At 38.7% G+C, this 144,179-nt stretch overlaps 4 protein-coding genes and 1 long non-coding RNA gene across 11 annotated transcripts; 4 read left to right on the top strand and 1 right to left on the bottom strand.

The window, feature by feature from the left end:
* Nucleotides 1-6,455: 6,455 nt before the first annotated feature.
* On the top strand, nucleotides 6,456-9,253 carry LOC122010055 (acyl carrier protein-like). 2 transcript variants are annotated; one of them, XM_042566428.1, is made up of 3 exons: nucleotides 6,456-6,698; nucleotides 6,770-6,976; nucleotides 8,772-9,253. In XM_042566428.1, the coding sequence occupies exons 1-3, from the start codon at nucleotides 6,642-6,644 to the stop codon at nucleotides 8,958-8,960; spliced, it is 453 nt and encodes a 150-aa protein (XP_042422362.1). In that variant the 5' UTR covers nucleotides 6,456-6,641; the 3' UTR covers nucleotides 8,961-9,253. The 2 variants fall into 2 exon arrangements, with proteins under 2 accessions (XP_042422362.1, XP_042422363.1); XM_042566429.1 differs by having other exon boundaries at nucleotides 6,457-6,711.
* A 736-nt stretch (nucleotides 9,254-9,989) lies between these two features.
* LOC122010056 (nuclear transcription factor Y subunit B-3-like) lies at nucleotides 9,990-11,183 on the top strand. The gene has a single exon (XM_042566431.1). The coding sequence runs from the start codon at nucleotides 10,343-10,345 to the stop codon at nucleotides 10,988-10,990; it is 648 nt and encodes a 215-aa protein (XP_042422365.1). The 5' UTR covers nucleotides 9,990-10,342; the 3' UTR covers nucleotides 10,991-11,183.
* A 9,563-nt stretch (nucleotides 11,184-20,746) lies between these two features.
* LOC122010057 lies at nucleotides 20,747-29,187 on the top strand. Of its 5 annotated transcripts, none has more exons than XR_006119772.1 (7): nucleotides 20,751-20,887; nucleotides 21,056-21,201; nucleotides 21,669-21,798; nucleotides 23,609-25,388; nucleotides 25,988-26,101; nucleotides 27,790-27,939; nucleotides 28,684-29,187. XR_006119772.1 is itself a non-coding variant. In XM_042566432.1 (3 exons), the coding sequence occupies exon 3, from the start codon at nucleotides 24,299-24,301 to the stop codon at nucleotides 25,298-25,300; it is 1,002 nt and encodes a 333-aa protein (XP_042422366.1). In that variant the 5' UTR covers nucleotides 20,751-20,887; nucleotides 21,056-21,201; nucleotides 23,609-24,298; the 3' UTR covers nucleotides 25,301-25,389. The 5 variants fall into 5 exon arrangements, 1 of the variants encoding a protein (XP_042422366.1); XR_006119774.1 differs by lacking the exon at nucleotides 21,669-21,798 and adding an exon at nucleotides 25,632-25,767; XR_006119773.1 differs by lacking the exon at nucleotides 21,669-21,798 and having other exon boundaries at nucleotides 20,747-20,887; nucleotides 21,060-21,201.
* A 1,959-nt stretch (nucleotides 29,188-31,146) lies between these two features.
* LOC122010058 (truncated transcription factor CAULIFLOWER A-like) lies at nucleotides 31,147-93,774 on the bottom strand. Its single transcript, XM_042566433.1, has 8 exons — nucleotides 93,482-93,774; nucleotides 32,585-32,663; nucleotides 32,255-32,319; nucleotides 32,054-32,153; nucleotides 31,937-31,978; nucleotides 31,726-31,767; nucleotides 31,539-31,639; nucleotides 31,147-31,446 (listed from the first exon to the last, which is right to left on the bottom strand). The coding sequence occupies exons 1-8, from the start codon at nucleotides 93,667-93,669 to the stop codon at nucleotides 31,332-31,334; spliced, it is 732 nt and encodes a 243-aa protein (XP_042422367.1). The 5' UTR covers nucleotides 93,670-93,774; the 3' UTR covers nucleotides 31,147-31,331.
* LOC122010059 lies at nucleotides 31,475-91,454 on the top strand. Of its 2 annotated transcripts, none has more exons than XR_006119775.1 (4): nucleotides 31,475-31,612; nucleotides 31,707-31,814; nucleotides 32,967-33,009; nucleotides 90,977-91,454. It is a non-coding gene; the product is annotated as an uncharacterized LOC122010059 (long non-coding RNA). The 2 variants fall into 2 exon arrangements; XR_006119776.1 differs by having other exon boundaries at nucleotides 31,483-31,612; nucleotides 31,714-31,814.
* Nucleotides 93,775-144,179: the final 50,405 nt, after the last annotated feature.

Here is a 144,179-nt window from a genome sequence, read left to right on the forward strand (position 1 = left end):
ATAGTGATGCTCCTCCATTTGATTTTTCTTGACTTGTGGAGGTGGAAGCTTCTTCATCCTCTTCATCTCTTGACCCGGATGTAGAAGCTTCTCCTTCTTCTTGATCCGGTGTCACCAAGGATTGCTCCCCCTCAATCCTAGAGGTGGAGGCTTCATCATCTTGAATATGAAACAAGGAGTATGCTCCCTCCTTGTTCCCTTCGTTGCATTCCCTTGAGGATGAAGCATCTTGGATTTCCTCTTCTTCGGAGGTTGAGCATCTCTCAACCTCGGAGTCCTCCTCTTGGTCTTGATCCAATGAGTCGCCCTCTTTGGATTCTCCTTGATTTGATACAGTGGAGGGGATCTCATGAATTCTTGCCAATTTGCTCCAAAGCTCCTTGGCATCTTCAAACTCTCCAATTTGTTCCAAGATGTTGCTTGGCAATAAATTGACCAAAAGCTTGGTCACTTTGTCATTGGCCTCACATCTTTGGATTTGGTCTTTGCTCCACTTGCTCCTTTTGAGTACTTTGCCCTTGGAATTTGTGGGAGCTTCAAAACCTTCCATGAGAGCAAACCATTGCTCTATCTCCATCATAAGAAAATTTTCGATTCTTGATTTCCAAGAATTGAAGCTTGTAGATGAATATGGTGGAGCCACCCTTGTGTCAAATCCAAGTCCATCTTGGAATTGCATCTTGAAGTTGAGCTTGATAGAATCTTGAACTTGAAGAATTTGCTCCAACTTCTTCACCCTCTAGCTTTTCTTGATATGTTTGCCCCTTCCGGCGGTGATTCCGGTGAAGAGCAACCTTGCTCTGATACCACTTGTTAGGACCAAAAGTAGCTAGAGGGGGGGGTGAATAGCTCGTCGCGTTCGCTCGGTGCTCGGCGTTGCTTGGCGTTGCTTGTTTCTTCAAAGATGTGCAGCAGAAAATACAGAAACAAACACACAACGCTAACACGGTTGGTTTTACTTGGTATCCACCTCACAAGAGGTGACTAATCCAAGGATCCACACCAACACACACACCCTCCACTAAATAAAACTCTCCTTTATGGTAACTACCAAGGGCGGAGAAGCCCTACAAGACTCAATACAAGAAGAGAGGGAAAGGATACAAGAAATACAAGCTTACAACCTTACAATGAGTATAGAAAACCCTAACCCTAGCTTCTCTTCTTGCCTTTGATCCGCCTCTTGACTTGGAAAGCTTCCAAGATCCTTCAAGAACTGGCGATCTGATCTTTGAGAGCGCTGTGGAGGAGCTGGCGAAGATCTGAGATGAAATCGTAGAAGCGATGCCGCAGCCATCACACGCCTGCAGCTATAAACGACGCCAACGGTCGGATCCCGATCGATTCGAATGTTCCCAATCGATCGGGGAGGCTTTGGATCGATCCACGGATCGATCCAGAGCGCCTCTGTGCTCTGGAAACGCGCCTGGATCGATCCACGGATCGATCCAGCGCTTGTCGCCCCAATCGATCCACCGATCGATTGGGACTCTGATCGATCCACGGATCGATCCGACCATTTCGGACTGGCCGGATCGATCCATCGATCGATCCAAAGACTTGATTTTGTCCAAAACCAAGTCCCAAACCTCCCAAACCAACATCCGGTCAACCTTGACTGTTGGTATGTCATGCCTAGCATCTAGTCACTCCTTGACCTGCTAGGACTCCTTACCAAGTGTCCCAATCCTTTGACCCACTTGGACTTTCTCTCGCCAAGTATCCGGTCAATCCTTCGACCTACTTGGACTTTTCTTTCATGCCAAGTATCCATCAATCCTTTGACCTACTTGGACTTCCCACCGGATGTCCGATCATCCTCGATCCATCTGGATTTTCCTGCCCGGCTTCACTCACTAGGACTTTCACCTAGCTTCACTCACTAGGGTTTTCCATCTGCCTAGCTTCACTCACTAGGACTTTCACCTGGCTTCACTCACCAGGATTTCCATCTGCCTAGCTTCACTCACTAGGACTTTCACCTGGCTTCACTCACCAGGATTTCCATCTGCCTAGCTTCACTCACTAGGACTTTCACCTGGCTTCACTCACCAGGATTTCCATCTGCCTAGCTTCACTCACTAAGACTTCCTTCTGCCTGGCTTCACTCACCAGGACTTTTCTTCTGCCTGGCTTCACTCACCAGGACTTTCATACTGCCTAGCTTCACTCACTAGGTCTTTCATTTTGCCTAACATCCCAGTTAAGACTTCCCAGTCAAGTATCCAGTCAACCTTGACCTACTTGACTCTTCTTCAATCAATATCTTATTGTCAAACATCTAAACCCAAACCAAGACTCAGCTTGGTTACCCAGGTCAACCTTGACCTGAGGGATATTGCACCAACAATATCCTCTATTGAAGGAATATTTTTAGATGATTATGTATGATGATTTCTTTTTTTATGGGTCCATAAAAAAAATAGGTTACTATTTTATTAATTTAATTAATATTTTTAGAATTTTTGGAGCAAAAAATAAATAAATAATCAAAATCGAATGTTAGAAAATCATAACGAACGTTGGGAAAAAAATTAAAACCGAACGTTAATCAATGTTTATTTTTTTCTGAACATTGGGTAATATTCATTTTTCCCCCTACATATATATCATTTCTTTCATCTATTTTCATCGATTACACACTTATTGTATATGTATACTAAAAATTTAGAGAGAAATGAATAACATTTCAATTATTATTTTAGGGATTTGTTCAACTCTCCAACAATCTACGAAAATTCTAATGAAAAAAGTTCTTAAGTTCGTCCTAATTTTCTTAATCTTCAATTTCCATTTCTGACTCAACACCCACTAAATTTCAAATATTGTCCATACCCACCATCATATTATCATAATTTCTAAAGTTATCCAAATTCTTTGAGTGACGACTCTCGAGTTCCGCTTTATACATATCCTCCAGAATATTAGCAGAGTAGTCAATGTTTTATGCAAGCTCCATCTCATATAATTAATCCACTTCAATCACCGGAGATTCAATCAAATGAATCGGCATTTTCCATACCCATCATCATATTATCATAATTTCTAAAGTTATCCAAATTCTTTGAGTGACGACTCTCGAGTTCCGCTTTATACATATCCTCTAGAATATTAGCAGAGTAGTCAATGTTTTATGCAAGCTCCATCTCATATAATTAATCCACTTCAATCACCGGAGATTCAATCAAATGAATCGTCATTTTCCATACCCATCATCATATTATCATAATTTCTAAAGTTATCCAAATTCTTTGAGTGACGACTCTCGAGTTCCGCTTTATACATATCCTCTAGAATATTAGCAGAGTAGCCAATATTTTATGCAAGCTCCATCTCATAGAATTAATCCACTTCAATCACCGGAGATTCAATCAAATGAATCGAGAAGAGCTAGTGCTAATGCAACTAATAGTGATAAAGGAACAGAAATACTTTAGTAGTCTCTGATTCACAATTTCCTCCATTCTCATCTGAAATAAGATCCGACGATATTATTCTCAATCAAGCACCAGAAATGGACAATGAATCATATGAAGATCATAGCAAGCGAATAGTATGAACAGTAACAGATGATAAGTTCCTTGCAGTGGTCCACACAATTGTGCGTGAAGATTTAGTAGTTAGGAATGCCCAGAAGAGTGAGTTTTTTTGGAAATGGGCGGTGACATAGTACAATACCAATCGAGATAAGGGGGCTAAAAAGATAACTATGGATAAAGCAAAATCACATTGGACTTCACTAAAAAAGATCGTAAGTAGATATAATGGAATCTATAATAAATAGTATAATGATCAACCAAGCAGATGGAGTGATGATGATTTGATGGTGAGAGTTCATGAAGAATACAAGAATACTTTTAAAATTACTTTTCAATATGAACATGTATGAAGGATCGTGAAAGATAGTCCAATGTATGCTCCTCAATCCCTAGAGCGACATGCTACAAAGAAAGCAAGAACATCAGAATCATCATGTGCACAACTGTTGATCTAGATGATAGAAAAGTTTGATCTAGTCCAATGAGACAGAAGACAACAAAGAAGAAAAGTAAAGAAAGAGTAGGCATAATTGATGAATTGAATTAGGTTGTGCAACAGTCAATGACACATTTTGAAGAGTATAATAACAATAAGAAAGTGGATTGATTCATCCAAGCATATCAACTCCTCGTAATGGATACACGAGACATGACAGATGAACAACTTTAAAATCATGTAGTGATATGTGAGTAGCTGAAGAAAAAATTAAATATGTAGTTAATTTCTATGGTTTATTTTATCTGCTCCTTGTTTATTTTATTGATTATAGTTTGTAATTTTTATAATTTATCATTATGTGTTTTATTAATTTAATATGATTTATACCTCTGTATTTTAATTTTGAACTTATAAAATATTTGCATTCGTATGAAGTAGTATTTTTCTTAAATTTGTATGTTTTCTATTGTATTTTCTTAAAATTGATGTAAGTTAATAAAATAGTTATGGGACCTATAAATATTTGGTTGGTGAGTTTGACTGTAGAATTGAATATATTTGAGGGTAGATATTTGATGGGTGAAATTCATAAATATTTAATTGGTAAATATTATATTTGAAATATTTAAATGATAAGATATTTAAAAAGTGATACAGAAATGAAAAATTATTAAAACTTAAGAGAATATCCCGAATCACAAAAGCTATTAAATAACTGTTATAACATTTCAATGCTACAATGTACCACATGTGTTAAAATACTGTAAGAGCTCTATAATTTCTTAAATTGTTGCTTGGGGCTTCAGTATTTTAGACCGATGATGTTTGGTTAAATGATGAGAATGATTATAGATATGAGTTTAATAGTAAGATGAAATAAAAATGAGTATGAAAATAAAATCTACCTAGTTATATAGATTTGGTTGATTCAGATAAATTTAGATATCATTTCTAAATTGTCATTCCCAAACTCACAATCTAAACACTATTTTTTATTATCATTCTATTCTATTATTTCTAAGCACATCAATCAAATACCCCCTAAACATTCTCACGGGCTCATCTTTTTATTCTTATTTTTTTAAAAAAAAATATTTGTAGGAAAAGTTATTTAACATTGACATTAAAAACATGAGGGGGCATTAAAACATTTTGCATTAAAAATTGCGGGGATGAGTGCGGAGCCTCAGTCTTTGACCCACTGTATAACGTTGAAATCGTAAAAAACTATTCAATAAAGAATTTTATATTTTTATCTAAAAATGGGGAAAAGAAAATAAAAAGCATATTTTGGATAATATATTATTTAGTTTTCTTCTTTGATTATAAGCCATTGTTCATCTTCCTGAATAAATTCTTTTCAATATGGATTCTTTTGCTTTTCTCAACCCACACCTTAAGTACACAAAGCATTAATCATGGTGGGGTATGCTTGATGGATTTAAAAAATAAAGGAATGAAATGACTATCAAAAAATAGTGTTTAGATTATAAATTTAAAAATAATAATTTTAAAATAATTTTTATATTTATAAGAATGAACTAAATTGATATAAATATAAGGGTAAAGTAGAAAAAAATCTCTAATCACAAATTCACAATCATAACTTTGCATGCAGTCCTCAATTAAAAAAAATTATATTTCCATTCCCTACATACAAAGTATTTCTTATTTCAACTCCCTCATGCAAATATTGTTACCTAAATTACCCCTTAGCTCTTTAGGTATAAAAAGTCTAAAAACGAGTATGCAAGAAGTTAAATTTAGCACTTTACACTAGAATCCAGTACTTTATACTAGAATCGAGTATATTTTCTATCAAAATTAACCCTCATATTTTTTCGATACAAATAATCTAAAAATGAATATAATTTATATCAAATTCACCACATTAAACTAGAATTGAGTATATTTTCTATTAAATTGAACACATTTTTTTTCTTATTTAATATAATTCCTCGTAAATTCAACACCATTTACCATTTTAAAAAAATCTAGTATATTTTTCATCAAATTGAGTATCATTTAAAGAAAATTTAGTATATTTTCCATCCAATTGAGGTGAAAAAAGAATCATACTCAATTTGATAGAAAATATACTAGATTCTAATTTAATGTACCGAATTTAAAAGGAAATATACTAATTTTTAGACTTTTTATACCGAAAAGTATCATGGACAATTAGATAAATATATTTAACTAGGGAGTGAAAATAAAAATTTTTATTGATGAGGACTACATACAAAGATGAGTTTATGATTAGAGACTGTATACAAATTTACCCTTAACATAACTAATTAAGTTTCATTTTTTACTTTTATTCTCATTCTATATTATTATCAAATTCATATTCATACATATTTCAATCATTTAACTACATAACACTAATAATGCTGTGCTGCTGCTAATAATAATAATAATAATAATAATAATAATAATAATAGTCTTCTCATGATTCGCGGTAGGGCCCGCACCGTTTGCCTCGTTTGCCCTCGCACGTCTGTCTGGCCTCTGCCGACGCTGCTTAGCGCAGTTCTTCATTTAGGTTTGGAATTTCGTCGAGCACCTTCCCTTCGTCCACGGGGCCGTCCTCGAATCATGTTCTTTCTGCAGATTTCACTCGCTCTTCTCTCCTTCTTCTTCCCTCTCTTCTGGTGCTTGAGATGTGCTCCGAATGCCACTTTTTGATTTCAATTTGGGATCTGATCGACGAAATATCGGTGATACAAAAAGGTCACCTTTTATTCAACCTTGTTTTTAGTATTTTTCACGACGATCTTGCTTTCTTTAGCGCTCGGTGAAGATGCAACACTTGAGGAATGCGATGGCGAAGCATTGCCGTCTGAGCTGCTCACCGCTCGGGCTTCCAGAGTTGTCTGCAGCAGGAAGATCGCTCGAGGCACGGCGGCGTCATTTTTGTGCATCGTCAACCTCCGAAGATTTCACAAGTCGCGTGCTCGAGGTGGTCAAGAAGTTCGACAGGATCGACGCAAATAAGGTGAATCTCTGACATATAGCGATTCAGGATGATGGCATTACCACTGTGATGCAATCGAGGATGACGAGATAGATCCCTTTGTTTGATATTCTTTAAAATGCTGGCTTCGACTTATGGAGATATTTCGGTTCCAACATGTTAAGCGAAATCACTCCATGACCGCAATTTGCAATTACCAATCCTCCTAATCTGATCAACTAACCTCAATTGGTTGCTATTCACTCTTACTTGATGACTTTCTTTGAATCTAGTACACTAAACAGTTAAACATTAACTCTCCAATTATGTAGTTGATATTAGGTAAATTGTGCAAGAATTTTAACCGCTATCAAACTGTAAATGCACGATTTTGTCCCTGTCGTAGCATTGAATTGTATGTTCTGTGAAGGTGAACAGATACTACTAATCTAGTGCCTGTTTACTTTGTTCCAGTGGCAGAGACATGATTTAAAAATCTTATCCGTTTCATTTTTCTTTGATCTCCTAATAGAAAACCTTAATGCCAATGGTTTGCTGATAGACTACTGCAACTGGCTTGTGATTTGAATTTCTCTTGTACTTTTTTTTCTTGTTAGCTTCAAATGGATAAAATGGAATTATTTCTCAGCCTAAATATCAAAATAGAATCAACTGGTTTGATACTTTGTATTTATATGCAATTGCTAAGTAGCCCAATGATGCAGAAAGATCCATGTAGCTGAGGATAAAGCGTTGTTGTATATGCAATTGCTTAGTACTTGTATTTGTAATTTTGTATCATGATTTGAATACATATCCTGAGTTCCTAACTCTAGGAGTGTGATTGATTCATGGAATGCCAGATTGACGTCTTTTGTCAATTTAGTTTTCTGAACATTTCCTGGCTTTTTACACTCATATGGCATGCTATTTGACAAATTTTTCTCTCTTGATATTATAATATAATGTAACATATATGATTATCATAATAAATTTATAAATGTAGTTTTCAAGCTCAGATGAAAAGTGTTAGAGCCTGATAGCCAGTAGAATGTCAAAAAAACCTTCCTGAGTTTGATTTAATCATGTTTTATGCGATGCAGTCTTATATAGCAATCAATAACAGGATAAAATCTAGGAAACACAAATTTTATAGTTAAAACTTTAAAACTCAGATCTTGTATATTGTCTTGGTCTACTTTCTCTTAACATTATCCTCCCAGATATATATTTCTGTATTCTCTCTGCTGGTAACTCTACAGATTCACTGCAGCTATTTCATATCTACTGAAACTCTTATGTGTTGTACTTCAAAACTTTATCCCAAGGAATCCAAAATGACCACACAAGACTATAGAAGTTCCTTCCATTTTAGTCTGTTTTTGTCTTATGAATGATAGCATTGATTTGTAGCAAAACCACATTATCAAAGAGATAGGTGGTGTGCATGATAGTATTGGTTTATAATTCATATTTCACTTCCTTTATCGTGATTAAAGCAAAATGACATTATCGAAGAGGGCTGATGTAGCTTTCATCCCGCATTGATGATTTTCCTTGTTCTTTACCCATGCAAATTTGCATGGATCTTATTGGAATAGAATATACAAGTTGAATTTCCACATGATTTTTCATTCAAAATAGATTTATTTCAAGTTCTTTTGTATCTAAAATTCTCTTTTTTTTTTTATCTAACACATGTTATGGACATATGAACATAGCAGCATGCCCAGGGAATTTGTTTGCACTTGGCCTAACTATAAAGGATGTGTTCCTGTTGATTTTGCCTAAATACTACTGCAGTGTATTGGTAAATTAACCTAGGAAATCTTTGCAGGTGACTGAGAAAGCTGACTTCAGAAAGGACCTTAATCTAGACAGCTTGGACAGGGTTGAGTTGGTTATGGCAATTGAACAGGAGTTCTTAGTTGAAATCCCTGATGAGAAGGGTGATAAACTCTCTTGCTGTGCTGATGTGGTGAAATACATATCTGAAACTAGGTCAGTGGAGAAAGACTGTTCATGAGAAACAACCACTCTCCTCCTAACAGTCCTGGAAAATATTTTGAACTGCATTTTATTGTAGTTGTGATTCTCTGAGTCTGTCGAATAAGACGGAACCTTGTTCCCTTCTGAATGGTGTCCTTGCAGTGTCCTCACTGCTTTGTAATGGCCCAACGTTTCAATTGGTTTACATTTGTTCCATTTGGCTTTCTGTAGTGCAGGTATTTGGGTCCTTTTTCTTGCCTTTGTCTATTTGTACTAAACAAAATGGATGATATTTTTAAGATGAAGAGATTTGGGAGGGTATAAAGTCAATATTTAGAGCGACATAAGCACCTATAAAACTCTCATGCTTCACCCTGGATTTTACAAGATTTATAATTTTATTTAAGGTGGCAACATAAAACTTAGAGGTCAAGTAGAACTCTGAATTAGGAATGGTTTTTAATTGTGCATTATTTTTTTTTATTTATCTATTGAATAAATTTAGAGTATAATTTATCTATATGTAAAAGTCGATCTTTAGAATATTTGTTAAATTTTAAATTTAAACTCTAATTTCTTTATTGCTCGAGTAAAGATTAAACTTTTCACTTTTTTAAAATCACCTTTTCCATCTTTCATCTGACTAATTTTTTATTTGACAATGAGATACAATCACATCAACTTTATTTTTGATTCCCACTGATAAAGAGAAAAAAAAATTATATTTTGGCCCTCAGCAATTTATTGCGTTTTGTTTTACTAGCCAAAATATCATAGGTTGGAAAACTCGGGTGTGAATTATAATTTTTGAAACTGATGGGTTTAAATTGAAAACTCGGTAAAATGTGGGGGCAAAGTCAAAATGTCTCCGGATAAATGTTAATTATCGATAAGCTCAACCTACACAGTCGCCCCTAAAACAACGGCTGAGATTAAAGATGACGCGATCCTTGGGACGGCCGATGCCACTCAGCGCGAACCATTCTTATCGAGAAACAAACGGCTATGCTAAGGACACGTGTCCTTTCCGATGCGATATTAGGATCGAAGATCCAACGAACACGGTATCGCCCTTCTATTATTTTTCTCTCTTCTCCGGCGGGCGTTTCGATTGATCCTCCGCAGGGTTCGACGAGGGTTTCTAGGGTTCCTCCGCGGCGCTCATCTCTCCGTCGTCGTCGACGGGATCTTTGCCATCTGCTTTCCTCTTATTCCTCCACCCCGATTGAGCGGATTCCGACGGAGATTTTATCATCGATCGAGATTTATCAGCGAGAAAAGTCAAAATTTCATCCTTATCGGGATTCGCGTCTTTAATCAAGGAATCGTCCCTGCTGGGTCGTCCGTCGGAATTTGGGATTTTAAAGAGAGATCTCGAGTGGTTTATCGGATTAAGTTGCGACACTTGAGGGGTTTCCGATGGCCGATTCTGACAACGAATCCGGCGGGCACAACCACAGCCACTCCGGGGCGGGGGCCGTGGGGGAGCTTTCGTCGCCGCGGGAGCAGGACCGTTTCCTGCCCATCGCCAACGTGAGCCGCATCATGAAGAAGGCGCTCCCGGCGAACGCCAAGATCTCCAAGGACGCCAAGGAGACGGTGCAGGAGTGCGTGTCGGAGTTCATCAGCTTCATCACCGGCGAGGCGTCCGACAAGTGTCAGCGCGAGAAGCGCAAGACCATCAACGGCGACGACCTCCTCTGGGCCATGACCACCCTCGGCTTCGAGGAGTACGTGGAGCCCCTCAAGGTCTACCTGCAGCGCTTCCGCGAGATGGAGGGCGAGAAGGGCGTCGGTCCCTCACCCTCGTCGTCGCAGCCCCAGCAGCAGGACTCCGCCTCCTCCTTGGGAACGGGGGCCAATGTGGGCGGCTACGCTGCCGGCTCGCCGGCGATGTACGGCGGCGGGATGACGATGATGATGGGGCAGCAGATGTACGCCCCGCAGCCGTCCTCCTCACCGTTCCATCGCCACCAGATTCCCATGTCGGGGAAGAGCAGCATGGGGAGCGGTGGCGGCGCCAGCGACGGCGTGAATTCGCCCTCTTCCAAACCGGGGTATAAGTAGTAGCCATGCTCGTAGTAGTTCTTCCTATACGCAGTGGATTTTTCACTTGTGAAACCAATTGGATGGATTTGGTGCTGCAGTTTCTACGTGATTGAAGGAGTGAACACATTTTTCTGCAAGAAATTGCTTTTGAGTTTTGCAATAACAATTCTCAGTTAGTTTGCAATAATAATAATTTCTGAATATTATCAAAGTTTGAGATCCATCATGCATGCCATTCTGTTTTCCAGAAAAAAAAAAGAAGAGTTTTTGTCTTGCCTCACCTAATTTAAGCTGTGTCAGTGTTTATCAAGAAGGAGATGAGGGTTGATTCATAAGGTCTCATAAATATTGCAGGAAAGGACTTAGTTTGGCTTTCTTTGTTTCATTTCCTCAAATTGAGTCTGTGGGACTGAAGAGAATAAAAACTAAAAATAATCAGAGAAAGATCCATATTCTTAATTACTATTTTAAATAAATAAGATTCTCATAATGATGGTCAATTGTTACTTTATATAGTCAATTGATCCCTTGTCAGTATATAGACTTCTATCTTGACTAAATATTTGATCACCTTTAACTTTGTTTTGTCTTCCATTATAACAAATCATTTGTTTTTTTTAAAACGATTGGATTGGAGTATTGAATATGAGTTTTATGATGATTATGATAATTGAATTATTTTAATCGTTATCTAATTATGTTCTAAACATACTTGTATTATGACAAACTACTGATGATAGATGGATTGATTACTCGTAACTTTGTTTTCTTTTTCATTCTTTTCAATGATCTTATTTTCTTTTAATTGTGCAATTAACTTTTTACGATAATTTATCAAAAGACGTACATAGAATAAAAAAATTACTAAAAGATAAATTACTAAAAGATATATCATAGTAGTGTATTTATCAAAGGGCGCAGTTAAGTGATGTGGAATTCTCATTTTAATCCTTCCGCCAACCTCCCCTCTTCAGTCGTGATTGCTCAAGCATCCGAATCATATTTTGAATCATTTTGATTTAAAAATAATCGTGCGATTATTTTTCTCCCTCCCTGTCTAATTCGTGCATGCTTGGGTGATCTTCGTAACTCTCCGATTACAGGACAAATTTTGTGGCGAAATCGTCCCCCTAGTGAAACTCGATGTAAGTGTCTTCGTGTCTCTCTCAAGCGACATCAAACATTTCGACCTAAAAAAACACAAAGTTCGCGAGACTCCAGTGAAGGGTTTTAGAGTTTCCGTCAATAATCTCCTTTCATAATGGCGCAAAGAAATGGATCGAGTATATCATCCTCTCCACTTCAATTATCTGTAAAAGTATCACCTTAGAAACTTTGTGATTTTGAAAAGCTCAACAAGTATGATTAAAAAATTTTAAATTTTCTAAATTGTAGGCTTCAGTTGATGTTGGATAGAAACTACATTGGAACAGTATCTTAGGTCACTTTAAAAGTTTTTTTCAAGCATCCACAAAGAAAGAAAGGCATAATGGATTTGTTATTTTACATGATCGACACATAGCGTTGATCAAACAGTCACCCTTTAGTATTTTTTTGGGCATACAAGATATGCAGTATATCCGTGGTATTTTGGTCAATATATTTCAAAATTGGGATTCAAGTACTCAAACCTTTAGATTCTCAGGTACAATTTATAATTTTGTATTTTAATCACTAAGTAGTTGTATAGTAAAATAAAATATTTTGCAAAGGTGAATATTTTAGTCAGCTAATGGCACCGATAGTGGGGTCTTATGGCAAATGAGGGCATGATATGATATCATATCAGGCCCAACATGGAATTGATACGATGTCAAATCAGGCCTAACGTAGGCCTGATATGATATCATATCAGGCCCAACGTGATACGATGTCAAATCTGACTTTGCATATTTGTAGTCATTAATAAAATTCTCAAGCAAGGTTGCCTTCCAACAACTGGTAAAGACAGATACTGAAGATGAAGAGGCTATGTATATTTTTATACCTTTATGTAATGATAATGCACACTTCCTGCCAAATCATTGACGTTCAAACATTACAATTTTCTAGCAAGTGGAAGAAAATATAAATATGAATTTGATGCAGCGGTGAGCATCCAATATTCATGTGTATGTTTGCATTGTAGTATAAATGTTAGTTGATGTAAAATTTAAATTTCCTCTTCAATCTTACAAGTATCAGATTTAAAACTCTATAGTCGTGAGCACCTTGCTTCTATTGATCCAAAATTTGAAAGACATCATCCCTTCGATCAATGGATGTCTCGCACAATAGAATGTCCACAACAAGAAGTCAGGTAAGTTGAGCAAATAGTGTGAATAGAAAATATTGATATAAAATATTGTACATTAAATTGGTGATGTTATTTACAACTCTGACTGTGGCTTCTTTGTGATCCAATACATTCGATGTCTTCTATACGATATGAAGATTAACTTCAAACAAGAAGAAATGAAAAAAATTAAAATTGATGCAATTGTATCAATTTTGAGGGATAAGTTCTGTAAAACATTGGATTAAATATCCATAGTGTTATAAGTCAAAAAGTTGGTAGGGAGTGTAAAGGTACAATTACGTAGTGTTGGTAATTTTATATCTGTATATGTAGTCTATGTTGTTTAATACAGTGGTATGTATGAAATGAGAAGAGTATACTAAATTGTCACAGGAATAATAATACTATTACATAGTGATTAGTGAACTAAAAATCATAATATTCAAATTGCTATACTGGTGCTTATCATTAGGCGGAGATTAAAGCTATGTTACAATACTATTAGCTATATTTCACTCCCCACGCTGTAGACTTAAAACCCATGGTAGCACGTTTTTAGTTTATAGAAGAGAGAGATAATATCAAATTTTTTGAAACCTATCAGGCCCAATATGAGGCTGAATTTTTTTTTTCAAAATGTGTTACTATCTCTAGAGAGTTGTACATCAATAATGGATAACACCGTTGGAGTCCTTGCAATAACAGAATCTAACTAGACTTAAAATGGGTCCAATCAGAGGTGTCTAAGTCCATTAATGAGTTTCGACCAAAATCCACTGATGACCCTACGCTACTTGGATTTACTTGAAATCATGGTCCCTATAAAGATTTGAGGGGGGAGGGGAGATGATATATATGGTGTCAAGACTTAGTTATACACCTTGGATAAGAAGTTCTTGCTCCGTGCCATTTGGCACGGAACGGTGCAACTTGTTTATATTCAATGAACAACAACCGAGAGAGGAGAAGCTTTTATATATATATATATATATATATATATATATATATATATATATATATATATATATATATATATTAATATTCTTATTTTATTTAAATTGTTTGTAGTTATTCAAAATTGTAATTTTTTTAAGCTCATATTGTATCGATTTATTTTATTCTATATATTACTCCTTGTTTTCAGGTATTTGCTTTTCTTCAAATTCTCGTTCAGTAGGAAGGTTTGAGAGGGGAGGAACTATGGATTTTAATGCAAACATTTTAAGTTGCGAGAACCAACAACCGTCATTTTATTTTTAAGTCAAATATTAGGCAGAGATTAAAGTTATGTTACAATACTATTAGCTATATTTCACTCCCACGCTGTAAATTTAAAACCCATGGTAGCACATTTTCAGTTTATAGAAGGGAGAGATAGTATCAAATTTTTTGAAACCCATCACACTCACGTTGGGCCTGATATGGTACCATATTAGGCCTAATATGATGCTGGAATTTTTTTAGAATGTGCTACCACCCCTAGAGAATTGTACATTAGTAATGGATAGCACCGTTGGAGTCCTTGCAATACTAGAATCTCACAAGACTTGAAATGAGTCTAATCAGAGGTGTCTAGGTCTATAAGTGAGTTTTGATCAAAACCCACTGATGACCCTACGCTACTTGGATTTACTTGAAATCATGTTCCCTATGAATGTTTGAGAGGGGAGATGGTATATATTGTGTCAAGACTTAGTTATACACCTTGGATAAGAAGTTCTTGCTCTATGACATTTGGCACGGAACGGTGCACCTGTTTTTTTTCAATGAACGACAACCGATGTCCAATTTTATGCAAAGATGGATTAAACCTATTATATTTCTGAATATTCACAACTGCTAGCGTATTTTTATTTTACAAAATAGAGATATGGTGTGAAGTATTAGTTCTGCCTTACTGGGGTTGGTTTACAGTTCTCATACCATAGATAACACTGTATTATAAAATAAATACTACATACAAAGATATAACAGTAACATCACTTTGCACAACTGTTTTTCTTACAATTCTATGGATGTACTGCATACAAAATATATAGATCAACTCCTCCAATTTACAAGTAAGTCAAGACCTAGGGGTTGGCGACATTCTACAGGTTCTCCAATTATGGCCTAGTTGTTTGCACCGGCTGCATTTGATTTTTACCTTCCCATTATGTTTCGACTCGATCCGTGCCTTCTTTTGCCTATCCAGTTGCACAAGGCTACGGGGACATAGAACTATAATGTTATTTACTCTCCTAGGCCAAAATTATTTACTTTGACAGGGGTAAATACGATCCATGTATGTCTTATTCCAATTCTGTGAATGAAAATAATGCTCACAATATGGGAGTGTATCCATGTTCCGATGAATGATGACGGCAATTGCATGTGAGCAAGACAATCCTGAAATTTGAAACTCCCTGCAATTATAATATTTTCTCTCCAACTCAACAATGAATGAAACACCCCATGTCTCTACTTCTACTTCAGATTGAGAGTAGGGGTTGACTTTGTTAGGATCTTCGGATAGCTAGAGAGGGGGGGGGTGTGAATAGTCTCCTCTAAAAACTTAAGGAATTTCTTCCTACAAATCGTTAGCGCAGCGGAAATATGCAAACGAAAATATAATACACGAAAAAGAGACAAAGCACCGCTAACACCAGTATGTACGAGGCTCGGGGATAACTTGTCCCTACTCCTCGGCGTGTCCATAAGGTGGACGATTCCTTGATCTTTCGGTAGATCACACCCCGGATAGATTCCGGCTAAAGATTTCCTCCTTCTCGGTGGAGTAACCTCTCCACAAAGTCTCCAGAGATATGTAAATGAAGCACAGGACTTACAATGATCAGTGGCTAGAAAGAATGAAGAATACGCTCACAGCCACACGAAGACGACAGCAGAGCGCAAGAAGGAAAACACAGCTTCTCAGCCAAGAGCTCGAAAACCTTAAGCAAGCAAAAAATCTCTTCTTACTTGCTTGATCGACTCCCTGTTTTATCTCTTCATCCTTCTTCTTATTCCTCTGCTTCTCCACTGTGTTCTGCACCGAATCGCTGTCAACCTGCACCAAATCACTGCTGCAAGCTAAGGCGTCGCCAATCACTTTTCTTTCTCATCTGGTTCTCTGAACTCACACCAATAGAACCCATGTTCTTCACAGGTGTCTCTGAGCTCGAACCAATAAGCAAGATTCAAGCTGGCTGTCAACTGATCGCAGCCAGTGAACGTTGATACTCCAATTGCACCATTTGTAGCGAAACACAGTAGAAAGAATACTTTGTCTTATTCTCCTGATGGAGTTTAATTTGAATTTAAGCATTGGTATGATACCTGCAACCTGCAAATTAAAAAGCTCACAGCAGATGGTTAAATCAGAAGTTGCAGAGAAACGGTAGAAACTTCATTCATTATTGTGGATCGGTCAGCAGACCGATCCACAGCCTTACTGACCGATCAGGCCATAGCCTGATCGATCCAGGAAGTCTCTGATCGGTCTGTGGACCGATCAGACTATAGGTGGATCGGTCCACAGACCGATCCCCCTATTCTTTCTCCCAAACTTCGTTGCCTCCTGATCGATCTACAGACCGATCAGTAATTCTCATAGAGAGTTACTGATTGGTTACTGATCGATCTGGTGACCGATCCGATAACCATAGTATTACTGGATCGGTCAACAAACCGATCCAATGCCTATGTAGATTTAGAGCTTCCCAGCCCTAAACCCTAAAGCCTTTCCTGGTCTAGAGAACGAGCTATCGAACCCTCTCTGACCTAGTCCGGAGAACGAGCTACCGAGCCCTCTCCGACTTCCACGTCCGGTCCAGAGAACGAGCTACCGAGCCCTCTCTGACCTAGTCCGGAGAACGAGCTGCCGAGCCCTCTCCGACTCTGTCCGGTCCAGAGAACGAGCTACCGAGCCCTCTCTGACTCCGCATGCCAAGTTTCCATGCTTGGACTTTTCCCTTCCACCTGATCAACCTTGATCAGTAATCAATCTGAGTTTAATTAATATCTGATACAAACTTAAATCAGTGTCAATATCAAAACAACAGCCAGGTCAGACTGTATCAACAGACTTTATATCGTCTAGCTTTCTCCCTCCTTGAATCCATTTCTTTGGTAGCATGAGGTGTCAAAGCAACATACCATTTCGAGACTTCCTCCCGACGGTTAAAGAACCATTGAGCTACCTTTCTTCTGATTTTATCAATTAACCTGTTTATGGGAAGTTCACATGTCTCCTCGAACAAAGTATTTAAACTCTCTACACAATTGGTGGTTAGCATTGTGTACCTTCTACCATTAAAATGTGCATTAGCCCATCTTTTAGGGTCAATGTTCTGAAGCCACTTATGAACATCTAAATTCAAGCATGGACTGCATTATGAGATCATATTGGAGTGTTGTGTTTGCTCGAGCTGCTGCCCAAAACAGGCCTAAACCCGACCTACTGCAGTATCTGTTACTATATTGCAAGACATGTGGTGACAATAGAAAGCATGATGGGCAGTAGGATAGACTTTCCTAACTGTTGATATAATGCCGCGATGTCTATCTGATACTATGCTCATTGACTCTGGATCAACAATAAAGAATCTCTTCATATGATCCAAAAACCACTCACCTGCAGACCCACATTCAACTTCAGTGATTCCAAAGGCTACTGGGAGGACATTGTCATTAGCATCAATTGCTGTAGTCATCAACAACACACCCAGATATTTTCCTCTTAGATATGTGGCATCAATTCCAATCAATTTACGTAGATAAGACCTGAATACTCTTCTACAAGCTCTAAAACCCCCAAAACAGCGTTGGAACTGATTATCTCCATTCCTGTGTAGTGCCACATAGGTTTCAGGATCTCTAACTCTTAACTCACGCAAATATAGTGGAAGATTTCTATATGCTTGGTCATAATCTCCAACGACTTTCTTCATCGCTTTCTCTTGAGCTATGTATGATTTTCTGTATGATATGGTCACTCAAAACCTAGCTTTTATGTCTGATATAATCATACTTGACTTGTACTATTCATTAGCAAGAAATTGCTTTTCAACAAAAGACGCTACAAAGGAGGAAGAGCATGCTTGATGATCAACACTTTCCCTAATGGTGCCACATTGATGTTCCTTTATATATTTCGTAACAATGAACTCTATATCCTTCCAGTCAACTACTCTCCATGTACATGGTTGATTGAAGTAGATGAATTTTACTTTATTTTTCCGAGTGTCAACTGGGTTATATCTCATATGTTTAACCATGACATGTTCACAAGTACATTCTTGAACTCTTGTCGAAACGGAAAAATCTGTCCAACACAAAATTCATGCTCATCTGTTGCTTCTTCAATTGGCCTTTGGAGTAATAGAGAATTTAAAATATATAGATCATCAACTATTGGTAACTCTTCCTCTAAGTCACTGTACTGCTCTGGAGAAATTTCATATTATTCAATCTGCATATCATCAGCTAAGAATTCTTGTACATCTATATTACATTGTAATTCCTCTCCAATTCGGGTATAATACTCTTCCTCCTCACTCTAAGTAGGCTCAAAGTAATCACCAAATGTTGTACAAGGATTCAGAACATCATATTCTTGAATACTTGCTTCTTTATTTAGATCAAATGTGAAATTACTGCTTGTATTTCTATTCGTGTTAGGCACACCACTATACTCCGAAGACGATGGAATATTTGTTCTGGATAATTCTCCTACATGAGCTCCATGTCCAATGCTAGAATTTGTATCAAGCGTATTAATTTCTTCAGTTATATGATCGCCTCTGATAAATAAATTACAAACTAATTTAGTAAATTTGTAACTATATAATCAAATGCTGTTGTACATACAAATTTATCAAAGACCAAATATATGATGTACCTATTAGATTTTCATAATTTATTAGTGATTGTGACATAATCTGACTGATATGGGCCTAGGGTTTTTTGTAATTTTGCATAATTTCAACCACTAGGAAGGGTTGAGCAAGGAAAAGATCTATATGATGTAAAAGCAAAGTTTTAACTAAAGATAACGTTGGACCTAATATGATATGATATCAGGCCCGCATTGAAGCAGAAAATTCTCGTAAACTAAGACCACCATTGAGAGAATGAGAGACCTAAATAAAAAATGGTTAGCACAATTTAATTCTTTACAACCACATAAACTAACAACACGTTAAATGAGTGTAATCAAACAAGTTTAGGTCGATAAGTGACTTTGGATATAAACACATTGCTGGACCAAGGGTAATTGGATTTATGCAAACTCCCAATCACTATGAAGAGTTGAGCGAGAGAGAAGGTAGATATGATATCAAACAAAACTTTTGATCAAGGCAGAAAGTGGCTCTGATATGATCGCATATTAGGCCCAACATCTTGATACCTACCATATTAACCTAACATGCTAGAGCAAGGTCTAGCTAAATCTAGCATCATAGTGGAGCACCTTGCAAATCGATTAAGTATTGGAGTACATCATATTGTAGGTATTGTTGAATATTTATTCCCCAAACATCCAATGAACTCATAAACACTATTTTTTTTATCACCCTTTGCAACCAAACTATAATTTTTTTTACATCACTATCCTATTTTACAGTAATAAATCTATACATATATCGCTAAATCTTTAACTGTATTCTTCTACTAATTTCACTCTTGCTAGACGTTTGTCCTTCAACGTTGACATTCTTAACTGCTGTTATCTTTTGGACTCCTCTTGAAACTCTTACGGATTCCTAAACTCTAACTAGTCTTTTGCAATCCCGCCAACCAGCACGAGAAGGAATGACAAGTGAAGGAGATTCATATTTCTTTCATGTTTATAAAACCAGGCAAAGGGATGGAGGGAGAAAGATGTTGAGAGGACGTGCATCCTAACCACAAATTAATTTTCAATTCAATTTATGCCTTGGATACTTGGAAAATAATAATTGAAAAGAGGAGGTTGGCAACAGAAGGGTAAATTGAGAATTGAATTTTTTTTTTTCTGCACTTTTTGGTATAAACAAAATTATCTTATACCTTTTGATAAACATAATATACAAACTATGTATTTTGATAAATTGCCTAACTTTTTATGGTATGAGTGATATGAAATACTTCTATACAAGTGTAACAATTATTGTTTAACTCGTTAAAGAGTTAAAAAATAATTTAACTAATTAAAACTTTAACAATTATTTTTTTATTATTTAATTTAATATTTTAGACGTTAGCGGTTCAATTTAACCGCCGGTGATGCGGTTCGCCGGTCCGTTCGTGGGGAAGGGTCCAAACCAACCACTTTCCCCATTGCGATTCGGGTTCCGTAACGACTTTCAATTTTCAAATCTACTTTATTGTACGGGATCCGCTCCAATGCGTACGAAAACGTCCCTCTTCAAATTCGGCCGCACGATTTGTGCAAACCAGTCGAGAGCCCTTGGATCAGAAGAGCCGAGCGCGGAACGATATCCTTGCAATTTCGGGAAACAAATTGAGGAACACCTCGACCTCCTGCCTTCTAGTTTCTCCTCGATCTCTCTTGCGATCGCGTGGCGATATCGTAACCCTCGCATGTTCTCCGGGGTCACGACCGCCGACTTCCGACGATCCAAAGTCCCGTCGTCTTCTTGCCGCTTCCCTAGGTTCGTCCCGTTAGATTCCTTAACTCGTTGTTTCTATCTACCAACGTTGATTTCTGAGGCGATCGAGCCTCGCATGTTTCCAAGCCTAGTTGGATTCTTACCCTAATTTGTAGTCCTGTTGATGTGTATGCCTATTTTATCTATTTTATGATTTTTTTTCTCTTTCAGTTAGGTTGGGCAATTCATCCTGATTCATTTTGGCACGCTATCAATCTTCTGAAGGGGTATCTACTTTGGGTGGTGATTCGGCGGGGATATCAATCGGGTGATAATATTAGTTCCAGCAATACGTGGAAATGAGTTTTCAATGCCATGTAAGGACTGGGGTTGTTTGTGCAGTTTTTACTTCAAATGATCATCACTGTTTTATTTTGTAGCGCTGTGGATATATCTATCCATAAGGTGGTGCTTGATGCTGGGATTTTTGTCATAATTGTTTTATAGATAGTTGATACAATTCATATTATATATCTTCATGGAGACTGTTTCTCTTTTTTTCTTTAGGATGACTACCAAATCCATTTGGAAATCAACATAAGGATTTGATAGGAAGGGCCCTTCTAGATAGTTTTTAAGGATTTTTTTTCACATATTTAATGTTGCATGACTTCTAGAAATTCTATCCATAATATACAATGCCTATCTCACAAAATTGTAATCCTGCATTGCTCAACAATTCTGCAAACTCTTGGATCTATAAACTCAAAGTAGCAAAGAGAAGAAAAAAAGATTTGTATTGTTTTTATGTCATGAGGGTGAGACTCTTTCAATCTCTTTGTAGATGGCTAGGCATCTACCTGGAAGGGTTGCACTTATTGGAGAGCTCCCAACCAGAAGGGATTTATCCTTCTATAGGAGTCCCATGCATCACCAGTTGATCAATGCTAGTTGGCTGCTGCATTTGAGCTCCGGTTAGTTGATCATTTTTGTTTATTCATGCTGACTCGTTCCCTCTTTTTTTTTTCCAACAACAACCAAACTTATCACACTAGGCGGGGTTGTTTTTTTTCCTTATATATAAGAAAGAAAGAAAAAAAGGAGAATAAGAAAAGAAGGGCGAGTGGGTACAGTTAACTGAAAACTTTTGACTAAGTTCAAACCCAATAGTTGAATAGAAGAGATCAAGTCATGACTCATGACCCAAGGGATGCTTGAAAACTGATAAGTTCCTTTCAATGGGATGATCTTGAATGGGCACAGTCATTCTAGGCAGATGCCCAAGAGTCTATAAAAAGACTATGGAGCTTATCTGCAATAAAAAACTTCTCTTTGTTTCTGGTTCCATGAATTCTGAGAATTGCTTAGCAATGCAGCCTTGCCAGTTCTGTGAGTAGGCATATCATATCTTGGCATGGGGGTTCAAAAAGCTACGTTGTGTCAAACTGTAAAATTTCTATCATAAAGAAAGTTTCTTGGAAATGCCTTGCCTGTTAAATCCTCACGGTAATTTTGGATCCATCTTTTAATTTATAACAATCTCTAGTGGCCCAAAATTTGATGGTATATAGTTAGGTTTCGAAGGGATTCTTCAGAAATAGGAGTCAGCAAACTTGTGAAATTCCTAAACTGTAAATGATACCTGCACATCCTTATCTAAGGTAATATTCTAGAAATGGACTAATGTTAAAATTTCAACAACTGACATCAAAACTATAAATCAAGAAAAAAAAAAGACATATAACTATCAGAATTTTCCTTTTGTTTCGAGGGACTTTACATAATTCCTACAGTGTGTATTTTGTGCATGTGGCTGCAAATGTGTTGAATACTGAAAGTGACATTGGCATCATAGTAAAACTTATCTCAGTTACTTCATCTTCCTCCGCGTTTTCCTCTTAATTATTTTTAAGCCTATCCCAATTATAATATTACATCTTGATCTCTGTGAAGTACTCTACTATGTAATGAATAGATGCTTTACATTCTCCTCAGAATTTTTGCACAAGTAAAAAAACACATTACCACGTGGTGTAGGTGCATTAACACTATTATGGTCTTATACAAAAATTCTGACCCTCATCATTATTTATTGTCCATTCATCTCTTAGTATTCATGATACCATCATCATTATATGATTATATCATGTTTGTGCCACCTATTAAAGGTTGTCTACATCTATCTTATCCATTGGAACTCTATGTAAGGTTGTATCCCTAGTAACTTATAATCACGTGTTTTTGGAATTCTTTCAATACACATGTTTCTTGATGTTCTTTGTTGCATTAACTCTATTCTTCTTAAATTCAATTGTATTATCATAAAATTTCAGTAATACCAACTTATTTCCATGAAATTTTGCCAACATATAATAGCTCCTTTTGAAGGGGAGCCTTAACGCAATGATAAAGTTGTTGCGGTGTGACCTTATGGTCACGAGTTTGAGTTGTGGAAACAACTTTTTGCAATGCAGAGTAAAACTATGTACCAATGTAGTCTCCCGAGACTCCGTATTGACGTGAGCTTCTTGCACCATGCTGCTCTTTATATGATAGCTCCTCTTCGTGAAGCTTGAATAGCATGTCATTTCATTTCATTTCATTTTTAAATTATCCCTGGTTTCTAGCTAGAAGATTACTTATATGTTGGAGGTGAAGATTAAGTGCCCCTTCATGTGATTTTTTGTGCTTTGTTTTGTACCTTTTTAGATATAAGTTGAATTTGATGGACCATGCTGACCCACACACAATTAGAGTTGATGCAGCTTTTTTTTTCCCTGATAGGTACTTGTTTGAAGATTATGAGGTGACATAAGAAGGATTTGTTTTCGTGGACTAGGCACCTGGGTTTTATAAAAACCACTTGGTATCACTTTACATCTTCTCTGAAAGTATCTAAAATTGCTTGAGCGTCAGTCTGAGTTCCACAATGTCAAAGGGTCAATCCCAAACAAGAATTCAGTCAGGGAGGAGAGCACTTGGAAAGTGCAAAAGCAAGACCATTGAAATTGAAAAAGGGAAAACTAATGTTGTCATAATAGATGCCTCAGAGTCTTCCCATCAAGATTCTGACCATCCAAAGGCTAAAACTAATGAAATTCCTTCTGTTGTTATACACATTGATGATGAAGAGGGAGAAATTGATAAACTTCAAAGTAATGCAGATCAGCATTCCTCAAACAAGAGTGTGTCCTGTGTTTGACAGTTATTCAACACAACAAGAATTAGATGATGAAGAATGTGTAATGTACTCAAAGAGGATCTTTTCTCTTCTTCTTACTCTAGTAGAAAAGGGTTCCCAAATCTGTTTCATCGGGAAGTTCTCATGCTCTATATTCTTGTTCAAGAAGATATTCATCTGAAAATGACAGTTCAACATTTAGCACTTCTGGAAGCGATGATTCTGATTTAGAAGTTGAAGATATTAGTGGGCATATCCATGAACAGTGGGAAAGAGCGGCTCTTAAGAGAAAAATGTCACAGACAGTAAGAATGAGATCTGATGATCAGTCTAGTGTCTCGGGATTAAGTGTTGATCCTTGTTTTTCATCATCTGAACCTACTCAAAATATGGTTGATTTGGAAGACTGTAGGATCAAGAGCTACTTTGAGCATTCCAATATTCACTGTAATAATATGGGCTTCTCTGAGCATTTCAAACACACTCGAAATGTGGACAACTTAGAAGACTGTACAAACAAGCACTTTCATTATTTCGAAGCATCACCTTCCATGTGTGGTCCAAGCCATTCAAGCTGTGAAGTGCCCAGTTTTGGGAAGAATACGTCAGCATCTGAAGGTGGTCTCTTGAGATCTCAGATCTTTGAAACTCATATTGATCTTAACAAAGCTTTTACTCCAGTTTCTGAAAGTGGCCACTTGAGATCTCAGATCTTTGAAACTCATATTGATCCTAATGAAACTTTTACTCCAGACTTACAAATGCAAGGGAATACCAGTGTTAATATTGGTGGGTGTTGCATAGAAAAAGCTGAGAAAGGTTCATCAGGGAATTGTTCCTCCACAAGTACATTATGGGTTGAAACAAACTCTGAAGGCAAAGAGGAACCTACTGCTGGAAAACCATCCCACTCTTTGGATTCCTCTTGTAATCATAGTGAGAAAGAATATGACCTTTCCACACAATCACAACATGGCAACTCAGTTCACCAGGAAATTAATCCAGGAGCAAAAGAGAAGTCATTTGTAGAACAGACTCCTGCATTTAATGATCCATTACATGATGAGCCAATAAACAAATATAGTAATGAATCATTTGACTGTGAAACTAAAGTCATTCATGGAGAATCTACTTCCATAAATGACGCTGAAAACGAAGCTTCCAGATGGAACTTCTCTTTACATGTAGGCATGCCAGATTTATCCTTCTCCATCGACAATCTGACTAATGATGTTGAAAAACATATGATAAGGCCAAACCGTATCCGAGGTTCAGAGTACCACTGCTGCAATTAGTGAACGTGAAAAGTATAAGGAATCTGATGAATACAAACGAGCTGCTGAAGAAGAATGGGCACAAAGGAAGCGTGAGATACAATCTCAGGTTTTTATCTTATCTTTCTTTCAGTTATTTACACCAATTCCTTCCTAAATTACCAGCATAATCTTTCTTTTTTTCTTTTGCTTGATTGGCTACATTTTATTTTGATATGGTACATGGAAATTTTCTGATTTTTTGTCTCTTTAATGATGGCTTGCACATTGTCAAGTTATTCTTTTGAGTATAATTAAATGCTTTACCTTCAATTATGATTTCTATAAAGATGCATTACCAATTGTTTTTTAGGTTAAAATCCATTTGGGACTAAAGAAGCAATGAACATGTTAATTTCTTAAACAATATGATTAGAAAGGTTCTGCCACGATTGGTTCTTGTTAGCTGAAGGAAGAGGTTTTATTGTGGACCATTCCTAATTTGGAAGGTAATGGCAAAGTTTATTTTTAAAGTATGATAGCCTCATCTTATATGAAGGCAAGCATCTGGAATTATCTGTTTAATTTGATTTTCTGCTGGCTACAAGCAACAAGAACAAACTTCCTGATGATACTAAATGACTCATACAAAATGGAAATCAGAAATTTACCATTTTTGCAAATGAACCATGCCACTGGTTATTATCTGTTTTTGTTTCAATTCTGTAGGCAGAAGAAGCACAGCGATTGCGGAAGAGGAGAAAAGCTGAAAGCTTGCGTTTATTAGACATGGAGAAAAGGCAAAAGCAACGGGTAGAGGAAATCAGAGAATCACAGAGGAAGGTACCATTGTGTGTTTTTTGCCACAGCATGTGGATAACTTTTTGTCCATGGTTTACATTTGAAGGATGTTTGTCAATTAATAGTTTTAAGTTGGTCTAACAAGGCCGCATCCCGCACAAGCTAGACAGAAGTAATTTTTGTTTGTCATGCGTGAACTGCAATAAATGTCATACTTTTGAATAGTGAGGTGGCCTTAAAACACTATACAATAGCTAACTAAATTAAATGCATACTTTTGAAGTGACATCACAAGTACCAAGAAAAAAATCTAGATGTGAGCACAAAATATAATATCTCACATAAATATTGTGAAATTTATATCCTCACATTAAAGAAGTAATCCATCATTATCATTATTTTATTGTTATTTTTTAAATTTTTTCTCGGGTAAGGTCACTATTTTTTATGTTTTCTCTTTTATACTTTTGCAGAATATATATATATATATATATATATATATATATATATATATATATGGGGTTTGCTAGCCTACATACCTCATGGTGCTCTAGCCTACATACCTCATGGTGCTCACAAGCACCATGTGAGCACCAAGTGTATATTTTTTTTCTTTAGTTTTTTTTGAGCTTGGGGTTTTGAATTTAGTGTATAATAGACCCTTTTTTGTACTCACATTAGTGTAATTTTATGCACCGGACTATCCTTTTAATATCGCGAAGAACAAAACTGAAGATAAGAGCAACAAATGGATTGATGATTTACTTTAAAAAACAATCCCATATCACTCACATGAATAACGAGGATAAAGTCATATATAATATGAAAGAAGAAATTAATTTTGTTTCCCTCATTTAATCCTATAATATATGTCTACTTTCCATTTCATATTTAACAGTTTTAAAATTTCCTTTTTGAAATACTTTCATAATTATCTCGATGAAAGCAATGACTTTAACACTTTTAGTACCATATGAATCTGTGCAGTGCCTTTTTTCTTTGTCTTGTTTTTGATTTTCTCCTTTTAGCCGTACCAATTGATGTAGCAGTGTTTAAGTGATTGACCTGGACAATTATTGATATTGGAATTATAAGATCATATTTAAAATTTCAGTTCTATGCTGATCTCCAGGATCCACTGAACAAGTGTGCACCACGACCATGTTGCTAAATAGTTGCTCACTGTGGATTACTTGGAATTTGTGTCGGAGAGAAGATTAATATGGTTAAAATACAATTCAAAACAGAATGGGTTGGTGCCATATGATACGGAATACAGACATTAAAGAGTTGCTTACTGTGGATTACTTGAAATTTGAGCAGTTTGCCTGGCTGTCCACGTTCAGATTAGTGAACATGACACAACTATGCACCGTGATGTAACATTTTGAACGATGCCATAAGTTTGATGCATGTAACTTGTGATTGGTTTTTTCTCTTACCTTGTTGTGTTCATAGAATCTGAATCCTGACAGGCTTTGGGGTCATCCACAGATTTCAATTAGTGAGTTACATAGACCTATTCTTAGAAATTATTGTTGGATCATTACTTGATACTTTGATTTTCTTTGAATTTCTGTTCAGGTCTCCCTCAAAATTTCTCTTTCCTTTAGTTTTTATGCTTTAACTTGTCATTTTCTTTGCTATTGTATTTGGTGAATTACTTAAGAATTTCCTTTTTAAGTGGTAATTGTTTGTGAACCTTTACTAATTGTATTTGCTAATTGTAGAATGAGCAAATGGTACATCTGAAAGAAGAACTCCGTGCTGACGTAAGAAAAGAGCTGGATGAGATGGAATGGAGATACAGGGACATGGCTTCACTCCTACGGGGACTAGACATCCATGTTGAAGGTGGTCCATCTCCCATGTTACGCGAGGTATCGGTTATCATCTCAAACTAAGCTATTGATTTGCTCTGTGATATTACTTGTTTGAATTTTACTGAATGACAGTCCATTTGACTGTTTAGATTGGCTTCTTTCACTTTCTTTCTAAAAAAATGTTTTTTTTGTCATAAAAATGATTACTAAATAACCTTCATTCTCTGCTATTCATTCATGTATTTCCTTCATTTCATTCTGAGGATTTCATGCATAAGTTGAAATGCCAATGCCAATATCTCTAAATTTGTGGGGATTGGTGACCCATTCTGATTGTTGCAGGAGGCTTGAGTGACAATTTTTTTTTATACTTAGTAGGCTATTGGTTCTTTTTCTCTAGTTAGGTGGTTTGTTCATTTAATATTCCAGGAACTTGAAGAGCTGTATCTGCTTGTACATTTTATTCTCGACCTCTATCACCCTATACCGACTATATGTACCAACGACAAAAGCAAAGATGGAGGCTAGTGTTGCTTGATTTTGGTTTTTACCCAAATCAAACCCAGATTCAGCATAAACACTGCAATCCTGGTTCCACCTACTAGAATTCTAATTAAGCCTTAATTGAGGCCAATTAGGTTGAAGGTTTTTTTTCTAAATCCACTTAATTATACTCAATTAGGTGGGGCATGACTCACCCTTGTCCAGTGAAAGGACCTCATGATAAGCTTGTTGATTCCCACTTTTAGATGCATTTGTTGGAACATTGACTGGTATCTATATAACTTATAATTTTCCCAGGTTCATGCTGCTTATAAACAAGCTTTGTGGAGATTTCATCCTGACCGAGTTTCTAGAACTGACATCCGGAAACAAGTTGAAGCAGAAGAGATATTTAAAATGATTTCACGCTTGAAAGAAAAACTGCTACCTGCACTATAATTATCTAGTTTACATGTTATGGAGTCATCTGATGCATGGGTTGGGATTCTTTATCTGTTTACACTGGTGTTGCTGGTGCGCTGCCTCCCATCTCCGACTGTCTATTCCTAGATTGGTTAGTTCCATTGAAGCTTTGTTCACTGATATGCCTTTTTTTGTTTTGATTTCTGTAACAGTAATGATTAGTCCAGTTTTTGCATGTTGAGTCACATGGCATATTCACTAATGACGGTTGTAATCAGTTTAGATTTATGATGATTTTGGCATCGGGAAATCTGACTGTCCAATCAGACCGGATGATTTGGTGAGCATTCAGCATGATCTTGGGCTTGCCATTTGTATTTTGTCGGGCTTCAATGTGTTATGTTGTCAGTTGTATTGTTATACAACAATAACTAAATTTTATCTCATTATGCATAATGATCGATTATATGAATCCTTCTATATTATTAGAGTCTATTATTTACTATATCATTTATATTTAAATAAATTATATCTTATTTTATCATTCTAAAATAATTTTTTATCTTTCTTTTTCGTGTTTGATATGTATATTTATTATAGTTTCACATCATCTAAAAAGAATATTTATTAATTGTCTAAATATATATCCATACTATCTTAAATGTATATTTTCAAATTTTCTTTGAAAATTTGACTCTAATATTTTTAATTCTTATTCTGTTCATTCTCGTATGACTGGACATTCATTTTTGCAACTTTTATCTTGTGCTCATATACTCAAGTCATAATCCAGCTTAATTGTCCTTTTGTAAAACTCTTCTTACAATCACAAAGAACATTGCATCTCCCTTCTCCATCATTTATAAAAATAATCCTAAATACCTTTGAATTATAAATAATTTGTCATCTTTTATCTTAATAATTATCATATTACGTTTAATTTTATTAAATTTAAATTTTATATATTCTGTCTTTTACTCTATTCAACTATTTTCATTGTTTTTTTTTTTGGTCAATATTCAAATTTAACATTTACTTCGTATGTTGTCCTATTGTACGGTTATGATTAATAAAATTTGTCATTTTTTTCTATAAGAATTTTATACGATGCAAAGTTAGTTGAATTGTTGATGTGCAAGTGCAACATATCAACACATATGGTATGTTTTATTTACCCTATCCTCCAGAATACCATATAATGTCGGCTGGTTGGTGTCTAGCACCTTGTAAATGGTCCAATGTAGAAAATCAATATCTATCCATTCCTCATAATTTCACTCTATATTAGATTCCGGATATCAAAACCATTAGACAACAATAATACTTAACATTCTGTCTAAGGGTTAGAGTTGGTAGGTTTACTCATTAATCCACATGTTTTATATTTATAAAATTATATAATCATAACCTGTAAATCATGATTTCTCACAGATAATATTTTTGAAATGTTTTATAAATTTTAATAGTATTTATGTTTGCACAGTATGCATGGTTTTATGGTAGTAGATTGTTCATCTTGATAACAATTTATTTATGTTTGTTCGATACACACAAGTTGAATTAAATAAATAAACTTGAACAATTTATTAAACTAAATGAATAAGTTTAAACACATATTTATGAATAGAGATTATCAATTGCTTAGGGGTAATGTTCATATATAATATTCACAAGTCCTCGGATTGTATGGTTAATCAAGTGGTTAACCAGATATCTAATGTTCGAATTCTAATTACGACATATTAGAGGACATTTCTCCTCTAATAGGATGATGACAAGAGTACTTCCTTATTTATTTGGTGGATAAATGTGGGGATGAATTATCTATCCTAGGATTATCTGAATACTTGATAAAAAAAATAATATTCATAAACAAAAATATAAATCCGCTATATTAATGGATAATATTTATGAATAAAATTTGAGAATCATGTTTATCAATAAACTCTTATTAACATAGTAAATAAAGAAAAAAACAAATAAACTTTTATTATCAAACTCAATAATAAATTAAATAATTTTTAAAATGTAAAATTTTAAACTATCAATCAAATTTAAGTTGAGAGCTTCATAATACTTAAATAAATCAAACTCAAACAAAATTTGAACCAAACTCAAATTCATGAAAAGCAACCGAGCATTAAGTAAAATTTGAGTAATCATTTTAATAGTTTAAACTATTCATTTTAAATTTGACTTCGTTTAACTAAGTTATTTTATCAAATAATCTTAAACATTCGTGTACACACGGAGGATGTATAAAATCTTGATATACAATCCTGTAAGACATCACAGAATTTGCATTCCACTGAAAGCCAGGGGCATGGTTTCTACTGCGCCGCTGAAAAGATAGGGACATTCGAAGCATGTAGCTTTATAGCACCACTAGCAGCAGTGAACATTTAGCGTTGTTTTGAACACATTCACAGACGCAGTAAAGGCTAAATAGCAAGTTAGGGGTTGCGAAAAGCTCGGATAAACGAGCTTACATGGTGGCGGAGTAATCATCATACAGAGATTCATTATTCGTGCCAAATTTACCACTAGCCGCTCAAGTGGTGGAGCATCCATGGCGGCAACAAGCTACCACTGATCCTAACCTGAGTCTGTGCAGCTGCCTGGCCAGGGCCGTCGCCACCTCCCCTCCCTTGGTGACACCTGGAAAATCAAACGATTATTCCTAAAACAAATTACTACACACAGCAAATCTTCGAGAGTAAAGTGTCAGGGTGAGCTTGTTTTTTGCTCACCCCATGATTAGCGTGGGTTGAGGCTCTGCTATCAGAGGGGGAGATGATACGGGGCTCGTTCGATCTTGTTCCCGGTGAGCTCGCTGCTTCTTCTCCGTCAGCTAGTTTACATAACATCACAAGAAAGCTGAGTGATCATTTCTGGATCTGAATTTAATTGAGCCACAGTCAACAGTGTGCTTGTTACCTCTTGCTCTAAATTTTTGTTCTGCTCGCGAAGTGCTCTCTCCTACACATCGAAAGGCAAAGAAGTAACAACGATTCCATGAAGCGCCGGTGAGAATGTGTTTTTTTCTTTGCCATTTAATGATTTGGTTAATAATGGTTAAGAACACTAATTGATTTAGGATGATATCAGATTTATCAGAATCTTTAGTGAAATATAAAGTGAAGTTTACCTTCCGTTGAAGCTCAGCAATGGAGTCAAACATGACTTGGCTCTGCGGAGTGAAATTGGAAATTGTTTATTATTTTGGATTGGAAATTGTCAGTGACGGGCATGTAGTAGAAATCACCTTTCTCGACCTGACATGCTTTAGAGAAATTTCCAGCTGATGCTCTAACTGTTGGAGTTCTTTGAGATTCAAGGAATCCAGTTGTTCTCCCATTAGATGCCTGTGAGGTAGAGGTAGCGTGAATCAGTGATTATTAGGTCAACGAGTATGCCAAATGGTAGGCAACTCTGAGTCTTCAGCTTATCCAAGCTGATTGATTACCTTTGACTTTTACTTAAACTTTCAACCTTGGCCTTGAGTTTGCTATATTCTTGACACCAATTGGTCTGCATTAGCAAACTATTAATTTATCAAGAAATTAAGTCGAAAATTTTCATTTGTAATGTCAATCAAGTATCGTACTTGTTCTGTATTTAGATGAAAGACTACAATTGGAGAACTTAGTACTTAGACTGACTAATCAAAATTGAATTGCATGTTTGATGCCTAAAGTAAGTCTTAAGTTAGATCTAACTTGCATGCCGACTCATTAGATGTCTGAAAACAAGAATAACAATGCGTTCATAGGGCAGGACTGTTTAGTTTACTGACCTGAGACTCAAGATCAGGTGATTTGAGAGTCTTTTCTGCATATGTGTAATGCTCGTATCGTTCGAGAATCTTTTCCATACTGTAAAAAGGTGGGAAACAAATTCAACAGATCGGTGTGCATGGATAAGGATTGTGCTAACAAAGAATCCTGGATATAATTGTTGCTCCTTCTTGTTGAAATGTAAATTGCAGGAAAAGGACACTGAAATGCTATTAGTGGAGTAAATTCAATGCAAGTTAATTCCATATGCTTATGCACCTCAAATTTACTTCCAAATCCAATTATACTTTTAATTGTAGCAATGTTGTAACGACCTATTATCATCATTACTAATTGAATGAAAAACTATAGGCATTGACTAACTCTTATTTATGCATGCAGTGACTAACTCTCATGGGCCATGGTGGCAGATGTTAAGCTAAGTGTAAGTTTTGTTCTTACAAGTCGTCCCCATCTAGTCCTTCCATTTTCATTGCTCATCGTGATTTAATTTCTATTCCAAAATGCTTATATCTGGGTATTTTAGTTGTCATTAGTAGTCGGATAAATTGTTTAGCTCAAAATTAAGACCATGATTTTCAGTGCCGTGCCGAGATGATCGAAACGGACAAAACATCTTGTTCCGTCCGACAGTCGGCACTCGCACGACTTCAACAGTGTTGACCTGCGACAACTGCGACGTGTTGTGTGACCTTGTGGCCGCAGCGGAGGGGTCGCTCAACCCCGTAACAATAGCGGAGGGGTCGCATAACCCTTCCATTGCCGCTGTTGAAGTATCGCGCGACCATACGGCCGCTATATAGAAACCAGGAAAACTTTTAATTCAGAACTTTAAAATAATTAAACGTACAAACTTGATTGGTCACTATATATCTGGCCAGGCCAGGGAATCGGAGGCTCGTTGACTGAGGACCAGGAGACTATATATTTGACTGGGCCGAGGACCTATAGGGGCTTGATTGACCGAGGACTAGGAGATTATATATCCGGTCCAGCCAAGGACGTGAGGGCTTGACTGGCTAAGGATTAGGAGACTGTATCCGGTGAGGATGAGGAGAGGACTCGAGGGTTTGACTGACTGAGGACTGGTAGACTAAATATTTGGCCATGCCAAGGGCCTAATGACTGAACTAGATAAAAGCAATTGACTCACGCTTTCCCCACAACCCTAGAATACCCAGGAAAAAAAATAACTTGCCAACGACTCTACTTCCAATAGAAGTAATCAATTGCTAGAATTAGGAACTTTATTTTGCAGGGGCTGTGGAAAGGGCTCGATTATGTCTATTCCCCATTAATCAATAGGGCATGAAGCCATCACTATTTTAAACAATTTCATCAGTTTGCTAGCATCTGGATGAGCTAGAAGCTTGAATCTTTCCCAAAGCACTATTGGTCAACACCGCCATAGGGTGTGATAAAAATTACAAGCAGAGTCTTGCCGTCATCACAAGCAGCAAAGTAAGTTTTTCTAGTTCGGAATACCGGAGCTCATCCCCCTTCAAGAGATAACTAACATAATAAATGGGTCACTGAACCGCTCCTTCCTGTTGGAGTAAGATGCCCCTTCTAAAGTTGCCAAGTATACTTAGAGAGTTGTTTAGTTGGGGGTTATCGTTGATAATCTTATTTGATTTAGGTAATGAATGATATCCGATAATAAATGATTCCCGTCACGTCAGTAAAGTCGGCATGCGATCCAGAATTGCATTACCTCCGAAATCTAAGGTTTTGGAGGATTCCGGGGCTATCAATTTTTTTTTTTCTAAAATTACCCTCCACAATCCTCTCTCCTCTCTCCTCTCTCCTCTTTCCTCTTTGTCCGAAGCCGTCGAAAGAGAAAACAATTAATTTTGTTTTCCTTCGTCTTTGATGCTGCTGCCAGAACCACTGGTCGACATCGCTCGTCGGTCGTCCGACCCAGCACCAAACAGAGCAAGGAAAATAGCTACTGATATGGTACATAATGGTGGAGCCCGATAAAGCCGGATAGTCAGAAGTCAAGGGGACGTGATAGTCAGAAATCAAGAGGACGTGACAATAAGAAGTTAAGGGGGGCGTGACAATCAGAGGTCAAGGCGACATGTCAGTCAACAGTTAGGGAAGGAAGAGGTAGGACCGTGTGACGACATCAGCAACATGATTTCCGGTCGGGTTCTCATAAATTAGGACCCCAAATCTGATACATCCTGTTCTGAGACATGGTGGGCAGTCAGGGTGATGCCTGACCTGCTCCGACTGGTCGGGTTTCCACAGTTCGACTATATCTAGGCCTGGTCCTCCCAGTAAAATACCGACCATCTCAAGCTTCCCCTATTCATACCCGATTGGGACAGAAGGTGTTACACGACAACAAGGTCAGGGAATTGTAATCGTTTGTCAGAAAATAACTACTGTATCTCAGGGAATATTCCAACGGTCTGCGGTCATCTGTGAATAGAACCTTCTTCCAGCCCACAAAAGGGCATCACGCGTCCTCCATCACCAGACAAGTCTTGACACCTGACATTCCCTGACATCAGTTAGGCTACAGAGGTACGCACTGTCATATAAAAAGGGAGGTCCTCTCCCTTGCGTATGTATGCTCTCTCGTACATTCACACTTGTCTTCTACTTTTCTTTCTCCTTCTTACACTGTTATTCTGGGGAAAAAACACTTGACTTGAGCGTCGAAGGGCCTGCTCTGAGGACTTTTTCCCTGATTTTTAGCTTCTAACGTTCCTTGTACTTGTCTAAGTGTACGCAGAGCTCAAGTACCGCCGGTTCAGTCATTGTCGTCTGTCAGCACCACGTGGGGCTCCGTTCTTGTAGGTGCATACGAGAAGGGTGTCCTAGTCGCTCCTCCGTCAACGCCAGCGACAGCTCATCCGACCTTCATCTAACTCAGATTCTGAACAGGATCAATTTGACGTCTTTTGTGGGAATCTCCTTCACCTGTTCTGGAGTGTGAAGATGGAGGACACCGGACGAATCAACATGACCATGACGGTAGGGGAGTACGAACTGTTCAAGGAGGACAAGAGGCGAGCGGCTTCTGAAAAACAGACCACTGCTTCATGATCGTACAAGATGCTTGTAGTTTCCAAGGACCCGACTCACGTTTCTGATAGAGGATTTAAGAGGAAACAACCCGAGGAGTTCCTCCGGCCTTCTATCGGGAACTGGGCCCGGACTATTACCATAAGGGTCCGGACTGTTATAATAAGAAAGTGCAACCGCAGGCCTCTATAGAGAAAAGCTCCCTGCCCATGAACTTAAAGAAAGGGAAAGCCATAGTCCTTAGGGAGAAACCCCGGGAGGAGCCTAATGAGTAGGGGTGTAATCGAGCCGAGCCGAGCCGAACTCTTGAATGTTTGAGTTTGACTCGCTTATAATCGAGTCGAGCTCAAGATTTATTTAATGAATATATTCATGGCTCACGAGCTTATTCAAACTTTTATCGAGCCTAAACGAGCTTAATAAATATAAATTATAAATTTAAATATTCATTAAAAACTAAATTATATATTTTAAAAAATTATAATATTCTTGTTAAAATTTATAATTTTATTCTAATAAATAAATTTAATATATTTGTCTATGTTTTTCATAAGTAGAATATAAAATCTATAAATTCAATATCAAAATAATTATTTTTTTATTTAAAAGTTGATTCATGAGTTTAACGAACATGTTCACGAGCTAACGAACCGAATATTATGAAGCTTGAGGTTGATTTGTTTATCTTAACGAGTCTCATTAAACGAGCTCAAACAAACTTTTATCGAATCAAGTTTCGAATAGCTCACGAACGGCTTGGCTCATTTACACCCCTACTAATGAGCAAGTGCCCTTCTCTATAAGGGTACTCGAGGATAAACTACCAAAGGGGTACAAGCCTCCAATCATGTTCGAAAATTTCAGAACGCTGCGCTGTTGCACCAATACAATGACGCTATCAAGTACCGAGTGTTCTTGAATACTTTGTCTGGCTTGGCACAGAAATGGTTCGATGGATTGTTGAACGGGTCTATCACTTGCTTTTATGATTTCAAGACTATTTTCCTGCGTCATTTTGCCAGTAGCACGAAGTACCAGAAGACAGACCACTATCTCTTTGCCCTCAAGCAAGGGTTTGCCGAGTCCTTGAGGAGCTATATCAAACGCTTCAACCAGGTGGCCCAGGACGTTCCGCCCGCTACCTCTAAAATATTGATGAGCGTCTTCTCTCATGGACTCGTATAAGGGGAGTTCTTCCGAGATCTCATCTGAGAGCCCGCGAAGAACTTCGATGAGATGCTAGGGAAGACCGCCAGTTACATCAACGTAGAAGAAGCTCAGGCGGTTCTGCGGAAAGCGGATAAGGCGCTTGCTCCCTCTAAGAAACCAGAGAAGAGGTCACCCCAACCGTCAGCTCAGCCTCTTCCACACGCCCGGGATGCTCGACCGCAATTCCCTCCCGGTCAGGATTTCAGGTCAACCTAACGTGTGGCAGTTGTCCAAGCACCAAGGCCCGGTCAGTGGGGGACGCGTTATTGCACTTACCATATGTCACACACCCATGCCACAAGGGATTGCTTCTAGCTCGCCCATGACTCCCGGCGCACAATTGAGCTGGGCCTGCCCCCACCTGAGATCGTGTCCAAGATTCAGAGGCTGTTGGTTGGCCAACAACCTGTGGCAGGTCAGTCTGGTAGACTCCTGCTCGACAATACATGACAAGGAAGTTAGCAGCCTGGTCGCAACTAGGAGCCAAGAAAAGCCCGAGAAGAGGAGAACTAGGGAAACACGGTCATTCGCGAGATTGGTATGATCTTCAGAGGACCCACAGATGGAGATTCCGTTAGGGCTTGGAAATCTCATGAGCACCGCCTGGAGATACACGCTGTAGGATATAGTCGGAAGCAAGCTACAGGGCCCATCATCAGCTTTGGGCCGTAAGACCTGGAGGGGCTGGAGCTTCCTCACGATGATGCCCTAATAATCAAAGCCATCATCGCCAACAACCGCGTGGCCAGAGTTTTCGTTGATACCGAAAGTTCTGTCAACGTGCTGTTCAAGAGTACATTCGAGGGCATGCAAATCGATGCCAGTGAACTCCAGCCCGTGGCTACTTCATTATACGATTTCACCGGTAATGAAATACGACCCATGGGCTAGATCAAGCTAATCATATCTTTGGGTAGCGAGTCCCTAGTAAGGACACAGAGGAGCACATTCATAGTGGTGGATTCGTCGTCCTCGTACAACGTCATCTTGGGGAGACTGGCACTGCACGAGTTCCGGGCGGCAGTCTCCACTTTCCACCAGAAGGTCAAGATCCCTGTGGGAGACCAGGTCGGGGAAGTCAGAGGTGAGCAATTGGTCTCTCATAGGTGTTACATCGACATGGTGAAGGTGGAGGCCCACAAAGCTCAGAGAACCCAGGATGACAGTATCCACGTCATCCAAGAGGAGCCTCTGCATATAGCAGAGGAACCCATCCCTTAGGAGGAGGTCCAGCTCTATCCCGAGCATCCGAAAAGCCTCACTCGCATATCGAGCGGCCAACCTATTGAGATCAAGATAGACTTGGTGCACTGTTTGACGCGCAATAGGGACATCTTCGCTTGGTCCCCCGAGGAGCTGCTCAGAGTTAGGCCCGAGGTGGCTGAGCACAAACTACATCTTCTGCTCGATTCATGGCCGGTCAAGCAGAAGAAGTAGAACTTCTCGGCTGAGCAAAATAAGATCATCCGAGCTGAAGTGGACCAGCTCTTGAAAGCATGACACATTAGAGAAGTGCAATTCCCGTCCTGGGTCTCTAATATGGTCCTGGTGTCTAAACCCAACAATAAGTGGAGAGTCCGCATTGACTTCCGAGACCTCAACCGTGCTAGCCCCAAGGATTGCTACCCACTACCCAGGATTGATCAGATGGTAGAACTCGACCTCAAGCTGCAAAAGGATTTGCATCATCGACGCTTACCAAGGGTACCACTAGATCCCTCTAGCACAGGAAGATCATGAGAAGGTCAGCTTCATCACGACAGATGATACTTTCTGTTACACCGTCATGCCTTTTGGATTGCGAAATGCAAGAGCTACTTATCAAAGGATGATGGATAAGATCTTCCGGGAGCAGATAGGGCGGAATGTGGAGGTCTATGTGGATGACATCCTCATCAAATCCACTTTGGCCATAAATTTGATTGTTGACATAGAAGAAACTTACGGCACACTACGACAATATGGGTTGAAATTAAATCCATTAAAGTGCTTGTTAAATCCACTTCTTTAGCCACTTATTGAAAGGGGTAGAGTCTTGGTACACGATCTTGGAAAAATTGGTTTATGGATTGGTACTCATAGCTCGTCGCTTAAGACCGTATTTCTTGGTGCACCCCATCACAACCCTGACCAACAGCACCATGGGGAAGACTCTTACTAACATGGAGATAGTAGGCCGTCTCATCAAATGTGCAACTGAGTTAGGAGAATATGACATACAATACTAGCCCCGAACGACAATTAAAGCACAAGCTCTAGCAGATTTTCTGACGGAGGTCCATCAATCTGATTTCGAAGAAACTTGGAAGATTTATGTAGACGGGTCGTCCACCCAACAGGGGAGCGGAGTAGGGATACTTCTGATATCCCCTCAGGAAGATATCTTGGAACTAGCCGTAAGGTTAAATTTCAGAGCCACTAATAACGAGGTGGAATATGAGGTGCTATTAGCAAAGCTGCAAGCAGCTTGACATGTGGGAGACGCCCGGGTGGTCATTTATTCAGATTCTCAGTTCGTAGTTTATCAAGTGGTGGACAACTTCGAGGTTAACAGTGACAAGCTGCAGGTATTACCAAGAAGCGTATGAGAAAATGAAAGAAGACTTCAAGGAAGTAACAATGACTAAGATCTCCCAAGCAGATAACCAAAGAACTGATGAACTAGCTAAAATGACCTGCTCTTTGACCACTTGGGTGCTAGACAGGTCGATAGCCCAGACCTTTCTAATAGCTCAGATAGACTTGTAGAACAATATCGAGGGGCCAATCGACTGGAGAGCCCCCATGATCATTTATTTTCAGCAGGGCATCTTGCCTGTTGATCTGGAAGAAGCCAGGTTGATTAGGAAAAGAGCTCATGTATATACCCTGATCGGGGACCAGCTGTACAAGCGAGCATTCTCTAGGCCATTGCTCAAATGCTTAGGAATAGAGGAGGCGGAGTATGATCTGCAAGAAGTACATCAGGGGTGCTGTGGTAATCACGCTGGAAGAAGGATGCTGGCTCGAAAAGTATTATTGGCTGGGTATTTCTGGCACACTCTGTAGAAAGACGCTCAGCGACCGGTGAATACTTGTTTATCTTGCCAAAAGCATCAGAATCTGACCCATTGACCGACCGACACTTTGAAAACTAAAATAGTCTCATGTCCCTTTGATCAATGAGGCATGGACATTGTGGGACCATTCCGAATAGCACCAGGTCAAAAGCGATTCTTGCTCATAGCAGTGGACTACTTTTCCAAATGGGTGGAAGCAGAAGTTCTGACCAGGATTACTAAGGGAGTCGTTATTCAATTTCTATGGAAGAACATCTTATGCCGATTTGGAATACCGCACAAGCTGGTCTCAGATAATGGCAGGCAGTTCCAAGGGTACAAGATCCAGGAATGGTGTCGAGAATTCGGAATAACCCAAGCCTTCACGTCCGTAGCTTATCCTCAACGTAATGGGTAGACATAAGTCACCAACAGAGAGATAGTTCGGGGATTGAAGGTCAAGCTAGATCATGTAGGCGATGATTGGGTGGAAGAGCTGCCTAGCATTCTCTGGGTATACCGCACGACTTTACGAGAAAGCACTGGGCTCACCCCCTTTCACCTAGTCTATGGTAGTGAAGCAGTTGTGCCTATAGAGGTCGGGGTGCCATCTGTCAAAAGGTTGCTGTATGATGAGGAGAATGTCAAGCGACGACTTTCAGAACTGGATTTTATCAGTGAAACTCGAGAGGAAGCAGCCGGCTGGTTAACTGCCTATAGGCAGCAGATGTGTCAAAATTACGATAGGAGGGTGATCTCGCAGTTCTTCGGAGAAGAGGATTTAGTGTGGAAAAGGACAAAGCCTGTAGGGGAGATAACCAAGTTAGCACTTCAGTGGGACGAATCATATAAAATTGTTAAAAGGTTAGCATCAGGTGTCTACTACCTGCAAGACGCATGGGGTAGGAGGCTGGACCGTCCTTGGAGTACTAACTACCTCCAGCCCTATCATACTTAAGTAAACTACTCCTTTGTAAGACTTGAGATTGAGACAATATGACCGGTTGGGAATGAGGTGCCTGGTCGGGATAACTAGATCTATAATACTCACGAATCTTTAAGACCCGCTCAGGTCCCCGTGCTAGGGTTACACGGCTCGAGCTTCATTGAATAAGGACTAAGGAAAGAGTAGTAGGAACAGTGAAAATTAAATTAACTTTTATAAGTACAATGGGCAAAAGGTTCATGTACAATAAGAAGGGTTATTTAAACTTTGAGAATACATCTTCAGACATCTCTTTGAGGATCCGACGATGATCCAGGAAGTCCTCAGGAGGATCAGGAGACAAATACCCTCTCTCCTTGAGTTGCTGGAGTATTCCTACCGCCCCGTAAGCCACAGATCTGACGAATCGATCCCCCCCTTGCGAGCCAAACTCTGGAGAGCGTAAATATTCTTCTCGGCTTGCCTGTAGACGATCGTTCTCCCCCACCTTATAAGTCTCTAAGGTAATAACGGAGCTAGATAAGGCAGACTGAGCCTGAGACAACTCTGTCTGCAAAGAGCCCAGCTCCGTTGCCTTAGACTCCAGATCCCTTCGCTGGTCCATAAGAAGCATGTCCTTGGATTGCAGCTCTTGAGTCAAGCGATCTATCTCTTGCTTATGCATGAGCCTTAAGTCCTCCAGAGCTGTAGTACATTGAGTCAATTCTGGCTGAGCCTATTGACACTTGGCCTCAGATGACTGTAGGAGAGCTTCAAGCCTATTCTTGTCATCTCGGAGACGACCGATCTCTAATTGGGCCTCTCCCAAGATTTGTTCCCGGGAGACGTTCATCTTCCTTAAAGTCACCACCTCTGCCTTTAGTTGGGACACAACTGAGGCAGGGTCGAATAACTAAGATTCCAGGTCGGGCACACTATCCTTTAAAATTTTATTCTGCTGATACAGGAAGGAGAACATCTGACTCAATACTATGAACTCAGCATAAACCTGTGCAGGTAAGTTAGCAGGTAAGCTAGTGGTTAGAGTAAAGAAAAGAGAAACAATAAAAGAGAGTGAGGGCCTACCATAGCAGATCCTTTGGAGAATTGATCTAGTTGAGCGGGCAGGGGGAGAGTATGCATTTGCTGCAGACTCTCCTCCCAATGAGTCGCTAATTGTCCCCTCAATGTGAGACGACTAGTCTTGGCATTTGATTGATGGCGCAAGTCCCATTCTGAAGGCTTGGTGGCTCGATAACGATGATAGCTAGAGGGTTGCGGTTGTGACGGTCCAGCAGCGATCTCGCTGGGATGAGGATGAGTCGATGGCCCAGCGACGGTTTCGCTGGGTCAGGATGCGTAGAGGCAGATGGTCGGGAGGAGGAAGACCCGACCTGGGTAGTGGGGGTAGCTTGAGACGTTGGCATATGAGGCCTTTCTGTGGAGGAAGAAGGCCTGGGCGGGGCATTTGGTGTAGCCTAGGACGTTAGCGCAGAGGGCAGTTTTGTAGCAGCTTCTTTTTTAGCGATCGGAGCCTTCCTTCGCTCAGCTCCAGCCCTGACTCTGGGCGGCATAACAGCGTCGCTTGAGAATTGTGGATCGGGAACGAAAGTAGAGGTTGGTTGGGATGCTGGAGTAGCAATCTGGGCCTCAGATACCAGGCCGGGTCCCATAGGCCAGCGTCTGGTCCGTTGTGAAAGCGGCAACTCATCTAAATTCGACTCCTCTGATGGGGTTCGGGGCCGACAAGCAAGAGGCACGGGAGGAGCGTGCCTTGAAGGCTCAGGAGCGAAGCGAACGAGCGGGGTTGCTCGGGTGGTCGGACGGGGAGTAGTTGAGGCAGTCACCCCTATGGAAAGGGGGACAGAATGCGAGAGACCCCTCCTATCTAGTATTATGCGTCCCCGGTGGTTTATTTCCAAATCGCTCAGGGGAAGAGGCCTGATCGAGGATGCTCAAGCCAGAGTATTTACTGCAAGAAGAGCACCAAAATCAGAGTAGGATGACAAAGGCAAGTCAGGGCAGGGTAAGCCTTACCTAACTAATGTGGTAGCTCTGAAGAGATGCGACTCAGCCAGAACAGAAACAACACGTCCTCTGTCAACAGCATGAGCAGGTCTAAGCGCCAACCTGCCAGTTGCGCGGAGGCCTAGATATGGCGCCAGAGGAAGAGCTGATCGCCATTGAGTAGGCCACTCCACGGCCAGGGGGAACACAGGAAAAAATATCTCTTTCCATTCCGAGTCTGAGGATGGGAGGGGAACAAAGAAAGTAGTTCGAGTACGAGCCTGGAGACGGAAAAGACCCTCACTGTGACGGCGAGGGTTAAAGAAGCAGTGGAATAGGCGGGGAGTCCAGGGTATGTTACACACTTCACAGAGTAGGACGAACCCACACAAGATCCTCATGGAATTGGGAGTGAGTTGACAAAGAGGAATTCGGAAGTACCGACTCACTTTAGAGAAGAAAGGGTGGATGGGAAGACGGAGGCCGGTGATAAACTGCTCTTTGAAAAAAGTCTCATACCCTATCGGAGAGGAAGAGACCCTGTGAACCTCAGAAGGTATGATGATATGCATGGCCATGGGGATTTCATATGAGAAGCGAAGATCGTCCAGGTCCACGTCGATGAAGGTTGAAACTCCTGGAGCGTAGATAGGTGCAAGGGAATCCATGAGAGGGTGCGGGCACGAAGCTCAAGGGCCAGAACACAGCAGGTACCAAAAACAAGAGGAAGGCTTACTTTGGAGACGAAAAGTTCAGTGAAGCGGAAGGATATTTATAGCTATCAAAGGGGGCATAGATGGCCTCGTCATCAACGCCTATCAGACGGTCTGTGCCTAAGGTAGCTGGCGTTAGCCATAGACTTAAAAGTAACGATGGTCGTAGGATCATTCTAGAAAACCACACCAAGGGGGCGTGTCGGAAAAAGCGGAGGTGAGGGACACGAGGGGGATAAAGGTTTGTTGTGGCTTCGGGAGTAGGTGATGCTACAGTAGCTCCCCCTTGGTCTTGTAAGGAGACTCTGGAGTGTCGTGGCTTATGATTAGGCGAGTAGCGAGATCGCGCGAAACTCAGTCGGGAACCCTGGAGTAGGTTGGTCAGGCAAAGCGATTGATCGAGTAGCCATATCAATAAACCTGGTCGAGACATTTGATTGGCCGGTCAGGATAAACGCCCGGTCAGGTAGAGGGACCTGCTCGGTTGCATGTCTTGACACCTACATAGATGTTAAGTTAACTAAACACCTACAAGAGGGAAAAACACTTAACATACTACTTGAACATATCAAATGGAATCAAATGGAAAGTAGCAAGTGAATAATACATTGCACAAGGGTAGTCCGTCTAGACACATGCCTTTCATAATTTTTAAATCAAGGTTACAGAAGGAGAAGTCCTACATCCTTGGAAGAGAAGGGTACAAGATAAGCACAAGTTAGTCATCAAAAGAGGGAAAGACTTTATCAGGAAGCTCTCGGAGAAGGCGAGCGCGGTCCAAGAAGTCGTCAAGAGTGGATGACCGGAGGTAACCTTTCTCACAAAGCTGCAGCAAGGCCCCCACACCACCATAGCAAACCATCCGGTCAATGAGACTGCCTATCTTAGCTCTAAATTCTTGGGAAGTAAGGAAGGTGACCTTGTAAGCTTGTAGGCGAGCAGTCTCGCCGACTTGATAGTCTTTCAACTCGCCCTTGGCCTTGTCTCCATCAACTCTGACCATAGCTAGCTCTTGATGTGCAATGGTGGCCTCGTCCCGGGCCTTCGAGAGATCCGCCTGAAGAGACTTGAGGGTAGCCTTGCCTACCTCCCACTGCTTCTGAAAGGCAACTTCCCGTTCAACGCTCGCAGATAGATTTGCCTTTTTGGTCACCAGATCTCACTTCAGAGCAGTGTGGGCCTCTTGAAGCTCCCGCAGCCGTGAAGAAAGGGTGGTCACATCAGCTTCCTTCTCTTCCAGATAGGCCAAGAGCTGGGCGCGCCTCAGTCTCTCAGACTTAAGCTTGGATTCACTCGTCTTCGGGACGATCTACAAGGTCTGTACTTTCTCTGACTTCGCCTGAGCCATGGACCTGGCGACTTAGGCCTTCTCCACGGTAGTATGAAGATAGGACTGCATCGGGTTATCAGGGGTGGTCAGATCAAAAGCACGATAGGCGGTCGTGAGAAATTCCAGTTCCCAGAGGCGAGCCCTTATAGACTCATTCTCTCGCTGCAGACCGACCACGTATTGCGATATGCTAAGATCCAGGGCACAGGTTTGTCAAGAGCAGAAGAGGATTAACATTATCTCAAGGATATGGAAAGGACAGAGAAAACTCACCGATACTAGCCATTGTGAGAACAAGTCGGCCAATTCTAGTTGTGGGCCCTCCAAAATTTGGCCGGCAATGACTTTCCATGAGTCGGCTGGGGCTCCGTGGAGCTGCACCTGACCATGGTGGGAGGAGGAATGGGGCCCAGCACTTATAGCGATGACAGCTGGAAGGAGGAGGTGGAAGGCATACATACTCTTAAGGCGCTCCTTAGGATGGGAGGAGGAAGCAGGTGCCAAAATAGGAGCAGACAACGTGGAAGCCCCGACCTGATCTCCTGCTTGGGAGCTGGTTTGCTCCGGGGCGAAAACAGGAATAGGAGAAGAAGTTACAACCTTTGTTGCCGGGGAAGGAGTCACTCGGGCGAGGGTTTTTGCCTTAGAAGAGGTCTGCGAAAGGGGAGGCCTGGACCGAGAAACTTGGACTGACAGGATAACTCGTTTTCTCTTGCGTTGAAATCATAGATGCTTCTCGGGAGCGGGAGAAGGAGCTCTCTCGTAACAGCAAGGAGAGCCGAAGTTGCACGCCCTCCAATGTCTCAGAAGTCGTGTGGCAGTCTGGTTTATGCTGGTGGTCACGCAGCTCAGAGGGAGTTGGAAAGAGTGTAGCACCACTCAATAGGCCAGGACGCTGACTTAGGCAATTGGACTTCAAAGAATCTAGACTTCCAACCCTTGTTGGAAGAAGACATTCCCTCGAAAAACTTGTATCCAGTCCGGGATTGCACCATGAAGACACCCGGTTTCGAGCGTTTGAGGGCATAAAAATGGTGGAAAAGCTGTGGAGTCATGGGGATTTGATACATGCGGTAAAGGATCACCATTCTACACATAGCGCAGAAGGTGTTGGGGGCAAATTGGGATAGTGGAATGCTGAAGTACTTGCTCACAGGAGAAAAGAACGGATGGACAGAAAAGCGAAGACCGCTAAGGAGCTGATACTTGAAAAAGGTCTCAAAACCGGCAAGAGGGGAAGAAGGATGATCATCGGGTCCCGGAGGACGGAGCTTGTAGGCTTTGGAAAGTTGCAAACTCGACTGAATCGCCTTAAGATTACTCCTATCCAAGTCGGAACGGAAGTACGCATACCAGGGCACTTCCATCTCGCCGACCATTGTAGGATTGAAAAAAGGAGTGGAAGGTGACGAAAGAGGAGTACTTACAGAAGAGATGAACGAAGAGGAAGGCAAGTGAGCAAAAGCAAGAAGAGAAAGAAAGATCGAGGAGAGATGAAGCATTAAGGAACAAAAGCGGATAATCTTTAGGGTTTTTAAATTAAACCCCTTAGGAAACATCGGGATGCGAGCCAGGCAATTGAAACACCACAGCACACGTCAACATGAGTCAATGGACGTCGACGATATCCAACATTATTGCTATGATGCCTAAGTTAGAGTTTCCTTGCCAGAAGTAGTTTGCACAAAGTAATTGCAAAAGGAAAATGAAGAAAATATCTGGTTGGCTCTTCAATCACTAGGGGTATAATTGAGCCGAGTCGAACTCTTGAATGTTTGAGTTTGACTTATTTATAATTGAGCCGAGCTTGAACTTTATTTAGCGAATATATTCATGACTCACAAGTATTTATTGAGTCTAAACAAATTTAATAAATATAAATTATAAATTTAGATATTTATTAAAAATTAAATTATATATTTAGAGGGAATTATAATGATGTGGATATATTTCTGGGCTCAAAAGGAATTAGGAAAAAAGATAGGGGTATTTAGGTCATTTCATGTTTTGAGGGGTTTTAGAAGAGCACTGTTCATCACAGAAAAGGGGAGATGGAGGGCTGGTTGGACTTCCACCGCCAAGGAGAGGAAACGAAGGGACTTCCGCTTCCCGGGGGGGGGGGCAGTTAGCCAAGGGGGCGGCTGGAGCCGCACACGCCGAGGAGCATCACATTGTCATCTCTCTCAGGTTAACTTGGTCCGACTTCATCATAGCCGCCTGGCTCTCCCCCTCCACGTCGACACGGCCTGCGCTGCCCTCCCTCTTCTTCTCCTTGCTCCACGGCCTTTCCACAGCAGCCTTCGCGCCACAGCTGGCTACCTCACCCCCCCTTTTTTATGGCGTACATAGTTGCGTGTCGGCAACCTCTCCGTCGAAGCGGCCAACCGCCACCGCCGACGGCATCATCGCTGCCACCCTCTGATGCCACCTCAAGCGATAGCCACCGACTGACCCACGACCTTCACCGGTGGCGCAGCGCCATCGCCGTTGTTGGCACCCCTATCGCCAAATCCGACCATCTAACGTTGCTGCCACGTTCACGGCCCCTGTTCAGCCCTCGATCCGCGCCATCATACACTTCTGATGCCGATTCAATATTCGATCCATGTCGGCGTATGGTTTCGGTGTTGATCCGATGCTCGAGCAACTGTTGATCCGACCTTTGGGCCACTGCTATTGCACTCTGCCTCCATGATCTGTGTTCTGCCCTGTGTGTTGTGTCCCAGCCAACGAGCCGTTGTGTTTCTCTCTTACACCGCTATTATGATTGTGAATTACTGGTATTATCCGGCCCGCGCGCCATGTTCCGGCTTGTGAGCTGCTGTGGTATTCCGGCTTAAGTGTCGCTGTCATATTTCGACTTACGTGCCGCCTTTTGGATCCATGCTGCACCTGATTATGTGTCGTCGCCCTCAGATCCGACTCCCTAGTTAACTCACATTCATCTACCTTTCCGGATCACGATGACTCGATCAACATCACGACCAGCTCACCGATCCATCCGAGGGTGCCCCCGGGTCCATGGTACGTCACCGTGCTCATCCTATATTTATTTCATTGTTCTATTATTATTTGACTGCCTATATATTCGTGGGATACGTCTCGAGTATCGGGATGTCAGGGATTGGGGAAACCCGGACCTTATCTACAGGTAGCATTGACCGGAGGCTTTAGGACGATTTGGTCAACATAGAAGACAACTCATCACACTCACCTTGGGTCATGGAGATGCGGTCAACATCCCCGCCACATCATTTCAACAGTTCCGTCTTCTCAGATTCTCGACAGGATCATATAATATTTTCATTAAAATTTATAATTTTATTTTAATAAATAAATTTAATAAATTTATCTATATTTTTCATAAATTTAATATATCTATCTATATTTTTCATAAGTAGAGCGTAAAATCTATAAATTTAATATTAAAATTATTATTTTTTCATTTAAAAGTTGATTCATAAGTTTACAAACGAATATATTCATGAGCTAACGAGTCGAGTATTGTGAAGCTTGAGCTTAATTTATTTATCTTAACGAGTTTCATTAAATAAGTTCAAATGAACTTTTATCGAATCGAACTTCGAATAACTCTTAAACGATTTGATTCATTTATATCCCTATCAATCACCATACCTTTTATGCTACTCTTACATAGTAGCGGTTTTCAACAATAATTGACTTACCACAATGGTCGACGGCTTTCACTAATGATTTGGCCCTTCACCATGCTGTAACGGCTAAACTCATATCTTCGTGTCACTTCCTGACCTACGAGCTTTCTTGAACCCAACCATTTAATTTCATGAGCTCCGAATGACTCATGTCTCGGGCACAATAGTCGAGTCATGAGATGCATGAGCACCATGCTTGCCCCTTTCTAGCTCAGAACTGAAACGAGCTCCCTAGTCACTCCAGCCTAAAACTTCCATTTCCACTAGAGCGCAATGCATCATCGCCGCCGACTCATGGATTGGGTCAGTGGCATTTGATTCGGTCGAAAATAAAAATAATCATTAAAAAAATATTCAAACACATATAAAAATTTTAAATAGAAAGTGATTTAATCAATTTTTAAAATTTAAAATCAAAATCAAATTGATTTAACTGAAATAATCAATATATTTTTGAAAAATAAACTTTCAAATAGATCGAGTCGAATTTCTAAATTAATTCGGTTTAGTTAATTATTTTGGTTGAATTGAAATTTTAAGTGATAGTGATATGTATCAGAATTGTCACACGAGAAATGCATTGTTCGGGAAGCTGAGACGATTGGACACTTTTGTCCAAGCACACACTCATCTAGGCTCATGCTTGAGCGTCAGCACAAGCATATGTATAGATGAAGTGACTTGGCAACATATCATTTCACGAACATCCCCGTCAGAGATATCTTTGGAAGGCTACATAAGACTTTAGCCGTGCACTTCATTTTAAGAACATTCCTAGAAAGGTCATATACGACTTTAGCCGTGCAGTTCATTTTTGAACATCACCGTATGTAGAGATGACACTGGGTCTATTTAAATTCGTCTCGAATCTGTCCTATTTATATATACACACACAATAATAATAATTGATACGGTGATGATGAAGAATCCCATCCCATAGTTACGGTGGAAGTCAGAATCAAGACGGTCAACATGCGGATAGCATCGACCGATCAGACGAAACATATCCTGATTGGGGAAGAAGGCTCCGATCCTCCGCCACCTTCGACATGGGGTTAAACAATCGACGCTCAATGGATTATTGGACGTCGAACGGAGGAGGCGACGAAGTGCAGAAGCTGGCCCGAGCAGCTACCCCGCTCGACCAGACGTCAGAGCTTGATATCGACAGAGTTCAACTTCGGTCGAGCGACTACCCCACTCGGCCTAGCAGCAGGTTTCGGCAGTGACAAAGTGGAACTTCGGTCGAGGGGACACGCGCACGGGAGTAGCAAGGTTTCGACCGACCGGGTAGGACACTAGAGCAGCGAAATTTTGGTCGAGCGACCCACCGCTGGGCCTAGCAGTGTACTCCCTCTGATATCTATCGATATCCTTTTGGGAGTTGGTGCCGCCAACACCGAGCATGGGCAGCTAGAAGATCGTACGGCGAATGCTTCCACTATCACTTCAAAGGTATGCTCGACCTGTTACGGTATTGTGTCAAGGACATGTCTTTTCATGGAAAACTTGGGAAGCGTGCTCGTCTTGGGGAGCATGCACGCACGCTACATGAACTCTATATAAAGGGAAGGATCCAAGTATCGGCGGAGGTATACAATATTCACTATTTGCACTACAGTCTTCTTGTTGCTCCACCTTCTACTTCATCGCCGGTGACTGACTTGAGCGTTAGAGGGTCAATGCCGAGGACCCCTTCCCTGGCTTGGCATTGATGTAGTTTGTGTTGCAGATTGGAGCGAAGTCCACATGAAGTCAGCGGGAGTGCCACATCCCCAGCTTGCCATCTCATCGAATTTTGGACAGGATCATATTTGACACCATCTGTTGAAACATAACCTACATCCGAGTCGAGAAGATAGAGGATGTTGGACGACTCACCACCGTGACGCTCGCCCAGGAATAGCTCGACATGCTCGCGCAAGCCCGAGCGGCAAAGATGATCGAGCAACAACAACAACAACAGACGTTAGCTGATCGATAAGCACCGCAGCCTGCAACATCGGCGGCCGGGAGACAAGCGGGGCAGGAAGACTGAGTGGAGCAAATCTCCGTATAGGGGCAGAATAGAAAGACGACCGACACACAGGGGGAAGTGCTACCCGCGCCGATCCCCTTTCATCGCGCCTTGTTCCAAACCCCCTCAGAAATTGCCCAGGCGAATCAAGAACAGGGATCGTCTTCGGATGATGCTCTCGTTCGGGATGCACGGAAAGGCAAGGCGTCCCAAAGCAACATGTCGCCCGAACGGATCAATCGGCAATTCTCCGAGGAGATCCTACAAGATTCTCTGCCCAGACACTATACCTCGCTGGCGATCGAGACATACAATGGATCAACTGATCCAGATGATCATCTGGATAGATTTGATAATGAAGCCACGCTGCACCAGTATACAGATGGGGTGAAGTGCCGCCGAGTCTTTCTCACTACATTCTCCGGATCGGCGCAGCGTTGGTTCAAAAGATTGCCGGACGGATCTATATGCAGCTTCAAGGACTTCTGAGCTGCATTCTTACACCATTTCGCTAGCAGCCGACGCTATCAAAAGACGAGCGTCAGCCTCATCTCCCTAAAGTAAGGATCAAAAGAAACGGTCCCCTCGGGATGGTCCAGCGGCTAGTACATGAGGTATTGCCACCAAGAGGTCTTGAGTTCGAATCATGGCAAAGCTGAGGTGAATATCTCCCTTATGTGCTAGTCACTATTCCAAAGGCTAGTAGCCGCCCGTGATTTACCTCCTCCGTATTAGCCTTGGGACGGATTGACGGGGTCACTGGGGACGAGTGTATTCGCCTTTCACCACCAAGGATCTAAAGAAATGCTTCGAGCCTACAGACATTGTTTCAATTAGGTAGCCATGGACATCCTCTCGGTCTCGTCCGAGATAATGATGAACGCCTTCACTTAGGGACTTGTCGAGGGAGATTTCTTCTGATTGCTCATCAGGAAGTCGCCCAAGGATTTCAACCACATGCTCAAGAAGGCTAACGAATATATAAATGTGGAAGAAGCCCAAGTGACGAGAAGAAAAGAGGCACTGATCGAACCCTCGGCGACAACCAAGCGCCGACAGTCAAGCAGCCATCAGCCGCCCAAAGGGCCGAGGGCCGAAGGAGCGCGGCCGCACTAGGAGACCAGGACACATGCTGTGCAGCATGTGACTTCCGGTCGGCAGAAGGCGGCAAAAGGTAAGGTGTGGACGCCGATGTTCTGTTCTTTCCATCAGTTGGTGACCCACAACATGTGTGATTGCCGCAGTCTGACACCAATCGTCAGCCGACCAGCTCTAAGAGGATATCGCTGCCGATCTCCTTCTCCCGATCAGCGACAAAGACATCGATCTATTGGGTAGGGGGAGGATGAAAGAGGGGCGCCCGAGCGGCACCATCAACATCAGTAGAGGGATGACACTGATCCCTCTCGAGTTCCGGCCTAGCGAAATAGACCATCCGCTCGGGAAGAAGAGAACAGAAGTAACACATCCCGATGAGAGATAGGCATGATCGCCGGAGAGTCGATCGGCGGTGAATCCAACAGAGCCAGGAAGTTATACGCTCAGCGGCTGGAGACCCTCGCGGTGGGATGCAGCAAGGAGAAGGCCGAAGGGCCCGAGATCAATTTCGACCCCAGCGACTTGGAGGGAGTGGAGATCCCTCACGATGACGCGCTGATCATCCTGGCGATAATCGCTAATTATACTATTCATCAAACTTTTGTTGATACAGGGAGTTTGGTGAACATTATCTTCAAGAAGGTGTTCGATCAATTACAAATTGATCGAAATGAGTTGTTGCACATGACGACCCCTCTTTACGGTTTCACAGGCAATGAAGTACTGCCACTCGGACAGGTCCGACTTGCCATCTCGCTTAGGGAAGAACCATTGAGGAGAACCAGAACCACGAATTTCATTATGGTGGACGCCCCGTTGGCCTACAACGTCATCTTGGGCGACCAACCCTCAACGAGTTCCGGGCAGTAGTGTCTACTTACTAGCAAAAAATCAAGTTTCCGATAGATGATCGGGTGGGCGAGGTTAAAGGCGATCAGCTGACCGCTCGGTGATGCTATGTCGAGATGGTCAAGTCCGAAGTGAGGAGCGCTCGGAAGAATCCGCGCTTGGAGGCGAACACAATCACTGAAAAGCCTCCCACACTGGTGTACGAAAAAATGGAGGTTCAGATCCACCCTAGGCGACCGAAAGCAATGACCTTTATTGCCGCCGACCTGGAGGTGGAGAAGAAGGCAGAGTTGATCGCCTGTCGTAAACAAAATTATGACGTGTTCGCCTGGTTGACACACGAGCTTCCCGACATCTCCCCAAGCGTAGCTCAGCACGAGCTTCATGTCCGACTGGATGCTCGGTCGGTGAAGCAAAGAAAGAGAGACTTCAGCGCGGAGCAAAATTTGATCATCCAGGCAGAGATAGAGAAATTGCTGGAGGTCGGCCATATTAGGGAAATTTAATTCCCGAGTTGACTGGTCAATGTCGTGTTGGTCTCTAAGCCGGGCAATAAATGGTGGATCTGCATTGACTTCCGCGATTTGAATAAGGTATGCCCAAAAGATTTCTATCTGTTGCCCAGGATAGACCAGATGGTGGACTCGACGGTGAGTTGCGAGCTGATCTGCATGCTCGACGCATACCAAGGATATCACCAAGTGCCGCTCGCTCGAGAAGACCAAGAAAAGGTCAGCTTCATTACGACTGACGGAACGTACTACTATAATGTCATGTCATTCGGACTCAAGAATGTCTGAACCACATATCAAAGGTTGATGAACAAGGTGTTCTGACGGTAGATCGACCGTAATATGGAGGTATACGTTGGCGACATATTAATAAAATTCCTCCAAGCTGCTGACCTATGCACAGATATTGAGGAGACATGTCGAACGCTGAGGGCTTATGGGATAAAGCTGAACCCCGGCAAGTGTCTGTTCGGTGCAAAGAGTGATCGTTTCTTGGGTTACATCGTCACCGAGCGGACATCGAAGCCAATCCAAGCATAGTCAGAGCATTGCGAGACATGCCGTCACCTCAGAACTTGAAGGAAGCTCAACGGCTGACCGGTCAGATCATGATGCTATCTAGATTCATATCCAAATCGTCCGACTGGAACCTGCCGTTCTTCAAAGTGCTCCGTCGAGCTACAAAATTTCAATGGGAAGCCGAGTGTGATCAAGCATTAGAAGAGCTGAAGCAATATCTAAACTCCTTGCCTGTATTAGCCAAGCCAATTGTTGGTAAGCCACTTCGGATTTATCTATCATCCAACGAACATGTCGTTGGATCGACTCTAGTTAGGCAGAACGACCAAGAGCAACAGCCTGTATACTTTTTGAGCCATATATTGAAGGATGCAGAGTCTCGCTACACTGGTCTTAAAAAATTAGCTTATGCTTTGATTCTCGCCACTCGGAGGCTTCGTTCGTACTTCATAGTGCACACAATCATTGTGCTAACTAATAACACCTTGGGACGAGTTCTTCTCAACCTCGAAGCATCAGGAAGGCTAATCAAATGGACGACCGAGTTAAGCGAATTTGACAGACAATATCAACTCCGAGCGGCAATCAAAGCTCAGACCTTAACGGATTTCGTCATAAAGGTTCAGAATGTCGAGCCGAAGACAACATGGAAGATATATGTTGACGGCTCGTCCACTCGGCGAGGCAATGGAATCGACATATTGCTCATCTCACCACGGGAAGACCGAATGCAGCTCTCCGTTCAGCTGGACTACAGAGCCACCAATAATGAAGTAGAGTACGAGGCATTGATAGCCGGCCTTCAGGCAGTCCGGCATGTGGGAGCTGTTAAAGTCCTCATCCACTTGAACTCTCAGTTGGTCGCTCATCATTTATCTGGGACGTTCGAGATAAGTAATGCTCGACTCAGGCTCTATGTGTAGGCCTTCGAGGAGTTGAAGACAAACTTTCAGGAGCTCATTATACAAAAAATCCCCTGATCGAGAACCAGGTGGTAGACGAGTTGGCAAAATTAGTCAGTTCGTTATCGCCGATCATCATAGGGTAACTGGTCGAACAAGTCTCATTTGTGGCGCATATTGACCGAATGGAAGGAGTGAACTTCCCGAACAACTGGAGGACAACTCTGACAGAGTTTCTGCGATCGGGAGTAACACCTGCCGATCCGGAAGAAGCTCGCCTACTAAAGAAGAGGGTCGGACGGTTCACCTTGATTGGGGACCAGCTTTATAAGAGAGTCAGATCGGAAGATGTCGAGTATATTCTGCGGGAGGTGCATCAAGGCTCCTGCGGAAGTTATCCGGGCAGCTGTGCATTAGCTCGAAAGATACTCCTGACCGGATATTTTTGGCCGACTCTCCAAGAAGGTGTCGCTTGGACGGTGGTCATCTACTTGTCTTGCCAAGAGTATCACAACCTTACGCACCGATCGATCGAGGAAATAGAGGCGTCCACAGTATTTTGTCCGTTCGACTAATGGGACATGGATATCGTTGAGACATTCCCCATGGCGACCGATCAGTGGAAATTTCTGCTCATCACGGTCGACTACTTCTCGAAGTGGGTGGAAGTCGAGCTGCTTGCAAGAATAACTGAGCAGATAGTCATTAAGTTCGTTTGGCAGAACATCATATGTCGGTTCGACATCCCACGTCGACTCGTGTCAGACAATGGGAGACAATTTGCTGGTCAGGGGCTTAGAGAATGATGTGAGGGCTATGCCATCCAACAGGCCTTCACATCGGTGGCCTATCCCTAAGGCAACGGAAAAGCCGAAGTCGCTAATCAGGAGATCCTCAAAGTTTTACGTGCTCGGCTCGACTACGTTGGAGGCAGCTGGGTCGACGAGCTCCCCAGTGTGTTGTGGGCCTTTCGCACGACCCCGAAGGAGGCGATCGGTGTAACCCCATTCCACTTGGTATATGGCGGTGAAGCAGTCGTCCTCGTGGAGGTCGGAGTAGAATCTGATCGGGTGCAGTACTACGATGAAGGAAACACCGAACGGAGGCTCATGGAGCTTGACTTGGTGGACGAAACGCGGGCGAAAGCAGCTGTTCGTTTCATGGCGTACCGACAACAGATGAAACAGAGCTACAACCGGAGGACGATCCCGAGGTCCTTCCAGGTCGGCGATCTCGTCTGGAAGAAAGTGAAACCGGTCGGCGATGTCACCAAGCTCGAAGCTCCATGGGCAGGACCTTTCAAGATTGTCTAAAAGCTCCATTCGGGCGCTTATTACTTGGAGGATGAAGATGGAAGGTAGCTCGAGAGGCCATGGAGCACAAATCTTCTCCAACCCTATAGGGCCGGATGAGAGGTGCGTGAGTGAATACCATATTTTTTTTTGTATATTTCCTTAACGCAGGGCAAAATATGAATAAAAAGTGAAGGCCTCTTGAGATGTGTCTCCATCAATGGTCGAGCGGCGATCTTAAACTCTTGTCTCCATCAATAGTCGAGCGGCGACCTTAAACTCTTGTCTCCGTCAACGATCAAGAGGCGACCTTAAACTCCATTCTTCACCTAGTCTACATCAACGGTCGAGCGACGACCTTAAAACCCCTGTCTACGTCAACGATTGAGCGACGACCTTAAACCCGGGTCTACATCAACGGTCGAGCGACGACCTTAAAACCCCTGTCTACGTCAACGATTGAGCGACGACCTTAAACCCGGGTCTACATCAACGGTCGAGCGGCGACCTTAAATCCCATTATTCATCTAATCTTCCTCAACGGTCGAGCGATGACTTTAAATCCTAGTGTTCGCCTAATCTTCCTCAACGGTCGAGCGACGACATTAAACCTTTGCTCAGTGAGCGTGCAAGCGTCGATGAATAGTCGACTGTGAACCCGGGCTACTCAAAAGCTCGAAGTCTTCAAAATACAGTGATCGTTCGAGACTATTCTTCAAAATACTCCCATGGCCGATCGGAAAGTCGTAGAATCTTAATGAACTCTGGAGACAAAAAGGATCAATCGGTTGGATAGACTAATTGTGGACGATCGGAGGAGTCACGAGGCCATGAGTTCTCATAATGCTCAAAAGATGAGTTGAAAAAACATACAAGGAGATAAATCTTGTCCGAACGGATAAATATTCTTTAAAATTTCAAAAATTTTACAAGAGCTCTCAACCTCACTCAAGGTAGTCTAAGGCATCGTCAGGCAGCGACGTGGTAAGTTTGTCCCGACTGATGATATTGTTGGTCAGAGCTGCCGATAGGTAGCCACCCTTTCTGAGCTGGTTGATCATCCCGTCGATCGCCAGGTCGAACAGGCGAAGCGCCCGATCGGTAATTTTGTCGTTAAAAGCATCCGAACGGATATAATTCTTCTTCATCGCCTCGAACCGGCTAGCCTCGACATCTTGGTAAGTCTTCAATGTCGCTCAGGAGGCCTCTAGCTCGTCCTTCGCAGTGGCCAACGTATTATCTTTGGCGGCGAATTGGCCGCGAAGGGTAGTTTCTTCAGCTGACCGACTGTTCCGCTTGGAGACTAGGAAATCCTCAACTTCTTTGAGTTTCTGGGCAAGCGCCCGGGCCTCCTTATTCTTCAGTTCAAGGTCTTTGATGGCCCGAAGCTTCCTCGCATTGAGTGACTCAATCTTGTTGTTGAAGGTACTGACTTGCTTGTTGAGCCGAGCCAGTAGAGTGGCCTGATGATGATTTGGTGCTCAGGGGCTCGGGATGCAGCGCCTTTCAACTCTCGCCACTATTCGACCGGCAGGTGAAGAATCCCTGTAATATGGCGTTGACCGCTCGGGGTTGATTGTGCAGAAGTAGCTCGTCCGAACGGCCAGGATGAAGACGTCAGATGGATGCTAGACTTCTTGGCATTCAATTTTGGTGGCAGGAAGGCCACTGGTGGCGCACAGACGATTCCTTGAGGCAAACCAGAGAGGGAAGGAGTCCGATCTGACGACTCAAGAGTAGTGTGTTGGAACCCCAATGTTGTTTTGATGTGATCAAACAAGTTAAGTTAGATCATGTGGTGTTTTAACCTTGTGTCTAAGTATGCAGGAACTTAGGAGCACAAGAAGTTGAGTTAAAGACGCAACTAACGAGAAGGACGACACGGGATAGAGCTGACGGGCTTGGTGCATCTGAGGGACGAGGTGCTGTGGAAGAGTACGTGGGCGGACGAGGAGGCGTGCGACGTTTCCAAGGGACAAGAAGCCGGAGCAGAAGGTTGCTCGAGAAGACCGGAAGTTGGGTTCGGGTGAGCCCTATTTCGGATGACCGAGATCACTCAAGCAAGAGGAGCCGGAGCAGAAGACCTGGACCGAGGCGAGCTGAAAAAAGTCAACGAGGTTGACTTTAAGGGTCCGGGCACCCAGAACCGAGTTTTTATCCACAATAACATGGAGTTTGATCATTACGTCGAGGATAAGTTTTTATCCCGCTCCAGGTGCCTGGAAGGATTCCAGGCGCCCCGACTAAGGCTATAAACACAGCCTTGGTCCAGAAGCTTTTCAATCAACAAGCAATTAGCATTACAACACTTGTGAGCTCTTCTTTTAGTCTAAACTTCTCATTTATGTGTTGTCACTGCTGTAAGAGGCTTCTCCGTCTGAAGGAGATACTTAGTGCGATCCATTCCTTGGATTAACAACCTCCCCGGTTGTAACCAAGTCAAATCCGTGAGCCTCGTCTTTTTAGTTTCTTTCTTTATTTAATTTACATAAGTGTTCTTTTAAAAGTTTGAGAAGGGTATTTTTTTTATTGTGCAGGGTCATTCAACCCTCCGATAGCCGGCCACCAACGGTCCCTACAAGTGGTATAAGAGCAAGGACGCTTCAGGAGGACTAATCGTCGATCGAAGAAAAGACGATGACCGGACCAAGCATATACCCGCCGAAATTCGAAGGGGAGTTCGCTAGCTGGAAAAAGTGAATACAGGTTTTTTTTTTTTTAAAACTGATTTCGATTTACTTTTAATAATGGAATTCGGTTTTATAGCACCAGTAGGTAAATAAAAATATCAGTGGACGAAAAAGGAGTAGGCTGACTACGTGACAAACGACAAAGTAGAATTCCATCTACCGAGCGTTCTTCCGCCACAAGAAGTCAACTGGATCGGCAACTATGACTCAGATAAGGAGCTTTGAGAGAAGTTCCTTGAGCTACATGAAGGGATGTCTAAAGCCAAGCTCGCGAGATGTGACTTACTTTGCAACCAGCTGACCAACTTACGGCTTGAAGAAAATGAAACAATTGCGCATCTTCACTCGAGAATTAAGGAGCTCATCACCGGACTATCAAATTTCAGAGAAAAGGTAAGTAACCGAGATTCGCTAAGGTACGCGTTAAATGCATTCCCTAAGAATACGAAATGAGTTTCACTAGTAGATACTTTTTATATCTCTAAGGACTTAGAAACTATTATCTTAGAAGAATGATTTTCTACGTTTGAAGTGCATGAATCGAGATGTGCAGGTACGAAGGAGCCGAAGCACAACATCGCCCTCAAGGCAATGAGAGACGAGCATGAGTCAGAATCTTCTCTCGACGATGAGGAAATAATAATGATGGTAAGGCGCTTTAAAAAGTTATTTAATTCAAGTAAAACTAACCATCCGCAGGGTAGAAAGAAAAGGACGATCAGATGCTACCACTACAACGAAGAAGGGCACGTCAAAGACAACTGCCTCAAGCTAAGGAACAAGGACAATGACAAAGGAAAGAAGCCTGTCCAAACAAATAAATTCAAGACACTAAAAAGCGACGTGGGATGATAGATCGTCCGAATCGGAAGTCAAGGCCTTTTTCGGACTTGCATTAATGACAAATCATCAAGACGAGGACTACGATTCAAGCTCGTCCGAAATGAGCATCGAGAGCATCAATGAAGGGGGAGCTACGTCGGAAGAAAACAATAGTTTCAGGGAAGACATGGATAATGAGAGCGACAAGGTAAGTGAGGTACGATCTCTTCCTCCTGATAAATTATTTAAGTTTGTTAAATTATTAATTAAAGATTGCTACAAATTAGAAAAAAAGATTGAAAATTTAAAATTAATTCTAGCTAAATCTTGCCCATTAGAAGAGTCAGACAAAGTAAAATTAGAAAATGATAATTTGAAAATATAAATAGATAACTTAAAAAATCATACATGTACATATAATATAAGTGTTAGAAAATATAACCTGAACTGATATTTTAAATATCAAAAAGAAAAATTGGAAAATCTCAAAGAAATATATCCCTAAAAATTTTTTAATTAATCTAATTGGCTGGAACCTATATTGGGTTCCAAAGTCTTGTCTAACTTAAATCTTAATTAGACTTAGCGCTTTCAGTGAGAAAATTAAACGTTTAATTTTCTTATGAGGTTTTGTCTAGAAGTGGTTGATGATCCAATAACCAAGAAAGCCTAATGCCTCACCACAGTCTGGAAGTCAAATATTGAAATAAAATATTTAATTGACTAACTGATAAAGCATTAAATTGAAATTAGATAATGTTTTAAAAAAGTCTTTTCAAATATTTTTTTTTAGAAATTACTCAATTTTTTTTTTTACAAAGTTCTCTAAACTTAGAAATTTCTTTTACAAAGTTTTTATCTTAGAAATTTTCTTTCTGCTTGAATTTTATTTAGAAATTTTTCAAAGTTTAAAGTTTCTAAAATTAGTATAAATTCTTTTTGGTGATATCAAAAATAATCTTTGAATTTTTCAAAAGTTTCAAAGTTATTACTCTTAGACTTGTTGTGATACCCCATTTTTTATGTGATCAAAGGGGGAGAAGGAAAATATTAAATCTAGGGGGAGGTAGATTACAATTTTTTATTTTTGGACATTATTACAGAATTTATTGTTTTAATTTTATGCCTTTTTTTACCCTACCTTAACTTGAGTTGTTCACATCAAAAAGAGAGAGATTGTTGGAACCCCAAGGTTGTTTTGATGTGATCAAACAAGTTAAGTTAAGTCATGTGGTGTTTTAACCTTGTGTCTAAGTGTGCAGGAACTTAAGAGCACAGGAAGTTGAACAAAAGAAGTAGCTAACGAGAAGGACGGTATGGGAGAGAGCCGACGGGCTCGGTGCGGCTGAGGGACGAGGCGCTGTGGAAGAGTACACTGGCGAACGAGAAGGGTTGTCGAGGAACGAGAAGCCGGAGTGGAAGGTTACTCGAGAAGGCCAGAAGTTAGGTTCGATTGAGTCCTATTCCAGATGACCGAGATCACCCAAGTAAGCGGAAACTGAGGTGAGCTGAACCGGAGCAGAGGGCCCGAACCGAAAAAGTCAACGAGGTTGACTTTAAAGGTCCGAGTGCCCGGAACCAAGTTTTTATCCACAATGACGTGGAGTTTGATCGTTGCATCGGGTATAAGTTTTTATCCCACTCTAGGTGCCTGGAACCCTTCCAGGTACCCCAACCAAGGCTATAAATACAACTTTGGTACAGAAGCTTTTCAATCAACAAGCAATTAACATTACAACACTTGTGAGCTCTTCTTTTAGTCTAAGCTTCTCATTTCTGATTTATGTGCTTTCACTACTGTAAGAGACTTCTCCGTCTGAAGAAGATACTTAGTGCAATCCATTCCTTGAATTAACAACGTCCCCGGTTGTAACCAAGTCAAATCCATGAGCCTCATCTTTTAAGTTTCTTTCTTTATTTAATTTACGTAAGTGTTCTTTTAAAAGTCCGAGAAGGGTATTTTTTTTATTGTGCAGGGCCATTTAACCCTCTGATAGCCAGCCACTAATGGTCCCTACACAGTGGACTCTTGGACGAGAGTGGGGGTCGATGTCTCGACTCGTTCGACGAATCGCACCCCCGAAGTGGCGGAGCGTGATAGAGGCTCCGCCCAACGCTTCTTGCACCTGATCAATGGCTCGGCTGAGGAGGCTGAGCCCGAAGCTCCCTCAACCTCGACGATCGGCTGTCGTTCGGAAGGAGGTTGTGAGCCACCAGTCGCTCCACCACTCGCTAGGGTTGGAGCCGCTTCGCTCTCATCTTAGGGGTCTTCTTGGGAGCCTACCAACTGCAGACCACGGCTCTCCAGCTCCTTCGCAGTAATCGCATTGATCGTGACGTCCATAAGCTTCGCCTTGCCGACCAAATGTGCACATAGCATGACTTCAGCTGCAAAAGAGGAAGATAAACTAGTTAGAATAAAATGAAGGATTGAAGAAGTTGCATACCTAGGCTGGATGGAAGCTGGGTAAGCCGAAGATGTAGAGGACACCCTCCAACAGCAATTTGTGGATGTCATACTTCTGACCGGCCAGCATGGAAGCGATGTTGAGATAGTCCGACCGGCTCTTGTACTATTTCAAAGGAGATTGAGGCGCCACTTCGAGCTGCCAGTGGGTCGGGAAGTCTGGCCGATCGGGAAGGCGTACAAACAAGAAATATTCCCTCCAATGCTTGTTGGATGCCAAGCTCACTCGGGCTTGGAAAAGGAAAGTCCCCCGGCTCGGATAATTTTGGATAATAAAAATAATGGAAGATCCGGGGGTAAGAGGAATGTCGTATAGGCAGAAAAGAACGACGAGCTCGTACATCAGTCGAAAGGAGTTCGACACTAATTGGTGAAGGGAGATGCGAAAGTATTTACAAACGGCGGGGAAAAAAGGATGAATGGGAAACCACAGACCAACGGTAAATTGATATCTAAAGAAGGTGATACAGCCGAGCGGCGAAGAATTTGGCCGATCGAAAGGAGAGGGAAGGAAGACTTGATAATCAAGAGGAAACTTGAATGCGGCTGTCAAACTCTTAGCATCGTCGGCGTCAAATTGAGACTCGATAGAGGTGTATCAGAGCCCAAGGATGCCAGTGGGAGGCTGTGAGGAACTCGCCATCGCAAAAAGCATAGTAAAAGGATGCGAAGTAGAAGATTACTAGCAGAGTACCGCTAGAACACAAAAACGTCGAAAAACTCGAAGGCAAAGCGGATTAGAAGGAAGCTTACTGGAAAAGGTCGCCGGAGGAGCAGGAAAAGAGGAGTATCGTCGGAGCACAGAGACGAAATCACCCGAAGAAAAGAGACGAAGTCGCCGGAGCATGAAGGCAAGAGTGTGCAAAGGCGGCGACAAGCCCGAGTTTATAAACCTCGAGACTGGCCAATCGGAGTCATCCGATCTAGGTCGTAGAAATCCAGGACGATATCTGATCGTTGAATTTGAACCGCCAAATGTCACATCACCAACGAATATCCGCCTGTCACATCTGGCGTGCGGCAGCAATGGGTAGGACATGTGGCGCATCGCCACGGGTCGACATTTAATGAGGGCTTAGGGGCGCGCTTAGCCTTAATGCGAAGAGATTTGTACGATTTTCCAGAAATCTGAGTGACGTAAGCTTGGCTCGCGCTTGCCCAAGATATCCCAAGAAAAGATTTCACAAGTATAAACCTTCGTTGCGCCGATCGGATTGAGGGAGCGTACCTACGGCCGAACAACAAGCTTCAACAGGCCGAATGGCAGCGAGCGGTCGCATCCCGATCAGAAACCAAGTAATGCCGAAGGCTGATCGGGTGGAAAACTGCTCAGACAATTATCCAGTCAGTCAGACTTGCAGTCTTCTTCGACTAGACTTGAGGGGGAGGCATATGATGCGGTGATGATGAGAGGCCCCATCCCGTGGCCATGGTGGAGGCCAAAGTCAAGGCGGTCAATACGCAGATCGGGGAACAAGGCCCCGATCCGCCGTCGCCTTTGACACGGGGTTAAACGATCAACACTCAATGGATTATTGGACGCCGAACGGAAGAGGCGACGAAGTGCAGAAGCTAGCCCGAGCGGCAACCCTGCTCGTCCAGACAGCAGAGCTTGATATGCACAGAGTTCAACTTCGGCCGAGCGGCTACCCCGCTTGGCCTAGCAGCAGGTCTCGGCAGTGGCAATGTGGAACTTCTGTCGAGCGGACACGCACACGGGAGTAGCAAGGTTCTGGCCGACCGGGCAGGACACTAGAGCGGCGAAATTCCGACCGAGCCGCCCACCTACTCGGCCTAGCAGTGCACTTCCTCTGATATCCATCGACATCCTTTTGGGAGTTGGTGCCGCCGACACCAGGCACGAGCAGCCAGAAGATCATATGCCTGAAGCTTCCATTGTCACTTCAGAGATATGCTCGGCCCATTGCGGTACTATGTCAGAGACACTTTACTGACATGTCTTTTCAGGAAAAGGTTTAGGAAGTGTGCTCACCTTGGGGAGCGTGCACGTGCGCTACAAGAACTCTATATTAAGGGGGGTCCAAGCATCGGCGGAGGTATGTAATATTTATTGTTTGCACTACAGTTTTCTTGTTGCTCCGTCTTCTACTTCATCGGTGGTGACTGACTTGAACGTCGGAGGGCCAACGCCGGGGACCCCTTCCCTGACTCGACACTGACTAGTTTGTGTTGTAGATCGGAGCGAAGTCCGTAAGAGGTCAGCAGGATTGCCACATCCCCAGCTTGTCATCTCTTCGACTTTCGGACACGATCAATAATTTATTGTTAACTTGTATTTTTTTTTTAACTTAGTGGGTTGACAGGTCCAACCCGCTATGGACTCGCCATGTTTTGAGTGGGGTCGGGGCGGGATGGGTTGAAAAATTAGGTGGGGTGGATCTGGATTTGGGTCCATTTTTTCTAGCGGGGCGGGATTTGGGGTTGGCCAAACTCAGCTCAAATCCATCCCATTGCCATATCTAACTGTGTGGGAACATCTTGGAAAGGTCACACGGGATTTTGGTTGTGCAATTCACGTTGAAAACATCTCATCACCGCCGTGATAGATGAGGTGCTCAGGTGTGGTTAGGTCATGCTCACTATGGATAATGTAAATATTATATTTGAGAGGCGTCTTAAGATAATCTTCTTATATATTATATTATTTATTAGATAAATAAATTCACTATTTGAGTGTACATTCTTTATATATATGATATTGATTTTAAACTCAATTAATGAAGTCTACAATACAATGTATAGCGTGAGAGAAATTATAATTAGATTACAATTAGTGGATATCTCTTCATGTGTAATTATGTATGTATTGAATATCCCTAGTCGATAAACTGATGAGATTGGACATTATCAAATTTGTAAGAGTAGCATATGTTATGCTCCTTGCTTTATCCAAACGGTTGATTCTCATTGGTTGGAAATATTGGGATGTTGAGAGTTAGTATATGGATGCTGGTTAAGGGTAGCTAATTCATTAGATGTAACCTACCATGAGACTTCATGTGGCTCTATACATGTCTATCAAGATCTCATTGCATCTCAAATGCAAGTTTCCTTCGACTTGAGTTATTCAAGTTATCTTGGTCATGAAGACTTATACTTTGACATCTTAAATAAGCATCTCCTTGGAGGTGTGACCCCGAGATGATTGAATATAAGTCAAAGTGTCTGAAAGTATTTGAATAGCCCACAAAAGATTCATCATTTCTTTTATAAGGAGATGTATATCCTATGATTTTTTGTCAGGATTATTACTTGTAAGTCTTTGGCCAAAGCATTATATATTAAGAGGATGATATTCTTAGACATATGTTTGAGTAATTTGAATCTACAGAACAAAGAACTACTACTTGGGCTAGGTGTGACGTAGTCAGCCTAATGGGGATTGACACATAGACATATCCTAAACCAAATGAGTATAAGATGAGTGAAAGGAATAGACGTACTGACTACTGTACTACTAAAAGGTTTCAGATTTAGTTCTGGGATTAATTATAATTTTTGATTAATTGGGGATCAGGATGTACTACTATATGTCACTCATAATTGATTCATAATTAATGATTAATTATGAATAACCAACGTAAATCAAAAACCTATTGGATCATACGTACTGCGAGTATATCTAAAAGACTTTAAAAAGTTTGAGAATTAAATTCTCAGATTGAGATAAACAAAATCTGGTAGAACCAGACAAGGAGCAAATATGAAAGATATTTGTTGGATGGAAGCGATGGTGGGTCACACCTATTGTAGACAAGTAGGATTCATAATAAATCAAATTGGTTTTGTTTAGTTATGAATGAAAGTTGGTTTAATTATAAACCAAGATGGTTTAGTTTTGAACTAAACTTAATGGATCGGGTTGGTATTGGGTATTGGGTTTGGAAGATGACTTACTCCCTAAGTCATTGAAGAGGTGTATTAATATACCCCACCATGAGGAGAGTTATTAATTGGAATTAGATAACCTAATTTGATTAGGATTTCCTTTCCTCTCCCTCTTCTCTTTACTGTCGACCAAAGAAGGAACACCTCCTTGTGATACCGCCCGTTGGAGCAGCCAACCACCTCCCTTGCTATCGGCCAACAACTTCAGGCCAGCTGCTAGCAGCCCCTCCGACCATTAATAGGTCCAAGAGGTGCCAAACAACAGCAAGAGGAAGTTGTCCTCTTACTGTTGCCACCCACAACCTCATCATCGACAGCACTTGTAGCTGCTGGACCTTCCGAGCAACCTTTGGTCCACAAACAAGTGAAGACCTATTGTGTCGTCAGAATAGCAGACAGAAAAAGGGCTGAGCCCTTTCCCTTTTTGTGTTGCCTAGTTGTTTATGTCGTCAGACACAAATTGGGTCGTAGTATCTCTCTCGGATCACATTGTATCTTTCATTTGGCTAGTATCAAATCGAAGACAAAACTTGTGGCTTAGCGAAGTCGTCTTGAAGATATCTCAGCGTGAATATCGATAGAGGTAAACTTTGTCAAGTTTGCTAGTTGATGTCATTTTCGCTCAACGTCATCCGGAAGGTATTCTTTTATTTTTAAAATTTATGTTCTATGACTATGTCTTGTATCTTGTATATGAGTGTTTCTCCGGTCGGCCACCTGGCCCTTTGACTTCCACGTGGCGTTGACTCCCCAGAACGGGGGTCCCCTGTTCTTACTGCCGGATCAATAATCATCATAGGTTTTGACATAGATCGTAGATCTATGTTTAATACATCGTAAATTGTCTAAAGTTATTTTTAAAAGTTTTATGAAATTTCGGATAAGAAAATTATTTATATAAATTTTAATTTTGAATTTTTTTAAAAAAATTATTAGGAAATTCTGTTTTTTAGAAATATTTTTTAATTTATTAAGAAATTTCAATCTTTAAAACTATTTTATAATTTGTTAGGAAATCCAATTTTAAAAATTATTTCCTAATCATATTAGAAAAAACTAATTTAGAAAATTATTTCCTAATTTAATTAGGAATTTTATGATTTGAAAATTATTTCCTAATTAATTAGGAAAATCAAAATCTAGAAATTTTTTCCTAATTTAACTAAAAATTTCCTCATTTGATATTATTTTTTTTAATTAAATAAGATATGAAATTAGATTTGAAAATTTATTTCCTATTTTAATTAAAGAATTATGATTTATGAAAACATAATTCTTTATCATAGATTTTCTAATTAATTTATGACAGCTATAATATGACTTATGTCATTTTATATCATATTAGATGATATGATTTATATCATATTAGATGACATGATTTATGCTATTAGATATATCATGATTCATATCATGTAAATAGTTTAAAGATTTTTAATATCCTTTTACATATAATTAATGAGACATAGATTAAGTAAGCCTTTATAAAAAAATTTTAAATCTTATACCTTCCATTAATATGATAAGAATTAAAGTTTAATTTCATATTTAGGTTGTTAGATTCTCTCTAAATTTAACTTGAAATTAAACATGTTCAGACCATTGAGATATGATTTCATGATTAATGAGTTGACTTTAACTTGAAGCATTAATTTGTTAAATTCTCTCTAAGGTTAATATGGAAAGAGGTGAAATTGGGTGATATATATATATATATATATATATATATATATATATATATATATATATATATATATATATATATATATATATATATATATATATGTTAATGAATTAACAACTCAATATTTATGCAAATATTAAAAAGTTGATAGCATAATGTGATAGTTATATATATGTGATATATAATTGGTATACATGATACCTATCACTAGAAATAAGAATGACTTGTTGGACTTAATTCACTTAGAAACAATCTACTATCTCCTGAATTTAAAGTAATGACTCTTGAATTTGATAAGCAAGTGAAACTTTTTTTTAGTATACTAATTGTTGCCATGCACATTGAATTCAACTCTCTTATATGCTTAATTTTATATTTCTAAAATAATTAAATCATAATGGTTTCTTTAAATTTATGCTTAATTTTGGAAACAAACAAACTGACCTGGTTAAACTTCTTGGATTAACTTCAAAACCTGAGAATGGTTCTCAAAGCCAAGAAAGAACACGCTCTAAAGGGCCCATGTTACTATTGTGGTAAAATGGGTTATTGGAGAAGAAACTGCAAGATTTATCTTGAGTCCATTAAGAAGAGAAAAACATCTGATGCTCCATCTTCTTCAGGTATCTTTATTATTGAATGTTATATTATTTTTTCAAACACTTGGATATTAGATAGTAGGTGTGTCTCATATAGATGTAATGATATAAGTGGGCTGAAGAATAGTAGATGACTAGTCAAAGGAGATTTAAATTTGTGAGTTGGCAATAGAACAAAAGTTGCAGTCATAGCCATTAGAACTTATTTGTTGAAACTCCCTACTAGACTAGTTTTGGAATTGGATAATTGTTATTATGTTTCTTCGTTAATAAAAAATATTATTTCTATTTCTTGCTTAAGTAGAAAAGGTTTATATTTTGTTAGTATCCCGAGGTAGTTTTGATGTGGTCAACCGAGTCAAGTTAGTTCATATGTACATTTAATGCATTGTGTCTAAGTGTGTAGGAACTTAAGAGCACAGGAAATCAAGTAAAAGACGCAGCTAGCGAGAAGGATGACACAGGAGAGAGTCGACGGGTTTGGTGCGTCTGAGGGACGAGGTACTGTGAAAAAGTACGCTGGCAGCCGAGAAGGAAACGCGCGGCGTTTTCGAGGGACGAGAAGTCGAAGCGGAAGCTTGCTCAAGGAGAAGGCCAGAAGATGAGTTTGGGTGAACCCAATTTTGGATAGATGAAATCACCCAATCGATCGGAGCAGCGGAAAAGCAAACAGAGTGATGTGAAGCTGTTGGAGGCTCCCTTAATAACATTGAAGGCACCCTCACACCTTTTTGATGGAGGGCGCCTTCAATTCCTTGAAGGTGCCTTCGCACATTTATGGAAGGTGCCTTCAACCCTTTGAAGGCGCCTTCGACTAGCCAAATAGTAATCGTTAGTAAAGATAGAGTTTATTTTCGCACGGATAAAACTTATCACGCTCGAGGCGTCTTCAAGCCTATTGAAGACGCCCTCCAGCCTCGGATAGAATTTTCCAAGGATTATAAAAAGACCTCTGGTGTTAGGAAATATTCAACAAATCAAGTATTCATTTCCTAATAACTTTCTTAGCATTCAATGAATGTAAGAGACTTCTCTGCCTTCACCAAAGGAGATCTTTAGTGCTTTCTTTTGTCTTGGATTAATAACCACCTAGGTTGTAATCAAGTAACCTTCTCTGCCTCTTTATTTTATTAGTTGTTAAATTATTTTAAGTTAATTGTGCTACTAATCTTGTTTGAAAGACAGAGAAAAGTTCATTTTTAATTTACAGATAATTCACCTCCGCCCCCCTCTCTTGTTGGCCGCACATGTCCTAACATATTTAACTTTTAGTAACAGTTTTGTTACATAACTTTAAATAGTGTTCTTTATGTGATTAGAACATTATGCAATGATATCTATATGCTAGTTATATCTAAAGACATATTCAATATCGAAACAAGTAGCAAACATGCTAAACGAGATGATTAGTTAACTTCCTACACGTGACATTATCATATTGGTCATATAAGTGAAAAACACATGTCCAAATTACACAAGTGTAGAATTATGAAATTATTTGAATTGGATTCATTTGATATATGCGCTTCATGCTTACAAGGCAAGATGACTAAGTTACTTTTTAAGGGAAAAAGGTGAATGAGAAAACGAAGTATTGACCCTCATACATACTGATATATATGGACCTATGTCAACTCATGCATGAGGAGGTTATAACTATTTCATTACCTTCATCGATAATTACTCATGATTTGACTATGTGTAACTCTCAAGACACTAGTCTGAGACCTTTAAAAAGTTCAAAGAATACATACATGAAGTACATAAATAACTAGGTAAGAGTATTTAAATACTTTGATCAAATCGAGATGACAAATATTTAAGCTAAGAGTTTCTAGATTATCTTATGGACAATGACATATTGTCTCAATGAACTCTACCATACACATCATAACACAATGGTGTGTCAAAAGGTCAAACCAAATCTTATTGGACATGGTTAGGTCGATGAAGAATCATGCAAGTCTTCTCAAATCTTTTAGGGTTACACACTCGAGACATTTATTTACTTAATAAATAGAGTCCCAATTAAGACAGTCTCTACTACTCCATATGAGATATGGAATGGTAAAAAATCTCATTTGTCTTATTTGAAGATATGAGGTTGTCCTGGTTATGTGAAGATGACTATATCAGATAAGTTGGATACTAAGTCTGATAAGTGTCTCTTTATTGGTTATCCTAAAGAAATTAGGATTTACCAAAAATATCATTTCTTGGAACAAAAGGTATTTATTTCAAGGCATGCTGAATTCCTGGAGAAAGAATTTCTCTTACAGGAAAATAATGGGAGCGAGGTTGAACATGAGACAGCTCAAGAGACTCCAATAAATATCGAAGAGACGCCTAATCAGGTACCACAATCGATTACTTATGAGGATGAGGTAATGGTCGAACCTATTATTACATCACTTATTTGTAGATCTAGTAAGACACACATAATTCTTGAGAGATATAAATTTCTCATAAGTGATTCGAGAGACATGTTACTTATTGAGAATGAGAAACCTACTAGTTATGAATAAGTATTGAATAGTTCAGAAAGAGATTCATGGTTGGAAGACATGAATTCAGAAATGGATTCTATGTATAAAACTATATGAATTCAAAAATGGATTCTATGTATAAAACTAAGTTTGAAACATGGTGGATCCACCCGAAGGTATAACACCTATAGGGTGTAAGTGAGTTTTCAAGAAAAAATTGACATGGATGGTAATTTGATTACTTTCAAAGCGAGATTGGTGTGGCAAAAGGCTATCGTCAAAAATATGATATTTGTTAGTATCAGTCCTAAGAGCCAATTATGAGATAATTTACAAGAGATCTATTGTATCATATTTTATTAGTAAAAGGTAATGTTTATGGTTATTATATTTCCTTCAAATCTGTGTCAATTGAATAAGTATAATAATGTCCTGGGTAGTAGGTTCTAGTTTACACTATATCAATTTGTTGAATTGAAAGTGGGAGACTGTAGATATATATAGAATACTAGTCAAGTATTAATATACAAGCGTAATATTAATGCGTTGAGACTAACATGTAGGTCAACTGATGATTTAATCTCACAAGTCATGGACACAAGATATAGAGAATATATACTGAATTAAACCGCCATGAGAATGTTTCATGAATTGTTATGAGTGTTATAAATATTCTTATACTGACTATTAAAATAAATAATATTTAGACCTAAAGTCACTATGGTTCCCTGCATAAGGAGTTGTGTACTTTGGTATCGACAAACGTCATCTGTAATAAGGTGGACTATAAAGTCAATCATTGGGTATGCAATAAGTAATACGAAGGGATGTGAGTGATGTAGAGGAGATCTATATCTGTAGGCCTCTTAATTAAGTAGGGCTACTAAAATGCATGGTCATGCTCATGCTCAAATAAGTCAATATGAGATATTGAACTCATTTGATTAAGTGAGTCTACTTGGAGATCAAGAAACACAAAAAATGATAAGAGAATGACATGATCTATATCTCATGGATCAATCTAGATATCGAGGATAGAAAAATTGAATTATACAAAATAATAGACACGGACAGGTTAGGTCAAATCTCGATATTCTTGTCACTTGGGTAGCAATAATGCATTGCTAAATGTCGTTCATTGCTTGTATATTTAAAATGATTTTAGAAACACTATCAACATTACAAGAACATATTGGGTCACACATAAAGAGCGTATTGACTTGAAGATTGATTTATTTTAATTTGACTAAAATTGTATGGGTTTGAGTCTTAATTCTAAAATTGGTTTGAGACCTTATTATGACCCAACATAATCAAGAGCCTACTAAGATAAACACTAATAGTCATCGGAGAAGATAAAGAATTAGTATTTTCTCTTCTTTTAATGTTGTCTTAAATAGTCATAAAGAGGCCAAGACGGTGAAGAGGTATGAGTGTCTCTTCGATTGCCACTATATACACCATCTCTAGCAAAATGAGGAAGAGGATGATGTCTCTCCATTCCTTTCTCATTTTTCGTGTGCGGAGAGAGCTTTTCAATTCTAAAGGTGTTGGAGAAGAACCAAGAGAATTGCTCGTGTAGATACTATAGAGGCACGTACATTCTGATCATGTTGAGATTTGCTGAAGCATTAGTGTTGCCAGGATTGTTCTGTTCACGCACCAAAAGTAACAATCTGATCAAAACATGTATTTTGCATTTGCTTAGATCTCTGGAGGGATTCTCTTTTCTGCGTATTTATGTTATTTTTCACAAAAAAATCCCTACAGTATTGACTATGACAAAATATTTTCACCAGTAATCATCCTTAAATCCATTCAGATACTCCTAGTTATAGAAGCTTATCATGATTATGAGATATGATAAATGAATGTGAAAATAAATTTTTTTAACAGAAATATATTCAAGGACGTGTGTATGATACAACTCGAAGGTTTCACATCCGTTAAAAAAAATAAAATATGCAAGCTTCAACAGTCCATTTATGGATTGAAGCAAGCATTAAAAGTTGGAACATCCGTTTTGATGAGGTAATCAAAGATTTTGATTTCTCATAAAATTTAAATGAGCCCTGTGTGTACATGAAGGCTAGTGGGAGTGCGGTCATTTTCCTGGTGTTATATATTAATAACATATTGTTTATATAAAACGATGTGCTTATTTTACAGTAGATTAAATTTGATTGTTCAAAACATTCTTCATGAAAAATATGGGAAAAGTAACTTATATACTTGGGATAAAGATTTATAGAGATAAGTCAAGATGGTTGCTTGGTCTTTCATAGTCTACATATATAGATAAAGTGCTAAAACAATTTAATATGGAAGAATCCAAGAAAAGTTTTCTTTCCATGAACATGGGATTAACATTTTGAAGTCTATGTACCTGAGCACATAAGACAAGAGGATGCGTATAAGTCAGATCTCATATACATCGGTTATAGGATCGATCATGTATGATATGTTATGCATTAGGTCTGATGTATCATGCGCTTTGAGTGTTACCAGTATATATCAGCTAGATCTAGGAATGAATCACTAGGTGATTGTCAAAGAAATCCTTAAGTACTTAAGAAGAACTAAGGATGTGCTCTTGGTGTATGGAGATAGGGATATGGACATACGTGGGTATACTGATGTCAACTTCCAAACAGACAAGAATGATTTCAAGTCGCAATCTGGATACATATTCATCTTAAATGGAGGAGCAATAAGTTGAAAAAGTTTCAAACAGAAAGTCGTTGATTCTACCATTGAGGCAGATTACATTGCAACTTCTGAAACATCAAAGGAAGTGATTTAGATTAAGAAGTTCATCACTGAACTTGGTGTGGTTCTGAGCATTGTTGAAGTGTTATCAGTTTACTACGATAACAATGAGATCATTGCATAGACCAAAGAATTAAGGTCTCATTAATGATCTAAACATGTGTTTTGCCACTATCATTTGATTAGAGAGATCGTAAGTAGGAAAGAAATACAAACTGAAAAATTTTCACCGAAAGGAACCTAACGGATCCTTTGACAAAGACTTTACCATAAAGTAAGTTTGAGAGTCACATCGAATCCTCTGGTATACTATATCAAGGAAAAGTGAGAGTATTATATTTGAAAGGTATCTTAAGGCAATCACCTTAGATATTATATTATTTATTAGATAAATAAATTCATTATTTGAGTGTACATTCTCTATATATATGATATTGATCTTAAACTTAATTAACAATACAATGTATAACATGAGAGAAATTATGATTGTATTATAATTAATGGGTATCTCTCCATGTGAATTATATACATATTGAAATATCCCTAGTCGATGAATTGATGAGATTGAACATTATCAAATTTGCAAGACTAGCATATGTCATGCTCCTTAGTTTATCTAAGCAATTGATCCTCATTGGCTGAAAATATTGGGATGTTGAGGGTTAGCGTATGGATGTTGGTTAAGGATAACCAGATCATTGGACATGACCTACCACGAGACTTTATGTAGTTCTATATATGTCTATGAAGATCTTATTACTGCTTAAGTGTAAATTTTCTTCGAATTGAGGTATTCAAGTCATTTTGGTCATGGAGACTTATACTTTGACATCTTAAGAAAGCATTTCCTTGAAGGTGTGACCCCGAGATGATTGAGTATAAACTAAAGTATCCGAAAGTATTTAAATAGCCTATAGAGGACTCACCACTCCTTTTATAGGGAGTCGTATAGCCTATGGTCTCTTGTTAGGATTACTACTCGTAAGTCTTTGGTTAAAGCATTACACCTCAAGAGGATGGTGTTCTTGGATATGTGTTTGAGTAATTTAAATCCAAAAGACAAGGAGCTACTACTTGGGCTAAGTGTGGTGTAGTCAGCCTAGTAGGGACTAACACATAAACCATGTCCTGAATCAAGTGAGTATAAGATGAGTGAAAAAAATACACACTGACTACTTTAGCTGATGAAAGATTTCAGATTTAGTTCTATAATCAATTGTATTTTTTCGATTAATTAGGGATTATGACGTACTGTTAGGTGTCATTTATGATCGATTTATAATTAATAGTTAATTATGAATGACTAACATAAACTGAGAATTTATTGGATCATATGTATTATGAGTATATTTAAATGACTTAAAACATGTTTGAGAATTGAATTCTCAGATTAAGAAAGTCTAGTAGGATCAGACGAAGAGCAAATATGGAAGATATTTCTTGAATGGAAGAGATGGTGGATCGCACCTATTATAAGTAAGTCGGATTCATAATAAACTAAATTGGTTTAATTTAGTTATAAACCAAAGTTGGTTTGGTTATAAACTAAAATGGTTTAATTTTGAACCAAACTTAATGTATTAGGTTGTTATTGGATATTACACCTCCTTGCACTGCCACCCATTGGAGTAGTCGACTACCTCCCTTACTGTCGATAAATAACTTCTGGTCACCTATCAGCAGTCACCTTCGTCCATAAATCTAGATCTGATTTCTTCATCTAATATATTTAAGGGGTATATATGTTAATTATATTACTAGTTTGTTTCAACACTATTATTTTAAGAATTATAATTCTATCCCCTTTCTAATTACTCTTACAACTTTATTTTTAACGAACTATCTACAATAATATCTACTCTATTTTTTTTTTTTACTCCTTCATATGTGTCATAACTTAAAATTTGAGTTCTCTATCATTCTTGTCTTTTCTTCTATCCATTTTATCTCTTGTACACATAAAATATAAATTCTTTTTCTAATCATTATATCTACTACCTCCATTGTTTTCCGGTAAATATTTTTATAATCTATATTCCAAATCTTAAATCATTAGTTTTTCTATAATATTTATTCTTATCAAAACCTATGATATGAGAGAGCGAGAGTTGTGCGTTAGGTTATCAGTCATCGTGGAGTTTCAAGCAGATGCTCAATGAATATATCCATCAAACTATTATGTTAATGCTAGGATGTTCCCTGCAAAGAACGCATTGTAGAGTCCGACTATAATGTCTCGATAAGGACTGTTACATCTCCACGTGAACTCAAGTGTAGTGCTAAATATGTAAGAGTTCGCATTGCAAGGTCTGACTATAATGTATTGGCAATGACCACTATATCTCTATGAAAACTTAGGTGTAGTGTTAAATATACAAGAGTTCTCATACCGTAAATTGAATAAGAACAAATATTATACAAAATTTAATGGTCTTATATTTGAAACATGAAAGATAGAAATGTCTACTAGTAAAGTAATGGAGGTATTCGATATGATAATTAGGAGAAGAATTAATATCTTGTATGTGCAAAAGACAAAATGGATAGGAGAGAAGGTAAAGATAATAGAGAATTCAGATTTTAAGGTATTGTACACAAGAAAGAGTCAAATAAGAAATAGAGTATGTATTCTTGTCAATAGTTAGCTAAAGGATGAAGTAGTAGTAGTTAAAAAGGAGAATAATATTATAGCTCATAAAAAAAGTATCGGTAAAAAAAGGTATTAATGTAACTAGCATATATGCACCTCAAATAAAATTAAATGAACACACCAAATCTAGCTAGATTTTAGGATAATCTAGATGCGATATTAAAAAATATTCCATCAACCTAAATTATTTTAATAAGAGGAGATCTAAATTAACATGTATGAGTAAAAATGGTGGAATAGGATAAGTTCCATGGGGTTGAGTTTGGAAAAAAAATGAAGAAGGAAAATTATATTGTATTTTGCAACAGTATATGATCTTATACTACTTAATACACTTTTTTTTTTTAAAAAAAAGGAGAAGAACACTTGATTACATTCAAAAGTGGAAGTAATAAAACGAAAATTAACTTTCTTATTATTAGAAAGAATGATAGAAAGATTTATAAAGATTGCAAAGTCATTTCTGGAAAAAATTTAACTACCCAATATAGATTAATAGTGTTAAATATTCACATCAAGTATAATATCAATAGAAGAAAAAATATACAACCCTTGAAATTAAATGATAAAAGTTAAAGGATGAGAAATAAAATATATTTAAGGAAAGAGTAGAATTACAAGTATTAGGAGAAATATACAACAACTTAAATATGATATGAAATAAGATGATATTAAAATTGAAAATAATAGTCAAGATTCTACTCGAAGAGTCAAAGGGATGTACACCATCAAGTAAATAATCTTAGTAGTAGAATAAGAAAGTATATGAGAAATTGAAGAAAAAAAATGAATGACTTATGAGTAATTATATACTTTAAAAAATGAGGAAAAGCTTTAAAAACTATATAGTAGATAAGAAAAAAATCAAGAAAATCTTAAATGAAGCTAAGAATAAATTTTTGAACGCATATATAAAAAAATTGATTACAAGAAGGAGAAAAAGATATTTACAAAATAACAAAAGTGAGAGTAAGAAAAAAAATAAATCTTATCAAAATAAGATATATTAAAGATAAATATATTAGGATACTAATAAATAATAACGAAATAAAAAAGTAATAAAAGAGATATATTCATTGATTTTTTAATTAAGATTTAGATGACCAATTTAAGTAGGTAAAAAAATATAGAAATTTAAATTTTTATCATATAATTTAAACTTTAGAAATAAAATAATTTTTAAATAGAATGTAAAATGAAAAATTAGTTGGATCAGATGGTATTCTGATAGAGGTATGCAAGTGCATTATGAAATAAGGTATTGAATGATTTGCCAAGTTATTCAACCTGATTTTAAAAATTTTAAAAACATTTAATCAACAGAGAGTAATTACTCTATTTCTCTTATATAAGAATAAAATAGACATACAAAATTATGTAAACTATAGGAATATTAAACTAATAAATTATATCATGAAAATTTAGAAAAGAGTATAGAAAAAAGACCAAGGAAAGATACTGTAGTGATCAAAAATTAATTTGAATTTATTCCTGGGAGGTTGACAATAAAAGGAAGCTATACATTTTCTAAGACAACTAATCGAAAAGTATCGAGAAATGAAACAAAACTTACACATGATATTCCTTAACTTAGAAAAAGTTTATGATAAAGTTTCAAAAGAAATTATATGAAGAAAACTAGAAAAGAAAGGTATTAGCATAACATCTATTGAATTAATTTAGAATATATAATGATAAGAGTGAAGACTTCTGGTGGATTAATCGAAGTATTTCCAATAAAGATAAAGTTACATCAAGAGTCAGTTTTGAGTTTTTGTCTTTCTACATTAATCATGGATGAACTCACTGGATACATCCAAGATATAGTATTGCGATGAATGTTATTTGCGGATTGTATTATTTTAATAGATGAAACATATGAAGAAGTAAATACTAAATTTGAATCTTGATAGAAAACGTTAGAATTAAATGATTTTAGACTTAGTAAAGTAAAGATAGAATATATAAAATTTAAATTTATCAATATTAAATGTAATAAGATAATTGTTAAGATATGAGATGATGAGATATTTGGAATCATTTTTATAAAATGAAAGACGAATTGAAAGAGATTTAAGCTCCATCTCTTTAAAATCTAATTACTCAATTAAGAATAATTTAGATTTAATTACAAATTTATTAATCAATAATATTAAGAAAATAGTAGGATATAAATAGGCATAAAATTATTACATACTTATAAAATTTTATATTTAATCAATATAGCAGTCAAGTATTAAATTTATATTGTGTACATAAAATTAAATAAAGGATTAATATAGCTATATACATAATGTGTATAACATGTAAAATATATAAGACTTGGCATTTATAAAATATATCTAGTATGAAAATTTACATAATTTAGTGGGTAAGATTTAGATCAAGTCCTAATATCCCACCTTATATAAAACCCTCACATAAATCTCTACCTTATCTTTTTGATTTTCGCTGGCCCTAAGCCCCTCACCCTCACGAAGTTCCACCGGTTCCATAGCTCCTAGGGAAGATAAGAAATGGGGGTAATAGCTAAAGATTCAAAGGCATGTTCCCTACCTTGTTAATACTCTAGTTAGTTTCTATAATTTGTGTATTTCAGGTATCATAGTTTGATATTCTTGGCTATTTTTGGGAGCATGATACTATCACTTTAGGTTCTTTTCCTAGGCCCCAAATGGTTTGTATGAATATAGGGTTTCAGATTTCTTGAAGGGATAATTTCTTCACTAAATGTTAAAGGTTGTCCATCATAATTCTACTTTACAAGTTTGTGTATGTTCTTTGTCTTCTAGATGCTCTAAATCTTACTTACAATATGAAAAATTAACGTACTATATGGGGAACATTTAGATGAATTAAAATTGATTTAATGGTATTTAATCACTGGTGAAAACATTAAGGTTCTTCATACTTCATTAAATTAGAACATGGTTTGTAGTTTTAACATTTTATGTAGTTTCTTCATTCTTTTGATGCATATAATGACCCTAAAAATTAAAAAACTCATGGTTATTGTATGGAGAACATTTAGATGAATTAAATCTGAATTTAATGTCATTTAATTACAGGTGAAAATGTTAGGTTCCTTCATACTTCATGAAATCGGAACATTGTTTGTTGTTTTAACATTTCATATAGTTTCTTCATTCTATTGATGCATATAATGACCCTTAAAATTAGAGAACTCATGGGTACTGTATGGAGAATATTTAGGTGAATTAAATCTGAATTTAATGTCATTTAATCACTAGTGAAAACGTTAGGATTCTTCATGCTCCATTAAATTGGATCCTTGTTTGTAGTTTTAACATTTTATGTAGTTTCTTCATTTTATTGATGCATACTATTAGTATTAGCCCTGTACCAATTATGAGATGATTGTAAAAGGCTCATTTTGTATCATATATCATTATTAATAAAATGTAAAGTTGGTTATTATATTTATTTCAGTTCAGTGTCAATTGAATAAGTATAATAATGTCCTTGGGTAGTAGGTTCTTATCTACAACATATCAATTGGTTGAATTAATAGTGAGGTATTGTAGATATACATGGAACACTACTCTTAACTATTCCTAGTCAAACATTAATATGCAAGGACAATATTAATGCATTGAGATTAGCATGTAGGCCAACAGATGACTTAATCTCACAAGTCATGGATATGAGATATCAGATTGACACATGGGTATATATTAGAGAATATATACTGAATGACCCGCCATGAGAATGTTTCATGGATCATTATATGAGTGTCATAAATATTCTCATGTGACTATTGGTATGAATAGTCCTTAGACCTGAAGTCACTACAGTTCCCTACATAAGGAGATGTGTACTTTGGTATCTGCAAACGTCACCTGTTACAAGGTGGACAATAAAGTCGATCACTGGGTATGCAATGAATTATGCGGAGGGATGTGAGTGATGTAGATGAGATATATCCCTTCCATATGACGGAAGCGATATTTGTGGGCCCCTTGATTAGTAGGACACAAGAATGCATGACCATGCTCAAATGAGTCAATATGCGATATTGAGCTTATTTGATTGAGTGTGTCTACTTAGAGATCAAGAAACACAAAGATTGATAAGAGGATGACACGTTCTATGCCTCATTGATCAATCTAGATATCAAGGATAGAAGGATTGAGTCATACAAGATAATAGACACGAAAAGATTAGGTCGGATCTCGACATTCTCGTCACTTTGGTAGCAATGATGCATTGCTAGATGCCACTCATTGTTTATGTTTCTAAAATGATTTTAGATACATTGCCAACGTTACGAGAGCTTATTGGGTCACATACAAAGAACATGTTGATTTGGAGGTGGATTATGGGGTTAAGTTTAATTCGAATTATACACATTGAATTAGACTCGAATGAATTCGGATTAGACTTATTGAGTAATGGGTTAGACTCATTGGTTTATTGGGTCAATGACTTATTGAGTTAATGGTTAATCCAATATTCTAAATCCAACCTATTAAGATTAATGAATATTAATAGAGATTAATATATCATTAATCAAAAGAAAGATCAAGAGACAAAAATATTTTGTATTCATTGGATGAATACAAAAGTCATTTGTAAAAATAACCTTTAGGTGAAGTAACCTATTTGGTAAAATAACCCTTTTGTGAAGTCACCTTATATAGATGAAGTGACCTTTTGGGTGGGTGTGCTCTTCTTGGCTTTTGCTCTTCTTTCTTCTTCCACTCTTGACCAAAACTTCCACAAGCGGTTGCTAGCACAACCTTTGGTTGTTTCTTTCTCCATTTCGTGAGTTCGTGAGACGGACGGAGAACGTGTTCGTGTGGATACCATAGAGGCGTAGGCGTGTTGATCGTGCTGAGATCTACATCCTAAAGAAACGTTACTGTCGGGATTACGAAGGGCATGTAACAAAGGTATAACTTTCTCATGTAGAAAATTAGTACTCAGTATATGGTTTCCTTTTGCATGGATCTTCTAGATAGGAACTAGATGTTTTCCGCTGCGTTTTCGCGTGTTTAGTGCCCTAATTCCTTACACATACAATGAGCCTTAAAATTATGAACCAATGGTTACTATATAGGGAATATTTTAGGATGTTTCATCAGAATTTATGGTCCCTTAGATATTGTAAAATATGTGGGGATCTTCATATTCCATGTAGTAAGGCCATTAAATGATGTTGTTGACATGCTAGTTGTTTAATATCACATGTTATAGCTTAAATTTCGATTTGTATCATGATAAATGTTAGGAAATCAGTAACCTTATTAACTCATTAATGGGATGCAAGTTTAGGATCCTTAGGGTTCAACAAGTTAAGTTATAAATCATGTCTTTTCCTTACAATCATGTTTAGGTCTTTATACTGGCTTTCTGTTAGAAGTGGCATTTTCCTTGATGCTCTAGAGGGATTGTATAATTTGTAGGTTTCGAAGTGGTACACTTGCATCAATGGACAATGGTTCAAGTCGTGGTTGTGACAAATATTCCTCCCACTTAAGGAGTTGCTCAGTACTTGATTTATCTCCTTTCATCTCATATCTCACCGTGGGATTGACGATGAGGAGCACTTAGCGTGAACATTATCATGTTTTTTCATCTATGTTACTCGTACACATACATTAGCTAAACAAGTAAAACACATGGGCAATGTACTATCAATTTCAATCAATGGTTTTCATTGAATCACTATCTTTCTATCATTCCATCATATTTTTCAAAGACATTCTTTCTTTTATTTGTCAAAGCTACGTGACACTTTTCTACACTTCATCTAAGGCAAATAGTTTGCTCCAAATTCTAAGGGGGCGTTTGGTTCTTTCCTAGGAATAGGAATCGGAATGGGAATCATTGTAGTGTGGAATGAGAATGGTATGAGCATGAATATCACTCTTAAAATCAATGTTTGATTAGTTGCATATTTTCTATCAGAATAAATTAAAATTTCCTTTTTTACCCTTACAGGAAAATAAGAGAAAAAATTAGATGTGAGAGAAAGATAAATGTGAGAAAAAAATATAATGAAAGAGAATGATGAGAGAGAAAGTATGATGAGAGAGAAAATATGATGAGAAAGAATAAAAAAAGAGAAAGTGTGATGAGAGAAAATGAGAAAAGAGAATATGATGAGAGAAGATGAGAGAAGAAATATGATGAGAGAGAAAGTATAAAAAAATGTGGAACCGCCACATCAGCGGCCCCCCTAGAGCCGGTCCCACTGATATGGAGGGAGGTAAATGCAGGTACACAGGTGGAAAGTGCATGGCGGAGACGTTAACCCCAATGATGAGAGAGAAAGTATGATGAGAGAGGATGAAAAGAGAGAAAATGTAATAAGAAAAAATGAGGAGAGAAATTGTGATGAAAGAGATTGAGGAGAGAGAAAGTATAGTGAGAGAGAAAGTGTGATGAGAAAAAAAGAAAATAATGAGTGTAATCGGAGAGATTGAGGAGAGAGAAAGTATGATGAGAAAACAAAGAGAAAAGAGAGTGTGATGAGAGAGATTGAGGAGAGAGAAAAAGTATGATGAGAAAGAAAGTATGATGAGAAAAAAGAAGAAATAGAGTGCGATAGAAGAGATTAAGGAGAGAGAAAGTATGATGAGAGAGAGTGTAATGAGGAAAAAAAAAAGAGTGTGATATGAGAGACTAAGGAGAGAGAAAGTGTGTGATAAAATGATGAGAGAAAACAAGGAGAGAGAAGTGATATGAAAGAAAAAATAAATAAATAAATTTTGATATTTGATATTAAGGGAGATAATTTTAGTTTTAGGTCAAGGATATTTTTGGAATAAAGGAATATTTTGATTGATGAAAATAGGGTAATGACTCATTGAAGGGGAAGTACATGGGAATGAGTTATTACCCAATTTCAAGGATCTATTCCCTTATTTGTATTCCTATTCCTATAATCCAAACATTAACAATGACAATCAATGATTCTTATTTTCATTCCCCACTCCTATTCCCCTAAACCAAACGCCCCCTAAATCTTTTGTAAATCAACATTTTGTTGTTGTTGTTGTTTAGAATTTGTAATTATGTTTATCAGAGATAAATCATTCTAATATTGGGTTATTACACCCAACTAATCAATATACAAACCAACGTCAAGAGGGAATCTCTTTTTGCACTTCCTTAATATTGGGTTATTTACTGTAACCGTTCTTGTAATATGGTGTTAGTGTAGCATTCGAGAACTTTGATTAATCGGGTGATTAAAATGGTTTCCTAATACTGTAGCAATGATGTTAATGTAACATTTGAAAATGTGATTACTTGGAAGAAGACTCTAACGACTTGAGATGCTCTAAAATAAATTCATATACCATCATATCCTTTCTTCAAGTCGGACTGAAGAGTGAAGTTGAATAAAGTCCGATTAAAAATATTGGGTCGAAGAGGAAAAGCTCGAGGATAAATCTAAATAGCATCAGTATCCAAGTGATAGACTTGCATCAATGGACAAAGGTTTGAGTCGCGGCTATAACAAATATTCTTCCCACTTAAGGAGCCGCTCAGTACCTGATATACCTCTTTTCATCTCACCATGGGAAAAACGATAAGGAGCGCTTAGCGTGAACGTTATCATGTTTTTACATCTATGTTACTCGTACACATACATTAGCTAAACAAGTAAAACACGTAGGCAATGTACTTACAATTTCAGTCAATGGTTTTCATTGAATCACTATCCTTCTGTCATTCCATCATATTTTTCAAAGACATTCTTTCTTTTATTTGTCATAGCTACATGCTACTTTTGTACAATTCTTCATCCAAGGCAAATAGTTCTCTCCAACTTCTATATCTTTTATAAATCAACATTTTGTTGTTGTTGTTTAGAGTTTGTAATTGTATTTATCAGAGATAAATCATTCTAATATTGGGTTATTACACCCAACTAATCAATATACAAACTAACATCAAGAGGGAATCTCTTTTTGCACTTCCTTACAGATATGTCAAGATTCACACAATGAACAAAATTATGCATCAACTTCTCCCGATCACGCAATCATATCGAGCTTCAGAAGTTTTCATCTCAAATCTTAGCTGAGGTTCATAGTTTGATAAATACATCAATCGTATGTATAGTTTTCATACTTATAGTTGCGCACACAAATTTTTCAATTTCATTTGAAAGGCCTCTTACTAGGAAACCTCACTGTCCTTCACCAAAAGTACATTTGCTTGTTGATATGTTAAAAATACTTTGTCATCATGTTTATGCACCCTAGGTCTCCCACCCAAGAAAGATCCCAAGTCTCCTGCTTAAAGGGTAGTGAGCCGCTAGGCTCTGACCAAATGGTCGAGTGGTGAATAGCTGAGCGATCGAGTTGTGAATGGTAGGGAGCTGAACACTAGAGTGTCAAGGCTTGAGATGGGTTGCCTTCACACCCTGAGTCTGCCGCCCAAGAAAGACCCCAAGTCTCCCGTTCGGAGGATCGTAGCTAAGACAACTTGGCCTTAGCTAAATGATCGAGCGGTGAATAGCTGGGCAACCGAGTCGTGAATGGTAGGGCGTCAAACACTGGAGCATCAAGGCCTGAGATCGGTTGCCATCACTTTTCTCATCAAGTCTTGTCACTTCTTCCTGATTCAGTTAGGAAGGGGGAATGTGATGCACTCTGGGTCTCCCGCCTGGGAAAGACCCCAAGTCTCCCGCTTGGGCCCTTGCAAGTACTCCCCATCAAAAATTCCTTACTATCCTCCTCATGAAGAAATGACCCTTGCAAGTACCCCAAGTCTTTCAACCCAACGCTCACACAAAGGAGCTTAATTGGGCAGAAGGATCCTCACTAGCTGCTTTCTATGGCCTCAACCTCCTACCACTCTGGACAACAACAGTCATCATCGTACCTTGCAACCTGTAACTGCCCCTTATGGGCAATATGCCCTGAAAGTGATTCCTAGAAGATAGCTAAACCACGGCACGCATACGGCTCTGTCATTACCCCCCTGGCCATTGACTCTTTTTCATCGACTCAAACGACTTCCGGCTTACCCTACAGACGACGTGGACTCTCTCCCCCCACATTATAGAAGGATAGTGTATCAAGTGGAGGTATGATTTTCTCTTACACACAAATGTCTTTCTTCTCCCGAGCTACATTCTTATTGTTCCTGTCCAAAATCGTGAAGCTGGAAAGTTAGGAGGTGACGACTTCGCTATCAAATGTGGACTTCGTTACATTTTGCAAAACAAATGGCGGCAGTGTCAGGTCAAGGAAGGGATCTCCAGTGTTGGTCCTCCGACACTCAAGTCAGTTATCGGAAAATGTGGAAAAGCATAGCAATGGTAACAATAGTGGAATTCAATAGTAACGTGTACCTCTGTCGGTGAAGGACCCCCCTTTTATAGAGCCTAGTGGGCATTGTGCATGTTACGTTCTTGAGGTATGAACACGCTCTTCCATATGTCCCATGAAAGGGTTTTGTCAGGAAAGTACCCTTGACATTATACCTTAACAGGGCATGCATATCCCTGACACGACAGTAGAAGCTTTAGTCGTACGATCCCTCTGTGGACCATGTCTTGTGTCAGCGGCACTATCTCTCAAAAGGATGTCGAGAGATACTACAGCGGTTCCGTTGTTGGGCCAAGCGGGATAACCACTCGGTCGGAACTCTGCTCCGCTCTCCATGTCCCACTGCTTGGCCAGGCGGGGTAGCCGATCGGCCGGGACCCATCCGCTCTCGCGGCCTCAGGTTGTTCTTCCATGCAATAGTTATGTGGTAACCTGTCTTCTTCCGTTCGGACAAACTATCCGATCTCCGTTAGCACCTTGGTAATACGACTTGAGCGCCTGCTTATCATATCCCCCGAGTTGGAAGGGTTGTCCACTCGGATATATTACCCGCTGGTCGGGCCCTAACCATCTCAACTGGCTGCTGCAATTATCTTCCGTTCGATCCTTTGACACTTGGGTGTTGACCACCCATGTCAAATAGGTCTCCCTCCTCCCATCACCGCATCACTCATCGTGACACATATCTGACCATTGGAGAGATCACGTCGTCTATGTCAGCACCCGCTAACGAGTGTTGACAAGCATAATCACAAGGTCGGCTGGGAGGCAGCTGGAGAAGCAGGAAAGGAGAGAGGGGGAAAGACCCAAGCGCGGAGGACCATCACTTGCCAAATTTATTTTTCACTCTATTCAAGCACTGGTCAACTTCCTGTTCAAATCCACGTGGTCTATTCCTCTCCGCCGCAAAGCACAACTTAAATATGCACCCTTCTTGTTAATCATATTGAATTGCCCGTCGTATATACCGATCTGCCATGACGTCTTGTATGTGATTGCTAGGTCAGAGATTGCTCAGCATAGACCTTTTGTACAAACAACATAATTGCCACTAAGAGGGGCAAAACAACCATTCAGAGTAGTTGTAGGCATCGATGGCCAGAGGTTATAGTTGCTCCTAGAGGCTTTGGAAGAAGATGAAGATGAAATAGGCGCATATACGTCTACTAACCCTCTATTTACTTGAGGATGAATTCTTAAGGAAAGAAATTTAAAGCGGGAAAAAGTATTATGAAAAAGTAAGGAAAAGAAAAGAGAAAAAAATTAAGGGGAAAAAGGATGAAGATAAAGACCAAGAATAGGAAGAAAAAAATAAAACACAACGGGTGAACTCATGGTCGCACGAGGTGACATTGCACAGGGTTGTTGCCTGAGGCCACATGAGGCGACCTTGTGCAGGGTTGTTACCTGCAGTTGCATGAGGCAACCTCGCACAGGGTCGCTGCCTACAGCCGCACAAGGTGACCTCATGTGGGGTCGAGACCACTATCTGTGTAATGACAGCAAAAATAATAGTAATAGATAGTAATCTTGAATTGATTTCAATCGAACATTACCATATCTGATACATAAATCAATAACAAAAGACAATATTTTTAAATTTATCATATTTATTACTATGATTTAATTATTATGATTGTATATCATCTTTAATTTTTTATTTAGACAAATTTTAAAGTAAGTCATTTGCCTTAAGTAATAATATCATAATTATTCTCCTTTTTTTTTTCATCTCTCTTTTTTTGTTATTGTTTTTCCTCCTAATTATCTCTTTTTCTCCTCCGTGATTTTTCGTCTACAACCATCACAAGTCGTGCTCTTCACTAGATTTCTTCTCTTCCTCCTAATCTCTTCTCCCTTAGTTTTCCAACAATAATATCTTCCCACCAACTTCCTTCTTTCTCGTCTCCCACTCTTCTTCCAACAGCAAGCACTCTTTTTCTTTCCCCCTAGCAAACAGACCAACACCAGCAACAACAGCCCTAATTCTTCTTCTTCTTCTTCGCCGAGACCAGCAACAACCTTTTCTTTTCTCTGTTGCCATTACTAGTAAGATCAAGAGCCGGTTCAGGCACCAACAACTAGACCAGTATTCCAGCATCATCTCTAGCATCTCTTTTCCTATTTATTTTCTCCAGCAACCAGGAACCTCTTCTTCTTCCTAGTAGTCTTCTTCCTCTCTTTCCAGCAAGCTACAACAAACAACCACTCATCGCCAGAGTCTAAGAAAGCCACAGTCATCTCCTAATTTGGGTTTGAAATCAACTTCATTTATTTTTCTCTCTATTTATTTTCTTGATTAGCTGTAAAAAAAACGAGAAAAAAAATCCTATTGTTATAAATTCCTTTTTTGTGTTATGTTTCATCATTCCACCATAAATCTACACTACTAATGGGGACAATAAATTATTTATTTTAGATCTCAGATAATCAACCGCATCAAGGCGGCCAAAAAAAAATCCAAACAAACAATGTCAAACCTGTCTCATTATTGATCATAATAGAAATTATTGTTCTAGAAGAATGATTAATCATATAATCAAAGAAGATGATAAATTTATCTCAGAATTGGACATATTATATTGAATGTACTAGAAATGGCGATACTGCGACTTTAAAACAAACAATTGATTCTCAAGTCTCTCCTAAAGTATTCTCGTGTGTACCTATTCTTGGTAAACCATCAGAATTTTCATCTACTAAATTGTATATTGATATTGAAGCAACTCACATATCACACTAGATTATAACATCCTTGTAGAAGTAATGTCGTACTATAACTCGGATATGATGCAAGTATGCAATGACTCAAGTTTGTGAATTTCTAATTTTGAAAATTTCTCTCCATACGTAAGTTTTATCTTGATAATATATATATATATATATATATATATATATATATATAATTTCATCATAATGATTATCTTATAGAAGATAGAGGAACATGTACTATTGTTTCATGATGGAATCTTAAATGACATCTACTATCTTTAAAGTTCTTCAATCAAAACTTTTATTAGTGAACTCATCAATATACCAGCTTTGCATGCTCAACTTAATCATCATTCTCTAAGCATTGTTTAGTTGATTATCAATCGATATAGTTTACCTACTTACTTTACCTCTTTCCAATCTAGTTCATGTAGGATCTACATGAATGCTAAAAGTTATAAGTTAACTTTTTTTTACAGCTAATCATGTTTCAAATTTTCCACTTGAAATATTTCATTCGATGTTTAGGGCCCTGAACGTATCTTGTCTAACCAAGACTTCTTATATTATATTAACTTCATTAATCATTTAAGCAAATCTATTTGGCTCCATTATGTGAGGAAAAAAATGATTTATTAAATATATTATGTCATTTTTAAAATAAGTGAATGGTATTTTAATTACAAAATACTCTCTCTTTATTCTGATTTGGACGACAAACATTAATTTCTTCATCATTAGCTTGTCTCTTTTAGAATTATTCATCGAATCTATTGAGAAAAAATATCGACATATAATTGAAACTAGTTTGACTCTTCTCCATAGTGGTATCAGTTTCATGTAAATTTGAGATGAAGCTATTAGTATTACAGTATATCTCATAAATCGACTTTCTACGGCCACATTACTCAATCATAAGTGTCATTTGAAAAAACTTTGTAATTAGACTCCGGATACATTTTCTTTTGAATATTTAGTTGTGCATGTTATTCATAGTTATACTTCTATTTTAAACATAAATTTAACTATCGTTCACTGCAATGTATTTTCCTTGATTACAATAATTGCACCATGAGTATCATTGCTTACATATATCAATCAGAGAAATATATTTTACGATTTGTTGCTTTTGATGAGTCCATTTTATTTTTCAACAGTTTCTTTAATCTCTCCTCAAAGATACAGGTGGTACATTTTTTATATCACCTAATATTGTATCACCTTAGATGTCCGACTCCTTCGACCAAAAATGCTGCTAATATCGGAAGTGATGATATTCTAGATCTAGCTCAATCTCCACTTCTCTTTGGGGCCTCTCCTATTGATTCCTTTGTTGCATCATCCAATCAAGAAAATGATCAACTTCTTTTGTTGAATGTGCCATAAATTGTATCTTCACAATCTCAACCTACTTCCTCACCCTCTTCGATAAGTGACTCTGATAAGGATATTTCTTATTGCATACTTTCTTTAAGTGACATCTATAGATGATGCCCACTAATAGCTATCCAGTATTCCTTGAGCTCTTCCTTGGGCTCTAGTGGTCTCTTGTAAACCTATTGAGCCAATATATTTTACTCAAGCAATTAAAGATCTAAATTAGCGTGTTATGACAGCTATGAAGTGTGATGCTCTTTTTTATAATGGGACATGAATTTAATTTCTCGCACCTCCTCTATGAATATTGTGGGATTCAAATATGTCTTCATCTCAAGTATTGTGTTAATGGTCTCCTGAAAGGTATAAAACTCATCTTATATCCAAAAGATTCAATTAACAACCGAGTATTGATTTTAATGACATATTCAACTCAACCATTAAGATTACAATTGTTAGATTATTGCTATATATAGTTATCTATGGGTGAAATCGACCTTTTGTTAGAGTTGACCAAACTCGAGTTGACTTGAGTTGAGATTTCGATATTTGATCAATATGCAGTGCAAGTCCTAGTAAGACTAATGGTAGAAGTCCTAATGGGACTAGGAAAAGGGAAGTCCTAGTTGGGAATTAGGTAATGAAAGTCCTAGCGGAGTTGGACAGTGAAAAACGTAGTTGGGAACTAGGCAATAGAATTCCTAATGGGACTATAGTGGAAGACCTAGTTGTGAACTAGGCAATGAAAGTCTTCATTGAGAACTAGGCAATGGAATTCCTACTGGGACTATAGTGGAAGACCTAGTTGAGAACTAGGCAATGGAAGTCTTCGTTGAGAACTAGGCAATAGAAGTCCTAGCGGGGCTAGGCGGTAGAATACCTAATTGGGAACTAGACAATGGAAGTCTTAGTAGGGCTAAGTGGTAGGGAACTAGTTGGAAACTAGGCAAACCTAATTGGAAATTAGGTTAGCTCCAAGGTGGGTCAACTGGGAGTTGAACACTTAGCATGAGACGGAAAGTCCAAGTGAGTTACGATTGACTAGACACTTAGTGGTCGTAAGTCCAACAAAGAGTTGATATGAAACGAGGAAGTTTCGATAGAAAAAACTTTCAAATGCTATAAATTTTGACTCAGATATCAAAACAAGGCGATTTTCATTACAAAATGGAGCTCGTTCAGAGATCTATATTTGTAAAACTCAAGTATCAGTCGACTGATAATTTTAGAAACCAAACATAAGTTGATTTGATTATTCAACTCAATTAATGACATCAGTCGATTGATGACTTCAGAAATTGAACAAAAGTGAGTTGGATTCAGTTGATTCAATTTGATTGATAGCAATAGTCGACTGATGGTTCAAATCAATCGACTGATACCGATCAGAATTGAACAGAAGTGAGTCAGATTCACTTTTTTGATTTGACTGATTTGATCAATCGAATCATGATTTATATCAATCGACTAATGTTTTAATAATTGATCCAATCAAATAAATTTTAGAAATTTTAGAGGTCGTTCAATCGTCAAATATCATATCAATTGACTAACGGATAAGATCAGTCAACTTATAAGCGAAAATCAACCCCGATCTAAAGGCTTTTAAAGAAGGAATTTCAAGGAATACTTCAAGGCCAGTTTTTAGGGATTTTGAGGATAGTGCTGCTATATTTTCATATTAACAAAAGACATTTCTAAGCTATAAGAGATCAAGCAAACAAGATTTTGATTGCAAATTCGTTTTCGATTATATTTGTCTTTACTTTCTTATTTCTTATTGCGTTCTTGTAGGAATGAGTTTCTAAGAAGCTTCTTTGCCTTCGAAAAGTTTCCAAGAAGGATAGAGTTCTTAGTGGAAGAGATCGCTAGGAGTGGATGGATTAGTCACTCCAAGAAGACGGATACCAATTAAACCAAGGTGTTGTGCATATGAAGTCAAGATTGAAACAAGGCTTTTGCTGCGCATTAACAACAAGCATAAAACATCAAAGAGAAATGATTGAAGTTATTCACACCTCCTCTAGATCGCACGGGTCCTAACATTATCAACTCTAATTAAATAAACAACAATTAAATTTTTCCAATACTTTTCTTTGTGGTCATCTCTAGAAAATCGTATTTATGGAGCAGATTCATTCCTCCACAATTTCAAACACATGTTTATTAGTCTAAGAAATCTATATATGGTATTTGATAAGCCTCCCTGAATGATTTTATCATCTACCTATTTGATTATATATTCAAGGATTCTATGACTCAAAATTTGATACTTCTTTATTTTATAAGTATAATGTTGACCATATTTCTTTTTATTTATATGGATGATATTCTATTACTGTAATAATTAAAAAGACATCACTGCTAAACTTTGTCTTTTTAATTAGGAATTCCTGATTCGAGATCTTAACAATGCTCGGTATTTTCTTGGTATTGAATTTTTCTCAAATTTTGAATGTTGTATTATTTCACAGAGCAAATACATTTCTAGGATTCTATAATAGGCTAAATGGATGGTGCGCATACGCCTTATTTTTACATCGATTATTATAGGTAACTTTTACACATCATCATCTTCACCTCTTATAAATGATCCTTAAATGTACTGGAGTATTATTGGTAACTACATCATGTCACTGTCATCCGATTTGACATCACTTTTGTTATTAATTGAGCTTGCTAATTTATGGTGTTAAAAGGATTATTCATTATTTCAAAGATATTATTTTTCATAGTCTCTTTTTATATCATCATTCAAGAAAGCTAAATATTTAAAGTGATGCAGACAGTATTGATTCTCCGAAAGATAGATGTTTTCCTGGTGAATATGCAATTTTCCTTTATTGAAACCTCATTTCATGGCATTCTAAAAAGTAATCAATTATTTCTCACTAAAGCACCAAAGTTGAATATAAAGTTTTCCTAAAATAGTCAATGCAACATCTGAATTCATTTGGCTTCGGTCCATTTTTTCTTAACTACACCTTTCTATTAGTAATTTTACTCCTAAAATATGGTATAATAATATTGGAGTGACATATTTCACCATAAATCTAATTTTTATGCTTGTACCAATATACTTGTGAAAATTAATGACACGTGACAACTTAATAACTTTCAATTTTTTACATCCAACGTAACCTATTATCCAAACAATGTTTTATTAAACTAGTAATCAAATTCAAAGTAAAAATAATAATAAGGAATAAGAATTTCGAATTAATATTGATCAATCAAGACTTACCATATATGGTATCATAATCAAGTTCCCAAATTGATAATAAAAATAATATTTTAAAATTTATTATATATATGGCTCCGATTTGTAATTATTATGATTTAGATATTTTAATCTTTCCATTTATTATTTAGATAATTTATATAAATAATTCCTTTGGCTACAGTAGTATCATCCAAAATAATTATTTTCCATCCTCTCCTCTATTTCTTGCACACGAGGCGGCCTCGCGTCCTTCTCTGCGGAGCCGACGATCGCGGTCCCGCAAGGCGAGCTTACAGTCGCGAGAGGCAGTTCGTGACTACGTACGAACACCATTTAGAGAGAAATTAGGAAAGATAAAAGGTAATTATTTTCCATCCTATTGAACACGTACTAAAAACAAATAAAAAATAAATTAATCTACACTGCTTTCTTTCCGAATCCACTCTTTCCATCGAGTGAGTAACAGGAGAACGAAAAAAAACTAATTCATTTATAAAATTAATACGGAAAAATTGTCTACAGTAGTTTTTAATTAATATTCCCGTCCTAGCTCCTCGACATAATTGAGATGTGGCATGCCCCGATATAAAAGATGGCAGTAGGTAAACTAAAGAGAATCAATCGAACCCTAGGAGTAGTAGTAGTACCTCAAGCAACTACGGTCACCAGTAAGGAAATGGATGGAATCCTCGTGGTACGTACTCCAAAAGCTAAGTATATATGTATCAGTATTACCCCGAATATAGATAGTTTTACTTTTTGTCCTTGTTTAGGTTGTTTAGGTATGGATCATCCCTGAATGAGTAAATTGTTTTTCGTGTAGAAAATCGTTTTACCAACCCCCGGTTGGAAGCGTCTGGCTTCTACTACAAGCATCTAAAATAGATAACCTTGCACCCATTGCAAGATAGATGTAGCAGACGGATTACATGACCCACGGAAAAAACACATAGCAAATTAGTATCGGACAAGAAGAAATTAATCAGATCATCAAAGTAGATAGGTAGAAAGCTAGGACGAGGAGGAGTGCGGTATCGAGTAGAGGCAGAAAAGGTAGAAGAGCGGGGCGGGCGCACCTGGAATCGGTACTGGAGTACTCGTAGAGCTTGCCCTTGGTGGAGAAGATGATGAGGGCGACTTCGGCGTCGCAGAGAACGGAGATCTCGTGCGCCTTCTTGAGCAATCCGGATCTGCGTTTGGAGAAGGTCACCTGCCGATTTATCTTGTTCTCGATCCGCTTCAGCTGCACCCTCCCCCGCCCCATCTCTGCAGTCTGCCCTCCTACTCCTGCTGCGACGAGACAGACGAGGTCGAGAAGAGGGCGAGAATGGGAGAGAAAGAGAGAGAGAGGCTACGCGAGACGGAGAAAGGGGAAGAAAGCGGTCTTATAGAAAACCAGGGCGGTTTTGGGTGACCACGTTGTCGAGAGATGATTGGACGGAGGTTAGAACGGCCTGCGGAGCAGCAGCTCCACGATGTCCACAGGGTATCATCGTACGGATCGAAGCCAGAAAAACCTTCTGGGCCAGCCGCGACCGCATGATTGTTTTTTAAAGAGAAAATGGAAAATAAAAAAAGAATAAAAATTCACACCTTTTAATTGTTGAATCATTAAAAAAATATTTCTGGGTTACATTTACTATATATATATATATATATATATATATATATAGAAAAGGTGTTGTTGTGTTCGTCAAATTTATTCGCTCGATTATCGCCTATTCAAATAGTACTTTTTTTCTGGCTAAAAAACATATATACACCGCGCTCCTTGTAATTTGTTGAGTGATTCAATACTTCATTTGATAGTTTTTTATAATTTGAATCTGTGCAAGTGTAATTTTTTTTTAGACCTTATTAAGTATTTAGAATTTATTGGTATTTAGGCTAAAGAAAAATAAAATAATAGTCTTTTTAGCCTACATGGCAGGCGTGAGCGATGACTTTGAGTGAATCGAGGAACACTTTTTTTAAGTTTCTGATTATATCAATAAATTTTTTATTTTAAAATTTAACTATTAAATCATAATATTAAGTATAAAAAAAAATTAGTGAGATACAGTAATAGATCCGGAAATTTAAATATGAATGAACGATCATAATTTGAGCTGAGCGTAGTAAATTTTTATATAGAACAAAGGATGATATCTTTCATCTTCATCAATGGAACCTCATAATATTACGGATTGCATCGCCGGCAAGGGGGTGACCGTCGCCATCCCCTTGGATCATATATATATATATATATATATATATATATATTTTGAGAAGACACATGAAAATTACATTACTTATAAAATGAATTTATATAACTGGTAAATAACATATTGTTGTTCAGTATTTGATAACTTACGCACTTGCAAAAAATAAAGGGTCAAGGCACCTATGTACTAGGCTGTGTAATCTTGTCAATAGGTTGAGAAGGAAGCTCAAACAAATTTTAGGACAATAAAAACTAGAATAACATGCAAATTTTAAAAAATATATGGAAAAAAATTAAAATTAAATAAATATTATTTACCAATTTAATCCAAATTACTTAAATTCTATTAAAATTAGGGTTAGATATTTAGTCAAAATTAAAACCGACCAAATTGAATAGATAAAAATCAAACAAATTAAATTTCTTGAATCAATCAAATTAATCATTTTTTTTTTAAAAAAATGAATTGATCTAATCGATAAAATATTTTAATTTTGACCGAATTAATCAAAAATTTTAATTAAAATTATCAAAATTTTATTTAATTAGTTATATTTTTAAATAAAATTAATTAAATTAATATTCTTATTCGATTTAAGCAAATTATAAAATTTAAAATCAATTTTATTTTATCAAATTTTTATTCACCCTTAATTAAAATCATTCTCAGTTGATTATAATCAATTTAAATTTTTATAACAACTACTAAATAGTTACTACACGTTAACCATCTTGCTGTTGAGCATCTCATCGTGCCCTACTAAGTTGTAAATACTATACTAGGATTGAAAGTAAGAATATTTTTAAAATAAAATATATAATTAACAGGACATTCATTTAATAATCTTAGACACTCCCATTAATGCAGCACGATCTTTATTTTCACCTTTAATTTTTTAAAAATATTTATTTATTTTAAAAAAGTATTGGTTGGTTGTGGATGATAGACTTGAAAATGACATCACTGATGTTGGCGTGTCAACTAACTAAACAGGCGGTGGCGCCACCAGGTGCCGTTAGTTCCAAAGAAGGCCAAACAGCGAAACAGCGTTTAGGAAAACAAGAGCTGTCACCAACCAACCATAAGGAGGAAAAAATTAAAATTAAAATTAAAATTAGAAACAACTCAAACAAGATCTGTCATCGAGTCTGCTGCCCGCCTGCCGTCAATCCCGCCGCCCGGTCAGACACTGGTCCCTGCAGTCCGCACAAACACTTGTCCTGCAGTCCGCACAGACACTTGTCCTTGCACCCCGCACCGAGACTTGTCCCTAGCGCGGAGGGCAGCTGTCGCTTTCTTTGCCCGCGTACAAACGCATAAAAAAAAAATATATATATATATATAGATAAAGAGCTCATTCTATTTTTAAATGGCAAAAAAAATCGAACTTTAGCTGAAATTAATGGTTTTTAAATACAATAATTTTAATTAAATTAATTTAAGATGGAACACAAAGAAGTATTTAGGGAATTAGATTATAAGTGTGACGCTGTTTTAATATTAATTGAAGGACATCTTTTAAAAATCATTAAAAAAATACACTTATTGTTTAAACAATTATAATCCATTGAGTATGATTCTAATTAATTAAATATTTTTAAATTTTATTGAATTTTAATTATTAAATAGACAGATCACTCCAAGAAAAACGTGAGGTAAATAAAATATATTTTACAAAAATTCAAAATATTATTTAAGATGTTCGCGTGTGAAAGAGAGAGATAAGCTGCACATATACCCTAATGTTAATTTTTTTAAAATTTTTTTTAGAATTTAGGGTTTAAAGCTTAGAGTATAATATATTTAAGTTAATAGATGGTAGATTTGTGATAATAGGATAAGACATCAATTTTCAACAAATGCATGTCCTCGGGGTAAAAAACGCCTCTCACCTCTTAGCCAACTTAACAGTAAACTATAAACTGATCTCGTAATTTATCTGTCGTTACATAACCTATAGAGACAGACTATAAAGAACATATAAGTAGAGTTGAGCGTAATCTTCTTTACTGCCGGGATCTAATGAAAAAAAAAAAAAAAAAAAACAAAGTACTAGTATATATTCTCTTAGACTTTAAATAAAGTGTTCATCTAATGCATAATAAAATTTGCATTATTTCCTTTTTAATATATGTATGGTAGCTATATCCAAAAACATAAAAAAAAAAAAACTAAGTTTACTAATCTTCAGACTTATTTGTTTTTATATTTTTTATTACTAAACGAATAAAAAAATGCATCAAAACAAAAAAAAAGTTTCAAATGTATTTATTTTCTAACAACAAAGCTAATTATCAATAATTATCCATTTATAAAGCATGTACATGTACCATAATTCATTTATTTATCTATCAGCATAACTTTATTTTAATGGATACAAGATATTACTTTATGGGATTTGTTCGATCGTTACGTTTATGAAAACAAGAATGAAATGTTGTCTTATTTTTTGTTCATGTACTTGGTTAGTTCTCCTTCCTTAACATCTGTACGGATACAGAAGTTGGGAGTTTCTATCAGTGATAATGTATGTCGGAAACCTCAGCTTGAATCGAAGGTACAAGGTAGGAAATAGTCATGGAACAGTGATGAAAGCTGTTCAAACGGCAGTGCATGCATTCGACAATAAATGAAATGGTTTTAATTGGTTTAGTAGTACATAAACTAGATCTAAGACAGCCTTTTAATTTGTTTGATTAAAAATACTTAGAGTTTAAATTTATGTAGTGCTTGCTATTAGTACAAGGGGTTTAATTTTATGATCAAGATATATAGGGAAAACTATTTATAACTAAAATTTTAAAATAAAATTTATAAAATAGTCTGCTTTAGGGGGGAGGATTGTTTAGGCCTTTAATATTTTTCCTCACCATTTTCCATTTAGACTTGAGACCAATAATGCCGGGTTTTATTTTTTTAATAAAATATTAACTTAAAAATAAAATTTTATATAAAATTTAGTTGAGTCAATTAAGCGTGATTTTTATTTTTATTTGTGGTTGAGTCAAGCACTATTTTACATGATAAAATTGTCATTTTCCCCAAACACGATCAGAAACCACTTAGTTTTTTCCTAATGATGTTTGGGTTCGTCAATGCTTTATCATTTACACAGAACAAATAAAAAAACATCTCATCTTGTAATTCTCTTTTATCCAAAGCAAATATCAAGGTTTCTAATTTCTAGTATACCAAAGAACAATCAATAAATATCAAATTTTACTATGAATAATTCTAAATTAGATACTATGATTTATAAAATCTAGAGCAAATATTTATCATCATACAAAAATTGAAAAAAGAAAAAAAAATGATATTCTACTTTGTTCCTAATTCATGTTCTTATTAAGAAAAAAAGAAAAGAACAAAAAAATATTACAGGTGATGAAAGACGTCCTCTGAGAGAATCATCGGCGAGGAAGGGAGAGGAGAAACGTGGAGCACTGATGAGAGAACAAGATCATGAGGGCTATGGTTTTGAGAGATATTGAAAAGGAGTAAGTTAAGAGTTAAATAGTTGATTAATAATAGGTCTTATAAATAAGGCATATAAATAGATAGATTAGAGTTGTCTAATTACAGAATATGATTAAAAAAAATGAAATGAAATTGGTTCTTATAAAATGCGGTAGATAGAATTTTAGATGGAAATAAGAGAATGCAATTAATATGGAAATAAGAGATAGATGGAAGATGTAAATGGGGAGCAGGAATCGAAGCATCATGGTGGCAAAAGATGAATACGTTCGCCCTAGCACCCTCGCAAATACGTCCCAGGGCCAAATTAATGTGTGCACGCGTGATGCAGCGTTAAATTAAAATTAATGACTTAGCAATTAAAGATTTTATAAAATAATGATGACTCATTCATTTCAAAGATTTATACTAATAATGGGCCCCAATTTTATGGGGCCTAGACATAGACCATTATGACCCATGCTTTAAGTCGGGCCTCAATACTATATTATATGAAGTTAAATATTAGATAATGATTTGAATACATGAGCAGAAGATTAGAGTTGCAAAGATAATAATGTTAAGATGGATGTATGAACATACAACGATATATATGATAAGAAATGAAAATATTAGAAAGAAAATCGGGATTGTAGAGAAAACTTTAGGATATATGTTTAAGATGATACAGACATGTACTTGTAAGTATCCCATGGTGGTTTTAATATGATCAAGCAAGTCAAGTTAGGTCCTTTGTATTTGGTCCTTGTGTCTAAGTGTACAGGATCTTAGGATCATAGGAAATCGAGCAGAAGATGTAGAGGATAAGAAGGATGACACGGGAATCGAGTCGACGGGCTCGGTACGTACATCTGATGGACGAGAAGCTGCAGAAGAGTGCACGGGTGGAGCGAAAAGAAATCACGCGATGCTTTCGGGGGGCGAGAAGCCAAAATCGAAGACTGTTTGAGGAGAAGGTCGGAGGATCACCCAAGCGAAGGAGCCATCGACCGAAGAAGGCGCTAGCGATTGGAGAAGGTGCCAGACGGTCAACCCGAGGCTGACTAATCCTGGTGCTCGGACCACCAAGGTGCCCAAAGGACGCCTTGTCGAGTGGATCATTCTTTGCGTATATGTTAGCAATGGTTCAGGCGCCCAGACATGGTCCAAGCACTTGGACATGAAAATTTCATCTTCAAGCCATTGCAAAGATGTTGCATGGAGATAAAATTTGCCACACTGGGTGCCCGAAGAGGGTCTAGGTGTCCGGAGTTGCCACATCAGCAAACGACTAGTTTCGACTAGTGGGTTATAAATAGAGCCTCAGTCTTCTTCATTAAGAACAATACTTTTTATATTCGAGTTTTCCATTTCTGTTCTGTGCTTTCAACGTTCTGTACGAAGCTTCTCTGCCTTCGATTTGTATCGAAGGAGTCGACTAGTTGAGCTTCACTTTCCTTAGATTAGCAACCTTCTTCGTTGCAAACCAAGTAAACCCTTTTTGTCTCGTACTTATTTCTTATGCATTTTAGTTTCATTTATTGAAATATTATTATTAACTTAAGTTGAAAGCTTTAAGAATGGTAGGTTTTTAATTTCAGGCAATTCATCTCCCTCTTGCCGACGGTATCGGGACCAACAATACTTAGACGACCAATAAATATTACAATTAAGTAATGTGAAACTATGACAAGTGTGTACATCAAACGGGGAAGAAAAAAATATAAAAAAACTTGATTAGTAATAATAAAATAAAATAAAATTTATTTAAATATAAATGATGATATAACAAGGAATAGAGTCCAATGACATAGAAGTATTTATATAGCTGATCACACCTATTGAAATGAAATTTGGTTGTTGTTGTATAAAAAGAAAAAAAAAATGTACACTACAAGGAAAAAGTTGATCGAAAGACAACACTTTTTATACTTTGTCTATGTGGCTGAAAAAACGTTGTTAAAAGTACTGTTATAATACTTAAAGACAACACATAAAAAATATTTTTATTTTTTGCAAAGACAATGCTTTTGCAATGCATAAAAAGTATTATTTTTTCTATTTATAAAATTATTGTCTATTATATTTACACCAAGAATTACTTAATTAAACTCTTATAAATAATACAAATTAAAATATCATAAAAAAATAACTGATTAATCTTCTTACTTAATTAAACTCTTATAAATAATACAAATTAATCTTCCTACAATTTAAATAGAAAATATGTAGATATAATCCATAAACTTTGGATCCATGTTAAGTTTATATAAAAGCAAAAACCCTATATACTAAATATGCATATTAGTTCCACTTCAACTCAAACCTTTCACATAAACTTTAGCTTAGCCCTAGGCAATAATGCCACTGCAAGTGTCTAAACCCAATCTAAAATGATCCAATTGTTTGTGGCAAAAGCTTATGATCCTGAATCCTATTCAACTCACCTTGGACAAGTTGACAACAACCCAGACAAACCACACCCAATCTAGTTACGTTGAACGTTGCCGGCTCGAGTTGAGCTCCAAATACCTTGGTCAAGCTAAAGCCAGTTCGAGCAACATTAACCCAATTTTGGTTTTCTCTCATTCCCATGTGCCTTCTTCCTACTATAGTCAAGAATCTGCATTTCACCATATCTAAAACAAAAGTCTGAGTTGCGATCAAAATCCTAACAAAATTAACTAATCGTACGTCGTGACGTAATTCTATTATCTCCATTATTTTTTATTGTTGGGCATTAGCTGTGATTTTTCTTTTCTATTTTTAATCTTATGTACATTATAAATAGATCTCATCTAGTGGGATAAAATTTAATTATTATCATTTTCTTGTGTGTACGTTAAATTCTTCTCTTGATGATAAAATAATTGATACAACAACTAGAGAATTCTTTGAATAGTATCCTCAAAAGGATGTCCTATTTCAACAAAATATTTAAACAATGTTCTATCATATTATTCCTCTCAAAACTAATTTTATTATAAAGCAAAATTAATCGAAATCAGTTACTTCATTAAAATCGCTATTAACTTTGTCAAAATCATTCCAATAGCTACGGTGTATATGATTAATGCATATTCGAAATGTCAATTTGAATTTGTTTAAAGGAAATTACTTGCAGATTTTTTTGCTAATTAAAATATTATATTTTGATTAACATTCTTACAGCTGGTCGACATTAGTAAGGCTAACTTTTATTTTTTGCAATTAAAAATAAAATGAGACCGATAGGTTCCCAAAACACTCAACCATAAGCTCTAAATTATCGTCCCATAGATTGATAGAGATGGCTCATATAGTGGTATTACCATAGATAAGTTTGGATCGATTTTTAGCGGGTGTAAAAGCCATGTGGGTTATCGTATCCTTGCATGTGCTACTATTGCTGGGTGAAGCACCCCATAATTTACTTGTATGTATCTAATCGGGGGTTGAAGATGTTGAACCTCTGAAGTGAACATTATCATCTTTTATCATAGATAAACCCTAACCCTAAATAACCTTAAACTCTAAATAACTCCAAACCTTAATTAGCCCTTGATCTTGTTCGAAAGTCGAAGAGATGGAAAGCCGAGGATGTTGCGCTCCTGCTGACCACCTGTTGAATTCGCTCGGACCTACAACACAAACTATGTCAGTGCCGAGCCAAGGAAGGGGTCCTCGACGTTGGCCCTCCAACGCTCAAGTCAGTCACCTGCGATGAAGTATAAGACGGAGCAACAAGAAGACTGTAGCGCAAACAGTGAATATCACATGTATTGCGTACCTCCGCCAATGCTTGGACCCCCTTTATATAGAGCTCCTGTAGCGTGCGTGTATGCTTCCCAAGGCGAGCACGCTTTTTAAAGTTTTTTTCCTAAAAAGACATGTTAGTAAAGTGTCTTTGACACAGTATCGCTACGGGCCGAGCATATCTCTGAAGTGACAATGGAAGCTTCCGTCATACGATCTTCTGACTGTCCATGCCCGGTGTCGGCGACACCGACTCCTAAAAGGATGTCATGGATATCAGAGAGAGTGTATTGCTAGGTCGAGCGGATTGGCTGCTCGGCTGGAATTTCGCCACTCTGGTGCCCCGTCCAGTCAGGCAAAACCTCGCTATTCCTCAGTGTGTGTCTGCTCGATCGAAGGTCCACTTTGTCATTGTCGAGACCTGCTGTCAGGCTAAGCGGGGTAGCCGCTCGACCGAGGTTGAACTCTACCCATATCAAGTTCTGCTATCTGGCCGAACGGGATAGCCGCTCGGCTCGGCTTATGCACATCGTTTCCCTGGAGCGTTGGTCATTTGACTTCTCCATGTGGTGAAGGAGGCGGTAGATCAGGACCTTCTCCCTCCGGTCGAGGCATGGTCGCTCGATCAACCATGGACATCCGAGTGTTGACCGTCTTGACTTTGATCTCCATTGTGGGCATGGGGTGGGGCCTCTCATCATCACCGCATCGTGACACTTGACCGTTGATGGATACATATCTTAAGAGACCTTCGCTTTTTATTCATATTTTGCCCTGTGTTCGGGAAACATACAAAAAATACATGCACTAGCGCATCTCTCATCCGACCTTGTAGGGTTGGAGATGATTCACGCTCGATGGCCCCTCGAGCTGCCTTCCCTCTTCATCCTCCAAGTAGTAGGCGATGAAAGTTGTTGCTTCCGTTCGGCTGGGGTGGATCTGCACCTCCTTCTTTTCTTCGTATACCAATGCAGGACTTTTTAGTGATTGCGTTCACCTCCAAGCACGGATTCTTCCGAGCGCTTCTCGTCTCAGACTTGACCATCTCAACGTAGCATCGTCGAGCGGTCAGTTAATCGCCTTTTGCCTCTCCCACCCGATCGTCTATCGGGAACTTGATTTTTTGACAGTAAGTAGATACTACCGATTGGAACTCATTGAGGGTCGGTCGACCCAAGATGGCGTTATACGCCGATGGTGCATCAACCAAGATGAAATTCGTGGTTTTGGATATCCTTAATGGTTCTTCCCTGAGCGAGATGGCCAGTCGGGCCTGTCCGAGCGGCAACACTTCATTACTCGTGAAACCGTAAAGAGAGGTCATCATGGGCAGCAACTCATTCCGATCAATTTGTAGTTGATCGAATGCTTTCTTCAAGATGATGTTCATCGAACTCCCTATATCAACAAAAGTTCGGTGAATACTGTAATTAGCGATTACCGCCTGGATGATCAGCGCATCGTCATGAGGGATCTCCACTCCCTCCAAGTCGCTGGGGCTGAAGCTGATCTATGACCCTTCACCCTTCTCCTTGCTACATCCCATCGCATGGATCTCAAGCCGTTGACCGTACGACTTCCTGGCTCTGTTGGAGTCGCCGCCGGTCGGCTCTCCGGCGATCATGCCTATTTCTCCTTGGGATGCATTACTTCTGTTTTCTTCTTCCCGAGCGGAGGGTCTATTTCGCTCGGCGGGACTCAGGAGGGATCAATGTCATCCCTCCACTGATGTTGATGGTGTCGCTCGGGCGCCCTTCTTTCGTCCTCTCGCCGCCCAGTAGATCGATGTCTTTGTCGTCGATCGGGAGGAGATCAACGACGGTATCCTCTTGGAGCCAGTCGGCTGATGATTGGTGTCAGACTGTGACAATCACGAGAGTTGTGAGTCGTCGACTGATGGAAAGAACAAAACATCGGCATCCACACTTTACCTTTTGCTATCTTCGGCAGACCGGAGGCCACATGCTGCACGACATGTGTCCTAGTCTCCTAGTGCGGCCGCGCTCTTCGGCCCTCAACCCTTTGATCGACTAATGGCTGCTTGAGGGTTGGCGCTCGGTCGGTGCCGAGGGTTCAGTCGGCGCCTCTTTTCTTCTAGCTGCTTGGGTTTCTTCCATATTTATATACTCGTTGGCCTTCTTGAGCATGTGGTCAAAGTCCCTAGGCGGCTTCCTGATGAGAGATAAGAAGAAATCTCCCTTAACGAGCCCCTGAGTGAAGACGTTCATCATCGTCTCGGATGAGACCGAGGGGATGTCCATGGCTACTTGATTGAAACACTGTATGTACGCTCGGAGCACTTCCTTGGGTCCTTGCTTTAGGGTAAAGAGGCTGACGCTCATCTTCTGATAGCATTGGTTGTTGGCGAAATGGTGCTGGAACGCGGCTTGAAAGTCTTTGAAGCTTCGTATCGAGCCGTCCGGCAGTCTTTGGAACCAGTGTTGCGCCGATCTGGAGAGGGTAGTGAGAAAGACTCGGCACTTTACCCCATCTATGTATTGGTGTAGCGTGGCTTCATTATCAAACCTATCTAGATGATCATCTGGATCGATCGATCCATTGTATGTCTCGATTGCCAGCGGGGTAGAATGTCTGAGCAGAGGGTCTTGTAAGATCTCCTCGGAGAACTACCGATTGATCTATTCAGGTGACGCATTGCTTCGGGGCTCCTTGCCTTTTCGTGTATCCCGAACGGGAGCATCATTCGAAGACGATCCCCGCTCTTGATTCGCCTGGGCTATTTCCGAGGAGGTTTGGAACAAGGCGCGATGAAAGGGAATCGGCGCAGGAGGTGCTTTCCCCTATGTGCCGGTTGGCCTTCTATTCTTCCCCCATACGGAGATCTGCTCCGCTCGGTCTTCCTACCCCGTTCGTCTACCGACCGGCGATGTTGCAGGCTGCGGTGCTAGCCGATCGGCTAGTGCCTGTTGTTGCTGTTGCTCGATCAATTTTGCCACTCGGGCTTGCACGATCATGTCGAGATCTTCCTGGATGAGCGTCATGGTGGTGAGTCGTCCAGCGCCCTCCATCTTCTCGGCTCGGATGTAGGTGATGTTCCCACAGATGACGCCAAATATGATCCTATCCGAAAGTCGAAGAGATGGAAAGTCGGGGATGTGGCGCTCCCGCTGACCATCTGTAGACTCCGCTTGGACATGTAACACAAACTACGTCAGTGTTGAGCCAGGGAAGGGGTTCCCGGCGTTGGCCCTTCGACGCTCAAGTCAGTCACCGACGATGAAGTATTAGGCAGAGAAACAAGAAGACTGTAGCGCAAACAGTGAATATCGTATGTATTACGTACCTCCGCCGATACTTGGACCCCCCTTTATATAGAGATCTTGTAGGCACGCACACGCTTCCCAAGGTGAGCATGCTTCTCAAAGTTTTCCCTGAAAAGACATGTCAATAAAGTGTCCCTGACACAGTACCGCCATGAGCCAAGCATATCTTTGAAGTGATAGTGGAAGCTTCTGCCGTACGATCTTCTGACTGTCCATGCCCGGTGCTAGCGACACCGACTCCTAAAAGGATGTCGATGGATATCAGAGAGAGTGTACTGCTAGCCCAAGCAGATTGGCCGCTCAGCAGGAATTCCGTTGCTCTGGTGCCCCGTCCGGTCGGCCAGAACCTCACTATTCCTCAGTGTGTGTCTGCTCGACCGAATGTCCACTTTGTCACTGCCGAGACCTGTTGCCAGGCCAAGCGGGGTAGTCGCTCGATCGAGGTTAAACTCTGCCCATATCAAGCTCTGCTGTCTGGTCGAGCGAGGTAGTAGCTCAGCTCGGCTTCTGCACATCGTCTCCCTGGAGCGTCGGTCGTTTGACTTCTCCCCGAGGTGAAGGAGGCGGCGAATCGGGACCTTCTCCATCCGGTCGGGGCATGGTCGCCTGATCGACCGTGGACATCCGAGTGTCAACCGTCTTGACTTTGATCTTCACCGTAACCGCGGGGTGGGGCCCCTCATCATCACTGCATCACAACCCCTAAAGTAAACCCATACCTCAAATACTTCTAAATCTCATACTCTCAAACCTAAAAATTTGAACAACAAGAATAAAATTCAACTATTATGAAAACCATGAAGAATGCATTAAATTGGGTGTCCAACCTTCTCATGCAAAGGGTCATTATACTAGAATAAAATATCCCTTACGATTTACCTATCTGTATCTAGTTAGAGGGTCAATGATACTAGGTCGCTTGGGTAAATTTTATCACTTTTTACTCTAATAAAAAACATATTAAAATGCAAAATATTATTAAATATTTCATCAACTTCTAACCATATAAATTAACGGTGATATGACGACATTAGGAATTATTATTAGTCTCCCAGATGTCGTATACTTTCTAAAATAGATATATTCAACTCTTGATTATTGTATACAATAATTTTCATTGGCTAGTATTATTTCAACTCTTATGTATAGGTACCTTGTGATAGTTTTGATATGATCAACAAAGTCAAGTTAGGTCTTTTGTATTCGATCCATGTGTCTGAGCATACAAGAGCTTAGGATCATAGGAAGTCGAGCAGAAGATGTAGTGGACGAGAAGGTTGACACGGGAATCGAGTCGACGAACTCGGTACATCAGAGGGACGAGAAGTTACGGGAGAGTACACCGGTGGAGAGAGAAGGACTCACGTGATGCTTCCAAGGGACGAAAGGTCAGAGTCGAAGATTGCTCAAGGAGAAGGCCAGAGGATCACCCAAGCGACCAGAGAAAGAGACAGTGACTGGAGAAGGCGCGTCGGAACGTCAAATCGAGGTTGATTGTGTTAGAGTGTATATTAAAAGCCTAGCTTTTATAAACATTTATTTTTTGAAATAAAAGAATCACATTGGTCAAATGTCTATATTTATTTGTTGAATATAGTTGTTCAATTAATTTATAAAGTAGATAACATGGTGTGTGGTGTCACACACAGAAGATCATGTTGTCAGCTCTTTATAAATTATAAACAGTTGCTCACGACTAAGATGGAAATGAACAAACCATTGGTATAGTCGTAGTGTAATTAGGTATTAGTTTATCTTGACTAATAAATTACACTAGTACACTCTAAGTGTATTGAGTAGGACCATTTTAGGTAAGTTCTTTTTATACTGACTTAATAAAAGAACTAGACCTTAGTTATTATAGAAGTGTGTGATCTTAATCCTAATATAATAACAAGCACATATATTTAATATTTATTTCTTTAACTTATCAAAGGGTGAGATTTAGCTTGATAAATCAATAGGCTCGATAAGTTGGAGAATGATATTACTTATAGTGTGTGTTGTTGATTATAGAAGGAAACTATGTCCTAGTTATCTAGGTTGAGAATGTCCCCAAGAGGAGCTCATAAGGATTGTCATGTTAAACCCTGCAGGTAGACTTAGTCCGACATGACAATGAGGTTGAGTGGTACTAGTCTTGAACTTAGATATTAATTAAATGAGTTGTCAGTAACTTACTTAATTAGTGGACATTTGTTATCTTAAACACAGGGAGACTAATACACTCATGATAAGAAGGAGCCCATAAATATAATTTGGGATTGGTGCGGTAGTGCAACAATAACTCTCTAGTGGAATGAGTTATTGTTGATGAACTTGAGTTGTGTGTTCGGGGCGAACACGGGATACTCAAGCTCATCGGAAGGCCAAAACCAATTTCTCCTCTAGGTCCCTGTCGTAGCCTCATTAGTGTCTTATAAGCCACTCATTAAAAGCCCTTCTTGGTGTCCAAGAAAGGAGGCCGACCCATTGCTTGGTGACCAAGCAATGGCCGGCCACCATCTCCTTAAGAGGGCCGACCCTCTTGCTTGGTGACCAAGCAAGTAGGGGCCGACCATAATAAATTCAAATAGGAAGGGTGTTTTGAATTTTTAAATCTTCTCTTTGTAGAAAACTATAAGTTTTGAAAGAGAGATTTTAATTTTAAAAACTTTCCTTATTTGAATTAGGCCACATGGTTTAATAGAGAGTTTTACAAATTTTAAAACTTTCCTTTTTTAACCATCTTCATGGTTTTAGAAAAAAAAGGAAGAGAAGTTTTAAAATTAAAAATTTCTATTCATGTTAAAAAAGGAAATTTTTTAAGAGAAGTTTTAAATTTTAAAACATGGTTTTAATTTTTAAAACTTTCCTTTTAACATCCACTTTAGGAAAGAGAGCTTGTAAAATTTTATAAGAGGATTTCTTCTTGTAAAATTTTATAAAAAATTTTTATTTCTTCCTATAAGTAGCGGACCACCCTTGCTTGGTGCCTAAGCAAGGGGCCGGCCAAGATTAAATCAAACCAATTATTGATTTGGTGATTGATTCAATCAAGATGAAAGAAAAGGAAAAATAAAAAGGGAAAAGAAAAAACTAGAGGAAGATTTTAATTTTTGTAAAAATTCTTCCCTTATTTGCCTTGGGTAAGTAATATAAAAGAAGGGGTGAGGAGACCTCATGTGACACAACTCTTATTCTTTTGCTTGGTGATCCTCTTGGTGTGGCTGACCCTCTCCCTTCTCCCTATCCTTTTGCTCTCTTTTGCTCTTTGTTGGTGGTGGCCGAATATTAGAAGAAGGAGAAGAAAGCTTTGGGTGGTGTTCATCTTGGAGGATCGTCGCCCACACGACGTCCAAGGCGAGGCGAGGAATACGACAGAAGATCTCGAGGTAATTAGCTTGCAAAGAAAAAGTATAATTAGCAATTATTTTTCGTTTCATGCTAATTATTTTTCTTTGTATGAATTCCAAACACAAGAGGCATTAGATCTAGTTTTTCGGATTTGATATTCAAGTTTGTGTTTTTGTTTTTTCGAATATGTGATTCGATTGTTCTTTTTGGTTAAACCTAGAGTTATATAAGGAAATTAAATATTAGCTTTACTTAAAAGGCTTTGTCTAGGAAGTGGTGGTTGCTCCCATATCCAAGAAAGCCTTGTGCCTCGCTATGTTTAACCTGAAAGTTAATTTTGGAAATTAATATTTAATTAAATTTATAACGTAGGTGGATTTGGATAATAGTGTTAAGTTCCGCTTGCGATCCAAGTCTAAACCATTAAGAATAGATAAGTTAAATTTGGAATCAATAATGTTAAGTTCCGTTTGCGATTCCTAATTTAACTTCTAAAGAATACAATAGGTTATTTAGGAAATGTTCGACACTTGTACAAAATTTTAGTACAGTGGAGCCGGTACGATCTTCCTAGGACTAACCAACAATTGGTATCAGAGCTAGGGTTTGCCTCTGTGTGTTTTGGTTTTCAAATTAATTATGCACATGTCATACATAATTTAGGTAGGATAATAGTAGGATATGCTAACTTTGTGGTTGTAAGCTCCAACTATTATGACATATAGATATTGTGTGTGATTGGACCCTTGGACATGTCAAGGGCATTATTTTGTGTGCATGATTGTATGTATCAAATACAACAGGAGCTGTATTATTTTTAGAATTTTATTTTTTTTCGATCTAGAATATATGTACATTTTTTTGTGGAATATAAGATCGATATATATAAAATTCCATATTTATCGCGGATCATATCTTTGCAAGGCATGGTGCTATTGGAGGACCAGAGATGCAGCGGAATAAGAAACAAGATAGATGCGACAACTCGACCCGATGACGGTGGCTAAAGATGGCAGCAGCTAGGGTTGGAGCATACTGAAGACAGTGATGGAAAATGCCATAATAGTTGAAAAATTAATTTCCAAATTTATTACTTTTATTTACTGTGATGTTTAAGTTCATGTGATGTATACTAGCATAGGTTAAAATCCTCATTTTAAATAACTAAGTGGGAGAGGGATTTTAATAAATTCCACGGTCTCCATTACTGGTTTGTAAGTGATGCAACAAGCTTGCGTGTTGGCTCTGAGTGCCTCCCTTCACAACGGATGGGTTTGTTGCGGATCACTAGATCAAACTTACTTTATGGATGGTTATAGGAAATTATTTAGGAGCGTGTGATCTTCTCCAACTGAAGGGGCACAATCCTATTTAATGGACTAAATATCAAGTAATGATATACACTTAGACGCATTCAATAATATCCTCCCCAACGGAGTCACTGCTATTGTTTTGTGTGACCAAAGAAAAACCAACTATTAATTTTATTTGTCATAAAGTTAGGATGACAAGATAATAAAATTAATGGGTTACACCCTCCTCTTACAAATGATGAATTTGTATACGTCCAACGTGGCATACAATATTCACGGTGCTTTGAGGTGTTGATAAATTTAAATAGTATTGTTTGAGGAATCAATATTATTCTAAATTTAGAGTCCTGACCAAAATTTATTTTGTGATTCTTAGGATGACTTTCAACCCACTGGCCATTATTCTAAAAGAGAATAGACTTACTAGTCCAAACTATATAGATTGGAAAAGAAACCTGGATATTGTCTTAACTGCTAAAAGCTATAAGTTTGTACTGTCAGAGGTATGCCCAGATACACCTAATGTGACTCTACCCTAGAGGAGATTGAGTATCATAAGAAATGGGTAAAAGCAGATGAGATGACGCGGTGTAACATTTTGGCTTCAATGTCAAATGTATTGCAACATCAGCATCAAGATTTACCAACTGCTTATGATATAATGAACAATCTTAAAGAACTCTTTGGGCACCAGAGTCGGACTGCTAAGCAAGAGGCAATGAGAAAGTTAATGACAACCACCATGTCTAAGGGGACACCCGTAAGGGATCATATCATCAAAATGATGGCTTATCTGAATGAAATACAAGTCCTTGGAGGAGAAATCAATGGGGAAACCCAGGTCGATATAATTCTCCAAACGCTACCCAGAAGTTTTGAGCAGTTCCGCCTGAACTATAACATGAACAAAAGAGAGTATACGTTGGCGGAACTTCTGACAGAACTACAGGCAGCAGAAGGAATATTTCGTCACAGTTCTCAGATTCACTATGCTGAAAATGGTTCTACTTCTAAGTCGAAAGGCAAGAAGAAGAAGAAATAGGTCTTTTCAGCAAAGAAGATGAATAAACCTCAGGGTACAGGACAAAAAGCTGGAATGAAGAAGCCGAAGGGCAAGTGCTTCATCTGCAAGCAGTCAGGACATTGGAAGGCAGACTGTCCTCGTAGGAATCAGAACAATAAAGGTATATCTCATGCTCTAGTAGTTGAAACATGTTTAGCGGTGTTATCTACCAGCACCTGGTGTGTAGATACAGAAGCCACTGATCATGTCTGCAATTCTTTGCAGGGGTTCCAGGAAACCCGACGACTATTTGAAGAAGAGATAACCATATACATGGGCAATGCTATTAAGGTGGCGGCTGTTGTAGTGGGAGACGTCTACTTATCTTTTGATAGGAAAAGAAGTTTGATTTTAAGAAATTGTCTTTATGTACCCAGTTTTAGAAAGAATTTAATTTCAGTTTCTAAACTGTATTTGGATGGATATTCTGTTTCCTTTAGTAACAATGTCGTTATAAAGAGAAATAAGGTGATTATCTGTTTTGGTACATTGGTTGACAATTTATATACTTTAAATCCAATTTCTCCCACAAAGTAAAATATGGAAATTAATAACACATTTTCTAACTCTAATAAGAGAAAAGAACCTTCGGAAATGAACCAAACATATCTTTGACATCTAAGGCTTGGTCATATTAACTTAAGTAGGATTCAAAGGCTTGTAGCTGATGGACTCTTGGGTTCATTAGAGTTGGAAAACTTTCCAACCTGTGAATCTTGCTTGGAAGGTAAAATGACCAAGAGACCTTTTAAGGCCAAGGGGTATAGAGCCAAAGATGTGTTAAAACTGGTTCATTCTGATTTGTGTGGTCTTATGTCTATCCAGGCAAGAGGTGGTTATGAATACTTTGTCTCCTTTATAGACGATTATTCAAGATACGGATACATTTACCTAATGCGCCGTAAGTCTGAATGCTTTGACAAGTTCAAAGAATATAGGCCTGATGTGGAGAAACATCTTGGTAAAAGTATCAAGACACTACAGTCTGACCATGGTGGCGAATACCTCTTTGGAGAGTTTAGGAATTACTTATCAGAAGCCGGGATCCAATCCCAATTGTTTGCACCTGGTACACCCCAACAGAATGGTGTGGCAGAACGAAGGAATAAGACTCTTATGGAAATAGTTAGATCGATGATGAGTTATTCAGAATTACCAAATTCGTTTTGGGGATATGCTCTGAAAATAACATTGTACATTCTGAATATGGTACCTTCTAAAACAGTTCCTTCTACTCCCATGGAATTATGAAATGGGCGTAAGCCTAGTCTGAATCATATCCGGATATAGGGTAGTCCAACACATGTGCTGAAGGGAGATACTGACAAGTTGGAATCACGTACAGAAGTTTGTCTATTTTTGGGATATCCTAAGGGAACGAAAGGTGGTTTGTTTTATAATCCTAAAAATTAGAAGATCATGTTGGATCGAGAAGTGCTAGAGGGGGGGGGGGGGGGGAATATCGCTCATGGCTTTCACTAGTTTCGGATTCGTAAAAAATGTTCGAGTAAATGCAGCATAATTAGAAAGAGAACAACACACGAACACAAGCTATTTACTTGGTTCGGAGCCTTGAGCGACTCCTACTCCAAGGCCCACGCTCGTTGAGCGTTTACGTTGGCAACAACTATAATCTCGTAAAGTTCAGTACAAGTATGAAGTACAATGTTAAAATTAAAACAACAATTATACCGACGATGAAAAATAACAATCTTGAAGCTTCGGGTCGTCGGGGACTTGTCGTAGCTCAACCGGAATGTCTCGTTCGCAGCGTATTTGAAGAAGAATCGATTTGGAAGTTCTGAGATGAAGTACTGTTCGAGATGTCTTTAAATAGCTTGCTTGAGGTGCCTTAGAGCCCCTTTGAGGCGCCTCAAACATGGAGGCTCATCCCGTGTTTTGTGCTGCGATGATCTTCTCGTCAATGCCTCTTATCTGCCTGGAGGCGCCTTAATCTCACTCTGAGGCACCTCAAAGGAAGCATTCAAGGTGCCTCAGCCTCTATTCAAGGCGCCTCAAAGCCTGCAGCGTGCAACGTCTGCTCCTTTACACCCGAGGCACCTCCAAGCTCCATGGAGGCGCCTCGGACACTGTTCATCCAAGGCTTGACTTGCTCCTTTGTCCCTGCAAGACATGTTATTCCACAAAACACACACATACCCTGCAAAACAAAGTTAGCGCACATAAAATATGACAATAAAATATTCTGTCAGTCTCCGGACTGTCGGGTTTTGACTTCGGATTTCCTACCGGAAACCCTAGGTCGAACCGATGCCTACTGTTCCCTCTACGGGGAATGCGTCCTCACCTACTCCACTCAGGAGATTTACCTTTTTCCAGTTCGGTCCTCCAGACCGACTGGACTTTTGCTCAGCGTCTTAAGCTTCCGGTCTTCATGCTGGATGTCCGGTCCTCGACCCATCCAGACTTCTACCCGGTTCGCGACACTAGGATTTTAACCTAGGGTTACCGCCCCCTAGGATTTTTGCCCGAAGCTCCGAACCACCAAGACTTCTCACATAGGGTTACCACCCCCTATGACCTAGGGTTACCACCCCCTAGGGTTTTCCCTTGCCTAACCGCAGCTAGGACTTTCCTGAAACACTCAATCATACACATTAGATAACAATTAAACTTAACTTTGAATCCCTTTGCCATTATCAAAACTTGAGTTCGATCGTCGGATGCTTCCCACACTAACAATCTCCCCATTTTTGATTATGGCAACCGAAATTCAAAGTTAAGTAAAAAAAATGCAATAAAGATAAGCATAAATTAGCACAAGCATAAATAACACATTAAAGCTCTCCCTTAATAGAAGCTCCCCCTTAAAATAATTTCTTTTTATTTTAAATTTTCTTTAATTTCTTTTGAAATTTCTTATACTCTCCCCCTTTGCCATATATCAAAATAAATAAGAGAGTAAAATGAGTATAGAAATAAATGCTTAGCTTTTTAGAATTTATTTTCTTGTAACCATTTAGCTAAGTTAAAAAAATTTGCCAGAAGTTTGGAAACATAATTTTTTTTTAAAAAATATCTAAGTTTGAGAAATACTTTCATCTAAGATTTATCTAAGATTTTTCAAATGATTTTTGAAAGTATTTTTTAAATAATTTTTCAAATGATTTTATAATTATTTTCAAAGTATTTTCAAATGATTTTGAAATAATTTCAAAGTATTTTCAAATATTTTTAAAGATTTTTCAAATAATTTTAAAGGATTTTAAAAGATTTTTCAAATAATTTTTAAAGAATTTCAAAAGATTTTTTAAATAAATTTTAAAGGATTTTAAAAGAATTTTCAAATAATTTTTAAAGAAATTTAAAAGATTTTTCAAATAATTTTTAAAGGATTTTAAAAAGATTTTTCAAATAATTTTTAAAGGATTTTAAAAAGATTTTTCAAATAATTTTTAAAAGAATTTTAAAATATTTTTCAAATAATTTTAAAAGATTTTTCAAATAATTTTTAAAGAATTTTTAAAATATTTTTAAAATAATTTTTTAAAGACTTTTAAAAGATTTTTCACATAATTTTTAAAATGATTTTTCAAATAATTTTTAAAGAATTTTAAAATATTTTTCAAATAAATTTTAAAGAATTTTAAAAGATTTTTCAAATAATTTTTAAAATGATTTTTCAAATAATTTTTAAAATGATTTTTCAAATAATTTTTAAAGAATTTTAAAAGATTTATCAAATAATTTTTAAAGAATTTTAAAAGATTTTTCAAATAATTTTTAAAGGTTTTAAAAATTTTTGAAATAATTTGTAAAGGATTTTAAAAGATTTTTAAAATAATTTTTAAAGAATTTTTAAAATATTTTTCAAATAATTTTTAAAGGATTTTTAAAAGTTGTTTCAAATAATTTTTAAAGAATTTTTAAAATGATTTTTCAAATAATTTTTAAAGAATTTTTAAAATGATTTTTCAAATAATTTTTAAAGAATTGTAAAATATTTTTCAAATAATATTTAAAGAATTTTTAAAATGATTTTTCAAATAATTTTTAAAGAATTTTTAAAGATTTTTCAAATAATTTTAAAGAACTTTTAAAATAATTTTTCAAATATTCTTCACTCAGAAGGACTTAAACATGAGACAGCGTAGGTGGCTAGAGTTGGTCAAAGATTATGACTGTGATATCCTCTATCATCCAGGCAAAGCTAATAAAGTGGCAGATGCACTAAGCAGAAAATCTAGTGCATCCCTGATGTCTTTGTCATCATTAGCCCTACCACTGCAGAAGGAGTTGTCAGATTTTGGTATGAAAATTATTTATGGGCAATTCTCTGCATTGACCTTAGAGTCAACCCTACTTGAGGATATATAGAGAAAGCAAAATGAAGATCCTGATATCCAAAAGATCAAGCAAGGGATACAGGAAGAAGGAAATTCGGAGTTTCGAGTATCAGATAGTGGAATTCTTTATCAGGGGAGTCGCCTTTGTGTTCCCAATGACGAAGAGCTGAGAAATAAAATTTTAGAAGAAGCTCATAGTACACCTTATTCCATGCATCCTGATTCTACCAAGATGTATCAAGACGTGAAACAAAGATTCTGGTGGTCTGGACTCAAAAGAGATGTAGCTAAATATGTCAGTACCTGCCTGACATGTCAAAGGGTCAAAGCAGAACACCAGAGACCAGGAAGAGTCCTACAGCCTCTTCCTATACCAGAGTGGAAGTGGGAACACATATCCATGGACTTCATAACAGGTCTCCCAAGAACCACAAATGGATATGATGCGATATGGGTGATAGTGGACAGATTGACCAAGTCTGCTCATTTTCTAGCCATCATGGTGTCTCACTCTATAGAGCAGTTGGCACAGCTGTATGTTAAAGAGGTGATCAGACTTCACGGAGTTCCTAAATCTATTGTTTCTGATAGAGATGGGCGTTTCACCTCTCACTTTTGGGAGTGTGTTCAGAATGCACTAGGCACCAAACTCAAGTTCAGCACAGCTTTCCATCCACAGACTGATGGACAGACAGAGCGAGTAAATCAGATTCTAGAAGATATGCTCAGAGCTTGTGCACTAGATTTCAAGGGAAGTTGGTGCAAGTATCTGTGCTTAGCTGAGTTTGCCTACAACAATAGCTATCAGGCCACCATCAAAATGACACCATATGAAGTGTTGTATGACAGGAAGTGCAGTTCACCCATTTGCTGGCAAGAAGCAGGTGAAAGAAGAGAGATGGAAGTGGAACTGGGCATACAAACAGAGCTGATAGATGAGACTACGCAGGCTATTCAGAAGATCAGACAGAGAATTGAGACTACCCAGAGTAAACAGAAGAGTTATGCTGACACACGCCGTAGGCCACTTGAATTCCAAGTAGGGGATTCAGTCTTTCTCAAGGTCGCTCTTATGAAGGGAGTGATGAGATTTGGCAAGAAGGGCAAATTAAGTCCTCGTTATGTAGGACCTTACCTGATCACAGAAAGGATTGGGAAAGTAGCTTACAGGCTGGACTTACCACAAGACATGTCAGCAATACATAATGTATTTCATGTCTCTCTGCTAAAGAAGTGTCTCCACGACCCTAGCCAAGTGATTGAGCTTCAGTCAGTGCAGATCCAAGAGGATCTTAGTTATGAGAGTAGACCTACACAGATAGTGGACAGTGCAGTCAAGAGACTAAGAAACAATGAAGTACCACTAGTGAAGGTCGTCTGGTAGAACCAGAAGCACGAGGAAGTCACTTGGGAGCGGGAGGACAACATGAGACAGAAATATCCAGAACTATTCTAAGTTCGAGGACGAACTTTTTATAAGGTATGGGGAATTGTAACAACCTAATTTTTCCTATTTTGAGTTCTAAATATCCTTAAAAATATTTGGAAATGCTTTTAAAATATTCTAGAGATTTTTAGGAATTTTTAGAATATTTTTATGCAATTTTTGGAGTCCGTTTGGTATTTTTTCCGAGAGGAGAAAGTTAAAAAAAAAGAGTTGTAGAAGCTGGGGTTCGAACCCACAACTTCGGACCCAAGCAAAACCAGCCCAACCAGCTGAGCTACACGATTTTTGTTAACCTTATATGGAGCGAAAGGTATATATGCAGTAGATGGAACGTTTAAAATAAATTTGAGAAAAAGTGCGCGGCTGAGGGATTGAAGCCGAGACCTTTGAATTGGTTAAAACTCGGTTGACCAGCTGTGCCAGCGAGTTTTGTTAATTAAGGAAAGAATGAATTATATTTAAGGTATAGTAATTAATAAAAATCTTAGTTATAAGAAGAGGTTTAAGTTTTTCCCGAACCCTAAATTTTTCTCACCCGAACCTCTCCTCCTCTCTCGCGAACGGCGGCGGCGACGGAGCTAGGCTTTTTCCGGCCGGTCTTCACCCGTGTGCGACCACCATCGTCGAGGAGAGCTTGTGAGCACGAAGAAGAGCCGAAATCCAAGCTATCCGAAACCCTAGCAGCATTAGAAGCTCCTCCTTTTCGGTTGTAAGTCCAAGAACAGCGAGGTGAGTTGCTTCTCACCTGCAGTAGGAGTAGTTCCGAGCTTTGATTTGTTTCCATGGCTTTCGGATTTTAGGTTGTAGAGATTTTGGTTTTGTGCTTACTGCCATGAGTTAGATTTCTGAAGCATGTAGTAGGAGTAGTTTTGGATTTTGTTCCTTCTTGATTTCAAGTTATGTTGTAAAGTTTGTTGTCCTAAGCAATGAGCATGAAGAACAATTAGGATTCTAGGTTTCCAGTAGCAAATGGTTTACAGCAAGTTTCCCCTTTCACCGTGAACCTTACTACTGATCAAGCACATCTAATTAATAAGACAACACCTATAAATAAACATCAAGGAATAAATCTAGTTTAATACTTGTGAACTAGATTGTCAGACTAGTTGACATGAATAAACTTAATAAATCAGTATAAGTGTGAGGAATAAACTATGTTAGTATTAGGTTCCCAAGGCTAACATAAATTAGTTCAATTACTGCTTTCTATAAGTTGGTAGTGATGCTATTATATTGTTTGTTTCCCAAACTAGTTTACATCTGTTCCCATGCAATTATAGAACCAGATTTGAGTTTTGTTGGAGCTGTATTCATTTTGGTTGTGCTGTATGAGTTTTTGGACAGAAATGGCAGCTTGTAATCTCACTCGTTTTAAGTGTCTTATCAGGTTTTATCATATTCGGATTTGATACTGTGCTTGTTTATTGAAGATTTCCATGTGTGCAAGATTAATCTTATTGGAGAGGTTCTTGTGTTGTGGAATTTGCTCCTGTTGGCTTTAGTTTTTTTGTATCAAACAACTAGTTTTCTTTGTGTAGCAGTAGGTGTGCACAATTAATGAAGCATGAGCAGATTTTTAGTTGCATTTAGTTCATAGAATTCTTGTTGATTAGAATAAATTGTCATACGAACAACCTCTAATTTCCAGAAAGCAGTTTGTTTCTGTTTAATTATAGTTGTTATATCTCGAGCATGCAATTATTAGTTTCTTTGCTATTACATAAGCATGAGTTTCTGTCTTTAAGAATAATAAGCAAGAAAGACTAAGGTCTAGACTTGATTTCAATTCCAGAAGATTGAATATCAAAAGCGCACACAAGGTGTTTGCTTAAATGCCAAGTAAGGGCAAGTATAAAGAAGTTATAGTTAAAAAGAAAGTATTTTACTTTTAATGGCATGTACCGGACACGAGGTCCAGGACACAAGGTCCATTGGGTGAGCTCCTAGATCGCCCCTAGGCACAAGATCGCCTAGAAGTACCTTAGTAGTTTCGGGATTAGCTACCTCGACTCTTACTAAGGATGCGCGCAAATTGGTACAATGCCGGGCCCAAAAGAAGTTTATTATTATTTTGAAGTATTAAAGTATAAGTTTTTGAAACAAATGAAACGAGCTTCAAATCTGTCTAGAATTAGAAAGTTAGTTTCTTGTTATTTGAGGCATGCAGTAGTAGTTTCAATTGTTTCCTTGCTACTAGATTATTCAGCATGTTTAGCTTTACATGTTTAGTAGTTTTACATGTTTAGTAGCTTTACATGTTTAGTAGCTTTACATGTTTAGTATGCTTCTTTTATTGGTTTATGAGCATGATAAACTATACATGTTTAGCATTTCAGTTAGCATGATTTCCTTTGCTATATATGAGCATGAGTAATTTTATATATTAGCATTCAGTTTTAGCATGTTTTTATTTCTATACATGCATATCGAGTTTTTGTGAGTAGATAGCGCTCACTAAGCTTTATGCTTATAGACTGCATTTCCTCCTACTGCAGATAAAGGGAAAGAAAAGATACAGTGAAGGAAGGCGACAAGGAGATGCAAGAGGAGTGTGTGATGTGTGGACTATGGAGGTCCTTGGGACTTAGCTAAGGAATTCATTTGGTTTAAGAATGTGATTAGTTTGATTTCTTATTAAGTTGATAAGAAAAGGATGTAGTAAGAAGTTATGTTTTCGGTTTTTCATTACCTGCATGATTTGAATTATTAAACTGTGTGGTTGTGGTTAGTTTTCATTTCTTATTAAACTGCGTGGTTGATTGAAATATATTTCCAGCCACCTGTGGCTGAGTATATTAGGCTGGTATTATAGAAAATGGTCACCGGTACAGGGGAGACTCTGTCGAAATAAACCGGTTAAGTAGAGTTAGTAGATAAGTAACGGTCACTCTTAGAGAGTAGTAGTAGTAGTAGTAAGAAGGGTGGTTGTTACAGATTATTAGGAGACCTTTTCGCCAGTTGCTATGCTAAAGTCTATCCGGATACTTTTATCCATTGTTGCTCATATGGATTATGAGATTTGGCAAATGGATGTCAAGACAGCATTTCTTAACGGAAGTCTTGAAGAAAACATTCATATGAAGCAACTAGAAGGGTTCATTGAAAAAGGCAAAGAGCATTTAGTGTGCAAGCTCAATCGGTCCATTTATGGACTGAAGCAAGCTTCAAGATCTTGGAACATCCGGTTTAATGAAGTAATCTAGTCATATGGATTTATTCAGTGTCCGGACGAGTCTTATGTATACAAGAAGTGTAACGAAAACGTGGTGGTATTTCTCTTACTATACGTAGATGATATTTTGTTAATTGGCAACAATGTCAAGGTATTATCGGACGTAAGGGTATGATTGTCCAAACAATTTGATATGAAGGCTTAGGAGAATGTGCACACATTATTGGGATCAAAGTTATAAGGGATCGCAAGAAAAGAATGTTGTGTCTATCTCAAGCTTTATATATAGATACAATCCTTGCTCGTTTTAGCATGCAGAACTCCAAGAAAGGTTTCTTATCTTTTAGGCATGGAGTAGCCTTATCTAAAGAGATGTCTCCGAAGACATCAAAGGAGGTAGAGGATATGAAGGCAGTTCCTTATGCTTCGCCTGTAGGAAGTCTTATGTATGCAATGTTGTGTACGAGACTTGATATTTGTTTTGCCGTGGGCATGGTTAGCAGATATCAGAGTAACCCTGGACGAGGACATTGGACCGCTGTAAAACATATATTGAAGTACCTGAGAAGGACTAGAGATTATATGCTAGTTTACCAAGCAGACAATTTGCTTCCTGTGGGTTACACGGATTCGGATTTCCAATCAGATAGGGACAACAGTAAGTCTACATCAGGCTATGTGTTTACTTTAGGAGGTGGAGCCATTGCATGGAGGAGTGTTAAGCAGAAATGCGTTTCAGACTCAACCATGGAAGCTGAGTATGTGGCAACCTCTGAGGCAACCAAAGAAGCAGTATGACTCAGGAACTTTCTAATGGACTTAGACACTACAAGAAATTATAGATTTAACCACACCTAATAGACAACAGTTTTTTGAGAAACTGTTGTCTTTTTGTCATTTAATAACGGTTTTATTGGAAACTATTGTTGTTAGTCGTGTTTTTTTAAAAAAGACAACAGTGTTTAAAAAACCGTTGTCTTTGACATACATAAGACAACGGTTTTTTAAACATTGTTGTCTATGAGATATCTTTATTTGGCATACGACAATAGTTTTAATCAACCGTTGTCTATTAGTGTTGCTTAAAACTGTGTTGTCTATTAGTTTTAATCAACCGTTTTAATTTGGTGTCTAAAACTATGTTGTCTTTAAAAATTATTTTATAAAAAAATAGTCAAACATAGTTATTTGCCTATTTTCATTGATGAAGTGAAATTTATATCCCTTAATGTTTATCTCTAAGATAAAATTTGTGGTCTATTTTAAGATGGATGGATTTATTCAAATAGTAAGGATAAAATTGCAATTTTGTACAAAATATATGTTGCAACAACTATTCTTCATTAATTTCGTTTTCTTTTTACCACATCGCGCGCACAGCCACCAAAAACCCGCGCTAACCCTAATCGCGATCTTCTCCCCGACGGCGACCGCCATCTTCTCTCCTTCCAGTCCACGCCGGTCACAAGTTCGCGATCGCCGTGGCTCATTTTGTCCCGAGGTGCGTTTTTCTTCTTCTAATCTGGTGAAGAATCATAGCTCCCGAATGCTTTTCTCTCTTCTTTGCGCTTTTCTCGGAGGCATAAAAGTGTCTTGTTCTCTTTTATTCAATTGTATATCATTTCCTTGAAACCACACTGCCAAATAACACACCATCAGAAGCATCATGAACCACATATCTTTCCTACAACCTACGTGCCATGTATTACATATATCTTTTTTCATTCTTCCACTTTCATTATCTTTTGTCTTCTTAAAGTTTGAAGTAAACTTTGAGGGCCCAACATTGTCAATGTGTGCAGCATCTTTAGCCAATTGTAATTCTAAATCATCATCATTTTCTGGGTGGGCATCCAAATCTTTGAACAGAAGGCTTCCCCTGACATCTGAATCTATGTTTAAAATGTCACTGCTAGCTGAAACATCTGGATTTGTTGGGTTTGCAAGGATCCTTTCAATCTTTTCATTTCTGCTAACTTCCTTGTCTCCTTGCAGCATTGTTTGCTTCATAGATTTTTCCAGTAAACAAGGATCATGAACTGCCTGTGGCATCTCATCATACTTATGGTCTTCACCTGGTAGTTGATTTGCCCTGAATTCATTGCAATCTTGTGAGAAAGCACCGCCTGCTTTTGCATTATTGTGTTCTTCATATAGCATAACTCCAGTTTCTTTTCGGTTCATTGAGTTTCCTCCAATTTCATCTGTATCTTCATCAACTACCAGCCCAGATACAAATTTCTGAGACATGGATGACTCTTTCTTTGAGCATGGTTCCTGCCTAGCTTCCTTCAGGGTTTCCACTGAATTTCCATTATCTTCTTTTATTTCAAGATGTGTCATGAGCTTGTTTTTCTTGTCAATGATTTGCTCTTATATACCTACACTAGATGTTATTCAAACATGATAGGCACAAGATTTTGGTCATCTATGAATGTAAAATAAGATCTGTATGATATTGGAAAATTAAAAGTGTCAAGCAATCTATGTAATAGTTTCAGTGGCACTAGACAACCTCCTAGCTTGTAGAATAGCTTCCTCTTGTAGTTTCTCAATATGCTGAATATTAGAGGATTTCACCATATATTGAATGTTAATTGACAAGTTGTTACCTCAAGTTTCTCATAGTTGCCTGTAGACTAGCTTCCTGTTTCTTTATTCTTCAATGAAATAATAGTTGCCTCAAGTTTTTCAATATGCTTGCTTGCTTGACAAATTTTTAATCTACTTTTGGTATTCATTAATAGTCCTATCTTTGAGCTAGAGTTCACGTTATAGTTTATTTCAAATATTTTTTCATCTAAGGTGGTTTTGAACCCTTCACGTTTTTGCACTAAACCCTTCCCTTTCTTCACATCCATAGATAGTTTTTCTCTTATTAGCAGATTCACTTATTTTAATAATTTAGTTACTTGATTGTATAGATTGTATGCTAAGAATATCTTATGTTTCTTGTTCATTGTGTTAAGATCTTGTTGTATACTATACAATTGTTTTGAAGGTAGGTGTTATCTCATTTCTAGCTGATTAGTACTTATAACAAGAATGGACAAAGAATGGATGTCAAAGGATAGACTATCTAGTGAATATGATATTGGAGTAGAGTCTTTCTTGCAATTTGCACTGGAAAACGCTAACGATCCTAATGCAATACCTTGCCCATGTGCAAGATGTGGTAACATAAAGAAGAAAAATGTTGAAACTATAAGGGCACATTTGTATTGTAATGGTATAGATTTGACATATCATACATGGATATGGCATGGGGAAAGAACTATGACAGAAAACTCAATGAACAGTAATGATCGCGTGGGGCTAGATGAATACAAATATTTTGCCGAGGAGCCTATAGATATGGTGCAAGCTGTATATGATAGTTATGCTGAGAATCCAAGCGAGTTCAATAAACTACTTGAAGATGCCGAGAAATGTTTATATCCTGGATGCACAAAATTCACAAAGTTATCTGCAGTTGTGAAATTATTTAACTTGAAGGCAAAATATAGTTGGAGTGATAAAAGTTTTACCGATTTACTTATTTTGTTAGGAGAAATGCTTCCAGATGACAATGAATTACCTTTATCTTTGTATGACGCAAAGAAAAGCTTACGTGCATTAGGGATGGATTACATGAAAATTCATGCTTGTCCTAATGATTGTATCTTATACCGGAAGGAGTACGAAGATTTTGCCAATTGCCCTACTTGCGGGACATCAAGGTGGAAGTTGAGCAACAAATCCAAGATAAAAGAAGGAGTTCCTGCAAAGGTCTTGTGGTATTTCCCACCCATGCCAAGATTTCAAAGAATGTTTCGAAATAAGGCGATATCCAAGGAGTTAACCTGGCATACTGATAAAAGAATTCATGATGGATACTTACGTCATCCAGCTGACGCACCTTCTTGGAAATTAGTTGATCACATGTGGCCTGATTTTGCTTTTGAGCCCAGAAATCTGAGATTGGCTATATCAGCAGACGGGATTAATCCCCACAGTTTGTTGAGTTCTACATATAGTTGTTGGCCAGTTTTAATGATCACATACAACCTTCCACCATGATTGTGTATGAAGAGAAAATTTATTATGCTCACTTTGTTGATATCTGGTCCTAGAAAACCAGGAAATGATATTGATGTTTACTTAACACCTCTGATTGATGATTTAAAATGTTTATGGGATAAAGGTGTCGAAACATATGATGCATATCGAGAAGAAAGTTTCTCTCTTAAATATGTTCTGCTATGGACAATCAATGATTTTCCTGCATATGGGAACATGTCAGGATGTGTTGTGAAGGGATATCATGCATGCCCTATTTGTGCAGAAAAAACTTATTCAACAAGGTTGAAGCATTGTAGAAAAATGTCATATACAGGCCATAGAAGGTTTCTACCTTTATGTCATCCTTATCGAAGGCAAAAGAAGGCATTTAATGGGAATCAAGAATTTAACCTTACTCCAAAGCCATTGAGTGGCCATGAACTTTTGGAAAGAGTTGAAAGAATTAATTATCAGTTGGGAAAAATCAGCGGAAAGCTATCATCAAAGAGGAATGATGGAGAAACATGTTGGAAAAAGAAATCAATATTCTTTGAACTTGAATATTGGAAAGAGCTACATGTTCGACATGTTCTTGATGTGATGCACATTGTAAAAAATGTCTGTGAAAGTCTCATCGGTACATTATTTGACATTCCAGGAAAAACAAAGGATGGAGTCGCAGCAAGATTAGATCTTATGGAAATGAATTTAAGAACTGAACTGACACCAAGGATTGGGGAGAAAAGAACGTTTCTGCAAGCTGCATGTTACACTCTAAGTAAAGCTGAGAAAAGAAGTATTTGTAATTCTTTGTCAGGAATAAAGGTCCCTGAAGGTTACTCATCTAATGTTAAAAACCTTGTGTCGATGAAGGATTTACACTTTAATGCAACAATTGCTTTCAGTGGTTATTCGTGGTGTCTTGCCAAAACATGTCAGAGATACTATCACTCGGTTGTGTTTCTTCTTCAATGCGTTATATAGTAAAGTAATAGACGTTTTAAAGATGGATGACTTGCAAAGAGAGATTGTAATGATATTGTGTTTGCTTGAAAAGTCTTTCCCTCCTTCATTTTTTGATATAATGATTCATTTAACTGTTCATCTCGTGCGAGAGGTCAAATTGTGCGAGAGGTCAAATTGTGCGAGAGGTTAAATTTGATATGTGGAATGTTTCACTTGACTAGAAACTAAGTGAACAACAGAAGGAGAAAAGAAAGAAGAACATATACCCCCATCGCCTTGCTCGTAAAGGATATGCACGATATGCTGAAGAAATAGTAAGTATATTTTTCTTATAAAATTCGTATAACGGTTTTGTTTAGCATTTAATAATCATTCTTATTTAACATATATCATTCAATTATTCTTGTTCTTAGGCAAATGAATTATGTGACGATGATGAAATCAATAGAGCTATTATTTGGAAGAAAGGAAGGGTTAATAAAGAAGGGAAATTTGATGGCCAAGAGTTGAAACAAACAATAGACAAGATTGTGAGAAGCTATGAGTAAAAATCAATTATTGTATTTCAATGAAAGTTTTAAAGTAAATTTCTTTATTTGGATGACAGGATGATTATATACAACAGAAGCGTGAGGGTATACTCGAAATTAATGAGACAAAAGAAGATATTCTTACCAAAGCACTCAATTCAAGAGAACATAGTGGACGTGTGAGGGCTGTTGGATCGAGGTCATATCACTCCATCATTGTTCTTTAATGTTAGTAGATGGAAGACTGACAATGTTGATAGAGAGCTAATGATTGAGCAAAAGAGAGAGTTGGTGGAGGCTAGAAAATTAATTCAAGTACAAGATACACGCATTCAAAAACTTGAAGCAATTGTCTACAAAAAGGGTGCATGGGGCAGTGACATTGATGACAAAGGAAGTTGCTCGGTAAAGTTACCTCAACAAAATGACAATAAACTGAACACCAATAAGACTTTCCCCAGTTATGAAGAGTTCAATGATGTCGAAATGCAAGTTGTGGATAAAGAAGTTGCTTTACAGGTATATAATTTGTGGTTATATTTATTATTAAAATAAAGAGTTAGTATAATTCAATGACACAACTATTTATCTTTTAGGGTAAATCAGTTATTTTGACATTGGATTCTAGCACAAACATTGTTGCATATGGTACAGTTGTTGAGGTCATTGGAGTTAATCACTCTCTCCATGGTGTTCCGTTACCCAAGAATTGTATGCGTATATCCATCGATGAAGCAATGCAGACATCAGCATGTTTGCCAGTTCCGATTCCCAATGAATGTGAAACTATTGGTGATGCTGTTGGAACCCATGTGGCTTGGCCAAAACACCTGCTGATGCTATGACAAAAGGTACATCTAAGATAATATTTCAAAGTAAATATCTGTGAAACTATTTAGTATTGCACCTATCTAAAAAGTTTACAATTACAATTATTAGAAGCGTCAAATGAAGAAAACGGCACATGTAGAAAATAACCAAACTTTATCATCAAGTGTGCCAAGATCATTGCGCATGGTGTATTGTTATTGTAAGCGTGCTCTTGAGAATGGAAGGAAATTGTCAATTGCTTTAGATCATGAGGTATTTCAAGATGATTATGAACTGAACTTACATCTTGAGGACATTAGTGCTTTGTATCACTTGGAGCCAATTTCAGGAAATTGTGTGGTTGTTTACATATGGTAAGTCTTCGAATTACCTTAAACTTTGTTTGTTCTTTTTTAAATTTAGTATATAAGAAGCATATACTTTATTAGATCAGTATTTAATATCTAATGTAGTTCTGATTTTTTTTATTTCAAATGGCAGGCATCTTTATAAAAAGTTGGTAAAAGAAAATAAGATTGATAAATTCAGATTTGTAAATCCGCACAGCATCCCAAACTTTCAAAAAACCACACAAGACGAAATAGGTAAAACTGAACGGTTGAACCAGAGGGTGAGTTTTTTAGCAGATAGGATGAGTGGTGCATCAATTAATCAATTAGTTTTGGTGCCAAGTTGCAATGGGTAATGAACATCTTTAATATCATTTTCAATTGACTATTTTAGTGAATTGTATGCACTAATTTTGTATTTGTGTGTAGTTTCCATTGGAATTTGACTATCATTAAACCTCATAAGGAGATTGTTTACTTGTTGGATTCTTTAAGTCATCGCATTCGTGATGAAGATTGGAAATATGTTTTGGAAATGTGAGTTTATATATGCTTTTTATTATGTATTTAATTTAGTCATAAAACACTTATATATCAACTATGTTGAATGTATATATGAAGGGCGTTAAGATTGTTTAATTCGAACAATGGAAGGAAAGGAAGAAAGCATGTACAATGGGAAGTAATCAAGGTATGGGTACTTCTATTTCAATCAATCAAGGTATGTGTATATTTATCATTAACAATATCAATTGCCTTTAATGTAGGCTCCTAGGCAGCCAGATGCAAAACAATGTGGTTATTACGTGATGAGATTTATGAGACAAATTACTGAAGAAAATGCAATGATCGAGGGGGATACACTACCATCGATAGTAATATTATCTTTATCATCTCAAATAATTAGAAGTTATTTAGTTATTATTTTTTTCCAATTAATTATATTTTGTTCTTTAAGATCATATAATTTATGTGTGTTCACAGTTCACAAAAGCGGAGTACTCTCAAGAAGAAATTGATGAAGTGCGCTCTGAGATAGCCGAATGCATACAAGATCATATGTAAAATATCGGAAAAATAGAGAATAATAATAAGGGAATTTTCTGGAATTTTTGAAAATTTTTCGGGAATTTTTCATTGCTCGTATGGACGAGTTAACGGGGATAAAAACGGAGTCCGGAAAAGTCTGTTTAGGCTACCCCATTTTAGCGAGGAAATGTTGATTTCCTTTATTTCCTTTTCTTTTCTTTTCTTTATTTTCTATTTCCTTATTTTCCCCCCACTTCTTCTTCGACGCCGTGAGCCTCTTCTTTCCCCGCGCGCCTTCTCTTCCTCTCAAGTGTGCCCTAACCGGCGTCGCAAAACCGCCGGTGCCTCCCTCTCCTCTGCCCGACACCGACGACACCAGGCAGCAGAGGCGGCTGAGCATCTTCTCTCTCCCTCTTCCTTTCTTCTTCTCTGTCTCCGTCACTGAGATTGGGACGTGCCGCCGCCCCTCTCGGCCGGAAGCTACCTCCAAGCCGAAGCCCTAGTCGCAGTGAGGTCTGAGCCCCTTTCTCTTGTCGTCAGCAATGTCAAGCACCTCAGCTCAGTGTCGCCGGCCTTCCTATTTGCCCTAGCGCTGGTGGCCGGGAGCCCTAATTTTGGTCGAAGGGTTTTGCCAAGCCTCTTCTCCATTGGCTGATCTCTCATCGTGCCCTAGTTGTGGGTTTACAGCCGTTGCCGCACCTCTGCAACTCACGGTCGTTGGCCATCAGGTTCTGCCGAAGCCTTCCAAGCCATGCCTAGTTCTGCTTGGGTTGTTTCCGGCCAGCATTTTTGATTTTATGTTATGTGTTTGGTAATTCATTATAAAATTCGATGTTTCTTCCTTGTGCCCTAGCTGCTTCTTGTGGATACCCATTACGTTTCCTACTCACTGGATCTTAGACCAGGGGAGGACTCTTTTCTCTACATGGCTACATTGCTAGGCATCAAATTAAGAGGAAGCAAGGGATCATTGTTATGTGGACCTCCTCTGTTATCGATCACTATCTGCTCCCAATTCTTGAAGCTATGAAGGTTTTGGGTGTGGAGGTAGGGTTCTGTTGAGATTGAGCTTTGGTATTTTGAATTAAAGTTTCAGTAAATCTTTGACTATATAATTGAATTTATGGATTGAGCTTCTCGGCAGTGATTGGTAGGGTTGCTGATCTACTGGATTTTTGGTCATACCTCAAGGTCAGTGCTTTTCTAGTGATGTACCTTGGGTATTCTATTAGTATGTTGCTAAATTAAGTTTCTAAAGGATGGTAGAGTTTATGATTGATGATATGGTTGATAGGTTGAATGGGGAGTTTATTTAGTTATTTACTGTATAAGTAATTAACTAAATACAGTATGTGATTACAGGACTTTGATTCGAGACAGGCGCCTCGACGTAAGATTTCTGGATACGATCTCCTGTTGAGGCGGGTACCTCTTGACTTATCTTTTATGATATCGTCATTTGGATATGCATAGTACTTTATAGCTGCAAGCAATGAACATGTTTGTCTTTGGTATGTCACTGTTTGATATCCATAGCATGTTAGGTTTGTCGCTTGTTATGTATCCGTGCTGATATCTCGTGATTTGTTACCATGAGTATCTTATTGCCATGAGTACTTTATTACCATGAGTATCTTAGTTTCTAGAGTGACATACCATGCTTTACTGAGGTTAGGACTAGGTTCTGGATTTTTGTTTCTGGTATGTGTATCTAAATTATTTGATACTTAGGTTTTTTTTATGCCATACCCGACTTGTGTACCTCTATTTGTATATCACATATGATTCGTGTACCTAGACTTTGATTTCTTTGATCTGTGTATATTATTGGTACATATGTTATGGAAGGGGGATATGTTTAGGATCTAGGTTGTTATACCATAGAGGATCTGTATAGCCTAGATCCGTGGATTTGACTCACTGATACTGTGGTACCCATTTTATATATATATGGATATGGTTATGTTGATCAGTTTATGACCATGCTTAGTGTCATGCATCATGATTGCATGCTGTGTGATTGTCGGCTCTACTATGGTTGAGCACATCGCCAGTTACATGTACTGCACACACCACCACTAATGGATTAGTGGTATATCAGGCAGGTGTGTGGCGGTTCTGCTGTTTGGCTCCGTTGGTCAGGTGACTCAGCGTGGTAGCCGGCAGTCAGTTCCGCTCTGTTTGGCTTGTAGCAGCGTAGTAGCCGGCAGACGGTGGACTCTGTTTGGCTCCGTTGGTCAGGTGACTCAGCGTGGTAGCCGGCAGAGATACCTCCCTGTCATCGTGTATCAGGAGATGAGAGCATTGAGCTCCCCCATTTATGATTTGGGGTCACAGGACAGGAGTACTCCGACAGCATCCCGTCCACTCAGTCACTCGTCAGGTGTAGTGATGGTAGAGTGCACGGTTGTCACAGCCCTACCCACTCGGTCTCGCCTTTTTGTGTGTGAGAGGACTGACTGGCGTCAGGGGTGACCAGGACGCATCATTAGCATCATATGCATTGATGTATTTATATTCTTATGATTGTGTTTGCTGCATTTGGTTGCTGCATTTTGGTTGGATGCATACTTTTGACCTGCATACAGGATTATTGATACTTTCGGTTTGACGACTCTTTTGTCTGGATAGGAGTTCCTGGTGAGTACAGCTTCCTCAGTTACCTTTCAGTTTTGCATATTCCCTATATATATGATTAGGAAGCTGTATTCCATGTTTGTTGCTGTTAGATATATCTTACTACTCATGTCCATTGGTATTCGCTGAGTTGTTGAACTCACCCCCGTTGACACTATCTTTTTCAAGTAGCAGGTTGTTTATGGAGTCGCTTGGAGTATCCTGACTGCCGGTCCCCACATCACATTAGAAGACCAGTCTTCGCGTTTTGTTTATGTTTATCGTGGTATATGGTATGTGTGTATTTTGACTTTGTGTTCCGGTTTTGTTTCCCAGGGTGTTATGTTGTTGGTTGTGTAAGCCTAGCCGGCTAGCATTCATGTATTTTGGATTTCTATCATTTTTCTGCTGTGTTTTATATTTTGTTCCAGCCGAGTGGGATGACGATATATATATAACTGCGTGGTTGTGTGTATATTCCAGCCGCCTGTGGCTGATGTATATTGTGTATGTAGAAAGTTTCAGATTGTCCGCCGTACAGGGGAGGTGCTGCCGAAATTTCTTCGGACAAGAACTCCTCCGGGGCGTGACAATTTAGTGGCATCAGAGCAGCTATACGATACTTGCTATGTGTTCTGGATTTTCGAGATTTATCTGATACCAATTTATTTGGTATTAGAGATCGGCTTACGAGTCTTATTTTCCCTGTGTTTCGGATTTTGTGTTTTGGTCTTCTCAATGTGACTTTTTGGGTTTTGGGACCTGGCAGCAGCAGGACATCTCCAAGCTATAGGAGGTATGTTGGTATACTGTTATTCTACATTTTTGTTAGTATATGCACTGTTGACTATTACAGTTTATGACATGTATTAGCACTTTTTACTAGTACCTGTATAGTTGATATATCATACATTTTATGCATTAGGTAAACCACTGATGATGATCGACCTTGATAGAGGTTAAGAGTTACAGTTTCTGGTGATTTATCATATCATACACCAGTAGTTTTTAGCTTCTGTTATTATTAGTTGATTAGAAGATCGAGGCACATACTAGCATCTGTTATTATTAGCTGTGTAGTGGATAGTGTCTACATATTCATTTTGACTTAGCCAGTAGTATATCATTTTATCTTAATTAATTTTATTAGTAGATAATTGATCTACTCTTGTTAGATTGATCATTAGAAGTTTGATTTACCATAGTTGCTTGAAGAGGATTAATGTAATCTTGATCAGTTGAAAGATGAATGATTTAGTGTTGTTGGTTGATCAGTAGAGGATTGCCATACTCTATTTCTAGAGGTTCGAACCTTTATGTTATCTGTGCTTAGTTATGTATCTAGAGCACATTTGAGTACATGTTTTGTACTGACGTGGAAAGGACTGAATTAGCCGTATACTATTGTCGGATTAGTCAGTCTATAGAGGATCGTTGTATCCTATTCCTTGGGGTACTTTAATTTTTGACTGTATGTACCTAGTTGGATAACTTAGAAGGTAGAATAAGGAATATCAGGTTGATTGGATTAAATATGTTGATTCTGCATATCTATGTAGTGTGTACATATGACTATTACGGGTTGTAGGAGTGTTTTGATGGACGGTCTAATTGCATGTAGTGGGTGCATACTTTTCCAGTTATGATTGTTGTGGGTTTCTAGTAGATTATACCCGAGTGGTCTGATTGATTTATTGGAGGTATTCTGTCGATTAAATCTATGTTGTGAAATGTGCACAAGTGTTTGAGTGTTTTATTGGAGACATCTTGTGGATTATATCTGATTTATGGGTACACTTGTGTCTATTAGACTTTATTGGAAGCATTAAGTGATTATACTCATTAGGTATGTGTTGTGGGTATTATTGGAGGTGTATTGTTGATTATACCCATGTTGATATATGCACACGAATTCGGTTTGTAATGTTGAGGGTATCACACTGATTTTTACCTGTGCTATGAGTATGTTTGGTGTGTTCTAATTGGAGGATTATGTCGATCATACCTGTGTTGCGTGTACCATGTGTATGGTTGGTAGCATCATGATGATTCTATCTATGTTGAATGTAGAAGGTGTGGTGTCTACATTATGTTATTGGTTGTATTACTCTATCAACTAATTCTCCTATTAGTGGATGACCGACTCACTAGGATGATGATAGAGTTGACTATGGATTTGATTTTCTTACTGGGTGGTTATACCCTAGGCTGCCCATAGTGATATGTGGTAGAGAGATCTCGTGCAGTCTCTAGCTAGATAGTTAGGTGCTTTGGGCACTTATGTATTGTTGTGGTGGAGCGTAGCTCCCACATATTATTGTTTGTTTGTGGTAGAGCGTAGCTCCCACATATTCTGGATTGTTGTGGTAGAGCGTAGCTCCCACATATTTAAGGATTGTTCTGTGGTGGAGCGTGGCTCCCACATATTACGGATTGTTTGTGGTAGAGCGTTGCTCCCACATATGTGGTATTTCGTGTGATAGAGCATTGCTCTCACACTGGAGGTTCTATTCTTTGGTGATTATATATCGTTGGTGATTAGATCTGTTTATTGTTGAGGATCTTATGGTTAAGAATGTCTGTGATACGGACATTATGTGTCTTGGTTTTACCATTAGTTCTTGCAGTGCCCTAGATGTTATCATGGACTCGATGATTTGGGTATCCCTAGAATGTTTGGATCGGTTTCCATTATCTTTGTTGACGATGTTGTGATTTATTACGGATCTGAGGTGAGTCACGTACACTACCTTTGCATAGATCTAAAGATGTTTCGACGAGAACATGTATATGTGATTATCAGTAGTGCTGATTTGGATTGTCTGTTGTGATGATGTTTGGGACACACGGTCACCGGTAGGAGTATATCGTGGTTCCACAGGAGATTGAGGTTGTTACTGTGGGGAGTAGACGGAGTCTATAGAAGAGGCTCGCAACTTCCTTTGTTTGGCTCTATATTTCCGGAGATACATTGAGGGTTTCTCACGGATTGCTATGTTACTTACACGCCTGACCAGGAAAGGCGTGAAGTTCACGTGGTTTGAGGATTTCAAGACCAGCTTCCAGGAGCTGAAGCGGAGACTAGTGTCGGCTCCGATTTTTGGTTTTATCTTTTAGAAAAGACGGATTCGTGCTCTATACAGACGCATCACTACCGGGTTTGGACGCTGTTTTGATGCAGCACGATAGAGTAGTCTCCTATGCTTCTCGTCGGTTGAAGAAGCATGAGAAGAACTACCCTGTACATGATCTGGAGCTAGTCGCCATTATTTTTTCCATGAAGATTTAATGACATTATTTATATGGCGTTACAATTGAGATTCTCACTTATCATAAGAGTCTCAAATATCGGTTTACTTAGAAGGAACTTAATCTCCGACAGAGGAGATGGATGGAGTTCCTGAAAAATTATGATTGTACCATTAGCTATCACCTGGGGAGAGCTAATGTGGTTACCGATGCACTTAGCAGGAAGTCCAGAGGGACTTTAGCTTGCCACCGAGTTGTGGTCACAGACTTGATTCAAGGTTTCTCCGAGTTAGGCCTTGAGGGGTAAGGATAGACAGAGCAGGGTACTCTGGTTACCATGGTTGTTCAGTCGTCGATCAGGACGAGGATCCGAGAGCCCTAGGCTGCTGATCCGTATTTGCAGTTTATTTTGCAGCCGGATAGTTCCGGGCAGCAGACCGAGTTTACCCGAGATGAAGCGGTGGTTATATATTTCCGAGGTCGCTTATGCATATCTCCATTTCACCCGGTCAGGGAGGAGTTACTTCAGGAGGATCATCGCTCATGATTTTCTATCCACCCAAGCGGTTCCCGTATGTACCAAGATTTAAGGTGTTCCTATTGGTGGAACGACAAGAAGGAAGTCATCGCGGATTTTGTAGCTAGATGTCTTGTATGTCAGCAAGTGAAGGCTGAGCACCAGAGACCTGCCGGCTTACTTCAGCGGATTCCTATTTCTGAGTGGAAATGGGAACATATTACTATGGACTTTGTGGTGAGTTTGCCGAGGACATGACGAGACCATGACGCGATTTGGGTAATCATTGATCAATTAACCAAATCCGCGCACTTCTTAGCGATCCGGAGGACTGATTCCCTGGATTGATTGGTAGATTTGTTTTGCGAGAGATCATCAGATCACGGGGTGTCTCGTTGATTATTATTTCGAATAGAGACCCCCGGTTCACGTCTCATTTTTTTTTGACAGAGTCTGCAACAGGCCTTGGGCACGCAGCTCTGTTTCAGTACAACTTTCCATCCGCAGACAGATGGACAGTAGAGTGGACCATTCAGACTCTAGAGGACTTGCTGAGGTCTTGTGTAATGGATTTTGGAGGCAGTTGGGAGGACCATTTGCCATTGGTAGAGAGTTCGCCTACAACAACGGTTTGCATTTGGCTATCCAGATGTCACCGTTTGAAGCGTTGTATGGTAGGCCTTGCCGGACACCCACCCTCTGGGATGAGGTTGGGAAGGCCCAGTTATTGGGACCTCATAGAGCTCAGCTTGAGATAGAGTTGTTCCGTACTATCAGACGGAGGATGTCAGAGGCGTAGGACTGCTAGAAGGGTTATGCAGACCGGAGTCGGAGACTCTTAGAGTTCTCTGCAGGCGACTATGTTTTTCTGCGAGTCTCACCCACGATAGAGGTCAAGAGATTTGACCTCAGAGGTAAGCTAGCTGTGCAATATATTGGACCTTTCCAGAGCTTGGAGAGGTTTGGAGCAGTAGCTTACCAGCTGACACTACCACCATCCCGAGTAGGCGTTCATGACGTCACTTATGAGGAGATTCAGGTACGGATTTTGGACAGGAAGGAGCGTCAGTTGCGGAACAAGACTATCCGACTGGTTAAAGTCGGATGACAGTATCTTACGGACGAGGAGGCTACTTGGGAGCTCGAGGATACGATTCGAGCTTGATACTCCATCTTTTCACATGAGGTATGTAATTTAATTTACCATTCAGCATTTATACTTTATATCTGCTGTTAGTATTTGCTGATGGTAGATAACGAAATTTGGGGACCAAATTTTTATAAGTGGGGGAGAATGTAAAATACCGGAAAAATAGAGAATAATAATAAGGGAATTTTCTGGAATTTTTGAAAATTTTTCGGGAATTTTTCATTGCTCGTATGGACGAGTTAACGGGGATAAAAACGGGGTCCGGAAAAGTCTGTTTAGGCTACCCCGTTTTAGCGAGGAAATGTTGATTTCCTTTATTTTCTTTTCTTTTCTTTTCTTTATTTTCTATTTCCTTATTTTTCCCCCACTTCTTCTTCGACGCCGTGAGCCTCTTCTTTCCCCGCGCGCCTTCTCTTCCTCTCAAGTGTGCCCTAACCGGCGTCGCAAAACTGCCGGTGCCTCCCTCTCCTCTGCCCGACACCGACGACACCAGGCAGCAGAGGCGGCTGAGCATCTTCTCTCTCCCTCTTCCTTTCTTCTTCTCTGTCTCCGTCACTGAGATCGGGACGTGCCGCCGCCCCTCTCGGCCGGAAGCTACCTCCAAGCCGAAGCCCTAGTCGCAGTGAGGTCTGAGCCCCTTTCCCTTGTCGTCAGCAATGTCAAGCACCTCTGTTCAGTGTCGCCAGCCTTCCTGTTTGCCCTAGCGCCGGTGGCCGGGAGCCCTAATTTTGGTCGAAGGGTTTTGCCAAGCCTCTTCTCCATTGGCTGATCTCTCACCGTGACCTAGTTGTGGGTTTACAGCCGTTGCCGCACCTCTGCAACTCACGGTCGTTGGCCATCAGGTTCTGCCGAAGCCTTCCAAGCCATGCCTAGTTCTGCTTGGGTTGTTTCCGGCCAGCATTTTTGATTTTATGTTATGTGTTTGGTAATTCATTATAAAATTCGATGTTTCTTCCTTGTGCCCTAGCTGCTTCCTGTGGATACCCATTACGTTTCCTACTCACTGGATCTTAGACCAGGGGAGGACTCTTTTCTCTACATGGCTACATTGCTAGGCATCAAATTAAGAGGAAGCAAGGGATCATTGTTATGTGGACCTCCTCTGTTATCGATCACTATCTGCTCCCAATTCTTGAAGCTATGAAGGTTTTGGGTGTGGAGGTAGGGTTCTGTTGAGATTGAGCTTTGGTATTTTGAATTAAAGTTTCAGTAAATCTTTGACTATATAATTGAATTTATGGATTGAGCTTCTCGGCAGTGATTGGTAGGGTTGCTGATCTACTGGATTTTTGGTCATACCTCAAGGTCAGTGCTTTTCTAGTGATGTACCTTGGGTATTCTATTAGTATGTTGCTAAATTAAGTTTCTAAAGGATGGTAGAGTTTATGATTGATGATATGGTTGATAGGTTGAATGGGGAGTTTATTTAGTTATTTACTGTATAAGTAATTAACTAAATACAGTATGTGATTACAGGACTTTGATTCGAGACAGGCGCCTCGACGTAAGATTTCTGGATACGATCTCCTGTTGAGGCGGGTACCTCTTGACTTATCTTTTATGATATCGTCATTTGGATATGCATAGTACTTTATAGCTGCAAGCAATGAACATGTTTGTCTTTGGTATGTCACTGTTTGATATCCATAGCTTGTTAGGTTTGTCGCTTGTTATGTATCCGTGCTGATATCTCGTGATTTGTTACCATGAGTATCTTATTGCCATGAGTACTTTATTACCATGAGTATCTTAGTTTCTGGAGTGACATACCATGCTTTACTGAGGTTAGGACTAGGTTCTGGATTTTTGTTTCTGGCATGTGTATCTAAATTATTTGATACTTAGGGTTTTTTTTATGCCATACCCGGCTTGTGTACCTCTATTTGTATATCACATATGATTTGTGTACCTAGACTTTGATTTCTTTGATCTGTGTATATTATTGGTACATATGTTATGGAAGGGGGATATGCTTAGGATCTAGGTTGTTATACCATAGAGGATCTGTATACCCTAGATCCGTGGATTTGACTCACTGATACTGTGGTACCCATTTTATATATATATGGATATGGTTATGTTGATCAGTTTATGACCATGCTTAGTGTCATGCATCATGATTGCATGCTGCGCGATTGTCGGCTCTACTATGGTTGAGCACATCGCCAGTTACATGTACTGCACACACCACCACTCATGGATTAGTGGTATATCAGGCAGGTGCGTGACGGTTCTGCTGTTTGGCTCCGTTGGTCAGGTGACTCAGCGTGGTAGCCGGCAGTCAGTTCCGCTCTGTTTGGCTCCGTTGGCATTTAGTGTAGCAGCGTAGTAGCCGGCAGACGGTGGACTCTGTTTGGCTCCGTTGGTCAGGTGACTCAGCGTGGTAGCCGGCAGAGATACCTCCCTGTCATCGTGTATCGGGAGATGAGAGCATTGAGCTCCCCCATTTATGATTTAGGGTCACAGGACAGGAGTACTCCGACAACATCCCGTCCACTCAGTCACTCGTCAGGTGTAGTGATGGTAGAGTGCACGGTTGTCATAGCCCTACCGACTCGGTCTCGCCTTTTTGTGTGTGAGAGGACTGACTGGCGTCAGGGGTGACCAGGACGCATCATTAGCATCATATGCATTGATGTATTTATATTCTTATGATTGTGTCTGCTGCATTTGGTTGCTGTATTTTGGTTGGATGCATACTTTTGACCTGCATACAGGATTATTGACACTTTCGGTTTGACGACTCTTTTGTCTGGATAGGAGTTCCTGGTGAGTACAACTTCCTCAGTTACCTTTCAGTTTTGCATATTCCCTATATATATGATTAGGAAGCTGTATTCCATGTTTGTTGCTGTTAGATATATCTTACTACTCATGTCTATTGGTATTCGCTGAGTTGTTGAACTCACCCCCGTTGACACTATCTTTTTCAGGTAGCAGGTTGTTTATGGAGTCGCTTGGAGTATCCTGACTTCCGGTCCCCACATCACATTAGAAGACCAGTCTTCGCGTTTTGTTTATGTTTATCGTGGTATATGGTATGTGTGTATTTTGACTTTGTGTTCCGGTTTTGTTTCCCAGGGTGTTATGTTGTTGGTTGTGTAAGCCTAGCCGGCTAGCATTCATGTATTTTGGATTTCTATCATTTTTCTGCTGTGTTTTATATTTTGTTCCAACCGAGTGGGCTGACGATATATATATAACTGCGTGGTTGTGTGTATATTCCAGCCGCCTGTGGATGATGTATATTGTGTATGTAGAAAGTTTCAGATTGTCCGCCGTACAGGGGAGGTGCTGCCGAAATTTCTTCGGACAAGGACTCCTCCGGGGCGTGACAATTTAGAACCCCCTGCTTGACCACTTGGTCAGCTGAATTTTCTTAAGGCTTGGTTCGGCCGTAGGTCTCGGGTTCGAATCTCGGCTTGGACATTTTTTATTGTAATACCCCGGTTATGAGATTCTCGTTAAATATGACTTAAAAGGTTAGATGATACTATCCATATCACCAAGGTGCACCTTCCTTTTCGGAAGCCCAAACTTAAGAACTTCAAAGTTATGCGTGCTTAGCTTGGAGAAATCTGAGAATGGGTGACCTCCTGGGAAGTTTTCCAGGGTGCGTGCGAGTGAGGACAAAGCACGCTAAAAGGACCTCCGGCGGTCTGTGGAGCTAGTCATCAAGCCGATAGGTAATTCTGGTGTCGTTCCTGGTTTGGTCCGGGTGGGGCCCTCCCGGGCCGGGGCGTTACAGATGGTATCAGAGCGACCTTGCGACTGTGAGTGCGCCTGTGGTAGGAGCACCCAGGGCACCACCTAGCGAGGGAGATTCTGGGATTTGTTTGTGGTGTGATTTGTGGTTACACAACGAGGACGTTGTGTCTTTAAGTGGGGGTGATTGTAATACCCCGGTTCTGAGATTCTGGTTAAATATGACTTAAAAGGTTAGATGATACTATCCATATCACCAAGGTGCACCTTCCTTTTCAGAAGCCCAAACTTAAGAACTTCAAAGTTAAGCGTGCTTGGCTTGGAGAAATCTGAGGATGGGTGACCTCCTGGGAAGTTTTCCAGGGTGCGTGCGAGTGAGGACAAAGCACGCTGAAAGGACCTCCAGTGGTCTGTGGAGCTAGTCATCAAGCCGATAGGTAATTTTGGTGTCGTTCCTGGTTTGGTCCGGGTGGGGCCCTCCCGGGCCGGGGCGTTACATCATATCTATGAATAGGTATATACATGAGTTCATCTTATTGCATTTGACAATAATAATATTCAGTTAAATTGAATACATGCTGCTTATACTTGATTGCACTTGATTTGGAGATATCTGTCTCTGAGTCCATTTACCAAATCCAATCATCATGACTAAACTGCACACTTGATGCACCAACATCAAATACAAACCAATAACTTAATCCTTTGTCAAATATAAAAAATGATTAACCTTAATCCTTTGTCAAATATTTATATTGTATTTTAGTTTACATAACAAACTTTCTGGGGTTCTTAATTTTATAATGTAGATGTCTTTGTTTAGAAGGGTAATAATCTTGTTACTGCAGCATCTTTATGCTTTAGTTTTTTTTCGAGATATTGAAATATCATTCAATTGAGCAGGGGCATCTATTGTTGGTTTAGTCGGTAATGTATTCCAAGCTAATTATAGTCCTGCAAAGGCAGGAGTGATTGGTCTCACCAAGACTGTTGCAAAAGAATACGCAAGCAGAAATATCAACACAAGTGTGTTTTTTTTTTGTTGATTCCCTAACTACAACTTAATGTATGTCTAACGGGGCTTTTACCATGTATAGTAACTAACAGAGGAATTTAATGTTTGAGGTCCAAAATTTGATTGCATATATCACCCTGTAACATAAGTAATTCAATATTGGTAGGAAGAATCCATTTTTTAGATGCCTCCATTATTAATAGTGACGAAGGGGGTATTTTACATCAAATTGAGATGATTATGGCCAATTTTTTCTGGGGTTCTATCAGTTCCAATAGGAAGATTCACTGGATCTCTTGGAAAGATATTTGTAAACCTAAGCTAGAAGGAGGATTGGGAGTGAGAAGTTTATCTAAGGTGCCTAATGCATTTTCAGGGAAGATGTGGTGCAGATTCCGGGAGCAGAGAACACACTTGTCGAAATTTCTGTCTAGCATGTACTGTGGGTCAGTCTCTCCTGTGGTGGTTTTACTCAAAAACAAAGCTTCACATTGTTGGAAAAGGATGTTACAGATGAGAAACGTAGCAGAAGAGCAGATTAGATGGCGTTTAGGTGAAGATCATATTAATTTCTGGTTTGATACATTGTTAGATGCAGGTCCTTTGTTTAAGCTTTGTAATATGGTTGGAGATCCTGGTAGGTCTGTGTCTTCTATGTGGGATGAGCAGGGATGGGTTCTTCTCAAATTAAGAGAGGTGCTTACACCTGATTTAGTTGTAAAAGCTCTTGATGTTTATATTCTGAGGGGAGAGCCTGACTTGCAGATCTAGAAATTATCTTTGGATGGAGCTTTCTCATCCAAGTCTGCATGGAGGTTAATTAGACAGACTCATCAAGTTGACGAGATTTGGTTAGCTGTGTGGAGCAAGTTACTATCTCCAAAAATTTCAGTTTTTGCTTGAGGGTTTTTGAACACTAAGTTGCTGGCGGATTATCTCGCTAACAAAGCAGTTGAACCCATAGTAGATGGAGTTTCGCTAGACTTCAAATTGGATAGAATTTTTTTTGGTATATGTAAAGTTGATAGGTTTGGTTTACCATACTTAAGAGTTACTTGTAAAGCCATATAGTTGGTCTTTTAAGACATACTACTCTTTGAGTTTTTGTAAAACTGAAATTTCCAAGAGATCCATTTTTTATGCCATTTACTCCTGGGAAATGACTTAACTTGCAATCGTATGCTATTTACCTCAGGGAAAAGATAATGACCCCGTTTCTGTGAAAGGAGAAGAAAAGAGAAGCTAGGAGGGAGGAGAAACCAGAAAAGGCTGCAGTTTAGAAGATGCACAGGCTGTTTAGAAGATGCACAGGTAGAGAAGACGTGCTCCAACAAAACATGATATTTTGGACTTTATATATATGTGTGATATATATAAACTTTTGGCTGTGTAAACTTTTGTGATGTTTGAATGTTGATGTTTGGTACTTTAATGATGTTAGGATGATGATGTTTGGTACTTTAATGAAATTTGCATTGTAAATATTGATTATGTAGGTTTTTTTATCAATGAAATTTGCACTGGATGAAATTTGCACTGGATGATGATATTTTATATTGTCAAAATGTTGTATATTGTACTCAAAGACATCAGTTTAAATATGTCAAACTGTTGTCAATGGAGTTAAAAGACAACAGTGACAAACTGATGTTAATTAACATTGTTCGCTAAAAAGACAACGGTTTTTAACTGTTGTCAAACCGATGTCATTGGCAAAAAAGACAACGGTTTTTAGCCGTTGTCGTATACAGTTCAAAACTGTTGTTGAAGAGCCTAGGCATACGCTCAAAGACAACGGTGAAAAACTGTTGTCTTTGAAGGAAAAGACAACAGTTTTTCACCGTTGCAAAAATGTTGTCTTTGCCTACAAAGACAACGGTTAAAAACCGTTGTCTTTGGGCACCCCTTTTAACAACACGGCCTTTAACAACAGTTCAAAATGGGCTACGACAACGGTGAAAAACCGTTGTTGTTAGGTTTTTTTCTTGTAGTGAGATGTGATTCTTGGTTTGCCCAAAATCATCACAATTTATTGTGATAATAGCGATGCAGTTGCAAACTCGAAGGAACCACGAGCCCATAAGGCAAGTAAACATATAGAGCGCAAGTACCACCTGATACGAGACATCGTCAAGCGAGGAGAAGTTGTCGTCGCCAAGATTGCATCAGCAGATAACCTGGTAGATCCTTTCACCAGGGCCGTTCCGGCGAAAGCTTTTGATCGACATGTGTAAGGGATGAGAATCAGATGTATAGCAGCAGATATGACAACTTAGTCTTTTAGTATAAGTGGGAGATTGTTAGAGTGTATACTAAAGGTCTAGCTTTTGTAAACATTTATTTTTTGAAATAAAAGAATCACATTGGTCAAATGTCTATATTTATTTGTTGAATATAGTTGTTCAATTAATTTATAAAGTAGATAACATGGTGTGTGGTGTCATACACAGAAGATCATGTTGTCAGCTCTTTATAAATTATAAACAGTTACTCATGACTAAGATGGAAAGGAACAAACCATTGGTATAGTCATAGTGTAATTAGGTATTAGTTTATCTTGACTAATAAATTACACTAGTACACTCTAAGTGTATTAAGTAGGACCATTTTAGGTAAGTTCTTTTTATACTGACTTAATAAAAAAATTAGACCTTAGTTATTATGGAAGTGTGTGCTCTTAATCCTAATATAATAACAAGCATGTATATTTAATATTTATTTCTTTGACTTATCAAAGGGTGATGTTTAGCTCGATAAATCAATATGCCCGATAAGTTGGGGAATGATATTACTTATAGTGTGTGTTATTGATTATAGAAGGAAACTGTGTCCTAGTTATCTATGTTGAGAATGCCCCCAAGAGGAGCTCATAAGAATTGCCATGTTAAACCCTGCAGGTGGACTTAGTCCAACATGACAATGAGGTTGAGTGGTACTACTCTTGGACTTAGATATTAATTAAATGAGTTGTCAGTAACTTACTTAATTAGTGGACATTCGTTATCTTAAACACAGGGAGACTAATACACTCATGATAAGAAGGAGCCCATAAATGTAATTTGGGATTGGTGCGGTAGTGCAACAATAACTCTCTAGTGGAATGAGTTATTGTTGATGAACTTGAGTTGTGTGTTCGGGGCGAACACGGGATACTCAAGCTCATCGGAAGGCCAAAACCAATTTCTCCTCTAGGTCCCTGTCGTAGCCTCATTAGTGTCTTATAAGCCACTCATTAAAAGCCCTTCTTGGTGTCCAAGAAAGGAGGCCGACCCATTGCTTGGTGACCAAGCAATGGCCGGCCACCATCTCCTTAAGAGGGCCAACCCTCTTGCTTGGTGACCAAGCAAGTAGGGGCCGACCATAATAAATTCAAATAGGAAGGGTGTTTTGAATTTTTAAATCTTCTCTTTGTAGAAAACTATAAGTTTTGAAAGAGAGATTTTAATTTTAAAAACTTTCCTTATTTGAATTAGGCTACATGGTTTAATAGAGAGTTTTAAAAATTTTAAAACTTTCCTTTTTTAACCATCTTCATGGTTTTAGAAAAAAAAGGAAGAGAAGTTTTAAAATTAAAAATTTCTATTCATGTTAAAAAAGGAAATTTTTGAAGAGAATTTTTAAATTTTAAAACATGGTTTTAATTTTTTAAACTTTCCTTTTAACATCCACTTTAGGAAAGAGAGCTTGTAAAATTTTATAAGAGGATTTCTTCTTGTAAAATTTTATAAAATTTTTTTATTTCTTTCTATAAGTAGCCGACCACCCTTGCTTGGTGCTCAAGCAAGGGACTGGCTAAGATTAAATCAAACCAATTATTGATTTGGTGATTGATTCAATCAAGAGGAAAGAAAAGAAAAAATAAAAAGGGAAAAGGAAAAACTAGAAGAAGATTTTAATTTTTGTAAAAATTCTTCCCTTATTTGCCTTGGGCAAGTAATATAAAAGAAGGGGTGAGGAGGCCTCATGTGACACAACTTTTATTCTTTTGCTTGGTGATCCTCTTGGTGTGGCCGACCCTCTCCCTTCTCCCTTTCCCTTTGCTCTCTTTTGCTCTTTGTTGGTGGTGGCCGAATATTAGAAGAAGGAGAAGAAAGCTTTGGGTGGTGTTCATCTTGGAGGATCTTCGCCCACACGACGTCCAAGGCGAGGCAAGGAATACGACAGAAGATCTCGAGGTCATTAGTTTGCAAAGAAAAGGTATAATTAGCAATTATTTTCCGCATCATGCTAGTTATTTTTCTTTGTATGAATTCCAAACACAAGAGACATTAGATTTAGTTTTTCGGATTTGATATTCGAGTTTGTATTTTTGTTTTTTCGAATTTGTGATTCGATTGTTCTTTTTGGTTAAACCTAGAGTTATATAAAGAAATTAAATATTAGTTTTCCTTAAAAGGCTTTGTCTAGGAAGTGGTGGTTGCTCCCATATCCAAGAAGGCCTTGTGCCTCGCCATGTTTAACCTGGAAGCTAATTTTGGA

The sequence above is a fragment of the Zingiber officinale genome, chromosome 8A (assembly GCF_018446385.1).
Source record: "Zingiber officinale cultivar Zhangliang chromosome 8A, Zo_v1.1, whole genome shotgun sequence".
Classification (NCBI taxonomy): domain Eukaryota; kingdom Viridiplantae; phylum Streptophyta; class Magnoliopsida; order Zingiberales; family Zingiberaceae; genus Zingiber; species Zingiber officinale.

Bases quoted from the DNA above. Each gene is read 5' to 3' on its own strand.
- LOC122010055 (XM_042566428.1), top strand. From the start codon at position 6,642: ATGTGCTCCGAATGCCACTTTTTGATTTCAATTTGGGATCTGATCGAC. The intron at 6,699-6,769 runs GTGATACAAAAA...TGCTTTCTTTAG, and splicing joins ATCTGATCGACGAAATATCG to CGCTCGGTGAAGATGCAACA. The intron at 6,977-8,771 runs GTGAATCTCTGA...AAATCTTTGCAG, and splicing joins ACAGGATCGACGCAAATAAG to GTGACTGAGAAAGCTGACTT.
- LOC122010056 (XM_042566431.1), top strand. From the start codon at position 10,343: ATGGCCGATTCTGACAACGAATCCGGCGGGCACAACCACAGCCACTCC.
- LOC122010057 (XM_042566432.1), top strand. From the start codon at position 24,299: ATGTCACAGACAGTAAGAATGAGATCTGATGATCAGTCTAGTGTCTCG.
- LOC122010058 (XM_042566433.1), bottom strand. From the start codon at position 93,669: ATGGGGCGGGGGAGGGTGCAGCTGAAGCGGATCGAGAACAAGATAAAT. The intron at 31,768-31,936 runs GTAAACTTCACT...TTCGATGTGTAG, and splicing joins TTGCTGAGCTTCAACGGAAG to GAGAGAGCACTTCGCGAGCA. The intron at 31,447-31,538 runs GTGAGCAAAAAA...TTGATTTTCCAG, and splicing joins CAACCCACGCTAATCATGGG to GTGTCACCAAGGGAGGGGAG.